This window comes from Moschus berezovskii, chromosome 11 (assembly GCF_049115385.1).
Source record: "Moschus berezovskii isolate FMDL1 chromosome 11, NW_MosBer_1.0, whole genome shotgun sequence".
NCBI lineage: Eukaryota > Metazoa > Chordata > Mammalia > Artiodactyla > Moschidae > Moschus > Moschus berezovskii.
The window spans coordinates 59,155,958-59,296,633 of NC_142470.1; the positions used below are offsets into that span (position 1 = coordinate 59,155,958).

Genomic DNA, 140,676 nt, shown 5'->3' on the forward strand with positions numbered 1-140,676 from the left:
GCAAAGAAACTTAGCAGAGGTGTTTGCTACTATCACCAGTGGTGTACAGATGTTAGAAATAGTTGTTAATTATAAGAGATTGGTAAGACCTGGCAGGTAGGTACAGGAAACTCTTGCTTGCCATAGAGAAGAAAAACTGCAAAGCTAGTTATCTTCCTGAAGAACACTGTATCTACTAAACCAAGGGTCTGTGCCCCAGTTCCTTCTTCCAGATATTCTCAAGCCTCATCAGAAGAGAAATATTGATGACCCTGTAGCTATAGCATCATCATCCAACAATTAATTTTAGTTTAGTGCTTCAAATGTTCTTCAGACCCAGTGTGCTTTCAGCTGTGAGCACGAACGGTGTTACCCATACAGCCATTCTGTTTTTCACTTTCAGTACGGTTTCAACAAGTTACATAAGATACTCAATTGTTCAGTTGTGTCCTACTCCTTGCAACCCCATGGACTGCAGCATGCCGGGCTTCCCTGTCCTTCACTCTCTCCCTGAGTTTGCTCAAACTCATGTCCATTGAGTCAATGATGCCATCCAACCATCTCATCCTCTGTCGTCCCTTCTCCTACTGCCCTCAATTTTTCCTAGTATCAGGGTCTTTTTCCAGTGAGTTGGCTGTCACATTAGGTGAACAAAGCACTGGAGCTTCAGCTTCAACATCACTCCTTCCAATGAATATTCAGGATTGATTTCCTTTAGGATTGACTGATTTGATCTCCTTGCTGTCCAGTGGACTCTCATGAGTCTTCTCCAGCACCACAGTTCAGAAGCATCAATTCTTCAGTGCTCAGCCTTCAATACTTTATTATAAAATAGGCTTAGGTTAGATGATTTTACTCTGGTTTAATGTGTTCTGAGCACATTCAAGGTAGGTAAGGCCAAACTATGATTTGCCACATTTGTATCTAACAGTGTTTGTGTGTGTGTGTGTGTAATCTTCAGAGTTTTCTACATATAAGATCATGTCATCTACGAATAGGGATAATTTTACATCTTCCTTTTCAATCTGGGTGCCTTTAAATTCTTTTTCTTGCCTAATTGCTCTAGCTAGAACTTCTAGTTCCATGTTGAATAAAAATAGCAAAAGGAAGCATCCTTGTCTTTTTTGTGACCTCTTTTTCTTTTTTGGTTGTTTCTACATCTTGATTATTGTAAATAATGCTGCAATGAACTTAGGCATGCATATATTTTTGCATTAGTGTTTCCCTTTTCTTCAGATAAATACCCAGAAATATAAGTGCTGGATCAAATAGCAGTTTTAATTTTTTTATTTTTGTTTTCACTTATTGGTGAGTTTTCTAGTTTCCCTCTGCTAGTGATTTCTAGTTTCATCTTTTGTTGTCAGAAAATATATTTAGTATAATTTCAGTCTTTTAAAATTTCTTGAGACTTGTTTTGTGGCTTTACATATGGTTTTTCCTGGAGAATATTCCATTTGAGAACAACGTGTATTCTGCTGTTTTTGGGTATAGTATTCTGTATATATCAAACTGGTACATAGTGTTTTCAATTCTTCTATTTCCTTATTGATTTTATGCTTGGCTGTTCTTTTCATTATTGAAAGTTCTACTATTGCAGAATTGTCTATTGCTCTCTTCATTTCTGGCAATCTTTGCTTCATATATCTTGGGGCTCTATTATTAGGTGCACATGTAATTGTTATATCCTCTTGATAGACTGACCCTTTTGTCAATATTTAAGGTTCTCCTTTGTATATTGTAATCTTTTTAAACTTAGAATCTATTTTATCTGATAAACATGAAAGTCAAAGTTGCTCAGTCATGTCCAATTCTGCAACTGTGGACTGTATAGTCCATGGAATTCTCCAGGCCAGAATACTGGAGTAGGTAGCCTTTCCTTTCTCCAGAGGATCTTCCCAACCCAGGTCTCCCATATTGCAAGCAGATTCTTTATCAGCTGAGCCACAAGGGAAACCCATCTGATAAACATATAGACATCCTACTTCTTTTTCAATTATTATTCCTATGCAATATCTTTCCCCATCTCTTTACCTTCAATATTTTGTATCTTTGCACAGTACCTAAAATGAATCAGCATATAGATGGATTGTGTTATTTGTTCTTCCAATCTCTGCCGGGTTTTTTAATTATTATTTTTTACTTTACAATATTGTATTGGTTTTGCATACATTGACATGAATCCGCCCCGGGTGTATATGTGTTCCCCATCCTGAACCCCCTCCCACCTCCCTCCCCATACCATCCCTCTGGGTCATCCCAGTGCACCAGCCCCGAGCATCCTGTCTCATGCATCAAACCTGGACTGGTGATTTGTTTCACATATGATAATAAACATGTTTCAATGCCATTCTCCCAAATCATCCCACCCTCGTCCTCTCCCAGAGTCCAAAAGACTGTTCTATACATCTGTCTTAATCCATTTATATTACTAATAAGGAAGGACTTAGCTGTTTACATGTTTGTTTTTGTATATATTTTTTGTTTAGTTTTTCCATTATTGCCTTTTTTCACATTTAGTTGAAATTTTGTACTATACCATTTTGATTTCCATTTTCTTTCCTTTTCTTTTAATCTCAGCAGTTACCTTAGTGATTAACATCTTAAAGTTACAATGACCAAGTCTGAATAATATCAATTTTGTTTCAATAGTATACAAAATCTCTACTCTTATACATCTGTCACTCCCTCTTTATATTGTTTGACACAACTTATTATCTCTATACATTGTGTCCATTAACATGGATTTATAAGTAATTTGTATGCATCTGCTTTTAACCTTTATAAGAAAAAAGAGGAGTTACAAACCCAAAAGTACAGTACTGGCTTTTATTTTACCAGTGTATTTACCTTCACTGGTGTTATTTTTTTTCATATGGCTTTAAGTTACTATCTAGTGTCTTTTCATTACAGCCGGAAAGACTTTCTCTAGCATTTCGTGTAGGGCAGTTCTACTAGTAATGAACCCCTTTAGCTTTGTTTTAAAGCAGGGCATATCTTCTCCTTCATTATTTAAGTTTGCTGGTTATTATATTCTTGACAATTTTTGCTTTCCGCACCTTAAATATGTCACTCTGTTTCTGGCTTCCATGGTATCCAATGAGAAAGTAGCTGTTAATCTTTTTTTTTTTTTTGTCATTCTTACATAACACTGTATTTGTTAGTATTTCATTTGGAATTTCTTTCCATCTATATTCTTTATAAGCTGTTAATCTTATTGAAGATCCCTAGTATGTGAGGAGTTGCTTCTCTTCTGCTGCTTTCAAGATTCTGTCTCTATTGTTCAACAACTGGACCATAATGTGTTTTAGTGTGGATCCCTTTGATTTTTATCTTACTTGGAATTTGTTGAGCTATTTGCATGTGCAGATTAATTCAGATATGGGAGGTTTTAAGTCATCATTTCTTCAAATCTTCTTTTTGCTCCTCTCTTTTCCTTCTGGTTCTCCCATAACGCACACGTTGGTGAGCTTGATGGTCTCCCACAAATCCCTTGGGCTGTGTGCACTTCATTTTTCTTTCTGCTTCTCAGAATGGATTATTTCAGTTTCTTTATATTCAAGTTTACTTATTTTTTCTTTTGCTTCCTCAAATATGCTGAATCCCTTTAGTGTATTTTTTCATGTTATTGTGCTTTTCAGCTTCAGAATTTCTATGTGGTTCCTTTTTATAATTTCTCTATTGATATTCTCATTTTGTTCATATATTATTTTCCTGGTTTTCTTTACTGCTTGAGCATACCTGAGACAGTTGGTTTAAAGTCTTTGTCTAGTAAGTGTGATGTCTGGGCTTTCTCAGGGATGGTTTCTGTACATTTAATTTTTTTTTCCTTTGAATGAGCCATACTTCCCAATTTCTTCGTATGCATTGTGATTTTATTGTTCAAAACTGGACATTTAAATATTCCTGAATAATCTTGAAAATCAGAATCTTTCACTTCCCCAGGATTTTCTGTTTTGAGTTCCTGAAGGCTTAGCTATATTCAGCCAGTATTTTAACAGAGATCTCCTTGAATGCCAGAAACTTAAAAAACAAAAATATCTGCTCCTGTCTTCTATGGATTGGCTGTGTGCTTGGACACTCTACCACTTAGCCAGACCATTTATGATTCTAACTCAGCCTTCACTTTCTGAATGCACCAAGCCTAGACCTAGGGGTCTTTTCAGGTCTTTTCTGAGCATAATTCCTATCCTGGCTTTCTAAATTCCCCAGTATACCCAGTTGTTGTTGAATGCACTAATATAAAAAACAACAACAAAAAACGTATCCCGGGCTTTTCCTCCCAGGTTTTGAGCAGTCTCTTGTACGTTTCAGCTGAAAAATTTTGCCCCAGGTGGCTGCACATTAAAAAAAAAAAAAAAATCCATGTTTTCAAGCAATACTTGATGCTCTTCCACACTGGTTAAATTCCAAGGTAGGCAAACCAGAGATCGGCACCTTGTGTTATTCCGTCAGGATGGCCCTTAGATTGGGCCAAACATGGTAATTTGTGAATAAGGTCCTCTTCTCTTTCCCTGGACCTAGGGACCAGGGTCTCACATTTGAAAATGTGGGCTGCTGTCTTCAAGATGCTGCCAAGCTGTGACAGAGGTTTGGCAAGGACAAATAAAAATGCCAAAAAGCTTTGTTTTTTCTTTTTTCTTAATACAGTATTTTCTTGGTTGTTGTAAACCTTCATTTTTCGAGTTCTGACAGTTTCTGGGACTTTTTCAGTGTTTCTTTGGAAGGATAGGGGTTTGAAACTGTCTACTCCTCCATTTTGCTGACATAATTCTGTACATATATTACATAAATATAATTATTTGTAAATGAGAATTCCCCTAGCTTAAGAAAAGGTATTTCCCTACTGTGGTTTAGACTTGAATTTCTGAAATGGCTCAGTGGCCAAGCAATGTTTATTCTGGCATCTCAAAAGTGCTTGGTTAAATAAATTTGGTAAAAGCATATGAAAGGCTATGAAAAGTTAAAGAAGCCTGCTTTATGTTTATTTCAACCAAGCATTTCCCAAGTTTATTTTCACTTAAGAATCTTTCTTACTGGTAATACAGAATAGCTTTTGAAGGGCATTTGTCACCAGGGTAGGACAAGAAAAATGGTCCAGTTTTTTAAAGCTTTGATTTTTCACAGCTGCTTCCATAAATACAGTTATGGGGCTGGATTTTGGGGAGAGGTGCAGAGGCAGACAAGACTAGTACTCTTTTGGAACAAATAGAAGTCATGACCCCTTCTCTCCAGGAGTTCTAAGACATACCTGTAAATATATCAGACAAGAAAGAGGGCCCAAGGCCATGTGAGCTCTACAACTGGCAAGGGCTCAGGAAGTCGTCTCTGATGGACAATGTGGGGAAATGGACAGGGACAGAGAAAGCCAAGTTATAATCTGCCTCGAGTGAACTGCTGCGTGATCACCACAAGCTGGGCAGTGATTTTTAAAGAGTAAGCTGTGTTTGAGAAGAAAATAAATGAGTTGGTGGTATAGAATGCTAGTCTCAGTACCCTTGAAATTTTTTGGGGGGGCACCAAGTAGAATCATCTGTGGTTGGGGTGGGGCGAGTAGGAGCTGGTGCAGGAACTAAGTCAAGGGCTTGAGATTTAGAGGAAAACTTTTATTGCAGGTGTTGACACCACAGTTTCCCCTTCCAGATTGTGGACCCTTTGAAAGGCCAGAAGAATATCTGACTTACCTTGTTTCCAAGGATACCAAACAGAGTACTGGGGGAAAATGGGATGTGTGGCCTAATAATGAGCCAACAGTGCTCTCTCCTTAGCCTGAAAATAGGAATGGAGTAAAACCCTCAAACAATTAAAACAAACCAACCCTATATTTAGATCATTTTATTTGAATGGCTGAAAGAGTGGTTGTCATTATTCTGTCCATCCATGCAACTGGATAAACTCTGATTATCCACATAAAAACAAAAGTGCTCAGAGATTATGAGCATTCCTTAATTCCAAAATCACTCCGTGAATAAATCAGCCAGATAAATGCAGTCATAAAACTCTATGCTGCCAATGGGCTGGTTTCTCTCGACTTGACTTGTAGATTCAAAGCAATCCTAATAAAAATCCCAGAAAGTTATTTTGTGCATATTGACACATGAATTCTAAAGTTTGTTTAGAGAGGCAAGAGACCCAGAACAGACAATACAACACTGAAGAACAAAGTTGGAGGACTGATGCTACCTGACCTCAAGACTTACTTATAAAGCTACAGTAATCAAGACAGTGTGGTACTGGCAAAAGAATAGGCAAATATATCAATGGAACAGAATAGAGAGCCCTGAAATAGGCCCCCATAAATGCAGTCAATGGATCTTTGATGAAGCAGTGAGAGTAGTACCCCACAGCTAAGACCATCTTTTCAATAAATGGTGCTGGAATAACTGGACATCCACATGCAAACAAATAAATCTATAGACACAGACCTTACATGCTTTACAAGAATTAATCACAGATCACAGTGCATGCATGCTCATTCACTCAGTCATGTCCGACTCTTTGCGACCCCATGTACTATAGCCTGCCAGGCTCCTTTGTCCATGGGATTATCCCAGCAGGCATACTGCAATGGGTTGCCATTTCCTCCTTAGGGAGATCTGCCCAACCCAGGGATCAAACCTGTGTCTCCTGCATTGGCAGGCAGATTCTTCACCACTGAGCCACCTGGGAACCCCAAATGTAAAATACAAAACTATAAGACTACTAATAAAATAACACAGAAAATCTAAGTGACCTTGGGTATGGCAGTGACTTTTTTAAGATCCAACATCAAAGGCACTATCATGAAATAACTGGTAAGATAGACTTCATTAATATTAAAAACTGCTCTGTGAGGAAAGCATGAAAAGAATTAGAAGACAAGCCACAGATTGGGAGAAAACATTTGCAAAGGATATTTCTGATAAAGGACTATTATCCATAGTATACAAAGAACTCTTAAACCTCAGCAACAAGAAAATGAACAACCCAATTAAAAACAGACAAAAGTTCTAAACAAATATCTCACCAAAGAATATATACATATGACAAAAAAGTGTATAAAAAGATGTTCAACATCATATATCTTCAGGGAAATGCAAATTAAAACAAGATAATGTTTCACACTTACTAGGACTGTCAAAATGCAAAACACAACATCAAACGCTGGTGAGGACATGGAGCAGTAGGAACTCTCATCATTGCTGTGGGAATGCAAAACAATACCGCCACTTTGGAACTGTCAGCTTTTCACAGAACCAGACATACTCTTACCATGTGATCCAGCAACCATGCTCCTTGTTATTCACCTAAATGAGTTGAAATGTATGGCTACACAAAGACCTGCACACAGACATGCACGGCTTTATTCACAGCTGCTAAAACGTTGGAGCGACCAAAATGTCCTTCCACAGGTGAATGGATAGTGTAGTGCCTGTGAGCAATGAAATATAATTCAGCACTAAAAAGGACCTATCAAGCCATGAAAAAGACATGGAGGAAACTTACATGCATATACTAAATGTAAGAAGGCAATCTTAAAGGGCTACACACTGTAGGATTCCAGGAATAAACATACTTCTGGGATGCAATGTGTCAATATATGTAAGTGGGAGACTGCATATGTCAGGGGAAGAAGTTTATGGGAACTGTATTTTCTGCTCAGTTTTGCTCTGAACCTGAAACTTCTTTCAAAAGAAGTTTACTTAAAAACTGAACTGTATCCTGAAGGTGAGATCAAGAGAAGGTCGGTGCCCTGGATTGGAGAGTCCCATTTTGCAGGATGAGAGGAAAAGGTCCTCAATGCAGCATGTCCAATACATCTGCATTTCTCCATACAACCTACAGAAACCAACCAGGGGGACAGTGGCCGGGTTTTTTTTCCCTACCTGTGTAGGGCACATAAGACATGGACCAGAGGGATTGGGGTTGAATCCCAGTTCTGCCACTTTATGATTTGGAGTATGTCACTTCAGCAAGCTGAGGTGTTTTCCTAATTTGTGAAGACTGAATGATCACATATGTTCAACAGCTTTGTAAACTGTCAGGTCCACACAAATATAAGTTGCTACTGCTGAATGATTTAAAAATATCACTTAGAAATGTGTGAATTGTTTACACTGCATGACTGCACCATGCCCCTCTCATTGGTCAGCTCCTGGCTTTGAGAAAGCACTGATATGTACACCCATATCCCATACATCCAAGACAACCAGCTTAACACAGGTGAAGGCAATCAGAGGGTGAGAGAGGCCTAACCCCACTGCTGTCCACAATCTGCAGTGGGAAGGAAAAAGCTGCAGACACACACACCTGCCTCAGGCCAATATAACCACCCAGCCCACAAGACAAGGGGTCACAATTCCCAAGCATCCTTTTGCTTATACAAAGCTGACAAACACAGGAAAAGTAGCTGGCACAGCACCTTGTGGAGGCTGAGGAGCAGCGTCCACGGGGCAAAAGTGCCTTCCGCTGAGCTTCCGAGTCCCACATGCCCTGCGGTAACACCTCCTCTTTTCATGGCCGACATAGGACATAATTTGGGACAGGAGACACCTTTCAAGTTCACTGAACCTGACAATCTATGATAAGACCAAGTGTTAAAGCAGAAATTTATTAAAATCCATTTATATAGTGTTTTACAGACCAAAAAAAGATAGTACAGAGTCCTCAACATTCAGGCAACCAACTCTATTCTCTGAAGTGCGTTGTGAGAAGACAAGACTTCTCTGCCCTCATCCCCTAAAAAGATAGCTTCTATTTATACTCCTGAAAATGATGCATTTATTACACCACCTCTCAAGAACAATCTCACTGAATCCCAAAGCCTCTGCAGAGAGAGAAGAGAGAATAGCAGAGAACCTTCTCCAGAATGCAGTGTCTCACCCAGAGGTGTAGGGCAAGAGACACAGAAATGGCAGAGGCTTCAAGGAGTGCGCACCCGGTGACAGGGCCAGGAGGAGAGCCTGTGGCCGGCTAGGGTGCCCTAGCTGCGGAGTGTGGCCAGACGGGACTGCATGGCCTCCAGGGCCTCTTCCTCCTCCTCCTCATCTTCTGATGCAGCCATTGCTCCTGAAGGTTCAGGCTCCGGGAGGGCGTCCGTCACCTTACTAGGTGCTTTGCCTAAGGCCCCTGTAGAGAAACAGTACACAGGTCAACAAAACATCAACTTAAGCAGTGGTCCCTCATTTTCTCTGTCCTTCGTACCTGGTTCAGCTTGACAAGAAACAGAAAAGGGGCAACAAAACAGCTGTTTTGGTGGGGCTACTATGACAGATGTGCGCAAACACCAACTTCTAATATCAAAGTCACAGTAACTAAAGATTTTAAGAATTTTGATTCTGAAGCTCTTGATCTAAATCCCTAAACACTAGTGAATATTTAATTTTCAAGATTCATGAAGATGTTAAATATTCTCTCAGTAAAACTAAATTGTTTCTAAGTCATTACAAAACATTTTCTTGGCGCCTTCTTTCCCCCAGTAGTTGAAAACAAATAAAAATTAAATCTCGTCAGTTTTGTTATTAAACATAAAACTCAGAAAGTCCAGAAGCGAAAATACAGTTTAAAAGCTCATGAACCACCACTCAGAGATAACTATTATTTTTATTTATCCCCCTGCTAGACCTTTCCAATAGATGTGTTTTTTTATACAATAGTGTATTTCAGTAACAGTGCTTTCTTCACGTATTACGAACATCTTTCCACGTCAATAAACACATCTCTCTGTAACAACTATGACATATTCCACTACCATAGAGGTAACACAATGGATTTAACCAATATTCTATTATTAGGCACTCAGCTTGTTTCAAACTTTTCAATATTATCAATAATACTACAGACATCCTTGAGCTAAAAATTAAATTACTAGAATAAGTTCCCAGAAGCCAATCTGTGAGCTCAAGAGCTTTGGTACTGCCAAACTGCTTTCAAGAATGTCTATACAGTTTAAGCTCCTGAGAGCAGAATACAGGACCAAAAAATTCTTTATTTTTGTATTTTATAAAATATGGTTATAGATATTATGCTTGTTTTTCAGTAATAACTTGCATAATCTAAAGTAAGAAATGTGGAGGCTTCCCAGGTGGCTCAGTAAAGAAATCTGGTAAAGAATCTGACTGCCAATTAAGAAGACGCAGGTCCAGGAGGATCCCACATGCTGAAGAGCAACTAAGCCTGTGTGCCACAACTACTGAAGCCTTTGTGCCCTAGAGTCCTGCTCCACAACAAGAGAAGTCACCGCAGTCAGAAGCCCACACACCACTAGAGAGTCCGCGTGCTTGCCACAACTAGAGAAAAGCCTGTGGGCATCAACAAACACCAAGCACAGCGAAATATAAAATAAATGAAAATTTTAAAAATGAAGTAAGAAATGTGGAAGGGAGTTAGAATCTGAAGAAAAAGCTACTAGTTAATCTTGTGAATGAAGGAAGGATGGCCATAAAAGGAGAGGAGAAAGAGGAAGGATCTTGGGTCATACCTGCGGTGATTTCAAACAGAATTCTGTCAATTTCCATTTCTGCTGCTTCTTCCATTTCTTCTTGATCGTCCATGCTTTCAAAAGTGTCCTCTAACATCTCTTCTATGATCCCAGCCTAAATATAGAATAAACTATGTCACTTCCCACATCTGTTAAATCCATTCCCTGCAGATGTCCCTGTGGGCCCAGTGCGCCAACTGAGCTCCGCTGTCTGTGAGTCCAGTCCACCCTTCCCAGGTCTAAGCCACAGGAAACACCACATGCTGTCTGCCCTCTCTGGAGGAAGCAAAAAGCCAAAGGGAAACTGCTCTCCAAATTTAGTACTAAGGCTGGAGGGGGCCTCCATCAGCAGAGTTTGACAGAGTAACTCAGACGATAATGCGGCATCTGGGGAACAACCTGCTGAGACGAGAGGGTGCTGTCGTCTCAGGAAGCATTTGCCTGATGTCGCAAACCTATGAGTGCAGGAGTTGAGACACAGTATCAAAAAAGGCTGCGTCACAGAAGACACTGCGATAACAAATACCACAGCAGGGTGGGGCCCCATGGAACCCAGAAAAGGCCAGTACCGCAGCAGGTCCAAGTGACAGCTGCTGGCCCAAAGCCAGTCTGACGGGTCTGGCAAGGATCAGTCGATTCACCAAAACCTGAGAGAACTGATAAGTCAATGTTTCTGGACCCAACAAGGCAGTGCCCACACTCCCTACAATGAGCCCCATGCCCAGCAGCCTGACGCCAGCTAATCAGCCTACTTCGTTCTCAAGAGCACACCCCCACTAAAGACACAAGAAAACTGCTAGCACCGGCCAACGGGCCCCCTTGCTGAGCAATGTCACGCGAGCATGAGATCACGTGCAGCAGCTCCAGCCCTTGCTCCACTGCACTCGGGCAGGGCATGACCCTCACCGACCGTGCTGACAGCGTCACATTTAAAGAAGCCCTCTGTCCTGCTGTCAGACCACTCAGGTGATTCTTAATGTATGAATCTAGCTAGTTCTGTATTCTGCCCATGCTCAGACCCTTTTCCTCCCAACCAAAATGAACCAACAAACTCACATTCAAGGTTACAAGTGGAGCCCTCTGGCCTGGGAGAATGGATCTGACTGCTGGATCAATACACACTAACTCGGTTAAAAGAGCTCAGGGGAACCTGACTCTAACAGCCTTCTATATCCTGGAGGAGGAGTGGCCATTCATTTATTCATCCATCCAGCTAGCAACCATTCATTCACCAAATGTCTGCTTTGTGCCACAGACAGCCCTGGGTCTGGGGACTCATGGAATAAGTAAGATTGTGTCTTTGCCCTTGATGTGCTGGGACCTCAGCAGACGCTTCCGTTTGCACCTGGAGAGGTATCCTTGTATGAATTCAGGAAATATTATCTACTATATACAGTATGCCTTCCTCCAAAGCTATATTATTTTCAGGGCTCAGAAATTTTGTGGAAGAGATTCCAGATTCTAAAATCAAGACTCCACCCTCAGATCTCAGTGGCTTATGGGAAAGTGAGCAGGCATGAAGTCACTCCAAGAATGACCATGTTACCCAGCTCTAGATAGACAGACATCACAACGTTGGGTCAGACACCCACGTATCACTCTCAGAGGACACATCTCACTAACCTGGTTCCGTCCTGATCACTGCTCAGGGATCTCTCCTTCCAAAGACTTGGGTTATGGGCTTTTGATGCTGCCTTTCTTTTCTATCAACTTTCTTCTCCTGTTCCCCTCTCCTGGGCTCAGGAGCCCTGTTTACAACTCAAGTTCATACATCAAATTCCCTAGGAGGAAGGGAGGCAGCTTCTCTGCACAGCCACATACGAGAATTCTCAGGCCACAAGTTCACATCTGTGAAGCAGCCCTGATGGGGCCCTCCTAGCACCATGTCCTCTGACGCAGCTCAGGCCTTTGTGCTTCAACCCCAGACCTGTTCTCTCCTACCAAGGTCACTCAGGTAAGTCACCCGGCAACTTGAAGACTCAGTTTCCTACTCCTGTGTAATATAGGGAAAAAATACCAACATCTCAAGGTGGCTGGGAGAACTCTCCAGGAGAGCGTGTGTGCTGCACCACAGGCAGCTGGGGGTCAGTAACAGCGCCCTCCTGAGCCCTGTCCCCCATCCAAAGGCCACTGGTGCAGGTCCCTGCCAGGCCCTGGTCCTGGGGCAGCATGTGTTTACTGCTTTCAATTTGGTTCTCAGTTCCTTTATCTGGGCTTCCCTGGTGGCTCAGATGGTAAAGAATCCACCTGCAATGCAGGAGACCTAGGTTTGATCCCTGGGTTGGGAAGATCCCATGGAGAAGGGAATGGCAACCCACTCCAGTATTCTTGCCTGGAGAATCCACATGGACAGAGAAGCCTGGTGGGCTAAGTTCATGGGGTCACAAAGAGTCTAACACAACTGAGAGACTTTCACTTTCTGGTCTAAGACAGGGGTCAGCCAGCAACAGGCCAAACCCAATCCACTGCCGACTTTTACAAATAATGTTTTATGAGAACACAGTCATGCTCGTTTGTTTACACATTATCTGCAGCTACTTTTAAACTACAAAGTAGAGTTGAGTAGTTACAACAGAGACCTATGGCCCAGGAAATAAAAGATACATTTACTATCCAGCCCTTTACAAAAAAACTTTGCCAACCCCTGGTCCTGAACCACCTACCTTGCCTGCTTCACCAACACTCCTCTGGTACAAACGGAGGAACCTGGGTTTTCTTCTGTTTCCTTGTTCACCTCAGAGCCCATAATCCTGAGCCCCCCAAACTCTACAGACAGTTGCTTCCTGGGTCACCCACCTCCCCTGGAGATCTAGATATACCATTGCTTCTTCTAAGGAGAAATGGCAATCTGACCCAGCCTCTGCCACGCTCGGTTCAGATGATTTCAGTGTTAACAGCCTCTGTCCTCCAGAGGAATGGATAAAGACGATGTGGTATATAAACACAATGGGGTATTACTCAGCCATTAAAAAAAAATGAAGTGTCATTTGCAGCAACATGGATGGACCTAGAGTGTCATACTGAGTGAAGTCAGCCAGACAGAGAAGAAGAAATATCATATGCCATCCCTTATACGTGGAATCTAAAAAGAAATGACACAAGTGAACTCACAAAACAGAAAGAGACTAACAGACTGAGAAAAGGAACTCAGGGTTGCCGGGGGGAGGGTCATGCACACACTGCTATATTTAAAATGGATAACAGAAACCTACTGTAAGCACATGGAACTCTGCTCAATGCTCTGTGCAAGCACGGATGGGAGGGGGTTCGGCGTAGAATGGATACATGTATATGAATGGCTGAGTCCCTTCACTTCACCTGAAACTATCACAACACTGTTAATTGGCTATACACCAACACAATTTTTGTTTTGTTTTGTATTTTGTCCTGCTGTTAAAAAAAAAAAAAAAAACCCACAGCTTCTATCCTCAAAATCATTTCTGCTGGGCCACAATGACCTGTCTGCTCCTGTCCACACTGGCCCAGGCTCTGCCGCTGGCTGACTCCTAGTGCCCTGGAAGAGGACACAGGGTCAGCCCCAGGTCACCTTCATCATCTCTTTGGACAGCTCCCGCATGGTGGCCTGGATTTCCGGGATCTTCACAAGACTCTGCATGGCCTTCATCACTTCTGTGCTCTTCTGCAGGGAACCAGCCACTCGCAAAACCGCTGAAAGGCAAAGATAACAGGATCACTCAACACAATGTGGCACAGGATGGAATAAAGACAGACAGGCAAATCACAAGCTACTCTAAGAAAAGTCAGCGGGAGTGGGCGGACTCCCAAAGCTATTTATGTACCTGTAGACTGCATGACTGCGCTGGCTGACCGAGACTGCCTTTGCTAAACTGGGTGCTACTCTGGCTACAATAGGTACAAATTCTTCAGGCACACCAAGACTCATACCTGAAGGCCTGAGTCTGACCCTGAGGGAACGAAGCTGGCTGGGAACAACTGTGACATCAGGACAAGTCACACACAGAAGAATGTCTCTAGGCCTTGCCAGGGTCAGACTGGAAAAGAGGCTTTAGGCAATGCAAGCAACGCTTCCCAAAACCAGTTGACAGATCGTGGCTGCTCTGGGAGGGACCTGCCACTGGTCAACAGGAAAATGAGAGAAAATGTGTGTCAGTGTAAGGTGGTTATAGTTAGAAAAAATTCTCTATAGTCCAAGATTATATACATACTATATACTCTTCTTTTCAATATTTATTTATTTGACTGTGTGCAGTCTTAGTTGAGGCACACAAGATCTTTTGTGCAGCATGCAGGCTTAGTTGCCCTGAGGCGTGTGGGATCTTAGTTCCCCAACCAGGGATCAAACCTACATCCCCTGCATTGGAAGGTGGATTCTTAACCCCTGGACCATCAGAGAAATCCCTATATTCTTTAAAAGAAATCATGGTAGTAACAAATTATGATTTCTCCCCCCTAAAGTTTTTAACAGATCAAAATAGAGTTGTTCAGTTCAGTTCAGTCGCTCAGTCGTGTCTGACTCTTTGTGACCCCATGAATCACAGCACGCCAGGCTTCCCCGTCCATCACTAACTCCTGGAGTTCACTCAAACTCATGTGCATCGAGCCAGTGATCCAGCCATCTCATCCTCTGTCATCCCCTTCTCCTCCTGCCCTCAATCTTTCTCAGCATCAGGGTCTTTTCAAATGAGTCAGCTCTTCACATCTGAGGGCCAAAGTACTGGAGTTTCAGCTTCAACATCAGTCCTTCCAATGAACACCCAGGACTGATCTCCTTTAAGATGGACTGGTTGGATATCCCTGCAGTCCAAGGGACTCTCAAGAGTCTTCTCCAACACCGCAGTTCAAAAGCATCAATTCTTCAGTGATCAGCTTTCTTCACAGTCCAACTCTCACATCCATACATGACTACTGGGAAAACCATAACCTTGACCAGATGGACCTTTGTTGGTCACTCTTCAAATCTGTTTTGAAATTTCATGAGACTTAAATGTTCTGAGAAATGCCTCATGTTCATCTGTTCGCCAAAACAGGGCCCCCCAGCTACACTGGGAACCACCACCCATCTACTTCTGTCTGAATCCAGACTCCAGGAAGCTGTTGCAGCTAAGGAAGACAAGGGGCAAGGAAATGGATGGCCAGAGAAGTACCCATCTGACACACGCAGCAGTTTGTGATTTTTCTACAGGAGTAAGAAGTTCACTAGTTGCAGAGAATACTTCATTTCCCTTGCACTCTTAATTTCCTGTGAAAAGGGAAGGGGCAGTATTAAGCATCTGTATGGCTAAAGTAGGAATGAATTATGCTATTATAATGACCTAAAAAAGACAAATTCTAAAGTGCTGAAGTTACTACTGATTGTTGTAAAAAAGTAAGTGATGGGAGGAAGAGAAGAAAGGTAAAAATAAAGCAAATTCCACATAGTTTTGTTTGAATGATAAAAGTTGGATGTCTACACAGGCCCATGTTTTATCCTAATTTGCATCCTGAGTCCGTATCCCAGAGGAAGTGACTCTGGGATTGAACATTACGTGTGTTCAATAAACTTTTTTGAAATAGCAAAAATAAATGGAAACAGAAAAACATGGTGTGACAAGTGTTAAGTTAAATACTGAAACATTTGCATTTTGAAAAAGGTATGAATTACTGATTGCTAAAAGAAATAAGAAAAAGAAGACTCAATGTAGTGGGGAAAAGATGAAGCAAAGCTGAACTTAGAAAGAAACAAAACTAATTTAATAATATTTAATTTGATAACCAGTGAAGGACTGGTGAAGTGGATTTTTAAAAGGACAAAATAAATGTGTATGTACCCTGGAATCTCAAAACCAAAAAGATATGAGAAAATAAAACACAGGACCAAAATATTTTTTTAAGTTACACAAGGAAAAAAAGGACGTGTCAGAAAAAAATTATAAGTGAACATAGTTATCCCCACAAGAGAATGAGAAAACAAGCCAAAACCTGGAAGAAAAGATTTTCATCAGACATTTATGATGAAAAGGATTGTGGTCTAAAATATACAAAGAACTCTTAAAGCTCTTAAAGTGTCATATTTACCATCGATGATAAATATCATCTATGTCATGCTACTGCTGCTACTGCTAAGTTGCTTCAGTCGTGTCCGACTCTGTGCGACCCCATAGACGGAAGCGCACCAGGCTCCACCGTCCCTGGGATTCTCCAGGTAAGAATATGGAGTGGGTTGCCATTTTGGGAAATGCAAATTAAAACAACAATGAGGTAGCAGTATAATTAGACTGGACAAAACCCAACACTGATATCAAATGCTGTGAGGATGTGGAGCAATAGGAACTCTCAATTATTGCTGGTGGGAATGTAATATGGTACAGCCACTTTAGAAGACAGTTTGTCAGCTCCTTACAAAACTAAATATACTCTTAACATATGATCCGACAATAGCCCTCCTTGGTATTTACTCAAAGGAGTTCAAAACTTATGTCCACACAAAAACTTGCACGTGAATGTTTACAAGAACTTTATTCATAATTGCCAAAACTCAAAATCAACGAAGATGTGGCTTGCAAGTGAACAATAATGGATGAACAGAGTGTGGGACATCAGCACAGTGAATATTAATCAGTAGTAAAAAGAAATGAGTTTTCTTGAAAAAAACATGGAGGAAACCTTTTATGTATATCACTAAGTGAAAGAAGTCAATATAGGACTTCCCTAGTGGTCCAGTGGTTAAAACGTCACCTGCCAATGCAGGGGACACGGGTTCAATCTCTAGTCTGGGAAGATGCCATACGCCATGGAGCAACTAATAAGCCCATGCACTACAGCTACTGAACCCATGTGCCCTGGAGCCTGCACTCCACACCAGAGAAGCCACTGCAATGAGAAGTCTGTGCACTGCAATGAGAGAGTACCCCCCAGGAGCAGCAACTAGACGCCCATGTGCAGCAATGGAGACCTAGCACAGCCAAACATTAAATCAATAATAAATAAATATTTTTTTTAAAAAAGAAAATCTAAAAGGCTACACACAGTATGATTCCAAGTATATATGACATTCTCAAAAAAGGGAAAATTATGGAGACAGTAAAGAGATCAGTGACTGCCAGGAGTTAAGGGTGGGAGGGATGAACAGGCAGAGCACAGAAAATTTTCAGCTGTATACATTTCACAGTAAAAGAAGCATCTCCAAAAATAAAAAGGTTAATATGCTACAGAAAACAGAAAGTTAGCATTATGAAAGCTAGCCGACATTTAAACTGAGAAAAGTCACAGTCACACAGAGGGGCCGTGAAACACACGGGCGCTTCATGCTTAGCGCTTTGTGCTTTCGATGATGGCTATTCTGCCTGGTGTGAGGTGAAACCTCACTGTAGTTTTGATGTGTATTTCTCTAATAATGAGCAATGCTGAGCATCTTTTCATGTGTTTATCAGCCATCTGTATGTCTTCTTTGGAGAAATGTCTGTTTAGAAATTCTGCCCACTTTTTGATTGGATTGTTTGTTTTTCTGGTATTGAGCTGCATGAGCTGCTTGTATATTTTGGAGACTAATACTTTTCATTTACTATTACTTTCTCCTATTCTGAGGGCTGTCTTTTCAACTTGTTTATAGTTTCCTCTGCTGTGCAAAAGTTTTTAAGTTTAATTAGGTCCTACCTGTTTATTTTTATTTCTATTACTCTAGGAGGTGTGGTCATAGAGGATCTTGCTGTGATTTATGTCAAGAAGTGTACTGCCTATGTTTTCCTCTAAGAGCTTTACAGTTTCTGGCCTTACATTTAAGTCTTTAATCCATTTTGAGTTTATTTTTGTGTTTGGTGTTAGGAGGTGTTCTAGTTTCATTCCTTTATATGCAACTGTCCAGTTTTCCCAGCACCGATGTACTAAAGAGGCTGTCTTTTCTCCACTGTATATTCTTGCCTCCTTTGTCAAAGACAAGGTGCCCATAAAGATTCTAGTAATTTAATATAAAATAAGTATAGTATTTAATATAAAATAAGTCATTGGGATGTAATGTATAAAACAGGAATTACAGTCAGTAATAATGCAATAATTTTGTAGGGTAACAGTTACTAGATTTACTAAAGTGATCAAGTTATAAAGTATATAAATGTCAAATCACTATTCTGTACATCTGAAACTAGTATAATATTGTATGTCGATTACACTTTAATAAAAAAGAAAAAAAGCCAACCCCAAGAGGTTACTTACATATGGGCTGATTCCATTTATATAACATTTTTGAAATAATAAAATTATAAAATTAATGCGGCAGCCAGGATGGGAGGGGAGTTTGGGGGAAAATGAATACATGTATATGTATGGCTAAGCCCCTTAGCTGTTCACCTGAAACTATCACATTTTTTGTTAACCTGCAATACCCCAATACAAAATAAAAAGTTAAAAAAAAACAGATTAATGATTGCCAGATATAAAGAGGGGGTGGGGGTGGGAGGGAAGTGGGTGTGGTTACAGATGTGCAGCATGAGATATCCCTGTAGAGACGGAACTGGAAGAATTCTAAAGCTTGACTGTATCAATGCCGACCTCCTGGTTGTAATACTTACTTTAACTCTGCAAAATGTTACCACTGGGGGAAAATGCATAAAGGATATACACAGGATCTCTCTATATTATTTCTTACAACTCCATGTATGTGAATCTACAATTCTCTCAAAAAGCTTAATTTAAAAAAACCCTCAGAAAAGAGTATATAAAAACAAAGCAACATTATGTTACCATGCCTGCTAGAGATACAAATGAAACACACACACACACACAAAAATACAAGTTTGCTATAAATTATAACAATAACCAAATATGGAAACAAAGCAGCTAAATATAGATTTAGCTTCATAATCACAGATGCAAAGACCAATGGAAATATTCTGAGTATGATCTCAATAATTAAAGCAACAAAATCACAAAGCTGTTTCCACTTATCACAGGTTCTTGTGGCAATTATAGCTAAATTTAAATAAATCAGAAAAAATTAAATATTAAAAATGGCATCAATAGTGAAATACAATTCCCTGAGAGCAAGGACCCAGGGGAGCAACACACTCACAAAAGCCATCTTAAACACGGCAATTATAAGCAGAATGAACAGTTATAAGAAAATATGGAGTCTTACAATGATGTTTCACAAAGTTAAGTTAAAGTCACAAAGTGTCCAACTCTTTCTGACCCCATGGACCATGGAATTCTCCAGGACAGAATACTAGAGTGGGTAGCCTTTTCCTTCTCCAGGGGATCTTCGCAACCCAGGGATCGAACCCAGGTCTCCCACACTGCAGGATTCTTTACCAGCTGAGTCACCAGGGAGGCCCACTACAGGGATAGATAAGGCTTAAGATTCCAGAGGGCTGATTACCTCCAGCCACTCTCACCTAATGCCAACCATGGGCATTCACACTATACTTACAGCTGAGTAAAATAAGTATTCATATGAATAATGACTAAAATCAAATATAAAACAAATGGAGACAATCAATTCATGAGGGAGATGTTTTCTACCCTTTAAATTTTTTCTGTTTATATTGTATTTTGTTTGTGCAAAAGAAAAATATTTCATATGAAAATGATGAAGCTCTACAGAATTTTAATTTATAAAGTTTCATCCCCATTAAACTCTTAACTCCCGATTCCCCTCTCCCTCCACCTCTTGGCAACCACTATTCCACTTTCTCTATGATTCTGACTATTCTCCATACCTCACAGAAGTGGAATCACATAGCATCTGGCCTTTGGTGACAAGCATACTGCACTTAGCATAATGCCTTCAAGGTACCTAAAGTTGTAATGTGTCAGAACTTCCTCCTTCTTCTTTATATTTTAAATATTTGGCTGCACCCTGTGGCATGTGAGATAGTTTCCTGAACAGGAATTGAACCATCGCCCCCTGCATTGAAAGGCAGAGTATTAATTACTGGACCACCAGTGAAAGTGAAAGTCGCTCTGTTGTGTCTGACTTTTTGTGACCCCATGGGATATATATATATATATATATATAGTCCATGGAATTCTCCAGGCAAGAATACTGGAGTGGATAGCCTTTCTATTCTCCAGGGGGGTCTTCCCAACCCAGAGATCGAACCCAGGGAAGTCCCCAAAACCTCCTTCCTTTTTAAGACTGAGTAGTAGTCCACTGAACTATATATACTATGTTTTGTTTATCCATTCATCCTTCAGTGGACAACTGAATTGTCTTTACCTTTTGCCTGTTATGAATAATGCTGCTATAAACATGGATGTAAAAATATGTTTGGAGTCCCTGCTTTCAATTCTTACTTATCCAGAAGTGGAATTTCTGGACCATATGATAATTCTGTTTCCTACCCCACCTTCTTAGCTTCTCTTAACTTTCTCTCCCAACCAAAACATACTCATCATCTGTCTTGTTCTGCAAGAAGCTGCTGTCAGAAAGTAACACTTAGAAAACATCTAATCATGACAATGTATTAATAGGTGACAGGGCTTAATATACCACACCTCCCAGGGACATCTGCATTTGAAAAGAGAAACATCTTAAGGAGAAGAAATGACTTCATCAAATGGTGGCTTTTCAAACAGTAACAGGCTCAGGATGGGATGGGGACATAGGAACTCATGTCACAGTATTTCCAGTTTTCCCTTTTCTCAATCCCAAAATGTAGATGTCCCCCTCCCTCTGTACTGGGTGCTATTATCAGTTACCTTCTCTGTTGTATTTAATTTGCCAACAGACAACATCCAACTACAAAGCCCTCAACAACGCTCCCTGGGGATTCCTCCGGCCAGGCACTGTGCTGAGGTGCTGGGGAAGCAGGGCGACCTGCATGGAGCCAGTCTGGACAGCCCCAAGTAGAGTATTCTGTCTCTCTTAGGCCTGCTTCTCCCTCCTTCTGGGTTTCCAGAGTCTTTAAATGCCCTGTGCTCTTTCTGGGTTCAGGGTTTGGAGCACCTTAGGCTTATTTCTACCTTCACCACATTCACTTACTTGGCATCCAGAGCAGTTCTCCAATGTCCTCTCTCCCTCTCATCCTACCAGAGTAACCCAGCTGGGCCCTGACCATCCCCTCTCAAGTCCCCCTGCCTCCTGCTTGGCTGCACCTGCAGCTGTGCTCACGGTACTCAATGAGGCTCTCTCCTGTCTAGGAGATAAAGTCACCACCCTCAGCCGAGCTCTCCAAACTCTGACTGCAGACTATCTTTCCAGCCTCACCTCCTACTACCCTGTCAAGCACGCATGTCACACTGAATCAAGGGCTGTTTGCTAAGCACAGTCTGAACTACTTCACCTGTGCCTCCAAGCCCCCATTTCTCCACCCGGATGCCTCTCTGGTTCTCCCTCAGAGCTCTGCTTCTGCACCCCCACTGCAGCTGATCTGCAGGGCCTCCACATTTGAATCTGAAAAGCCCTGCTCTCCTTACAGCTGTCCCAACTGTCTTCTTCACCTCCCTGCTCATCCTTTTCAGCCATCCTTCCCCCTTGCTCCCAGGTACCCCAACCTCCCAGAACTACTTCCTTCAGGGTTCAAATACATAGTTCTTTTGGCCCTAGGGCCGTCACACAGGTCACTGACACTCTGGTTGGAATGAGCCCCCCCTTAATTACTCATCCGTCAGACATCATCAGAGACTGAAAGGAGCCATCCTTGAGTGCATTTCCCTTTCATAGTCTCCTAGTGCTCATTACAGTGTGCGTTTATAAATACCCGTTTACTTATTAAGTTTATTATTTTATTAGGTATGCTTCTTTTTATTAAATTTATTTTTGCTTTTTAATCCAAAACTAGAGTGACTGTGTCTGTACAGTTCACTATTTTATGTCTGGTGCCCTGAAATATATATGGCATATAATAGTGGCTAAAAGAAGTGGATTTATTACATGAATCATCATTTTTCTTTTTGTAGCTTAAGCTGCCTGCCTGAGAAGACTGCAGAAGCTTATTATGAAACTCACACTTAATCCAACCTCTCCACTCTTTTCCCTCCCTCTCTCGTAAAAAGAGGAGAGAGATAAGGAAGAAAAGGGTAGTGGGGAGAAGGTGCTCTGAGAAACAATGCAAGGAACATAAAAAAAAAAATTCTAAAAGCTATTAAAGAGGTAGGGAAGGAATGGACTAGGAGTTAGGGTTAGTAAATGCAAACTATTACATACAGAATGGATGGAAAACAAGGTCCTACTACCATATGGCACAGGGAGCGATATTCAATGTCCTGGGTAAACCATAATAAAAAAGAATGTATATTTAAAAAGAGTATCAATAATAAATAACATATATTCATGAAATAAGAATAAAATGATATTTTAAAAATAAAGATCAGAAAACTCTTTTCCAAAAATTAACATTAAGACAGCTAAAATAAAGAATTCAAGAAAAGAAACAAAAAATAGAGAAAATTTAGAAAGTGTGTTCAGAAGGCAGAACACAAAGACAAAATTGATGATGGTAAAAAAAATTATATTTAGAACTCACACGTATAGCGATTACCAAGGGCCAGGCACTGAATTAAGCCTCACAACTACCCTATGAGGAAGGTACTATTATTATTTCCAAAGTGAAAACAGGAAATATTAAAAAAAAAATTATAAAGGTTCAGCCCAGGAAATCTAGCATTTGACTAAAATTTTTTCCTATCAGAAAGAAACAGAAAATACAGTGGAAATGAAATGATCACATTAACATATCCAAGAACTGAAAGACCAAGGAACAGAAAGGATGGAATTCTTTGTCTTTTAGAAACCCATGTGGAAATATCTGTAGAAGAAACTACATGAAGTCTTGGATTCTCAGGGAAAACATAGGGAGAAGTCAGGGATATAGATGAAGTAAGGTTAGCCAAGATGCTTGAATGGGCATATTAGTTTTGACATTCCCATTAAGAATGAGTGGAGATGCCATCTATACACTACAAGTCAGGTCTGAAGATAAAAATCTGGAAATCAATGGCGTTTAAAGGCACGAGGTTAGATGAGCTCACCTACAGGGAGAAAGGAAAGATGGAAAAGAGGAGAGGAGCTAGAAAAGTATTTTAACATAAGTATCAAACAGCAGATATTTTACTCTGCAGGTGTGATAAAGTCACAAAGAGTATATATTTGAAACAACAATATATGTTGTTACAGGTGTACATTTAAAGAATAACAGGCTCTTGATTACGCTGTATGTCATGTTCACTATTAGAAGTACATGCTACAGGAGAAGAGATTTTTTTCATGTAGATTAGTGAATATTTGTGAGCTGTAATTCCTTGCAAAGATATTTTGGATTCAGTATGTAGGAAGAAAAGGTGAACAGACGAGCGTGATCAAGCCCACTAGTTCCCAGAGAGATGTTATAACATTTCTCAAAAATTAAAAAGTCTGACAAGGGCTGATGAAAAGGTTCAGAAAAAAGAACCCTCATCCGCTGCTGGTGGGAATACAAATTAGCCTCTTTGGAGAGCAATTTTGCAGTTCTAGTAAAATTTAAACCCAGCTATTTTTAATGCAGCAATTCCACTTCTGAGGATATAACTGTCCTAAAGAAACACATGTGCAAAAGTGAAAAGACATTCACAGCAGCACTGAGTAATAGTAAAAACTGAAAAAAGCTTAAATGTCCATTAATAGGGAAAAGAAAAATAAAATGTGATACATTCAAAGGATGCAACACCACCTAGGAGTTAAAAATATATATTTATCATCTCAAAACATATTCATCATTAAGTTGGTATGGTAAATATCATACCAACATATTGTTATATGGGTATACTTCAACCTCACAATGGTAAATGGGAAACAATGCAGAATGAGACACACAGTATAATACCATTCATACACATTTTAATAGTCATGATAATGGTTACCTCTGGGGAGGCTGAAAGAGAAGCGAATGGGATTGGAAAGATATATCAGAGAAGCTCCAAGTTTAGTAATACTGCTTTCTAATATAAAATCTGAGGCAAATACAATAAAATGTCAAATTTTATTGGTTCTGGGTGTTAGGTACACGTGAAAGTTGCTCAGTCTATCTGATCTTTGCAGCCCCATGGATATACAGCCCATGGAATTCTCCAGGTCAGAATACTGGAATGGGTAGCTGTTCCCTTCTCCAGGGGATCTTCCCAACCCAGGGATCAAACCCAGGTCTCCCGCATTGCAAGTAGATTCTTTACCAGCTGAGCTACCAGGGAAGCCCAAGAATACTGGATTGGGTAGCCTATCCCTCCTCCAGCAGATCTACCTGACCCAGGAATCACAGCAGGGTCTCCTGCATTGCAAGTGGATTCTTTACCAGCTGAGCTACAAGGGAAGCCCTTGTTAGGTACATAAGCATCCAATATATTATCTTTGCAACTGGGGAGAAGAGTCTACGTATATAGTGCCTTATTCATAGGAAGAGAAAATAAGCTAAACATTTTCTGATGTTGATCCAGTAAAAGAAATGCTGAAAAATTTTAAAATAATCTTATCATGGTCAATTGAACATGTACCTTTTCAGCTGGCTACAGAAAAAACAGAAGTAAATATGAAGATTTCACTGATGGCTGTAAAGGGTAAATGTATCTAGTTTTCAAAATAACAGTAAGATTACACTGTTTCTCTCTGGTACTGAATACTCGGCTGGCCCAAAAGGTGTATATGTAGGTTATTTATCCAATATTTAAACAGTCTAAGTACATCACTTTAAGGCTGAAATAACACAGTTTTTAAAAGTTAAGAAGATACAGCACAAATAGTTTGTCTTATTTTTTTTGATTATTATTATGGATTATTTTCTTCAGTATCTGGACAAAGAAACTGATATATTCACTATTGCTGCTGCTGCTGCTGCTGCTGCTGCTGCTAAGTCACTTCAGTTGTGTCCGACTCTGTGTGACCCCATAGACGGCAGCCCACCTGGCTCTCCTATCCCTGGGATTCTCTAGGCAAGAACACTGGAGTGGGTTGCCGTTTCCTTCTCCAATGTGTGAAAGTGAAAAATGAAAGTGAAGTCGCTCAGTCGTGTCCAACTCCTAGCGACCCCGTGGACTGTAGCCTACCAGGCTCCTCCGTCCATTAGGCATAGTAAAAATAAAAACCCACATCCAAATGTTAAAATTGAACATAAAGAAATACTTTCAGAGCCAAATACAACCAAATAATGAATCAGGCACTCATCTGGCACCAGCCTCTAAACTGAAACATTCAAGTCTTCTAATTCTTGAATGTGATGTACTCATCAGAATAGTAACTGACAGAGTTGAAGACGCTGTTTGTTTTTTTTTCTGGCCACGCCATACAGCTTGTGGGATCTTAGTTCCTGAGACCAAGGCTTGAACTTGGCCCCTGGCAGTGAAAGCATGAGGTCTTAACCATTGGACTACCAGGGAATTCCCTGAAGATATTCTTTAGTGGAAAAATTTCCCTGTAATTTCAGAGTCTGTACTCTGTTGAATTATCTGACAGTCATTTGCTGCCATTCTCAAAGAACTCTAGTTCTGGGTTGGAATTTCTTCATTTAGCCAAAATTAAGTTAGAAAAGAAACCAGCTGGATGTAAAATGTAACCTATGCCTCAAGCTGTCAGTGACCTGGAGACAGATGCCTGTGAAAGATGGCAAACCATATTACATTGGATCCTGAAAGCTAAGTAGATTAGTAGGTTTCTTCTTAAATATTATGAGTTAAAAAAAAAATTAAGTCCATATGTAGGCTGAATTCCTAATACATGGCCGGCAGGTTCCTAAGATGTAAGAAAGCCTCAGGCCGAGAGCCAGAGATGAGGCAGAGAAGGAGGGGAGTAAAAGCCAAAGCCAAGCTTAGACTATTTAAAATCCTACTTGAGGCAGCTCTGGGTCCAGGACAGAGGAAGCTCTTTCTTCGTCCTCCCTCTAAAGCCTGGGCCCACTTCTTACTCCTAGGACTCAACCTTCAGGTCACTTTTCAACACTGTTCACGTGAGGAAATAGTCTAAATTCTAAACGAAGTAGGTTGAGCTGCAGATGTTACCATTACTTCAACAACACTGGCAAAAGAAAATCAATAACAGTAAAATAAAAATGAAAGTAATAAGTATTATTTTGCTTTTGTGTAACTCCCCAACTAAGACAATATAGAGAATAAATGCCAGAGCTGAGACTGTTCTTCCTATTCAAGGAAACTAGTGTTATGATAATGGCAAGAGCCTCAGTTAATGAGGTGGTTGTAAGAACCGCTGTCTTACCCAGCTGGTTCTTCATCCCCATGAGCACAGAGTTCATGTGCGCTTTGGATGCGTAGAGCTTGCTCACGGCCTTCCTTGACCTGATCATCTCCTTGGCCAGAACCACACAGACATCCTTCTGACCCTTCTTGGCAGCATCTTTCACAGATCGTTTCACTTTTTCTTCTTCTCTTTGGATATCTAAATTTAGGACAGAACACAAAATACCAAAAGATTAAGGGTAAACCTGGAGATGGCATTACTGACTCAATGAACATGAGTTTGGGCAAACTCGGGGAGATACTGAAGGACAGGGAAGCCTGGCGTGCAGCATTCCATGAGATCACAAGGAGTTGGACATGACTTAGTGACTGAAGAACAAGAAGATTTACTAGCACTGAAATCTGTTCTCATTGTGATCTAAATGTGTCTATTACGTAGGAAACAGGAGGATATAAACCAAATAAAAATAATAAATCATTTATAATATTATTTCCAATATCACATTAAAGTAATATAAGTTAAACAGAAAAATAAATCCTATTACACCAAAATTTCAAAACTGCTTTTGCAAACCCATTCTAACATCTGCTGGTACTGGAATTAAGGAACCTGCAACTTAAGGAAAGCCTGAACATGCTAAAAGTATTACAACACACGTGATGACTTACTGACATACATCATGAAATGATGATCATGGTAAGTTTAGTTAATATCCATCATCTCATACAGATACAAAACACAGAAAAACATTTCTTCCTTGTGATGAGAACTCAGGATTTTCTCTTAATAGCTTTCATATATAACATACAGCAGTAAATGGCAACCTACTCCAATGTTCTTGCCTGGAGAATCCCAGGGACAGGGGAGCCTGGTGGGGAGCCTGGTGGGCTGCTGTCTATGGGGTTGCACAGAATTGGACACGACTGAAGCGACTTAGCAGCAGCAGCAGTATTAATTATATTTATCCTGTAATACATGACATCCCTAGTGCTTATTTATCTTATACTGGAAGTCGGAACCTTTTGATCACCTTCATCCAATTCTCACTCCCTGCAAACTTGACCTCTGATGACCACAAATCTTATCTCTTCTTCTATGAATTTGCTTGTTTGTGGTTTTTTGAACTATAAGTGACCTATAGCACTATGATAGTTCCTGGTGCACAGCATAGTGATTTGGTATTTCTGTACATTACAAAATGATCTCCACAATAAGTCTAGTTACCATCCATCATCATAAAAGATATATTATTACTATTGATATTTCCCACTCTGTACACTTCACCCCTGTGATTCATTTATTTTGTAACTGTAAGTTTGTACCTCTTGATCTTCCTTATCTATTTCACTCACTCCCCTGCAACCCTCCCCTCTGACCACCCATTTGCTCTCTGCTTCAATAACTCTTTCTGTTTCGCTATGTTTGTTCATTTGTTTTGTTTTTTAGATTCCACATATATGTGAAATCATATGGTATTTTCTTTCTCTGTCTTATTTCACTTAGCAAAATTCCCTTGAGGTCCATCATGCTGTCACAAACAACAAGATTTCATTCCTTTTTATGGCTGAGGAGGCCTTACAAATAGCTGTGAAAAGAAGAGAAGCAAAAAGGAATGATATAGCATCTGAATGCAGAGTTCCAAAGAATAGCAAGGAGAGATAAGAAAGCCTTCCTCAGCGATCAATGCAAAGAAATAGAGGAAAACAACAGAATAGGAAAAACAAGAGATCTTTTCAAGAAAATTAAAGATATCAAGGGAACATTTCATGCAAAGATGGGCTCGATAAAGGACAGAAGTGGTATGGACCTAACAGAAGCAGAAGATATTAAGAAGAGGTGGCAAGAATACACAGAAGAACTGTACAAAAAAGATCTTCACGACCAAGATAATCACGATGGCGTGATCACTCACCTGGAACCAGACATCTTGGAATGTGAAGTCAAGTGGGCCTTTGCATCACTACGAACAAAGCTAGTGGAGGTGATGGAATTCCAATTGAGCTATGTCAAATCCTGAAAGATGATGCTGTGAAAGTGCTGCACTCCATATGCCAGCACATTTGGAAAACCAGCAGTGGCCACAGGACTGGAAAAGGTCAGTCTTCATTCCAATCCCAAAGAAAGCGAATGCCAAAGAATGCTCAAACTACCGCACAATTGCACTCATCTCACACGCTAGTAAAGTCATGCTCAAAATTCTCCAAGCTAGGCTTCAGCAATATGTGAATCGTGAACTTCCAGATGTTCAAGCAGGTTTTAGAAAAGGCAGAGGCACCAGAGATCAAATTGCCAACATCTGCTGGATCATGGAGAAAGCAAGAGAGTTCCAGAAAAACATCTATTTCTGCTTCATTGACTATGCCAAAGCCTTTCACTGTGTGGATCACAATAAACTGTGGAACATTCTGAAAGAGATGGGAATCCCAGACCACCTGACCTGCCTCTTGAGAAACCTGTATGCAGGTCAGGAAGCAACAGTTAGAACTAGACATGGAACAACAGACTGGTTCCAAATAGGAAAAGGAGTACGTCAAGGTTGTATATTGTCACCCTGCTTATTTAACTTATATGCAGAATACATCATGAGGAACGCTGGGCTGGAAGAAGCACAAGCTGGAATCAAGGTTGCTGGGAGAAATATCAATAACCTCAGATATGCAGATGACACCATCCTTATGGCAGAAAGTGAAGAGGAACTCAAAAGCCTTTTGATCAAAGTGAAAGAGGAGAGTGAAAAGGTTGGCTTGAAGCTCAACATTCAGAAAACAAAGATCACGGCATCTGGTCCCATCACTTCATGGGAAATAGATGGGGAAACAGTGGAAACAGTGTCAGACTTTATTTTTTGGGGCTCCAAAATCACTTCGGATGCTGATTGCAGCCATGAAATTAAAAGACGCTTGCTCCTTGGAAGGAAAGTTATGACCAGCCTAGATAGCATATTAAAAAGCAGAGACATTACTTTGCCAACAAAGGTCCGTCTAGTCAAGACTATTGTTTTTCCCGTGGTCATGTATGGATGTGAGAGTTGGACTGTGAAGAAAGCTGATCGCCGAAGAATTGATGCTTTTGAACTGTGGTGCTGGAGAAGACTCTTGAGAGTCCCTTGGACTGCAAGGAAATCCAACCAGTCCATTCTAAAAGAGATCAATCCTGGGTGTTCATTGGAAGGACTTATGCTAAAGCTGAAACTCCAATACTTTGGCCACCTCATGCGACGAGTTGACTCACTGGAAAAGAGTCTGATGCTAGGAGGGATTGGGGGCAGGAGGAGAAGGGGACGACAGAGAATGAGATGGCTGGATGGCATCACCGACTCGATGGACATGAGTTTGAGTGAACTCCGGGAGTTGGTGATGGACAGGGAGGCCTGGCGTGCTGTGGTTCATGGGGTTGCAAAGAGTCGGACACGACTAAGCGACTGAACTGAACTGAACTGAACTGAATATTCTAGCATATATATGTATACACATACAACATCTTTAGCTATTTATCTATCATGGGTACTGAGGTTGCTTTCATATCTTGGCTACCGTGGCTGCAGGAAACATAGGGATGAATATATCATTCCAAATTAGTGTCTTTGTTTCCTTTGGGAAAACACCCAGACAAATAACTGCTGGATTATATGGTAGTTCTAGTTTTTTGAAGAACCTCTGTGCTGTTTTCCATAGTTGCCACACCAATTTACATTTCCAACAATATTGCACAAGGGCTCCCCATTCTCCCCGTCCCAATCCAACCATTTTTACTTGTTGTCTTTTTAATAACAGCCATTTTTCACAGGTGTGAGGTAGTGTCTCACTCTGCCTTTGATTTGCATTTTCCTGATTAGTGATGCTGAGCATCTTTTCATTTGTTTCTTGCCCATCTGTATGTCTTCTTTGGAAAAATGCCTATTCAGGTTCTCGGCCCATTTTTAAAATCAGTTTCATTGCCTATTTGAGGTTTTTTATGCTTCTATGTAAATTTGAGATTATTTGTTCAGTGAAAAATGCCACTGGAATTCTAATAGGTATTAGAATCAATCTATAGATGACTTTGAGTAGTACAGTTATTTTAACAATATTAATTCCTCAAACTCACTGACATGGTATAGTTATGTCATTTTCAGTTTATTTCATCAACATCTTACAGTTTTCTGAATACAAGTTTTTTATCTCCTTTGATTTACTCCTAGGCACTTTATTCTTTTTGATGCAATTGTAAATGGAATTGTTTTCTTAACTTGTCTGATGGTCTGTTGTAAAAAAAAAACATAAGACTTCTCTATATTAATTTTGTATCCTACAACTTTACTGAATTCATTTATTATTTCTAATAGTTATTTGGTGGTATCTTTAGGGTTTTCTATACATAGTATCATGTCATCTTCAAAGAGTAACCGTTCTTCCTTGCCAGTTTGGATCATTTTATATCTTTTTCTTGTCTGACTGTGTGGCTCGGACTTCCAAGGCTATGTTATATAAAGAGCACAAAAGTGGGCCACCCTTGTCTTGTTCCTGATCTTAGAGGAAATGCTTTCTTTCAGCTTTTCACTCTTGAATATGACGTTGGCTGTAGGTTTGTCATAGACAGCCTTTATTATGTTGAGTGATGTACCTTCTCCAGTCCCTTTGTTGAGTTTTATATCATAAATGGATGTTGAATTATGTCAAAAGTTTTTTCTGTATTTATTGAGATGACTGTATGAATTTTATTCTTCAGTTTATTAACGTGGTATATCACAATGTATAATTTGCATAAACTGAACCATCTTTGCATCCTTGGGATAAAATGCCAGTCGATCATGGAGTATAATCCTTTTCAATGTACTGGTGAATTTTGTTGCTAATATTTTGTTGGGAATTTTTGCATCTATGTTCATCAGTGATACTGGCCTGTATTTTTCTATTTTGTGTGTGATATCTTTGTCTGGTTTTGACATCAGGGTGATGCTGGCCTCATAGAATGAGTTTGGAAGTTTTCTTCCCTATTCAAATTTTTGGAATAGTTTGAAAAGGACAGATGTAAACTCTTCTTTAAATATTTGGTAGAATTCACCCATGAAACCATTTGGTCCTCAACTTTTGTTTCTTGAGAGTTGTTTTCTTGCTGATTTAATTTTGTTAAATTAAATCTGGTAATAAGTCTATTTATATTTTCTATTTCTTCTTGATTCAATCTTGGAAGACTCTATTTCTAAGAATTCACCCATTTCTTCTAGTAATCTGTCCATAGTAATCTCCTATAATTGTATTTCTCTAGTGTCAATTTTAAGTTCTACTTTTTCCTTTCTTATTTTACTTTATCCACTAGGCCTTCTCTTTTTCTTGATGAGTCTAGCTATGGATTTTTAAATTTTATCTTCTCAAAGAACTACCTTTTATTTTCACTGATCCTTTCGACTGTTCTTTAAAATTTTCTATTCCATTTATTTTTGCTCTGATCTTCTTTACATTCCTCCTACTAACTTTGGGTTTGCAAGCTGTTTATCCCAGTTCCTTTAGGTATAAGGTTAGGTTGTTTGCAATTTTCTTCTTGTTTCCTGTGGTAGGCTTATATTGCTATAAACTTCCCTCAGAACTGCTTTTGCTGTGTGCCATAGATTTTGGATTGCTGTGTTTCCATTTTCACTTGACTCCACATAATTATTTTTTCTTTTCTTTTGTTGCACTGCATGGCTTGTGGGATCTTACTTCCTCAGCCAGGGATCAAACCTGGGCCCTAGGTGAGAAGAGGAGAGAGTCCAAACCACTGGACTGCCAGGGAATTCCCAGACTCTAAGTATTTTTTGGTTTTCTCTTTGAGTTCTTCAGTAACCCACTGGCTTCCGAGTAGCATACTGTTTAGTCTCTATGAGTTTGCGTTTGCAGTTTTTTCCCCCTTGTAGTTGATTTCTCATAGTATTGCAGTCTCATTGCATTGTAGTTAGAAAAGATGGTTGATACTCTTTTGATCTTGTTTTGTGGCCTACTGTGTGATTTATTCTGGAGAATGTTCCATGTGAACCTGAAAAGAATATGTATTCTGCTTCTTTTGGATGGAATATTCTGTAAATAGCCAATGGGGTTTGAAATAAAGAGGTGTGAATTTCCAATTTTGTTCTTTTTCAATGTGTTTTTTTTTTTTGCTCTCTGGAATCCCTTGAGATCCCATATGAAGTTTAGGATAGATATTTTTTCCATTTCTTCAAAAAACATTACTGGGATTTTGATAAGGATTGCAATGACTCTATAGATGACACTGGGTGCTATGATATCTTAACAATATTAATTATACTAATCCATGAATATAGGATGTCTTCCCATGTATTTATGCCTTTAATTTCTTTCAGCAATATCTTATAGCTTTCATCATAAGCCTTTCACCTCCTAGGTTAAGGTAATTCCTAAGTATTTTATTTTTGGTACTATTACAAATGGCACAGTTTTCTTAATTTCCTTTTTCAGCTACTAGCATATAGAATAACGCAACTGATTTTTCTGTTTTGTATCTGGCTACTTTGCTAAATTCATTTACTAGTTCTAATAGCTGGGCTGTGAAATCTTTAGGGTTTTATACATGTAAGATCACATTACCTACAAACAGAAAATTTAACTTCTTCATCCACCATTTGAAAATCTATCCTGGATAATGTACTTTGTGCACTTAAGAATGTGTATTCCACTGTTGTTGCATTGAGTATTCCATGTATGTCTGTTGGATCTAGTTGACTGCTGTGCTGTTCAAGTCACCTTTGATCCTTTTGTCTGGTTGTTACATATCCACTTTTGGGAATGAGTTATATTAAAGTCTTCAACTACTGTTGTAGAATCTACTCCCCTTCATATATTTTAACCATGTGTTATTAGGTGCATGGATGTATGTAACTGTTACATCTTATTGTATTAAAATATAATGTCATTCTTGGACTCTTGTAATCTTTTTTGATTTAAAGTTTATCTTATATTAGTACAGCAACCTCCATCCTTTAAGTTACTATTTCCATGGCATATCTTTTTCCTTCCTTTTACTTTCAAAACCTATTTGTATCTTTGGATCTAAAGTGAGTCTCTTTTATACAGTATACACGAGGGTAATTTTCCCCCATTCTGCCAAGATCTATTTTTGATTGGAGAATTTAATTCATTTACATTTAAAGTAATTACTATGGGAAGGAAATCTTTAAAAAAGAGGAGATATACGCATACATATAACTGTGCTATACAGCAGAAACTAACACAACATTGTAAAGCAACTATGTGCCAACAAACATTAACTTCAAAAAAGTAATTACTGATGAGCAGGGGCTTAATTCTTCCATTTTGCCTTTTTTGTCTGTAGGTCTTATAGTTTTTTATCCTTCATTTCCTACATCATCTTCTTCTGTGCTTATGTGTCTTTTCTTATGGTGAAACTTTCCAAGTCCCTTTTCATTTGCTTTTGGGTATAATTTACAGCTACCTTCTTTGTGATTATCACAGTGAATACACTTAATATACTAATGTTATAACACGAGTTTGAGTTTGAGTTTGTATGAGCTTAACTTTAATATTGTACAAAACCTTTACTTCTTTACAGTTTTGTCTGCACCCCCATTCAGTTACTCATGTCACAAAAGTACATCTTTCTGCACTATATGCTAAAAAATAAAGCCTAACGTATTTTTAAATGCACAAGTCTCCTAAATCATGTGAAAACAAAAAAATGAAGTTACAAACCAAAGTTACAAAAATATTAGCTTTTATAATTGCCCATGTATTTATCTTTAATGGAGATATTCATTTTTTCATTATAGCTTCAAGTTACTATCTATTGTAACTATCTATAGTAACAGGTTGTTACTATCTATCAACCTGAAGGACATGCTTTAGCATTTCTTGCCAGGCAGGTCTAGTGATAACAAACCCAATCAGCTTTCATTTAAGTAGGACTGTCACTCCTTTGTTTTGCTGGATATAGGATTCTTGATTTACAGGTATCTTCTTCCAGCACTTAAATATATAAACTCACTTCCTTCTGGCACTCAAAATTTCTGATGAGAAATCTGTTGAAAGTCTTATTCAGGATCCCATGTATGTGACAAGCCATTTCTTGCTGCTTTAAACATTCACTCGTCTTTCTATAGTTTGATTATAATTTGCCTTGGCATGGGCCTCTTGAGTTTATTCCACCTTAGAGTGTGTGTGTGGAGCTTCTTGGGTGGTTATATTCACGTTTTTCATGAAATATGTTAAGTTTTTATCTTTATTTTCTCAAATAATCTCTTTGCCCCTTCTCTCTTTCCTTTCCTTCTGGGACATCCACAATGTGTATGCTGCCCCAACTGATGGTTTCCAACAGGTCCCTTAGGCTCTGTTTGCTTCACTTTTTTTTTTCCCTCTGTTCCTCAGACTTGACCATTTCAATTGTACTATTTTCAAGTTCATTAACTCTTCTGCCTGCTCAAATCTGCTTCTGAATAACTCGCAATTTTTTCAATGAATGTTACATTTTTCAGGTGCATAATTTCTTTTTGCTTCTTGTTCATGTTTTCTCTTTACTGATACTTCCATTTTGCTTATATATCATTTTCTTGACTTTGTTCACACCTTACTTTAGTTCTTTGCATGTCTCTAAGATGGTTGTTTTAAAGTCTTGTTTAGTAAATCTGTCATCTGGTCTTTTTCAGGGAACTTTTCTGTTCATTTCCTTTCAATGGTCCATACTGTCCTGTTTTTTTGATATCTTGTGATCTTGTTATTTTGAAAACTGGGCATTTAAGCTTTTTAAGATGATCACCCTGGAAGTTAGATTTTTCCACTTCCTCAGGGTTTGACAGGCTTTTTTGTTTGGTTTTATTGCTGCAGGGTGTCTCTGTACTGAGATCATCCTGAGATGTAAACATGGCCTTTTCAGGTCTTTTCAGAACCTGTGTATTTCCCTGGGCATGCACAGTGACCACCTATATTCCCTGGTACATGTAGTTGCTTCTCTTTGTTATTTTTAATATTTTATTTATTTATTTGGTCATACCAAGTCTTAGTTGTGGCATGTGGGATCTACTTCCCTGACCAGAGATCAAACCCAGGCCCCCTGCAGTGGAAGTGCGGTGTCTAAGGCACTGGACCACCAGGGAAGTCCCTATGGTTGTTTTTGATTGTCTCAGTCCTTGATGTCAGGGATGTAAAATGGTACAGTGCTGTGGAAAATGCTATCGTGGCTCCTCTAAAATTAAATACAGAATTAATTACCTTCCCTCTCCTAAACCCTCCTCACCACCCAGCAACCACAAGTCTGTTCTCTATCTCTGTGAGTCTGTTTCTGTTTCATAGATATGTTCATCTGCATAATAGTTTACATTCCACATATAACTGAGATCATATGTACATAAACTGATGAAAGCAAACCATTTAAAAATATACAGTTCATTAAGTACACTTACACTGTTGTACAGCCATCACCACTATCTCCTGAACTTTCCCTTCAACTCAGGTTGAAACTCTGTTCCCAGTAACAGCGACTCTCATTTTTCCTTCTTCACATTCCCTGGTAATCACCATTCTGCTTTCTGTCTCTATAATAGGCTCAGTGTAATCAGAGTACTTGTCCCGTTGTGTCTGGCTTATTTTACTTCATAATATTTTCATGACTCATTCATGTGATGGCATGTATCAGAATTTCCTTCTTTTTAAAGACTGAATAAATATCCCATTGTATGTATATATTTCATTTTGTTTATGTATTCATCTATCAGTAGAAATTTGGGTTATTTACAACTTCTGCTATTGAGAATTATGCTGTTATGAACATGAGTGTACAATTTATTTAAACCATTTCTTCATAAGTAGCAAGAAGTTTATTTAGGTTTTTTTTTTTAATCGCTTAAAACAATAAAAATTTATTATTTAATTCTGGTGATCAGAAGTCTAAAATCAAAGTGTTGGTCTTCCCTGATGGTACAGTCAATAAGAATCCACCTGCCAGTGCAGGGACATGGGTTTGATCCCTGGTCCAGGAAGATTTCATATGCCACGGAGCAACTAAAGCCTGTTCACAGCAACTACTGAGCTCATGCCCTAGGGCCCAGGAGGCATAACTACAGAGTCAATATGCCACAACTAATGAAGCCTGCATGATCTAGAGCCCACACTCCGCAACTACTGAGCCCACATGCTGCAATTCCTGAAGCCCATGCACCCAGAGCCTGTGCTGCACAACAACAGAAACCACTGCAGAAAAGCCTGCTCACCACAACTAGAGAAAGCCCACGCCCAGCAACAAAGACCCAGAGCAAGCAAAAATAAATATATAATAAAATCAAGGTGTTGGAAGAGCTTCATTTCTTCTGGAAGCTTCAAGAAAGAATCCATTTCCTTGCCTTTTCTAGTTTCTAGAGCTCAAATGCATTCCTTAGCTTATGTCTTCTTCCTTCATCTTCAAAGCAAACCACTCCACCATCTGGTCTGTGGTCACAACTCTTTCTCAACATACTGCCTCCCTTTTATAAGGACTCTTGTGATTACAATGGGCACACCCAGAGAACCCAGGATAATCTCCCCATCTCAAGATCTCTAATCAAATGTGCAAGTTCCTTTTTGCCATGTAAGTTAACATATTCACAGGTTCTGGGTATTAGGACATGGACATCTTTGGGAGGCCATTATTCTATCATAGAATGTGAGCACCTGCTTTGTTTCCAACACAAACCTAGACTCTAGGAAATCAGAGCTGAATGAACATGGTCCCTTCCCCTTGAACAGCTGAATTTCAGGCTCCAGGAAAGATTTACTTATTTTAAAATGTAAAGTTTCTTTGAGTTGATTATATCTTATTTTTCTTAATTAGAAGGCAAATAATTAGAACTATAAATAATATAAACTATGTTTTCTGTATGTAGATTCAGCTTATTTTTATGAACTAATGTAAAATATAGCAACAGGATAAGAGACATAAAATAGTAATTTACCTCTTATTTGCCTGTCAACAACTCTCATTTCCTTTCTTATCTTCAATGACCATTCATTCACCTGGGAAAAATTTTAGAAAAGGAATTATAAGAGAAGCCAATACCTCCAATTCACCAAATTTTGAAAAATTTTCTATTAATTTTACATTTAATCCTGACACAATCTAGAAACAAAATAAGCTTATTTTGAAAGAAACTGCCTTAGGGCTAAATTTTATTTTTTTTAGTCTTTTTATTCATAGTACATAGAAGTCTCAAACTATTCAAAGATTCCTATTCTGAAGGCAGTATGATGCACTTTATACAAGATCTCTGAGAAAGTTCAACACCCTGCAGGTATATACAATTTTTCAAGAGGTGCATAGGAACAGAAAGGTTTTATGGGCAACAGATTTTTTTTATTTCTATACATAAATATTTAAAAAACTGCTGTACCTATGTCATAAAAGTTCACCTTTTCTTTCTCCCCCTTAACAATTACACCATTTCATTTTACAAAAAGAAATATTTCTTCAGCCTACATGTCTTTTACTATGATAGATTTCCCTGGGAGGCAAAAACATCTGAAGCACTAAACACAGAGCCAACTAGAAATACTGGTGTAGGTGTTGAGAAAGCAGTGAATGACTCTAATGATTGCCACATTCTTACGCATTTTTCCCTAGTCCTTCAGTTTCAAAAATGAAGGAAAATCATTTATCAGTTGATAAATCATTAAAACTAAATTTTACATTAAATCGATATGTGCTTTTTTGGCATATGATCCAGAAGTTCAAAGAACTAAGTGATGCTGATATATAAAATCCTTTCCACTACCATCTACTTATTAATATTGACGATGTTTCCCAACATTTGAGTCTAACAAAACATAAAATAGGACTTTCTTCTAGTTGAGGCACCTCACAATGAAGATCTCTTGTCTACACCAGTGTCATGCCATCCAAAGGCCCTTGGCAGTTGGCACAGATCTTCAGATACAAGAAGGTGGCCATAGTAGTGGCACATTGCAAAGAAGGCAACAGTCTCTGTAGGTGAATGGGTTACTCCCAGAGTTGATCCACCCATGCACAGTTACAATACAAGCTCCCAGCAATGGTTCTACTTCTTGGGAAGGAGCAATTAGCTGGCATGGACCTCGGTATCCATGTGAAGGGTGGTGGTCACATAGCCCAGATTTTTGCAATCTACCAGTCCACCTTCAAAGCCCTGGTGATCTTACTATCAGAAATATGTAGATAGGTTTAAAAAAAAAAAAGATCAAAAACATCCTCAACCAAGATGAGGACACTGAACACTGCTAGTAGCTACAAATTCAAATGTCTGGAGACCCTAGTGCCCATGATTACTACCAATCATGAGGATCAGGGTTAACCTTTATAATAAACAATGGTTGTGGGATTTAAGGTGAAAAATAATAATAAAATAAAACAGGAATGGAATTGATGCTGAACCCTTTAGCAGTCATCCATAGATACATGAACTAAATGGCACTGAAAAATTCATACCCTTAGGATGAATTTCCAATAAATTTTATTTATAATGACTTTATAATCACTATTTAACAAAATCTATAAAATATTTATTATACAACAACTCTAACTCCCAGATGAAATATTAACTTAAAACTGCATGGTTATACAATTTAAAAAGTTAATGTTAGGTTTATATATTTTTTTAAGTGAAACTCACATAACACACATTTAGCCATTTTAAAATGTATAATTCAGTGGCATTTAGTGCCTTCATTATGTTTGAAAACCAACTCCCTCTAGTCTCAGAACTTTTTCAGTATGTCGGAAGAACACACTATACCCTATAAACAATCTTCCCTTATGACCACCCTCCTCCCCATTCTCTGGAGACTACTAATTTGCTATTCTGTATCTTTTGATATGCTTATTTGGGATATTTAATATAAAATAAATCATAGAATATGTGGTCTTTCGTGTCTGGCTTCTTTCATTTAGTACAGTGGTTTTGAGGTTCCTCCATGTTGTAGCATGTGTCAATACTTCAGTCCTATTTATGGCTGAGTAATATTGCATGGTATGTACATACAACACCGCTTATTTAGCCATTCATCTACTGATGAACATTTGGGTTGGTTTCATTTTCTGGTTACTGTGAATAGTGATGCTATGAACAAACACAAGTATTTGAGTACCTATTTTCAATTCTTTTGGGTATATACATAGGAGTGGAATTGCTGGGTCATATGATAATTTTGGTCACCTGAGGCAAACAGCCAACTCACTGGAAAAGTCCCTGATGCTGGGAAAGACTGAGGACAGAAGGAGAAGTGGGCATCAGAGGATGAGATGGTTGGATGGCATCACCCATACAATGGACATGAACTTGGACAAACTTCTGGAGATGGTGAGGGACAGGGAGGCCTGGCATGCTGCAGTCCATAGGGTCGCAAAAGAGTCGGACGTGACTGGGCGACTGAACAAAAAATGTTAATTCTATTTTATATTTTTGAGGAACTCCCAAACTCCTTTTCAAAGGGGCTTCACCATTTTACATTCCCACAAGCAATGTACAAAGGTTCCTACTTCTCCATGTCCTTGTCAACACTTGTTATCTTTCAACTGTTTAATTACAGCAAATCTGTTGAAACTATTGAAAGAGTATCTCACTGTGAATTTGATTTGTATTTCCTTAATAACCAATGAAGCTGAATACCTTTTCACGTGCTTGTTGGCCATTTGTATCAATATATCTCCCATGGAGAAATGTCTGTTAATGTCTTAGATCCATTTTTAAGTTCAGTTGCCTTTTTATTGTTAAGTATATATGAATTCTTTATATATTCTGATAGCAGATCCTCATTGGACATATGATTTGCAAATATTTTCTCCCATTCCACAGGTCATCTTTTCACTTTCTTAATAACGTCCTTTGGTGCACAAAGGCACTAATTCTGAGAAATTCCAATTTGTTGCTTGTGCTTCTGGTGTTATAGCAAAAGAATCCACTGCCAGATATGAGGTCATGAAGACTTACTCTTACATTTTTTTCTAAGAGTTTTATAGTTTTAGGTCAAAGACTTTAATTTAGGTCTTTGATCCACTTCGAGTTAATCTCTGTGTACGGAGTGAGGTAAGAGCCCAGCTTCATTTCTTTACATGTGGATACCCACTTGTCACAGACCATTTATTGAAGAGACTATGTTTCACTGAACGATCCTGGCACTCTTATAGAAAATCAACTGGCCACAGGTGTATGGGTTTACTTCTGGAGTCTCAATCCTATTCCACTGATTGATCTATATATCAAACCTTATGCTAACTGCACATTATTTTAATTACAGTAGCTTTATAGTAAATTTTGGAGTTATGAACTATGAGTCCTTCAAATTTGTTTTTCTTTTTCAGTATGGCTTTGGCTATTTGGAATCTGTTGTATTCCATACGAATTTGAAGCTCAACTTCTCCATTTCTGCAAGAAAGACATTTGGAATTTTGATAGGCACTGCACTGAATCTCGGAGAAGGCAATGGCAAGCCACTCCAGTACTCTTGCCTAGAAAATTCCATGGATGGAGGAGACTGGTAGGCTGCAGTCCGTGGGGTCGCTATGGGTCGGACACGACTGAGTGACTTCACTTTCACTTTCACACATTGGAGAAGGAAATGGCAACCCACTCCAGTGTTCTTGCCTGGAGAATCCCAGGGACGGGGGAGCCTGGTGGACTTCCGTCTATGGGGTCACACAGAGTCGGACACGACTGAAGTGACTTAGCAGCAGCAGCAGCAGCACTGAATCTGCAGATCACTTCTGGAAGTACTGCCACTTTAACAACATTAAGTCTTGCAATCCATAAACTTGGGATTTCTTCTTGCAACTTTTTTGCAATTTTCAGTGTATAAATGTTTTGCTTCCTTGGTTAAATTTATCCCCCAGTACTTTATCCTTTTGGATACTACTGTAAATGAAATTTCAAATTTTCCTTTTTTAGATTTTTCATTGTGAGTGTAAAACACACAACTGATTTTTAAAAATTCCTTGAAACCCGCAACTCTGTTGAATTCATTTACAACTAATTTTCTGGTGCATCAGGAATCTTTCAGTTCAGTTCAGTTCAGTCGCTCAGTCGTGTCCAACTCTTTGCGACCCCATGAATCACAGCACACCAGGCCTCCCTGTCCATCACCAACTCCCAGAGTTCACTCAAACTCATGTCCATCGAGTCGGTGATGCCATCCAGCCATCTCATTCTCTGTCGTCCCCTTCTTTAGAGTGCTCTATTTGTGGAATCATGTTATCAACAAATAGGTTTACTTTTTATCAGTGTGGATGCCTTTTATTTCTTTCTCTTGCCCAACTGCACTGGCTAGGACTTCTAACGCAATGTTGATTAGCATCAGCAAAAGCTGGTATCTCTGTCTTGTTCCTGATCTTATGGGAAAAGTTTTCAATCTTTCACAATTTATAATGTATAACTAAGTATCATGTTAGCTGCAGATTTTTATAAATGGCCTTTATCATGTTAGGAAAGTTTCTTTCTATTCCTAGTTTGCTGAGTATTTTTATCATAAAAAGTATGTACATACTTTTGTTCTAGGTACAATAAATTATTTTAAGCATAAAAGTATTACTTTAGGAGAAATCTATGGGAGAAAGTACAATGCAAAAAAAATGTAAAAAAAGAAATTCCTCTTTCAAGGAGAAAGAAAATAAAAATGTCTGAAATAAAAATGTCTAATTATAAATGAACATTGACAGATATCAAATCACTGTGATACATTTTTAAAAGAGTAATTCAACACTTCCATTTAAACACAACATTTACAATATACCAAAACCTCTCTTGAGATGATTTGACAGATGGAACAGAGAGCAAATAAGTAAGGATATAGTTGACCTAATCAGAACTATCAATCAACTTGATCTAGTTAACATTTACAGAATACTCTTAACAACAGAATGCATACACTTCTCAAGCTTTCAGGGAAACACTTCTCAAGACAGACCTCTTTCTGGGCCATAATACACATACTCTAACAATTTAAAAAAACAGAAATCATACAAACTGTTCTGAGACCATGATGGAATGAAGCTAGATATCAGAAAAATCCCCAAATATTTGGAGATTAAACAACACACGTCTAAATAACAGATAGGGCAAAGAAAAAGTCTCAATAGAAATCTAAAATTATTTTGAATTAAATGAAAGTGCAAATAAATACAACTTATGAAAATGTGCAGGATGCAGCAAAAGCATTAGGAAATTAATTTATGGCATTAAATGCACATATCATAAAAGAGGAGATCTAACCATCAATAACCTAAGATTCCACCTTAGGAACCTAAGAAAGAATAGAAATTTAAACATCAAGCAAGCAGAAGAAAAGAAATTTAAAAACTAAGAGAATCAATGAAATTGAAGAGAGGAAAGTAACAAAAAATCAATGAAGCCAAAATCTGGCTCTTTAAACAGATCAATAAAATAAATAAGCCTTTAGCCAAACTAACAAAGAAAAAAAGAGAAGACAAGTTTACCAATAGCAGAAGTACAAAAGGGGTCATCAACTATTGAGTCCATGGAGAATAAAAAGGCAATGAAAGAATATTATGAACAATTCTATGCTCACAAGTTTGGTAAATTAGATGAAAGGGACCGACTACTTGAAAGCCTACTAAAATCCATACGAGAAGTGGATTATCTGAATAGGCCTATCATTATTAAAACAATTGAATCAGTAGTTAATAACTTGCCAACAAAGAAAGTAACAGGCCCAGACAGTTTCACTGCTGAATTCTACCAGACTTATGGAAGAAATGATACCAATTCTCTACAAAATCTTCAAGAAAATGAGGGAATACTTCTTAACTCATTCCACAAGGCTAGCATTATCCTAATATCAAAACGAGATAAAGACATTACAAGAAGGGAAAACTACACACCAGTATATATCATGAACGCAAAAACCCTCAACAAAATGTTAGCAAATTGAATGCAAAATTATATAAAAAGAACTATAAACCATAACCAAGTGTGATTTATTCTAGGTATGTAAGGCTGGTTCAACATTCAAAAATTGGCCACCATAATCCACTACACATCAATAGATAAGAAAAATCGTATGCACTGACAAGAAAAAACCATTTGACAATATCCTATATACACAATAAAAACTCTCCGTGAATGATCTGTTTGTTTCCAAGGCAAACCATTCAATACCACAGCAACCCAAGTCTACGCCCCGACCAGTAATGCTAAAGAAGTTGAAGTTCAATGGTTCTATGAGGACCTACAAGACCTTCTAGAACACCCAAAAAGATGTCCTTTTCATTATAGGGGACTGGAACGCGAAAGTAAGAAGTCAAGAGCTACCTGGAATAATAGGCAAATTTGGTCTTGGAGTACAGAATGAAGCAGGGCAAGGGCTAATAGAGTTTTGACAAGAGAACGCACCACTCATAGCAAACACCTTCTTCCAATAACACAAGAGAAGACTCTACACATGGTCATCACCAGATGATCAACACCGAAATCAGATTGATTATATTCTTTGCAGTCAAAAATGGAGAAGTTCTATACAGTCAGCAAAAACAAGACCAGGAACTGACTGTGGCTCAGATCATGAACTCCTCATTGTCAAATTCAGACTTAAACTGAAGAAAGTAGGGAAAACCACTAGACCATTCAAATATGACCTAAATCAAATCCCTTCCGATTATACAGTGGAAGTGAAAAATAGATTCAAGGGATTAGATCTGATAGAGTGCCTGAAGAATTATGGATGGACATTCCTGACACTGTACAGGAGGCAAGACCATCCCCAAGAAAAAGAAATGCAAAAAGGCAAAACGGTTGTCTGTGAATAGTCACAGATAGCTGTGAAAAGAAGAGAAGCGAAAGGCAAAGGAGAAAAGGAAAGATATACCCATCTGAATGCAGAGTTCCAAAGAATAGCAAGGAGAGGTAAGAAAACCTTCCTCAGTGATCAATGCAAAGAAATAGAATGAAAACAATAGACTGGGAAAGACTAGAGATCTCTTCAAGGAAATTAGAGAGACCAAGGGAACATTTCATGTGAGGATGGACACAAAAAAGGACAGAAATGGTATGGACTTAACAGAAGCAGAAGATATTAAGAAGACGTGACAAGTATACACAGAAGAACTGTACAAAAAAGATCTTCATGACCCAGATAGAGGGTGTGATCACTCAGAGCCAGACATCCTGTAATGCGAAGTCAAGGGGGCCTTAGGAAGAATCACTACAAACAAAACTAGTGGAGGTGATGGAATTCCAGTTGAGCTATTTCAAAGCCTAAAAGATGATGCTGTGAAAGTGCTACAGTCAATACGCCAACAAATTTGGAAAACTCAGCAGGGGCCACAGGACTGGAAAAGGTCAGTTTTCATTCCAATTCCAAAGAAAGACAATGCCAAAGAATGCTCAAACTACTGCACAACTGCACTCACCTCACATGCTAGCAAAGTAATGCTCAAAATTCTCCAAGCGAGGCTTCAATAAGTACGTGAACCGTGAACTTCCAGATGTTCAAGCTGGATTTAGAAAAGGCAGAGAACCAGAGATCAAATTGCCAACATCTGTTGGATCACTGAAAAAGTCAGAGAGAGTTCCAAAAAAACATCCACTTCTGCTTTATTGACTATGCCAAAGCCTTTGACTGTGTGGATCACAACAAACCGTGGAAAATTCTGAAAGAGATGGGAATACCAGACCACTGACCTGCTTCCTGAGAAATCTGTATGCAAGAGTTAGAACCAAATGCAGTTCTAACTCCATGCAGTTAGAACTGGACATGGAACAACAGATTGGTTCCAAATCGGGAAAGGAGTACATCAAGCTTGTATATTGTCACCCTGCTTATTTAACATATATGCAGAGTACATCATGAGAAACTCTGGACTGGATGAAGCACAAGCTGGAATCAAGATTGCCGGGAGAAATACCAATAACCTCAGATATGCAGATGATACCACCCTTATGGCATGAAGTGAAGAAGAACTAAAGAGCCTCCTGATGACAGTGAAAGAGGAGAGTGAAGAGTTGGCTTAAAACTAAGCATTCAGAAAACTAAGATCATGGCACCTGGTCCCATCATTTCATGGCAAATAGATGGGGAAACAAGGAAAACAGTGACAGACTCTATTTTGGGGGGCTCCAAAATCACTGCAGATGGTGACTGCAGCCATGAAATTAAAAGAAGCTTGCTCCTTGAAAGAAAAATTATGACCAACCGAGATAGTACCTTAAAAAGCAGAGACATTACTTTGCCAACAGTGGTCCGTCTAGTCAAAGTTTTGGTTTTTCCAGTAGTCATGTATGGATGTGAGAGTCGGACTATAAAGAAAGCTGAGTGCCGAAGAATTGATGCTTTTGAGCTGTGGTGTTGAAGACGACTCTTGAGAGTCCCTTGGACAGCAAGGAGATTCAACCAGTCCATCCTAAAGGAAATCAGTCCAGAATATTCATTGGAAGGACTGATGCTGAAGCTGAAACTCTAATACTTCGGCCACCTGATGCGAAGAACTGACTCATTGGAAAAGACCCTGATGCTGGAAAATATTGAAGGCTGGAGAAGTGGACGACAGAGGATGAGATGGTTGGATGGCATCACCAACTCGATGGACAGGAGGAGCTTGAGTAAACTCCAGGAGTTGTTGATGGACAGGGAAGTCTGGCGTACTGCAGTCCATGGGGTTGCAAACAGTCGGACACAACTGAGTGACTAAACTGAATTATAAACCTGATATAAAAAGAAAACTCCCCCAATTTATTTAAAAACCTGCAGCTTCCTCCACCCCAAACTATAGGTAACAGTATAACCAAGGGCAAGAAATTAGAAGCCTTCTCTGCTAATATCAGAAACAAGGCAAGGATATAATTTCTGTCTACTCCTGTTCAATGTGTAATGAAGTCCTAGCTAGTACTAAGAAAAGGAAATAAAAGGTATACAAATTTGGGACAAAACAATTAAAGTGATATTTTCTGTTGATTCTTTGGGATGGATATAATATCCAAAAAAATCACCAAGAACTCCAAGAACTAATAAGCAAATACAGAAGGGTCACAGGACATAAGATTAATATACAAAAGTTAACCGCTTTCAAATACACCGGTAATAAGTGATCAGAAATTTTAAAAACATTTAGCAGAGCACCAAAGAAAACAATAAAACATTTGGCTATAAATTTAACAATAGGTATAGGATCTACCAGTAGAAACCTACACAACACTAATGAAAGAAAAAAAACAAATAAATGGAGAGATATTCCATGTTCATGTATTAGAAGACTAAACACTAAGATATCAGTTTGTTCTAACTTCATTTGTAGATTCAATGCAATCTCAATCAAATCACCAAAGTCTATTTGGTAGATATCAACAAACTGATTTAAAAGTTTATATGGAAAGGCAAATGTCTTGGAATAGCCAAGATAAAAGTGAACAGAAACAAAGCTGGAAGATGCCCTATTACCCAATTTCAAGACTTAATATAAAGCTACAATATTCGAGCTTCCCTGATGGCTCAATAGGTAAAGAATCTACCTGCAATACTGGAGACAGGGGATGGAGGTTCAACCCCTGGGTTAGGAAGATCCCCTGGAGAAGAAAATGGCAACCCACTCCAGTATTCGTGCCTGAAAAATCCCATGGACCAGGAACCTGGTGGACTACAGTACATTGGGCTGCAAAGAGTAGGACACGACTGAGCAACTTGGCACAGTATTCGAGACAGAGTAGTTGTCTAAAGAACAGACACACAGATCAATGGAACAGAATAGAGAGCCTAGAATTAGACCCACACAAATATACTCAACTGATCATGTAACAAATAGGTATTTTTTTTTATCACAATGGACAGTAACTAGTTTTGGAATGCCCTAAATTCAAATCTTCCCAATAATGCTGATTAAGCACAATCTCCATTTTATTAACATCCTAAAATGATAAATCCTACTTTGTTTATACTTAAAGTACATCTATAATTAGAAGCATTGAAGTATGAATTGGAACAATTCAATAACTATGTAAAAGATGGCAACTAATGGAACAACAATTTCACACAAGTACCAGAAAATCTTGCTTTCCCCAAATGTTAACAATAGTCAGAAAAGTAGTTAAAGAATATATTTTCTGAATTTGGTCTTCGAGTCTCAGTTTAATTGTTACTTTGGGAGGCCTTCTGTGATCCCTGCTGCTGGGTCGCTTCTGTCGTGTTTGACTCTGTGCGACCCCACAGACGGCAGCCCACCAGGCTCCCCCGTCCCCAGGATTCTCCAGGCAAGAACACTGGAGTGACCCCTAGCGTAAGTTAAACCCGTCTGTGGTATAACTAGACAGAACCCAATCAGTTCAGTTCAGTTCAGTCACTCAGTCGTGTCCGACTCTTTGCGACCCCATGGAACACAGCACGCCAGGCCTCCCTGTCCATCACCAACTCCCGGAGTTTACTCAAACTCATGTCCATTGAGTCTCTTTTGTAATCATTATGTTAATTATATTAAACTAATATAATTATATATAACTAATACAGTGATATTAATGTGCATACACATTACAGACTGTACTCTTCAGAAGGTCAAAGACCTTTTCTTATTCACTAACTTCTTGTGCAATGTCTGACACAAAGGAAATGCTCAATAAATATTTGCTGAATTTAACTGCATAAAACGTGTTGTGAAGAAGGGCCATAAAAATCTCAGTCAACAGAAACATTTACCAAAAAACTACAGAAATTTTATACATGTGTCTTTAAATGTCAGAGAAAAAGGTACATTAAACCAATCAAAATTTTTTCATTAACTTACAAAATGGAAAGGGATTTTGTGAAAGAAAAACTTATGTAAGAGAAATGGGAATAATCAAGATCATTAAGCCACAACTCAGATTAGTAGTTATCAATCTCGCTGCACAGTTTGACTAATTTAAATAGTAATGAAACTATTTCTCCAGAATCTTCTCATTTTATGAACAGCAAAACTAAGGCCAGACATTGAAGATAATAATCTTTACTAACATAAAAAATTCAGTTCTACAACGAAAAGCATCTTAGAATACATACAAGCCACAAAATGTTCATTATGCTATTCAGTTTGCAAAGTAATGTCATACTCTTACCACATTTAAGCACCCCAATTTTTATTTTACCAGGGAGTAAAGCTGAGTGTTGCCCTAGGGAACTAACATTTACTGTTCCAGTATCTACTCCAGTATTTTGGTCAGTTCAGTTCAGTTCAGTCTCTCAGTCGTGTCCGACTCTTTGCGACCCCATGGACTGCAGCACGCCAGGCCTCCCTGTCCATCACCAATCCCCGGAGTCTACCCAAACTCAAGTCCATTGAGTCAGTGATGCCATCCAATCATCTCATCCTCTGTCGTCCCCTTCTCCTCCTGCCTTCAATTTTTCCCAGCATCAGGGTCTTTCACCTAATGTGAACAGCCGAGTCATTGGAAAAGTCTCTGATGCTGGGAAAGATTGAGGGCAGAAGACAGCATTGGAGGATGAGATGGCTGGATGGCATCACTGATGCAATGGACATAAACTCGGGCAAACTTCGGGAGATGGTGAGGGCAGGGAGGCCTGGTGTGTATAGTCCTTGGGGTTGCAAAGAGTGGGACATGACTCCGCAACTGAACAGCAACACTGTTTTAGTACCTATGATTATTGAATACAATCAACATCAACACACACAGTTTGTGCCAGCAACCTTCTGATGCATGACAATGGTTTAAAATATGCCTGCTAGGGCTAAACAGGCTTCCAAGGTGGTAGATTCTGTAAAGAATCTGCCTGCAATGCAGGAGACGTTCGATCCCTGGTGGCACAAACTGTAGAGAATCTGCCTGCAATGCAGGAGACGTTCGATCCCGGGTAGGGAAGACCTCCTGGAGAAGGGAAAAAAAACCCACTCCAGTATTGTTGCCTGAAAAGTTCCATGGACAGAAGAGTCCGGCCGGCTACAGTCCATGGGGTTACAAAGAGTCAGACATGACTAAGCGACTTACACACACACACATACACACACAGCTGAAAAGGTGAGATCACCTATTAAATGAAAGATTTTGGGGTTTTTTTCCCCATTATATATAAGTATGTCCTGGATGCTATAATGCTTCTCAAACTTTAATATGCACGCTTATCACTGGGGATCTTGTCAGAATTCAAATTATGGTTCAACAGGTGGGGCTTGAGATTTCTAACAAAGTGCCAGGTGATGCTATTGGTCCGCACTTTGAAAGTAAGGTAGAAAAACGGTCCCCAATCTTTCTGGCACCAGGGACTGTATTCGTGGGAGACAAATTTTCCACTGGAGGAGGATGGGGATGGTTTCAGAACAACTGAAGCGCAATACAAGTATTGTGCACTTAATTTCTATTATTATTACATCAGCTCCACCTCAAATCAAGCATTAGATTCCAGAGCTTGGGGACCCTTGATGTAGAATATACAAAGAATTTACTCTGGGAGTTCCCTGGTGGTCCAGTGATTAGGATTCCGGATTTCACTGCCACAGACTTGGTTTGATCCCTGGTCAGGGAACTGAGATCCCGCAAGCCCCGTGAGGCGGCCAAAAACATACTCACCGAAACTAGCACTACTAGCTGGGAGAAGGAAATGGCAACCCACTCCACTGTTCTTGCCTAGAGAATCCCATGGACAGAGGAGCCTGGTGGGCCGCTGTCCATGGGGTCGCACAGAGTCGGACACGACTAAAGCGACTTAGCATGCATGCATGAATTGGAGAAGGAAATGGCAACCCACTTAAGTGTTCCTGCCTGGAGAATCCCAGGGACGGAGGAGCCTGGTGGGCTGCCGTCTATGGGGTCGCACAGAGTCGGACACGTCTGAAGCGAAGTCACTCCTCTGTCCGTGCGATTTTCTAGGCAAGAGTACTGGAGTGGCTTGCCATTGCCTTCTCCGCAGCAGCAGCACTACTAGCTAATAAAACTTAACGTCCCTCCGTCTTCTATGACTCTGAAGTGATACTACTGTCATTCCTACTCAACACACAAGAGTAACGCACACAGAAATGAACTTTCCCTAGATCACAAAGCTGATTGTGTGAGGAACTAGGATACGAACTTAGGCTCCGGACTCGGCAGGACACTCCAGCGCTCCACAGTATCGGGAGGTGATGGAAGTTGACAGGGAGATTCAGAATTCTACACCAAATGTAGTTACTAAGGTACCACTCTTCCAAAAGTGGGGTCCCTGCTATCATTGTGCGTCTGGTTGTCAACGATGAACGGCAGAGGAAAGAGACCCTGAGTCTCCCTCTCAATAAGGCGCGGCTGTGGGGAAGGGCTGTGGACAGGTGCCTGAACCTTCCCGACTTCGGGATGGGCTCCTAGGGAAGAGGCTGGGGAACCCGCAGGTCTGCCCGCAGTCCGCAGGCGGTCGGGAGGGGGCGGGGCCTGCGCCAGCCGAGGTTCCGCGCGGGACGTACCAACGCGCGCCGGGGAAGGGGTTCCAGAGGCCGGGCCGGCGCTGCTGCCTCCGCGTCCCCAGCCGAGACCGCGGAACCCCTTCACCCGGCCCTCGGCCCCCGTGTGGAAATGGGACTCCGGGGCTCCCTTTCCCCACAGCCGCTACCTTAAAGACTTCCTCCGGCCCCTCGATCGAGTGGGAGGCTCCGGAAATGGGGGCCGAGCGGCACCTGGCCAGCCGCGGGGGAAGAGTGTCCAGTCGTCCACCAACTCCACCGCACCCCCACGCAAACGCACCCACTCCGGGGCCGCCGCCGCTCCCTTACCAGCTCTTTGGGCGGCTTCTCCTGGGTTTTTCCAAACAGCCCCATGGCGAACTGAACTCGGCTCGCCCCTCGCGGCTTTCCGTTCCCCGCGCCGTGGCAGGTCACGGGCAGCCGCCTGGGCGGGGCCGCTGAGAGGCAAGGAGTCTGGGCGCCAGGAGCAGGGAGCGGCCGCGGGGAACCTCGTGCGCATGCGCCGAACTCGTGCGCAGACTCGGGGCGGAGGTTTTGTCAGAAAGGTTGACGCAATCGCGTACTTTCGGGGAGGGGACTTGTGGACCCAGGTGAGGAGCTAGGTGTGTTTTTCTGAGGCGTGGAGGTGATTCCTCCGAAGGATCCGAACTTACTGACTGCACCCGGTGATTACAGCTGCGCCTGCTCCCCTAAATCTGTATGTTGTTGTCCCGGAAATCTGTTGTTGTTCAGTCGTTCAGTCGTGTCTGACTTTTTGCGACCCCAGGGACTGCAGCACGCCAGGCTTCCGTGTCCTTCACCATCTCCCGGACTTTGCTCAACCTCATGTCTGTTGAGTCGGGTGATGCCATCCAACTATCTCATCCACTGTCATCCGTTTCTCCTGCCCGCAGTCTTTCCCAGCATCAGGGTCTTTTCCAAAGAGTCTGATCTTTACTTCAGGTGGCGAAAGGATTTGGAACTTCACCTTCAGTCCTTCCGGTGAATATTCAGGGTTGATTTCCTTTAGGATTGACTGGTTTGATCTCCTTACTGTCCGGAAATCTGTATCTCCACCCAAACAAGATACTTTCATAACCACTTTCCTAAGATCGTAAGCACCTCACATGCAGCGAGCGAGAAATGACCGCTTCCTCCCGCCAGAGCTGCTCCTCTCCTCTGTTTTCTCCACCGTGGCCTAGTCATTAAAACCGGAGCATCATTCTTTCTCCCCTCTCCTTCCAAGTCCCAACAGTTGTAACTTTTCAGTCTTTTAAGGAACTCCAGCCCTCCCCTTTCATCTCCAGTGTCACAGCTTTTGTTCTGCTGCTGCTGCTAAGTCGCTTCAGTCGTGTCCGACTCTGTGCGACCCCCTGGAGTGTAGCTCACCAGGCTCCGCCGTCCCTGGGATTCTCCAGGCAAGAACACTGGAGTGGGTTGCCATTTCCTTCTCCAGTACATGAAAGTGAAAAGTGAAAGTGAAGTCGCTCAGTCGCGACCCCATGGACTGCAGCCCACCAGGCTCCTCCGTCCATGGGATTTTCCAGGCAAGAGTACTGGAGTGGGGTGCCATTGCCTTCTCCGCAGCTTTTTTGTTCAGGCCATGGCAATTTCCAATGGAGATAATTCCTACTTGCCTTGTGCCTATGTGTGTGCGTGTGTTTGTGTGGTCCTGCAGTCTGCATAGACCATGGGGGTGCTAAGTCACTTCAGTAATGTCTGACCCTTTGCGACCCTATGCCCTATGGACCATAGCCTGCCAGGCTCCTCTGGCCATGGGATTCTCCAGGCAAGAATACTGAAGTTGGTTGCCACGCCCTCCTCCAGGGGATCTTCCTGACTAAGAGATCAAATTCGGGTCTCTTATGTCTCCTGCGTTGGCAGGCAGATTCTTTAACACTAGCACTTCCTGGAAATCCCACATAGACCATAACCTTAATAAAATTCTCAAAGGACTCTGTGACTAGAAAGTAGTTGCATTTTAGCTGGGCAGTCTCTGAATCTACACTGGTGACCTGCTGGTTGTTCTCATTACCTTGTCTCATGATGGTGAAGAATCCACTTATTTACGACCTCAACCCCATAGTTCCATCTCTGGTGGGACTGTAAAATGGTACAACCATTCTGAAAATATTTTGGCAGGTTTTTTAAATGATAAACATATATCTTCCTCATGCCATTCCACTGCTAGTTATTTATCCAAGAGGAGGAAGAGCATATGTGATTACAAAGACTTGTACTGGCATCCTTATTTGTATTTGCTGAGAAATGGAAATAATCCAAAGGTCCATCAACAAGTAAATGGATAAACCAGTTGTGGTAGATAATAAAAACAGAACAAACTTGATACCTTCTTCAACATGGATGAATCTCAAAATAGTTATGCTGAGTGAAAGAAGCCAGGAAATAAAGTACATTCTGTATGATTTCATTATAACATTCTAGAAAATGCAAACTCTAGTGATAGTAGATCAGTGGTTGCTAGGGGACAGGGATTGTTTTTGAAAGAGGCAAGGAGAGATTGCAAAGGGATATAAAGAATATTTGGGGAAGTAATGGACATTATCTTGCTTGTGGCAACGGTATCACAGATATATGCTGTGTCAAAAATTGGACACTTCAACATGGAAGCAGCCTAAATGTCCATTAACAGATGAATGGATAAAGAAGATGTTGTAGATATGGATAATACAATGGAGTATTACTGAGCCATAAAAAAGAATGAAATAATGCCATTTGTAGCAACATGGATGGACCTAGAGATTATTATACTAAGTGAAGTAAGTCAGACAGAGGAGGCCAAATATCATACGATATCACTTACATGCTGAATCTAAAAAATGATCAAATGAACTTGTTTGTAAAATAGACTCACAGACATAGAAAACAAACTCATGGTTCCCAAAATGGAAAGGAGGAGGGGCAAGAGATACTGCTATATATAAAACAAGGACCTACTGTATAGCACACGGGACTATATTCAATATATTGTAATAACCAAAAATGGAAAAGAGTGAAAAAGATATATAACTGAATCACTTTCTGTACACCTGAAACTCACAGTTAATCAACTGTACTTAATAAAAATAGACACTTTAATTTGTACACTTTACATCAACATACTTCAATAATGTTCTAAAAAATAGCAGTACATGTTCATTGTAACAAGTAAAACTTCCACACTCACTTTCTCAGGGAAAATGTTCTCAAATTATTTATATTTATTTAAATAATTGGTGTGAATTCTTCGTGGCTTTTACTTTGGAGAATATATTTTTAACATAGTTTTACTTATTTGGGGTCATATTCTACATATTGTTTTGCAATCTTTTTAAAAAAATTTTGCATAGATTTTCATTGATGTTAATATCTAGAGCTAAGGGATTCCAAAGTAGGAATGTACTATTATTTATTTAACCATTTCCCTATCGTATAACACAATGTGGTTTCCAATTTTCCCCTTTAACAATAGACACAGTTTAAAGCACAAGTTTTAAAGTACTAACTATATACTCTGCATAGGTTGCACAGTTTGAACTACCAGCAGTGTACAAGAACTCTCTTTTCCCTAAATGCTTGCTGACAATGAATATTATGAATATTACTAATCACTTACATGTTTGTCAATTCAAGGGTATATTTTAAATTTTCATTTCTCTGATTACTAGTCTGCTGCTGAGGCGCTTCAGTCGTGTCTGACTCTGTGTGACCCCATAGATGGCAGCCCACCAGGTTCCCCCGTCCCTGGGATGGATTCTCCAGGCAAGAACACTGGAGTGGGTTGCCATTTCCTTCTCCAATGCATGAAAGTGAAAAGTGAAAATGAAGTCGCTCAGTCGCATCCCGACTCTTAGTGAACCCATGGACTGCAGCCTACCAGGCTCCTCCGTCCATGGGATTTTCCAGGCAAGAGTACTGGAGTCTAGATGAGCATCTTTTTGTATATTTCTTGGCTATTTGAATCTTTTTTGTGAATTGCCTCTTTGTATCCTTTGCCCTTCAGTTGAATTGTCTTCCTTCCTTTTTTTTGGTTTTTTTTTTTTTTTTAGTATGATGGAGCTCTCTGAAGATAAGAGATCTGTGGAAATGTTTTGAAGTCTCCTTCACCATACCCTTTTTTTTTTTTTTTTGAGCATGAACTATAAAGCAGCAGTTTTTCATGCGGGGGGACACTGGACTTCCAGTTAGTCAATGATATTTATCAAATACCTACTATATATTAAGCACTCTATAGGCTCTAAGAAAACAACAATGAACGAAAAGAACCTCACACAATCTGATGAGAAGGACAAGTACTAAACAATGGTGATAAATAAAATCAAGTGAATTACCACAAATGTGTAAAATTCTAACTATAGGAAGCACATGGTGAATAGTGACTCTTCTCTGAGCCTATTTTGCTTTATTGTGCCTCACAGATACTGCATTTTTTTTAAAACAAGTTTGTGGCAACCTTGCATCACCAAGTCTCTTGGCACTAATTTTTCAATGGCATTTGCTCATGTTATGTTTCCGTGTCACATTTTGGTAATTCTAGCAACATTTCAAACTTCTTCACTATTACTATATTTGTTATGGTGATCTGTGACCGGTGACCTTTGCAAAAGGTTACTACTTTTTGCAAAAGTTACTATTGCAAAAGTAATACAACTTATTGAAGCCTCAGATGGTGGTTAGCCTTTTTTAGCAATAAAGTATTTTGTATATGTACATTTTTTAGCCATAATGCCATTGGACACTTAATGGACTACAGTGTAGTGTAAACATAACTTTTATATGCACTGGGAAACCAAAAAATTCATGTGACAAGCTTTCTTGTATTATTCGCTTTATCGAGGTGGTCTGGAATCAACTCACAGTAACTCCAAGGTATGCCTATATAAGCTGAGCCCTGAAGGATGAGCAAGCAGAGAGATGAAGAGTTCCAGTGAAAAAGAAACAGCATGTGCCTAGAGCCTTCCCAGTTACTGGATGGGGGTTTGGGATCACAAGCATTTCATTTACTAAATGCACTTGTCTAAAGTTGGTCATCAACTCTCCACTCCCAATGCAAGGGGCCTGGGTTTGATCCCTGCTCAGGAAACTAGATCCTATATGCCGCATCTAGGAGTTCATGTGCTGCAACTAAAGACTCCACGTGCCACAACCAAGACACAACCGAGCCAAACAAATAAAAGTAAATAAAAATAAAGTTGGTCATCAAGGACAGAGAGGTCACAGTGTGCAGGATGTTGATTTGGCATGTGGCATCCTATTTAAATATGCTACTTACAGAGCCTTAAAAATACATCAATGCAGTTGCTCCTCAGCGACTGGAATGGCACTGTGCACCCTCCACACATTTTCCAGGCTCCACTCTTACAGCAACATACTCTCTATTCGTCTCCTGATACTGCCTTGGCCTTGGACAACCCTGTTAGCTCAGACGGTAAATAATCCGCCTGCAATGCAGAAAACCTGGGTTCGATCCCTAGGTCAGGAAGATTTCCTGGAGAAGGGAATGGCTACCCCCTCCAGTATTCTTGCCTGGAGAATTCTATGGACAGACCGTGGAGTCGCAAAGAGTTAGACATGATTGAGTGACTAACATTTTGAACAACGCTGTGGCTGTGGGTGTAACTTATCCTTCCTACACGGGCCTCAGGAAACTTGCACCGGATCCTCCCACCTGCTGAGACTCACATCTGAGGGGGTGGGAAGAACTAAGTGAGCAGGCATTCTGGCTTTTTGCTCCTGCCAAGCACCGCAAGTGTTTAACAGGATTGCACTCCCTACCATATGTTCACACAGACATTTATTCACACACATTTTTAAGGTTTTATATGCACTCTCCTCCTGATACCTGAAAAATGTTATAAACAGATGCACATCCCTTGTTCTGAAAGGTGTCTCAATGCCCAGTGCTTTAAAATTTCTCTAAATTTGAAATGACAAATAGAAAATACTGTTTTCCCTCCTTCCCCCAGTTTGTCCTTGCTTATTTCAGTAGATTTCCTACCTTAGAGAGCTTCCTGGCTTACAACTGTTCCTCATACACCAGGTAGACAGTTTAATGAAATGCTCTGGGCAAGAAAGTCACAATCCAATTCCTAGGAGGAACATTGACCTAATAAAAACAAGATATACCTTGTTTTATACAACAGATGGACTCTGAAAATTTTAGCTATAAACTGACCTTTGGGAAATTGAATTCCCTCCCATACCTTATATAATAATTTTGGAGTGGATTTCTTAATTTCTGACTAACCTCCAGTGTGAGGGACTCCTGACCACAGTTTATGACTTGAGATAAGGCAAAGAGAAACCTTGAATCATCTGCCCATTCCCAACCTTCCTCCACCAACCTTACAATGAGTCTAGTATTAAGAATCCTATTTTAGGGCTTCCCTCAAGTTCAGACAGTAAAGAATCTGCCTGCAATGCAGGAGACCTGGGTTCGATCCCTGGGTTCAGAAGATCCCCTGAAGTAAGAAATGGCAACCCATTCTAGTATCTGCCTGGAGAATCCCATGGACAGAGGAGCCTGGTGGGCTACAGTCCATGAGGTCACATACAGCTGGACATGACTGAGCAACTTTCATTAGATTCTACAAGGCTACTTCATCAAAGTATGACAAATCAGGTAGTTTAAAACAACAGAAATTTATTCTTTCACAGTTCTGGAGCCAGAAATCCAAAAGCAAGGTGTCAATAGGGCCATGCTCCATCTGAGACTCTGGGGAGGATCATTCCTTGCCCTTTTCCAGGTTGTGGTGATCGCCATCAATCACTGGCTTTCCTTGGCTTGCCACTGCATCACTCCAATCTCTGCCTCTGTTGCTATGTAGTGTTTGTATTAGTAAGCTTGGGGTGCCAATACAAAATACCAAAGACTGGGTGGCTCAAACAACAGAAATTTATTTTCTAGTAGTTCTAGGGGCTGAAAGTCCAAGATAAGTGCCAGCCTGGGGAGAGCTCTCTTACTGACTTGACCTTCTCTCTAGGACCTCACATGGTAGAGACATAGGCTTCTCTTATAAGAGTACTAATCTGTCATGAGGCCACCTCAAGGCCTCATCTAAACCCAATAATCTCCCAAAGGACCCATCTCCAAATACACAGTGGGTTAGGGTTCCAATAGATAATGGATTTGAGGAGGACACAATCCAGTCCAATGGGATATTCTCCTCTCTGTAAGCACACCAGTCCTACTGTATGAAGGGTTCACCTTAATCCAGCATGACCTCATCTTAACTATATCTGCAATGACCGTATTTCCAAATAAGGTCACATTCTGAGGTACTGGGGGTTTAGAATGTCAACATATCTTTTGAAGGGGCACAATTCAACCTCCAACAATCCCCATATATATGCATGGGTCCTACACTTTAAAGAAGAAAGAAGGTGATAGAGGGTGGAGGCAAACCGCTTAGCTGAATTCTTTAAACAACAACAAACTTCTATCATCCATCGTGCCCCAAAGTAGGGGTAGTTCCCACTTGGGAGGGGTAAGTACATATCTGATGACTGGCTCTGGCTTGAAGCAAGTACTGTCCCTGGGAAATCACAGTAATCACTGCAGCCACCCTGTATTGCCCTCTAGAGCACCATTTCTACCACCAAAGCTCCTCTCATGGGAGACTACATGCCTTTTCTTATTTCTCCACAGCATAGAAGGGACAAAGCCTGAACTTAAAAAAAAAAAAAATCGAAGGACAGGAAATTGTACTTATACTCTGTAATAAAATGTATGGGAAAAGAATCTTAAAAAGAGTGGATATATGTATACTTTGGCCACCTGATGCAAAGAACTAACTCATTGGAAAAGACCCTGATGCTGGGAAAGATTGAAGACAGGAGGAAAAGGGGACAACAGAGGATGAGATGGTTGGATGGCATCACCGACTTGACGCACATGAGTTTGAGCAAGTTCCAGGAGTTGGTGATGGACAGGGAAGCATGGCATACTGCAGTCCATGGGTTCGCAAAGAGTTGGACATGACTGAGTGACTGAACTGGTATGTATAACTGACTCACTTTTATGTATAGCAGAAAATAGCATTGTAAATCAACTATACTCCAATAAAAAACTAAATAAAAATAAAAACAAAGCAGATCAAAAATATAATTGGACAAGTTCTATTTTAAATCATAAGAAAAGTTAAACTGAATTTTTAAGCAATACTTTACTAAAGTCTCCAAGAAACAGTATCAGAATTGGAAAGTGTGAGCATGCAGCTCACACATTCAATGTTTTGGGGACTGGAAATTCTGAAAAACTCACTGCAAACCACATAGTTTTAATAACATACAGCCACACTATTTTATGTGCATGGTTGGTCTCTCAGAAAAGTAAGGGAAATCAGTAATATCTGCCAATAATAGAAACCAAGAACCCTGTTGTGTACTGCAAAAAGAATATGACACAGACAGTAGAGTGTTCAAATAAGTGTATGTCCTGGTGCATTTGTACGTATGTGTAAACCTACAGAATCACTATATAGATCAACATTTAAAATGTTTCCAAATCTTAGAAGGCTCCATCATCCCTGTTTCTAGTCAACATCCCCAAAAGAGAACCATTAGTCTGATTTATTTCTATCTCTATAGATTTAGTTTCAGCTCTTCTTGAACTTTATATAAATGGAATCAAATAGTATGCTTGATTTTAATGATTGGTTAGAGGAACAGAAGGCAAGGCCTTTGGCGGGATAAAATGGTGAAGCAGAGTTGAGACCCCCCGCCCCTGAAGCTAGGAGCCATGATGACCTCATCCTCAGTGAAAGAAGAGGCTGGGAAAAAGGTCTATCTGCTTGCAAAGGCAGCCAAGAAGGAAATGTTTTAGGCCACAGCTCTGAATGAAAAATAAAAATAGAAGGCTTCCTTAAGAAAGCATCATTATAAATATGCCCTTATATGGATTTAAAGCCATACTATATTCTCACAGCGTTGGAAATCCAAAGCCGAGATATTAATTTAAACTGTTCTTTAGTGGATGGCATCATCAGTACCTGTCAGAACATTCTGAGCTCATTTTGAAGGAATATACCCCAAATTCAGGCACTGCAGTATTCCTACAGATTGTATGCTTCGTCACTCAGTCATGTCCAACTCTTTGTGATCCCATGGACTGTTGCTTACCATGCTCCTCTGTCCCTGTAATTTTCCAGGCAAGAATACTGGAGTGGGTTGCCATCTCCTACTCCAAGGGATCTTCCTGACCCAGGGATCAAACCTGTGTCTCATACATATTAAGATAAACAAAATTTTCCAAATGCAAATATATGAGGCCAAGAGTAAATTTTTTAAAAATCATAATTATAGTCCAAAGCACATCAGATATTAGAATTCTCAAATGTAAAATAAAAATACTATACTTAAAATGTTCAAAGAAATGAAAGAGGGACTTAAAGAAACAAGAGACCATAAAAATGAAAAAGAACCAAAGAATTTCTAGACATAAGAAAATATAACAATAGAAATAAAAACCTTAGTCACTGAATAAACCTCAGTGAATGAATTAAACAGCAGATTACACATGGGCTACCACTCAACCATAAAAAGAATAAAATTTTTTCATTTGTAAAAACATGGATGGACTTGAAAGGTATTATGCTAAGTGAAATAAGCCAGACAGAGAAAGACAAATATTGTATTATCTCACTTATATGGAATCTAAAACACAAACAAATTAGTGAATATAACAAAAAAGAAGCCAGACTCACAGATATAGAGAACAAACTAGTGGTTATTAGGGTGGAGAGGGAGGGGAAAGGGGCATTAAAAGAGCAGGGATTAAGAAATACAAACTGTTAAATATATAATAAGGTACAAAGGTATATTGCACAACACAAGGAATACAGCCAATGTTTTATAGTAATATTAATGTAGTATAAAATTGTGAATCACTGTATTGTACTGGTAACTTGTATGATATTGGTGTATCAACTATACTTCGACTTTTTTAAATAGGCAAAAAAAATCGAATCACCATGTTGTACACCCTGAATTATCATAGTGTTGTAGATCAATTATACTTCAAAAACAAACAAAGAAACTCATAGAAAAAGAAATCATGTTTGTGGTTACCAGAGGCAGGATATGGAGGAAGGAGGAACTGTATGCAGGTACTCAAAAGGTACCAGCTTCCAGTCAAAAATAATACTAGGGATGTAATATACGACATGATAAATATAACTGACACTGCTCCGTGTTATATATGAAAGTTGAGAGTACATGTTAAGAATTCTGATCACAAGAGAAGACATTTTTCTTTATTTCTTTAATTTTGTATTTATGCAATGAAGGATGTTCACTAAATTTATTGTGTTATCATTTAATGATGTATAAATGTCAAATCATTATGCTTACACCTTAAACTTACACAGTATTGTACATCACTTATATCTCAAAGTGGGAAAAAAAAGAATGATTAATATTAAAAACACTGACAGTATCAAGTACGGGAAAACAATATGGAGCAATCAAGAATTTTTCTAATTTTTGGCTGTTCAGCACAGCATGTAGGATCTTAGTCCCCTAACCAGGGATCAAACCCATGCTCCCACAGTGGAAGTGTGGTGTCTTAACCACTGGATCGCCAGGGAAGTCCCGAAATGAGAATTCATATATACTGCTGACTAGCGTGTACATTGGTACAACTAGTTTGGAAAATTCTTTAGCAGTATCAACTAAAGCTAAAGATAAAAATACTTTATGTTAGAGCAACTCCATCCTTTGTTATATACTCAACATACATGTTTATGTCCATCAAATGACTGTATAGCAATATTCAAAGCAGATTTATTCATAATAGCAAAAACTGGGAACAGATATCCATCAGCAAATAAATATGCAAATTGTGGTATATTTATACAATAGCATACTAATCAGCAATACAAAAAATGAACTACAGACACATGCAACATCATGGTTGAATCTTGGTGCAACAACTGTGTTCTGCTGAGATCAAGCTCTCTGTATTACAATCAGGAAATTGTTCTGTGCAGTGAGCTAGGTAATTGTGGAGCTTACCATTAGTTGCCCTTCTCTTAGGGATCTTCAGTCTTGTGCTGCCTATTTATTGTCCACTGCCTGAAAGCAATTGCTCATATAGTTTGGTCTGGTTTTACAGTTACAGCAAGACCAGTCTATTACCAATTCCTCCCTCACGGCTAGAAGTCCTGTGTCATTATTAAGAAATAATATGAATTGCACTTAGGAAAACTCAATGAAGGGATGGAGAGAGGAAAATGATATGTAACTGCAAGAGTCTTTACTCATACTGGAACTGAAGACACAGAATATTTAGGTGGAAGGAAGATTAGTAAATTTTTGATATAATATGATTGAGATGCTGTAATCGATATGACATGACATGACTGAGATGCTGTAATAGTTAAAGGCTAGTCCTCTATAACAGAGAGACCTGAAAATGCAATGATCTAAATATTAAGTGTACTTGTTTGTAGAATGGTCTAGTAATCTCCATAGTCAGAGAGCTCTGCTCTGTGAGGTCATGCAGGGACCCAGTCTGGTGAGGGAGCTCCGTGCACTGGTCACACCTGACTTTCAAGTCATCACCATATCTGGCAAGCTGATGTAGGGGAGAAAGTTAGTTATACTACACATACCCAATATTTTAAGTCAAGATCCAGAAGTGGCATGAATCACTTTTGCTTACATCGCGTTGATAGGAATTACTCACGTTGGTCACACCTAACTACAATGGGAGCTGAGAAATACTGATAGCTGGATATCTGTTCAGCTAGAATTCTAGTATAATGGAGAATGGGAGAATAGATTGGTGACAGGGTGTGAAGAGGTCAACAGTCAACAAGTGTGCCATGGATGCTTGTGGGTTCCCCAAGTGAACTGCTCATATGATAGCTCTGTGTGGAGATCTGGTATTGCATAGTGTTCTGGACTAGAGACATAAACTCAGAAGCCAGCAGTATGTGAGTGGGAGTCAAGGACATGAGTATTGATGCAATCACCCAAATGAATTGAGAACAGGAACCGAACCCTGGGAGAATAACTCTGAAGGAGGTAAGGAGAAAGGAGGTCCCAGGAAGGAAATTACAAGGGATCAGAGAAGTGGAAGGAAAACCAGGAAGAGGAGGACCAGAGAAGGCTAAACAAAAGGAATTTCAAAAAGGGAGTGATCAACAGAGTCACCGTATGCACAGAACTCAGATAATGTAAGTACAGAAATGCATTCACTGGGTTTTATTATTAGTTCAACTTCAATAAATATATGAAGGATAAACAAATGAACACTGAAGGAGGTAAGAAAGGCCTAAAGCTTTAATAATGGAAATAAACGGACAGGTTAAGGCAGTAGAAAGTATGATTTTTAGTAGGCATATAGCTGAAAAATGATTGACTGTAAGTTGATTATTGAATTTGGGTACATAGGATTTTATTATATTAATCTCTTTACTTTTGTGTATAGCTAAAAATTTCCAAGGGAAAAATTGTTTAAAAAAAAATCCATCCTGCCCCCTAAAGAGACAGCTACAGACAGGGAGAAAATATGTAAATTTGACAATGGACTTACATACAGAATATATAAAGAACTCATATAATTCAATAAGACAGTAACTCAATAGAAAAATGGGGAAAAGATTTGAAGAAGGACTTCACAAAAGAGGTAACTCAAATGACCAATAAACATGTGACAAGGTGTCAAGTGTCAGCTGTCATTGGAGAAATGCAAACAAAACCCACAAATTATAAGCATAATTATAAGAAGGAACAAAATTGTAACAGCAAATTTTAACAAGAGTGTGGAACAACTGTAAGTCTCATACACTGCTGGGGAGGGTGTAAATTGGTAGAACCACTTTAGAAAACTGTCAGTGTTTATCAAAACTGAACTGAGGCATACTCAATAAGCCAGAAATTTCACCCTCAACAGAAATGTGACCCAAGTCACATAAAAGGATGTTCATAGCAGCACTGCTTGTACTTGTCAAAGACTGGAAATCAGCTAAATGTCCACCATAATAGAATGGATAAATTGTTGCATGTTCATTAATACTATGCAGTAATGATGACGAATAAACAACTGCTCCATACAATAGAGATGAACCTCATGAACATACAAATGAGAGACCTAACCCTAACCACACAAAGTACCACACACTCTATGGCTCCATTCATAAAACATTCAAAAAGAAGCAAAACTAATCTATGGTTCTGTAATTTATCACAGAGATTAATTTTGGGGCGGATGGAGGAAGTAATGACTAAGAAGGAAGCAGGGGAGGTTTCTGGGTTGTGGCAATTGCTCAGTTTCTTAATCTGGGTGATGACTTACATGAGTGTGTTGAGTTGGTAATAAATTAATAATCTTGACATTTAATATTTATATACTCTTATGGAGATGTATTCGGGCTTCCCAGCTGTCTCAGTGTTAAAAGAATCTGTCTGCCAATGCAAAAGGCACAGGTTTGATCCCTGGGTAGGGAAGATCTCCTGAAAAACGAAATGGCAATGCACTCCGGTATTCTTGCCTAGGAAATCCATGGATAGAGAAGCCTGGGGGCCTTCAGCTCATGGGGTTGCAAAGAGTCGGACACAACTGAGCATGCATGCATGGAGATACACTGCCCTTCAATAAAAACTAACTAAAGGGGAAAAAAGAACATATTTTCCCTGTGAAAGTTGCTCAGTCGTGACTGACTGCGACCCCATGGACTACACTGTCCATGTAATTCTCCAGGCAATACTGGAATGGGTAGCCTTTCCCTTCTGAAAACGGTTAAAGAAGGTACTGTTCATTTGTTCCATCCTTTTCTTGTCCTGTATGGGTGTGATCAGTTGCTCAGTCATGTCCGACTCTTTGCCACCTCATGGACTATAGCTCACTAGACTCCTCTGTCTATGGAATTTTCCAAGCAAACTGGACTGTGCCGCCAGTTCCTACTCCAGGGGTTCTTCTGACCCAGATATTGAACCTGCATCTCTTGCATCTCCTGCGTTTGCAGGCAAATTCCTTACCACTGAGCCAACTGCAAAGCCCTACCTCTCCTGTCTGACTCCTCTATTTTTTTTTAAAGCTGATTAATACATGTTACAAGGCATCAAAAGCCTTTTCCATTTCTCACCTGTGGTCCACCCTATAAGAATATTATTTCAGGAAACACTAGTACTGCACTCAGGCTGTGGCATAATTCTCAGATAAATAAGCAACTTACAATTACCACCACATTCTCCTAGACTAAAAACTCTAAGCTATTTGAACAAACTCAAGGTCTCTGATTACCAGATTCTAAATAAAACACATGTGTTGTTCCAAAATGGGTTAGATACATTCCTCCTTAAAGGAATGCAATGGAATGAATTATTATAGTCTTATTTTAGCCCTTAGAAAATTTGAAATTGTAAAAGATCCTTTCTCTCATTTCTGTATAGCCCAGTCTGGGGCATATTATACCATTAACTGTCTTCTGCTGTGGTGATAATACCTCCCATTCTTTCCACAGCCCTGAAAATACAGCAGGGTCTGTAAGCCTGTCCTCCATCACTCCATACAGCAGAAAGTATGTTTGGCTGAAGCAGGAGAAAGACGCTCTTATGTCTCCTGATTGCTGTTTTGGAGATACTAGGGGATGATAGAATGAGTTTGGTGCTAAACTCTTGAGGATGCTCTTTAATAGTTCACAGGTTTCTCTCTGAATAAAAATTCTGGTTAAATAGATGCCATTTTGATGAATAAATGTAAGTAGCATAACATATTTCAGAGCGAGTTGGTTATATTAGAACTAGTTCTTGTCAAAAGATGAATTCCTGACTCATCTTCCTTTCCAAACATGGTGACATGGGAAGCATCCAGCCACCTGTCCAGATCTGGGTCTCCAGCACCTGCTGTCGCTCTACTGCCAGTTAACTGCATGTTCTTGTGTGGATCCTGGCAGGAGAACTGTTTGAAGATTCTCGCAAATGTAGCAAATCTTTTGTTAAATGATGAGTGTGTCAGTTCATTCATAACAGAGATATCAACAATCTAAATCAAGGCATAAGATTGGACAAAGGGGCCTTCACATTTGTTTCTGCCACTCAGATTCTATTATTTTCAAAAATAAAACTGTAAGAATGCTCTTTATTTTTCCCATTAAAAAACCCCACTAAGTGCTATTAAAGCAAAACATTATATATTAAGATTGGTTACAGTCCACCATGCTCAATACTAACAAATAATTTGAATAATACTGTTTTAAAAGCCCAAGATATTCCTGTGTTTGGCATTTTAAGGGATGCTTCCTATCCAAGCCTCTGGCAACAAAGCTGGGAGTCAGCTTGAGGCATTTTATTCCAGAAACCTATTGTTTTAGCCACTTGGCTCAGGAAATTAGTAAAACTAAATGGAGAGCATTTAAACAATATGACAAAAGTGGCCCTGAAAATATCAGAGTTCTAACTTCCCTTTTGCCTTGTCTGAAACTCTACTACTCTGTCTTTGTAAAAGGACCTCCTCAAACTCCAGATTGTTACCCAAGTGGCAACATGTCACCAGACCCTTTATTAACAAATAGATGATGTTCTCAAAGTCCATTCCCAAATGAAAAAAAGTTTGTAGAATTTTACTAAGAGTAGCAACACTGACTAAACATACTAGACAGGTGGTGAAAAGTTTGGTAAAGGGCAAAATTAGAGAAGATTTACAAAATTCACGGAAATATTCTTTATTGAATATCTACTCTGGGTCTAACATGTTAAGGATATAACAGTAGATTATAGCATTACTTCTGTCTTCAGGGAGCTTATCGCTTTTAAAGAAAGAAAAGACTTACACAAGAAATAATTAGAGAAGACAGAAGAAAACACTCGAGCAGAACACAATTGTGCATCCCACTATTACAGTTAACCAGAGTTCAGTAATTAGAAAGCCTACATACTTGGAATTTTTAATTAAATTCACTAGGTCGCTCTAAGAATTCAAACTTAAAAACAAAAAACAGTTAAAGTTCAGAGTCTATCAATCTTGGATACCTCCTTCAATTCTCTACCTCCAGGAAAACCTGACAAAAGCATTGTTTGCTCTGCTTCACAATTAAAGGATGAGTCAAGCTTCCGTGGACTAGGCTTCCTTAGTGGCTCAGAGGTAAAGAATCCACCTGCTAATGCAGGAGACATAGGAGACCTGGGTTCGATCCCTGGGTTGGGAAGATCCCCTGGAGAAGGAAATGGCAACCCACCCCAGTATTCTTGCCTGGGAAATCCCATGGACAGAGGAGCCTGGTGGGCTACAGTTGACAGGGTTGCAGAATAGGACATGACTGAAGCGACTTAGCACGCACATATGCAACCTTCCCTGAAGACCTGAACCTCTATCGACTATTTACTCCTTGACCTTCTGTAATACTTTGATAGCACGTCCAGCATTCAAAGGTAATACCTCCATTTTATGCCAGGCATGTTGATATATTTAATGAATAGAGCACAGTTCCTACCTTAAAGGAGTTCACCTGAAAAAGACATGTGTGTAGTTTTAATACAATGCAACTAACTAGGATAGGCATATACCAGCTATCTCTGGGATATAAGAAGGCAGGACTTCCCTGGTGGTCCAGTGGTTAAGACTCTGCACTCCCAATGCAGGAGGTGCGAGTTCAATCCCTGGTTGGGCAACAAACATCCCACATGCCAAATGGTGAGGCCTTAAAAAAAAAAAAAAAAAGGGCACATATGAGGAAAGGGCAAGGAGAAATGGGGTTGCTCCATTATTTGCAATGGTAAGTTTGACCACTTGAGTAGAGTGATTGCCACCAGAGCTTTCACTGTAAAGATATCTGTGTCTCTTCATAAGCCTGGAGGGGAAAGAAAAGATGGGTAGGAGATGTAGCGTTTCTGAAGAAAGTGGGATCTAGCCAGATAAAGCCTAGAAGAGGGGTGAGAACACGAGGCAGAGGGGACAGGCGAGCCCCAAGAACAAGTAGAGCATGACCCTGAAGAGGCAGGCAGTACAATCATGATGTGTGTAAGTTAGGCCAGGGCCTGGTAAGCCAGTGGGAAGGAGACTGCTTTATCTTCTAGGCTAATACTACTCAATATATTGCAAAGATTACAGCTTGCTGGAGGTTTAGGTGATAGCATTTTTTAAGCAATGATGTACTTTTTTAAAACAAGGTCTGTACATTGTTTCTTAGATGTGCTATTGCATATTTAATAAACTTCAGTAGTGTAAACATAACTTTTTTTAAAACATAACTTTTATATGCACTGGGAAACCAAGTAATTCTTATGAATGGCTTTACTGCCATACTTGCTTTATTGCAGTGAACTGGTACCAAACTTGCAATATTTCCAAGGTATGCCTGTAGTCTCCAAAAGTGTGGTGTGCCCTGGGATGCTGGATGAGAAAATTTCAATTATCTTTTAAAATATCTATGGTAGTGGTGGTGATTTATTTGCCAAGTTGTGTCTGACTTGTGACCCCATGGACTGTAGCCCTCCAGGTTCCCCCTATCCATGAGGTTTTCCAGGCAAGAATACTGGAATGGGTTGCCATTTCCTTTTCCATAAAACACATTTCATAATGGATAACATTATATGTATGAATTGAAATCAGGACCATAAGAGGAAGACTAGGGGATACGGAGAGAGAAGGAAGAGCTGCTTTGAGAAGAATTGATGTGTTTGAACCGTGGTGCTGGAGAAGACTCTTGAGAGTCCCTTGGACTGCAAGGAGATCCAACCAGTCCATTCTAAAGGAGATCACTCCTGGGTATTCATTGGAAGGACTGATGCTAAAGCTGAAACTCCAATACTTTGCCCACCTCATGCAATGAGTTGACTCACTGGAAAAGACTCTGATGCTGGGAAGGATTGGGGGCGGGAGGAGAAGGGGACGACAGAGAATGAGATGGCTGGATGGCATCACCGACTCGATGGACATGAGTTTGAGTGAACTCTGGGAGCTGGTGATGGACAGGGAGGCCTAGCATGCTGTGATTCATGGGGTCGCAAAGAGTCGGACACGACTGAGCAACTGAACTGAACTGAACTACTAAAGAGCACTCAGAAGGAGCTGTTCAGCAGAGAGCTATACATGAAGCTGAAGGTCTGGGGAGGGGTCTCTGTCTGAACATGGTGATTTGGGACAGCTGCTAAAAACACCAGAGAGAAAAGAACAGTGGACCGATGGCAGAACTCTAGGAAACATTTACAGTAACATTATTTTCTTTTCCAAAAGGATAATAAGAGCACAAGGAGCAGTGCTTATACTCTTATTTAAAAATTTTAAAGGCTTCCAAATATTAATACAAAGTTAGTAACTGCCATTCCTTACTATTCCCATTCCTGTATGAAAATGAGGCTCAGTGCGCCATGAAGGAAAAAAATGTTTCTGCTAGCGACCCAGCAGCAATTCAGAAAGAGAAAATTTAATTTTCTTACCGTTTTGAGGGACAAAATGTAAAGGATATTAAAAAGTCCCCCATGAAATTTGGACGCTTTGAAGAAATGACGTATTACAGGGTTGGGCCAGGGAAAATACAAAGTGAGTCTGGAATATCTTGTGTCAAAAAGCAACAAAGTGTTTCAAGATCGAAAGGGATGTCAACAGGACATAAGAAGGAGCTTAGAGGAGGGGCTCCCACTTACCAACTTTGGAATGCTTTGCGCATCAAAAAGAATAATGAATTTTAACATACTGAATATAAAAAGAATCTTGATCTACAGTGACATTTTGAAGTATGAGATGAAAAAATGGAAAACTCCTCTATACACACACACAAAATGCCACTATTAAATGTAGAATGAAGGACAGAATTAAACAATCTCCATGTCACAACTCCTATTTAGTAACAGATTCAGGCTAACAATCATCAGCAGATGTTAAAACCATTAGGTTAAAGGTTGCTGAAGAACAGGATACTCACACGGTCTCACAGATTCCTTCTTAATTATCAAGTGGAAAATACCTTACATTGCAAAGATAAAGCAGATATTACCTGAGCAAATTCAGCATCACCAACAATGGGATGAACTGACATCATGCACTCCTGATGTTATAAAACGAGAAACAGAAACCACCTAGGCAAAGTTCTTTCATCTAATTACGAAGAGACACTCAAGACAAATCCAGAAATGTGGAACTCTTCCTAAGACAACTAGCCTGTACTCTGCAAAAATGTCAGAAAAGACTAAAAAGTGTGTGGGGGGGGCAGGGAGGAGGCGGGGGTAGGGAAGGGTGACTGCTCTAGAGAAATGAATGAAAGAAAAGAGACTAAACCCAATGCATAAACCCTGTCTGAGTTCCCAGTGAAAACAAAACAGAAACATATAAAAATACAGAATATTTTGGGAGCAACTGGGGAGTATGAATTGTATATTAGATATTATTAAATCAACATTACATTTCCTGGGTATGATGATGCTGTGGTGGACGTGTAAAAAATGTCCTTGTTCTCAGGAGACACATGATGATACATTTAACGGTACAGAAGCATCATGATGACTGAAATTTATTCTCAAAGAAATCAGGAAAAAAAAAAGAGAAAAGAAAAAAAAGATTATAGACATAGAGAGAGGAGATAAAGAAAACGTAACAAGATGTAAACACCTGGTGAATGAGACAAATGAATGTTCACTGTATGTTTCCAATTTCTCTATACTTAAAAAAAAATTTCAAAATAAAAAGTCATGAAAAGTATATCAAGTAATCTATGTGTGGCTAGTATGCTATAGCTTATTTTGTTTACTTGAATATACTCGTAAATGATTTAATACTTTTAAAAACACCCACCACGAAATTTCTTCCCATCAAAGCTAACCAAGGAGGACTAATACCACTTCTGGACAATGTCAGCAACATAATATCTCCCCCACCACCCACTTCTGCCACATGAATCAAGAGTCATATCTGACTCAACTGTGAAATTAGCAAACAAGAAAAACACTTGCACCACTCAGCTACCTTATCAAAAACAATTTAACATTAGAAAAGCTGTAATCTTCTGGTTTTAAAATAATTTATTTCATAGGTCTGTTTTAATTTCATGTCTCAGAGCATACATCATTTAACCAAGAGGTGCTGGACAAAAATTGTAAAAAGGAAGGAAACATTTAGGATAAGAAACTGCCTCAATTCCATTAGAATTTGATCCTACCTTGTAAAGTCTTGCGAGGATAAATTTCTATCATACTTCCTTTGTGCTTACAAAAGAACATTAACTTCTGAATTTCCAATGTTGTAAATAAAAATTTTTACAATTAAGTATGCATTCAAATTGACACACAAGGCAACCAAATAATTGTCATCAACATTAGCATAATGTGTATTTCCTGTCACTGCACTAACATTAAACTAAACATCAAACCACAAAAACATTGTGACTAACATTAAAAAGGCAGGCTGTAAGATACGCAAAGCTTATAAAGGACAAATTGCACATGGTTAAGATGGGAAGTCATTTGACAAGGGCTGGTGTTGTGCATACGGCTGCTTTTTTTTATAAGAAGGCCACCGGCAGACAGGACAACAGTGTCGGCCCCCAGCTAACCACATCACAATGCAATTCTGATGGAACACATGACCACAAGGCAACCCCATTAGCAAACATCCATTTTCAAAATTCTCTAGGCATACAACACATTCAGTACAGTGCAGCATATCAGCAGGCCAAGTTAACCAATCAGGTTCCATATCTTCATTAGCGCTATATGATCCATAGGACCGCCCTTTCCTTTCATAAGGGCTGGTCTGACAATATTTATTGGCACAGGAACAAGCCTCAGCATCACAGTGACTTGCTCTTCCTGGAGAACAGTGAATGATGCTCAGTTTATCTTCAAATACTTCCTTCTCACTGCTCAAAGTGTCTGTGCTCTCACTGTCTGAGTCATTCTCAATATCTTGAGAACCCTCCGACATTTCCTCTTCAGACTGGACTCCAAGACATTTAAATCGCCACATTGGCAAGTTTTTTATATAATCAGTCGGTATCAGGGGGTGAAGCCAAAGATCGGGGAAAGCTAATCGCTCCAAGAACAAGTCAGGGTCTTCATCCCAATCAGATTCTACAGGAAAGTTCTGGAAAGAAGCAATCGGGTGGAAGAGGTAGCTGGTGTACCAGTCCCATAGACTTGATAACCATTCTAAGTTATTGGCATTGACTTCATCATTGTTGATGTTGCGCCGTCTCTTCTTCTCAAAGTAATCGATTAGTAAACCATGTCCAAGGTATGTACTAAGAAACAAGGCTGGGTGTGAGGAATAAAACATCCAGTCTGCCCTTACCCATGAAGCCAATGTGGTAGTATTGGAATATCTCAACAATTTTAAGCTATATTCATAAAAGCTATCTAAGTAAGGGAGCTGTAAAAAGCCCAACACAGGTAGCCAGGAGATAATTAATAGAGAATTATAGGTCCCTAAAGTGCTTATGAGAACCACAAATCGCTTGATGGTAGCTCCTTGTGTGATAAATAAGTCCATCCAAGCCATAAGGTTAACGAGAACCAAGCTCAAAACGAACAAATCATTTACTTCAGGTTGTAAGGAGCGCAAAAATGAATCCATGGCCTGAAGAGATATATACTCGCCTGTGTGGTTTCCGTATCTGTAAATTCCTTCGGGAGTTCTGAGTATGTATGACGGCATGCTATAGACACCGATATCTGTCATATAACTCTTGTTGTCCCACTTTTCCACATTTACAAAAATAAACTCAACTCTTCCAGTAAACTTTATGCTTAGTGCAGAGAAGAAAGCTGGTGGTTGGTCCAGGTTTGCAAATAGGTATATTTTTACCCAATACTGATCACTTTTATTCCATTCTTCTTTCAAGCGTTCAGCATTATAAATGGTTTTGATCCGAGAAGCCGCGTGAGCAGTTATCCACTTAAAAATGTGCTCTACCTCTGTCTTGCGCCCGCTGTACTCTTTAAGCATGACTTTCCCTTTGGAAGTACTCGTTTGTGGAACAGACATAATGAGTGTGGATCGAACCCAGCCTCTTCTTCTGCAGTATCTGTAAGAGAGGGAACTGTAAGTAAACAGCAAGGCTGCTAGATGAGCTAGCTTGCTTATCTTCCCTGTTGCACAGTTTGTCTTTCCCTGATAATTTCTATGGCCCTTGAAAGATGCCCTCTCCCCCAAACAAATAACCTGTAAACAATCAAAAGTAGTACCAATACCTGGCAGCTGTATAAGAGGAAAAGCAAAGTTTTTTATCATCTTTTTGTTTTTATCTCTATGTTTCTCCCTTTCTCTCTTTTTTTTAAACAAAAACCTTAGAGCTTAAAAAGCCTTAGAGTCAAGGGAACTGACACATACTTCCAGCATCTATTATGAACCTACTAATGCATTGTTGGAGAAGACTCTTGAGAGTCCCTTGAAGAAGGAGATCAAACCAGTCAATCCTAAAGGAAATTAACTCTGAATATTCATTGGAAGGACTGATGCTGAAGCTGAAGCCCCAATACTTTGGCCACCTGATGTGAGGAGCCAACTCACTGGAAAAGACCCTAATGCTGGGAAAGATTGAGGGGAGAAGGAGAAGGGTGCAACAGATGATGAGATGGCTGGATGGCATCACCAAATCAATGGACATGAGTTTGAGCAAACTTCAGGAGAGAGTGAAGGACAGCGAAGCCTAGAGTGCTGCAGTCTGTGGAGTCGCAGTCAGATATGACTCAGAGACTAACCAACAACAATGCATTATGTGTTGGTAAGATCCAATAGATAATAGGAAAATGATTCCTGTTCACAAAGAATTTAAAATCCTATTAAGGAGACAAAAGAATAAAACTGTATATATCCTACCACTAAATAATGTAAATGAAGTTCATTGGGAGTTTGAGTTGGTAAAGATTTCATGAAAGGTTTGGGAACTGAACTAGGTCTTGAAGAATGGTTAGATTCGGGTGGGCAAAGGAGAGAGAAGGAAATGGATTACCTTGTATGCTGAGTCCCTGACTTGAATGAAAGTTCCTGAGGGTAGGAGCCATGCTGCACACAGTTTTAACCCAAGCACCCACCACATGCCTGATGCACACAAACACTATCACAGAGAAATCTGCACAAAAGCTCAACAAGTAAAGAGAGCAAGTCCTATGTTTTTTATATTCACTCATCTCTTTAATGGGGACCATGAAGAGGAGTATTTAACATAGAGGAAACAAAGATAGTAAGTTTTTAGATTAAGAAGAGATTCAGGAAAAAAGGATATTATTGGAAAACTGGTGAAACTGGAATAAAATCTGTCATGCAGTTAATGGTATTGTACCAGTGTTAATTTCTTTACACCATTATACCACGGTTATGTAAATACTAACTAAACTTGATGAAAGATATATATGGCAACGCTATACTATCTTTATCACTCTTCTGTAAATATAAAATTACTTAAAAAAAAAAAGAGATTCAGTCCAAGGATGACTCCCATTTTACAACAGAGTAAATATAGAAGAATTTAAAATTAAATCATTTGTTTAGCTTTATCCAATGGAGTCTTGACTCTAATCCTCTTTGTGACAAACCTCTCCTTCTTAAAAAAAAAAAAACAAACTCCAAGATGAATGAAAGGAGATACCAGAAAATGAAAACAGCTGCTGTATTACAGTGGAGAGATAATCAGTAAAACAGTTTCCTTCTTTTTTCAAAAAAGTCTTTCCTAAAAACCTACCATGTGGAGTTTTATGACATATGATATGAATTTACCTCAGTAAAGTTGGAAAAAACAAAATCTACTAGGTGGATACATTTTGTTCACTACAGATTTGTAAATGAATGGTAAAAAGTATTTACTTTTTTATTGTGCTATTCAGAATACTAGTGTGAAAATCATAAATATTATGCTTTACTTAGTAAGCAAAGATTATATTTAATTAAATTACATAAGCATACTACACATTTATATGAAGAGATTAAGACAGAAAGAAGTCTTGATATACATGGCACATGGTTTTATGATGACACTATCAATTTTACCTCAGGATTTCATGATACAGTTTAAGATAAGTGAAGACAACATGTTATGTCACAAAGACAAGATTAGTAATGATTCTGGGAAACTATCTGGGTGACTCAGGATTAGAGACCACAACTCAGCTTGCTGTTTAGTAGATTTACTTCCTTTATAACACAGATACCATTAATATCAATACAGGTTTAATTGAAATGGTTTGAAAATTATATACTCCTACAGAATAAAATACCTTCTACTCTGTGTCTTTGTTCAATGAAAAATAATAATTCACTGATATGAATGCTAGTTTTTCCTCCACCCCCACCCCCACCAAAACCACAAGTGAACTCCATATAGATAGTTGTCTTATTTACATCTTAATTATCTAACTCGCTTTATGTTTTTAATTGTATGGGATACTTGTGATGACACATTTCTACTCTTGGTCATTGTTTTCATCTTTCTATAACCACCTTAGAGAATATTTGGCTTTTCTGATTTGTGTCATAAATTACAGTCTTTCTCACAGAAAATTTTACCCTATAAAACAGGCAAAGTCTTAGTTCATATATTTCTTCATGGAAGAAAACAAATGCACTATGCACTTTCTTTTCAGTTCAGAGATAAGTGACATTGACAGTTTTAAGGTTTGTCACTGCAGAAGAATTTAAGAGTACCTAGGACAATAAGATTTTGTTTGTCATCATGTATCTTTCAGATTAAATCATGTTTTCTAGACTTGAAATCCAACACACAAAGTATATCATATCAATCTTAAAACCCAACTGTTAAACAGAAAATAAGACTAATACTCATATTATTTTTAATAATGTTATATTGCCATATAGCCATATAAAAACTTCTTACTGCTAATTCAAAAAAACTTTTTAAAGGGACAACATCACAAAAATATCCTCCTATTCTTAAACTTTTTGAGATCTCTTAGACAATTTGAAGACTAAAAAGGATAAAAAAAAAACACACATGGCTACCGAGTTTTGGTATTTAGTGTGTCATTCTGGTATGGCACATTATATTTAAAAAAGGAACACTGAAAAAAAAAAAACCTTTGGTATTGTTTATAAACTGCAGTTTCTTCAGACAAGGTCACTGTCTTCCCTGGACTTCCTATCCCACTCACCAGTCTCCTCCTGGTGGGATTATCTGAAGATCAAGATGAAGGATTCAGAGGAAACTTAAAGGTAGCTTATATGTTTCTCTTTACCATTCCTTAACTGGTATAAAATCAAATAGGGCTTTTCAAAAGAAAAGCTGGAAAAAACCTGTACTAAATTTGGACTCAATTATGACACTTCTGTGGAGAAGGAAATGGCAACCCACTCCAGTACTCTTGCCTGGAAAATCCCATGGACAGAGGAGCCTGATAGGTTACAGTCCATGGGGTCGCTAAGAGTCGGACACGACTGAGCGACTTCACTTTCACTTTTCACTTTCATGCATTGGAGAAGGAAGTGGCAACCCACTCAAGTGTTCCTGCCTGGAGAATCCCAGGGATGGAGGAACCAGGTGGGCTGCCATCTATGGGGTCGCACAGTCAGACACAACTGAAGCGACTTAGCAGCAGCAGCAGCATGACACTTCTGACACATTTTCCTTTACAAGATTATATTAAAAATCAATATACTATTTCCTTCAGGTTTTCATGCTTAATAGATTATTTTCACTTTATACTCTGCTTAGCTTCATTTTGAGTTCTCTATTAATGTTATCTAAGAATTTATATTAGACTGAAATGTGTTTAAACTTCATATTTTTGTATATTTGTTTTTACTTGATATTTTCTAATATATTTAAAAGTTATAGTACTTAAATGTATTATTTAGTTTCTTGATTTAAAAAAATAAACTCTGAATACTTTTCAATAAATTAGCAATGTTAAGTACTGACTTTTGGCATTATCTCAAAAAAAAAATATCAATATATTAGAACTATCATTCATTCTGGTATTGCAATCACCAGTGGGGTTGGGGGGAGGTCTTTCACCTATACTCTATTTGGGAATGATGAAATAAGACCAAGTGCAATTGTCTTTGGTAAACAAAAGATAGAAATAAGAATGATTTCCTTTTCATAAGAACATGAACACTTAGGCTATCACGGACATTTAAACCTAAGGCATCACAACACGATCAAGATTCTGTGGTAAAGGTGAGAAGGGGAGCTTTGTGGGTAAATGAGGAAATTACATGTGAGTGAGGAGACACAACAACGTCCCTTCTTATCCTCAACTTTTAAGGGGTCCTCCTCCCACAGGTCTCAGCCTATGTTGCTGCTGCTGCTGCTAAGTCACTTTAGTCGTGTCCGACTCTGTGTGACCCCATAGACGGAAGCCTACCAGGCTCCCCCATCCCTGGGATTCTCCAGGCAAGAACACTGGAGTGGGTTGCCATTTCCTTCTCCAATGTGTACAAGTGAGCAAAACAAGGACAGTAAGGAAAATCAAAGCAAACATGAGCTTGCAGGAGAAGGGTGGGAGAATCTGAGGTGAAGCAGTAGTGGAGGCAGGTTTTCTTCAGCCAATGGGTCTCCCACTGTGACCACATAAAAGGGACATAAGTAAGTCAGCCGTGTCTATCTACATTAAAAACTACCTAACATGGGGGTTTCTATGTACATATGCTATGCCCTGTCCTCAGCACTAAACAGAACATGCTGTACATGCTAATCCTTCATTAAATATTTATTGAATGGATAAATAAATAAATTAATTCAAGTTATAACTTGGAGGCACTAGAAATTCAAATAAAATACATTCTGAAGAACAATGGGATAGTAAAACAAAATAATGTAACAGACTAAATACTGGAGATGATGACAAAAAGAAAAACAAAAACGCCTGCAAAGATTCTTGTCTGAGAAAATGAAAAAAAGAAATAGTAAAGGACAGAAAAAGGCAGAAAGGACATAGGATTTACTAAAGAAAAAGATGAATATGAATTTGAACCCTAGGTTTAGGGAACATATTCCATCTGGGTTACTTGTAGGGCAGATAGAAACGAGTGTCAAAATACAAACTAGAAGTTCAAATTAAGGAAGACTTAGATCAGCACAAAGGTGTCACCTAAAGCCATGAATGCACTGAAGTCTCTTTGGGAAATAAAATTGAAACAAAAAAGACCAAAGACATACTCTAAAGAGTCACCCTGTTAGAAACAGCACAGAAGAACCAGATAAAAAGAGATCTGAAAGAAAGTAAATAACTGCCAGTTAACAAAAACTATTAATCAAGCACACGTGTAACTAACACTGTGCTAAGCATGCTAATTAATTTTCAGTTTAAACAGGCTTCTAATACCACTGTCTTTATTAACATTGAAAACTTCTGGTCAGAACTCAAATTCTAAGAATTGCCATCAACTTACCTGGGGTCACTGGAGCAGTTAAACGTGCCTGTACGTATTCCAAATCTTGACACCTTTTTCACCATTTTCTCCCAGTGGATTTTATCCACCAAAGGACTTCTGTCATTTGCAATGACCTATTCCCAAGAAGGAAAAGAGAAATTTTAATCACCTAAAATGGTGTCAAACCAACCATTTACATCTATTTACTTTTTCTGAAAAACATATTCTATCCCTGCTGCTGCTGCTGCTAAGTCACTTCAGTCGTATCCGACTCTGTGTGACCCCATAGATGGAAGCCCACCAGGCTCCCCCACCCCTGGGATTCTCCAGGCAAGAACACTGGAGTGGGTTGCCACTTCCTTCTCCAATGTGTGAAAGTGAAAAGTGAAAGTGAAGTCGCTCAGTCGTGTCCGACCCTTAGCGACCCCACGGACTGCAGCCTACCAGGCTCCTCCATCCATGGGATTTTCCAGGCAAGAGTACTGGAGTGGCTTGCCATTGTCTTCTCCGATTCTATCCCTAGGTATTGTTAAGTGGATGATCATATTATCACTGTAATTCTTGTAAGAAAAAGCAACTGTTCTACAGAAAAAGATCTAAAACATTGTGGGAATTCTCATACTCTGTGGCAGTTATACATAAGGGGATCAAAACCAAATTAAAAAGCAAGCCATATTCTCTTCCATGCAGCCTATTCTCTAGAATTAATCTGCAAGGAAAATGGACCTTGGAGTCATTTCTCTGCTCTAAAAGGAAAAATTTAAATAACCCAAATAGAGCTTACCTAAAATGACCACGTGTGGGTTCAATGAGTTCAAATTTCACTTTTTTCTAAAGTATAATTATGGAGTCAAGAGTTAAACACGTTTTCTATTAAACTATGCTTGACTGAATGCAGATACCACCACCCTCATGGCAGAAAGTGAAGAAGAACTAAAGAGCCTCTTGATGAAAGTGAAAGAGGAGAGTGAAAAAGTTGACTTAAAGCTCAACATTCAGAAAACTAAGATCATGGCATCCGGTCCCATCACTTCATGGCAAATAGATGGGGAAACAGTGGAAACAGTGGCTGACTTTATTTTTCTGGGCTCTAAAATCACTGCAGATGATGATTGCAGCCATGAAATTAAAAGACCCTTACTCCTTGAAAGGAAAGTTATGACCAACCTAGACAGCATATTAAAAATCAGAGACATTACTTTGTCAACAAAGGTCCGTCTAGTCAAGGCTATGGTTTTTCCAGTGGTCATGTATGGATATGAGAGTTGGACTATAAAGAAGGCTGAGCACCAAAGAATTGATGCTTTTGAGCTGTGGTATTGGAGAAGACTCTTGAGAGTCCCTTGGACTGCAAGGAGATCCAACCAGTCCATCCTAAAGGAGATCAGTCCTGGGTGTTCACTGGAAGGACTGATGTTGAAGATGAAACTCCAATACTTTGGCCACCTGATGGGAAGAGCTGACTCATTGGAAAAGACCCTGATGCTGGGAAAGATTGAGGGCAGGAGAAGGGGACAACAGAGGATGAGATGGTTGGATGGCATCACCAACTCAATGTACATGGGTTTGGGTGGACTCCAGGAGTTGTTGATGGACAGGGAGGCCTGGCATGCTGCGGTTCATGGGGTCGCAAAGAATTGGACACGACTGAGCAACTGAACTGAACTAACTGAATCAATACTACTACTTCCATGGCATTTTTCTTAACAATCACAAAGATTCTAACATATAAAAAAATTACCATTAATAAATTCTACATTCTTGAACTTCTAACTTCAAATTTGCAAACAGCTTTCAAAGACAATTAGGATAAGAAGAAGAAAAAGATTTTTTAAAAAAAGAAAACCATAGGTTAACCTTCAAAATATGCAATGACTTCTTTCTTAGCCTTTCTAATTGTTAATACCTTTTCCCTTTATTCTCTATCTTCCTACTTTAAGGGAATTTCAACAGAGATATCAGAAAAACAAACAAAAATTATATACTAAAACAAAAATTAAAACCAGAAATAACTAAATGAGAATGCAAAGGAAAGCCAAAAATGTCCTATGACTTTATGAATTCATATGTGTGATGTATTTTAAGCCCAGGGTATATAGGCCAAGTTACTTTTCATGAATGTTACAGTACTGATACTATTTAATCCAACATTATAGGACAACACTCTGGGGGCCACTAAACTATCTAGAAGGAAGGGCCATTTCCATGTTCACAAAGCCTCCAGCAAGTGAAATCCCAGGGGAGTGAGTGTGTGCAATGAGTGCCTGGGTGAGGCAAGAGACGGAGCAAATACCTCATGTGTGGGCTCTCCACTGGGAAATCTAACAAATTTCAAGGGCACCAGGAGGAGAGAACCTACATGATGGTGAAGAGTAACTTAAAGTTCACTTTAGGACTTCCCTGTGGCTAAGTGGTTAAAAATATGCCTGCCAATGCAAGGGACAGGGGTTTGATCCCTGGTCTGGGAAAATTCCACGTGCTGAGGAACAACTAAACCCAGAAGCCCTAGAGCCCATGCTTCACAACAAGAGAAGCTTGCACACCACAAAACTCGCCTAGCCCCTGCTCCCTGCAACTAGAGAAAGCCAACTCACAGAAAGAAAGACCCAGTGCAGCCAAAAATAAATAATAAAAAAGTTCATGTTATGTGCCAACAGATTATTATCTAATAATCCTTGCCATATATCACCGATACTATCATTCTCATACCTACAAAGACACACATAGGTATGTAACAGTTTGTAATGTAACTTTGGTGCTTAATAAATACATATACAAATACACAACTTAAGGTATGGAACTAATGGCTCTGATAGTACTCTTGAGTGAAAATAAAAGGCCTCATGGAGGGAGACACGTATTATCAAAATGCTCAGACGGTTGAGGTAGCCAGGAGGGCAATTTGAGGACATGGTCTTAGGAGGTAAAACTGCTTTCTAAGGAGGTTCACACAGGTACATTACCCAATAAGTTCCTAACCTCCACAGTTTTCTATTGTCTAAGAGTACTTGATAAATTTTATCTGAAGAATAACGGAGATCTAAGAAGACAGGTTTTTCTCTTCTCTTCTCTTCTCTTCTTTTCCTACCACTGAAGAGTCAATATGGTAGCTCTTTTATCCATTAAGTAATCAAAGAAATCTTGACTTCTTTTTCAGATTACTCAGGTTTAAAAAAAATCTCTATAAAATCATATTGCCATAGTCCCTGTTGTTTTTAGTAACTCCCCTTTCACTCTCATTCCTGAGAAAGGCTGCAAATAATCCAAACACTTCAGGTCTGTATTTACAATGACACTGTATCAAGGGGTTAATCAACTTAGGTCATGATAACTGATATAAGCATCCCTGGTTATAGCACAGGCAACAAAAGTGTGTGAAGAGAAAGGGGAACATCCCTGAAGCAGGTACATGGCAGTGTTTAACCTCAGGGCCTTATTTATGCAAGCTATTCTAACATCTGCTTTTAAGAGTTTAATAATTCCTGACAGAACCACATAAAAATGAAAAATCCCTTAGGCATTGCAAAAAAAAATTTTATTTGACTCTATAGGTATAGTCAAAGTTATGGTTTTTCCCGTAGTCATGTATGGATGTGACAGTTGGACCATAAAGAAAGCTGAGCGGCACAGAATTGATGCTTTCCAACTGTGGTGCCAGAGAAGACTCTTGAGAGTCCCTTGGACTGCAAGGAGATCAAACCAGTCAATCCTAAACAGAATCAGTCCTAAATATTCACTGGAGGGACTGATGCTGAAGCTCCAATACTCTGGTCACCTGATGCAAAGAGCTGACCCATTAGAAAAGACCCTGATCTGCGAAAGATTGAGGGCAGGAAGAGAAGACGGCAACAGATGATGAAATAGTTGGATGGCATCACCGACTCAATGGACATGAGTTTGGGTTGACTCCGGGAGTTGGTGATGGACAGGGTAGCCTGGCATGCTACAGTTCATGGGGTCACAAAGAGTCAGACATGACTGAGCGACTGAACTCATTATTTTACTTCAGATTATATAGGTTATCTAAAGGCTCCAAGCTGACTTCTGTTAGAATGAAAATCCCTTCCCCAGCAACATGTCACCTGGGATGTTTTCTGACCAACATTAGCATAACTAGTACCTGGTTATGCTATTGCACATCAATGTTCTTGAGTCCAGTTACACATAAAGACTTCTAATTTAGTGTATTTAAAAATACACTTTTTTCCAGGAGAAAAACTACTAAATTTTCCCTAGTACTAATTTTCCTGGATTCCACTTCATTGTCTAATAGTTCTTTAGGATCTCTCAAGATAGCAGCACTTTACAGACCACCTAACTTATTAGCTGGGAAAGATAATCTATGCTAACATTTTTTATTGGCCCACACATTTTAGTAAACCAAACAGTAAGCTGTTTTATGGCACAGACTGTAGGTTACTCATCTTTTTTGACCTCCTCACAAGGTTCAGCTGGCACACATTATATTTCAATAAATATTTGTTAGATGGTTGGATGAATGGATGAAACCAGCGGTTGGCTGGTAAATGTTTAACTATGAGCTCTCTAGAAGAAAACAGAAGTCCTGATTTCTATCATTTACAGATTTCCTCCCACACAGCTGATTTCAAGTTACTAAAGTGATATTTCTAAATGTGGAGTTGGGAAGAGATGCTAACAATTGCCCTTCATGACACTGGGTTCAGCACACACTGGAAGGAACTGAGTTGGATAGTGTGAAACGCTAAATTCCCATATTTTCTCATGTCGAACTTGTACAGTCCATTTAAGCTTCCCAAGAGAAACAGGGTCTCGGGTTATTGCTGGGTCCCTTCCACATGTATGACATTTGTATAAGAAAAAAACCTACACATTTTTGCCTATTTTTCAGAGGTGGGTTTTATTACTAATCAGAATAATTTGTTATATACCTTTTAATACTGTCAATCCTTATACAACATGGAGGCTAAATTAAATAACTATATAAAAGGAGTGTAGAACTATGGTATTTTCTGCATCTCTCAATATTGCATTATAGCAAGGAGTTTTCTACTTTAAAAAAATCATAGACAATCTAAATATATATATGAAAACTGTATAAGATCATTAAGTGAAGATGGTTAACTGATAAAATCAAAACTCAATAGCATTTAATTCTTTAGTAGTCTCACAAGCTTTCATTATGAGTAAACACAAGCAAAAACTTTTCACTAATACAAAATAAAGGAAGACTTACCAAGTATTTCACCTTTACATTGTGCAACGAGAACAATAAAAAAGTTAGAATTTCCTTGAACAAAACTACTATCTAGGAGTAAAAAAATAAAGTTTTAAAATAGCTAGTAACTCTTTTCAGCCAATCAGGAACTATATTAACATAATAACTTCAATAAATATTGACCTACAGCTTTACTTTAAAGCATATGCTTTTCATTGCTACCTCAACTACAGTGATGTTAAATTCCTTATGATGTGACAGAGTCAGTAGAGAACAGATAGCACAGTCCGTCTTTCAACTTCTTTGAACAAAAGTCAAAATACAGAAATAGAAATGTTAAGAACAGGATAAATCCATAAAACCCATAATGTATGCTAACTTCTTCATTTCAGAAGCCTATGTACTATTCTATCTGCCTCTCTGAGCAAGAATTTTTTGAAAGAAAAGAAACTTCTATTTGTGATGCTAAAAAGATTGGTTGGCAGTAGAATCAAAGAATCCATACAACTGGAAATAAATAACTAATAAAAGATACAAGGTTAGGTTAGGAACATAGCAGGAAAACTTAGAAAGTTAGAAAGAGCTGACTGAAAAAAGATGACTTGTTCTTTCATAGATTACATAGTGTTTTATTGGTAAATATGTCCTATATGTACTGCTGCCTTATAAACTAAAATTAGTTCTTTCCACCTCATATTACAGAGAATATGGGAGAACCATGGAAAAGTTTCACATGAAAAGAAATATAGGGACTTCCCTGATGGTCCAGTGGCTAAGACTCTGTGCTCCCAATACAGGGGGCCAAGGTTTGATCCCACATGCAGCAACTAAGAGTTTATGTGCCACAACTAGAGATCCTGCATGCTATAAAATAAATAAATATTTTTTAAAAAGAAGCATGCTAATATTCTAATGTAAGGCTAATTCATGAGCACTAATACATCTTAAAACAATTAACATAAAGATATGAAGACCATCAACATGTATGATTCGGAAAATAAACTCCTCATGAGTTACTGAGAAGACAGAAATCGTAGTGTGTACTTAGTCGCTCAACTATGTTTGACTCTGCGACTCCATGTACTATAGCCCACCAGGCTCCTCTGTCCACGGGATTTTCCAGGCAAGAATACTGGAGTGGGCTGCTATTTCCTTCCTCATAATGGATACAGAATGAGTTAATTAAATTACAGAAACTAACTTTTCCTTTTGTAGTATCATTCCACATGCAGTGTCACCGAAAAAGGTAATCAATCAATCTAGATTACCAATCCATTCCGGAAAAAGAATGAACTAAGTAATGGAATAGCTAAGTCATACACCCATTTATGTTGGGCTTCCCTGGTGGCTCAGCAATAAAGAATCTGCCTGTGATACAGGAGATGCGGGTTTGATGCCTAGTTCAGGAAGATCCCCTGGAGAAGGAAATGGCAACCCACTCCAGTATTCTATCCACTATTATATCACAGTGGAGACAGTGAAGGACAGGGATTCATGGGGTCACAAAGAGTTGGACATGACTTAGCAACAGTATTCTGTTTTCTGAACAACAACAACCAGTATTCTTGCCTGGGAAATCCCACAGACAAAGGAGCCCTGAGGACTACATACTGTCCATGGGGTCACAGAATTAGACATAATGTGGCAACTAAACAACAACAATATCCATTTATTAAAGTCACTTTCCCCCCTAAATCAGTATACCGAGACATCCCTTCAATAACATAATATATGAAGTATAAAGTGCTATTATCAATTATATGCTACCTAATTACATTTTCCTTCAATAAACACAAAAGGAGAGTATAATTTATCTGAGTAAGAAAATGATATTAGAAACCTGGGAGGAAAGATAAAAAGAATTTTGATATGCTTAAATATTTCTTACACAAGCTACCTAAAATAAATGCAATATGAAGAACATTGAATTGGTTGGGTTCTACACACCCTCACAGATTAAAACAGCAACAGTAGCGATGACAGAGCAAACTGAAATGGGTCAATTTCTTTCAAAACAAACAGAAAAGATTGATAATTCAAATAGTTAAAAACTGAAACCCTGAATACTGTCCTTCACAAAAGATCAAAGAAATATAACCTGAACTGAAAGAAGGACAGCAATTGAGAGAATATTTCTCTTCTGAGAAGGTATTTTCAATTAAAAACAACAACACAGTTTTTTTTAAGAGCCAAAGTGTCTGTGCCGATTAGCTGAGCTGGTGAGTCCAGTGCTGAGCACACTGTAACTGAGGTTTCTATCTCAGTCTTCTCAGTTGTCCTGCCAGAGACTGTTCTTTCAACCCAAGCAGCCATTTGACAGATGCAAGCCACTGGCCCAGGGGAACACAAGCCAGACAGTGGTGTTCAGTGCAAATCTTGAAGGTCACTGGAAAAACTGTGTCCTACTGCACCATTAACTATTAACACTTATGAAGTTTAAAAAAATCATTCTCAGGGAAAAATAACTCAGTGATAAGAATTTATAACATTAACATTCACTACTATTCATTACTTGTTCTTCACTTCATTCAAATGTCACATTAGAGAATTCTTTGACACTCTCTTGTCTCCTTACCCTGCTTATTTGTTTTAGCACTTACCATTAACTGATGTTATATTAAATATTTATTTAGTTAGTGCCTCCCTCTCCCAACTGGAATGTGAGTTGCCTCAGAGAGCAAGGAGTCAGGCTGGTGTATGTTCTCGTGTATCTCTGGTCTTGTGCACAATTAACTGATGAATAAACTGGATGAATTCTGTAATGTATTAAGGGAGTTTAATCCATGCTTATCTTTAATACAATATTAAAAAAAAAGATCATTTAGAAGCTAAGACTATATTTGAATTAGTGAAGCAGAATGTGTTTGTTGTCTATAGGCAACACTCTAATACACCAAAAGAATTTCCAGACTTTTGCTATGGGTTTTCCAGTTTTGGAAGGTGTTCAGCCTCTTTATCACTCATCTCTATGGGACTGTTCAATGACAAACATGGACAAACATAACACAAAGGGCAGTGGGACTGGCTGTTCAGTTCAATCTCAGTAATAGAATTGAAATTACCAAAACCAAACCCACAAGTCTTCCTCAATCAGACTATCAGAACTAAATATCTGGGAAAAGAAACAGAATAACTATTTATAAATTAAGGCTTTAAAGATGCTACAGTTTATTTTTTCAATATCAATAATATAACACAGAAATAGACTAGAATTTGATGGATAATGTATAAATCATACCCATATGTTCCTCACAGTTTTTCTGCTTGCTGAATTTTAAAAATGTCAAATTATTAATAGATTAACTGGAGGATAAATGGTCAAATACTATAGGAAGATTGCAAGTAAAGGAAAGGTCATGTGATAGCCAATGTAATCACCTAAAGAATTTCCAAACGTCAACAGTTAAGCTAAGGGACTACTATTCTATCTTCTTCAGGTGTAAATGTATTTATTTGAGGCCATGTGCAACAGAAAATCTGTCCACAATCATATTGCAAATCAGTGACAGAACCAGATTCGCAGCTAAGGTCTCTCAACTCCCAGCTTTTTCTACTTTATTTTGCAGTCATTGGTCTCAAAAAAGAAATATGAAGCAGCAGCTATTTTGTTTCCTATGCCCTGAACCAAACTTTGCCAACCCCAATGTGAAATGGCAAGAACACTGGACAAGAAATCAGGGGACCTGGGATTTGACCCTGGTTCAATAATTATAATTTTAGCTGAATTAATGTTGCTAATTTATTTAAGATGTTACTTTAAGTGAAGTTACTTTAAAAAAATTTAAATAACTTTAGACTTTCTCTCAGCAATGTTTATGAAATTACATGTTCAATATAATACTGATTTTTCTACTTTACAGAAAAATACTCAAATGATAATGTGTGTCCACTCATTTACCATGAGTGATACATAAACCACACTTTCAGAAGCATTAAAGATGATTTTTTTTTTAAGGCCCTTCATAGCTCTAAAATTCTAATTGCTAACTAAATCTCAGTTTTGACAGGCAGGGTCTAAAATTATAATCGCATCAATTTCATGAGCAAAGTAGTAAGCCCCCTACCATTTCCCACAACACTGCTTCTTCTATAGGCACACAGTTGGCTATTTCCCTAACAGAAGGACTCCTTTACTTTTACTTTAGGGTTTTTTCTTTAAAAACAAAAATGATTTGGATCACTGAATAAAACTGGTAGAAAAAGCACAAATCACTAAATAAAAGGAATACATGTGTTTCTTAATGAAACTCTGACAACAAAAATGGATTTGCTTCTCCTGATTCTAAACAGTCCAACTTTCTTTCCCTACCACTTCCCGTCCCCCACTCTTTAATTAATGTTCATTTTCCTTGGTCTGCAAAACCTCTTTAAGTGGATACTGAAGCCTCCCCATGAGAACTGATTATGTCTAAGAAAGATGACACAAGTACACACAAGGGTCACCAGCTGGTGACTACTATTTTGGTAACAATTATTTCACTTCTATCACTGTTTCTAATACCTGAACCAGCCAGATGCCATCTTTTGTGTCTTCTACAAGCTCATAGAAGTGCATTTCACCACTGAAATTGGTACTAGAAACAGATTCAGATGCTTCTTCTTCTTTGAGTGCAGAATAAAGCTCACCTTCCATCAGGTCACCTGAAGAAAAGAAAAAACATTAATAAGATTTCAAAAATCTCATGTTTCAATAATTAATTCTATTTTACATGATGTCATTGTACTTTCGTTGCATTCTACAGAAGTGTAGAACATGAATACATCTGTTTAATATTCACACATTCATTAATTATGAAAGAACCTTCTATGTGTCAGGCAAAAATGAACAAAACAGACTTGGGGTTATCACATAATTCATTAGAAAATTACTGAATTTATATCAGCCTCCAAAGCCATCACAGTATTATTTAGCTTGTGTCCAGGTATTTTATTTAAATACTGGATTTAAATATACTACTTAAATTTTTAAATAGTATGATTTATATACTTCTGACTTACAAGAATTAGAAATGGGCTTACAAAATTGACCGTCATCCCCTGCATAAAATAACAACAAGGCTTATGTGACTTGAAGGTCAGATACAAAAGATTATCTATAAGAACAAATTTCATATTCATGCACATTTACAGTGCAAATTTAGAGTTTGTATTATCAAATAATAAGTAAATAAAAACACTACCATCAAATTAACTTTTGTCAACTGTTCACAAGGCAAAAACAAGCGCCATATCATGATGATAGCAGCAAAAACATTCACAGCAAATACTTAAACTATAAAGTTAAACTGCTTTATAAATTGTGGGATGTGCTATAAAACATGGGATCAGAGCCATATTTTTGTGGGCTGTGTGTATTCTTTAAATATTATGTGCACTCTGTATGCTCAAAGTTACAAGCATTTTTAGGGCCAAAGGAAGGCAATGCGAAATAAAATCAAAATCAAAAGAAAAAACATGTGTTATCAAATCACTTTATAATGAAAAATATTTGGCTTGGGCAGTTAAGGCACTTTTTATTTCTAAACCTAGAGAGTTTGTTAGAGATCTTTTACCTTACTCTATTCCCTCTACACTACACCCCAGCCATGGGAGAAATAAAAGTAATCAAAAACCAGTCAGTAAACAAGAGGCACAATTTTATGCAAATAACACACAATTTTATGTTTTCTTTAAAGAAAAAATGTATCACTTTTACAGAGAATGTTTACTCTTCTGTCCCAGTAATGATTCTAACCGTAACCAACAAACATGTGGGTGCCAAAGTCCTCTGAAGTTAGTATTCTTGTACCACACTGCATGGCTGTAAGATACTAAATAAGGAAAAGAACTGTCTTATAAAAGACACACAGGTGACAGATATACCTGAAACAACAAAAAAGTTAACTATCAGTTTCAACTGCTTCCTACTGCAACCCAAAAATGCCTTTCTCAAATTACAGTAGCCCCCCCCCCCCGACCCTTTCCAGGAAGTGTGTCTAAACAAAGATATATTTTGTCCAGGGGTGAAAAAAAATTAAGCGTATTTCTCACTCAAATCCTACCCCAAAACTAACAGTTATTGCAATTGCATGCATTAACATGTTAAATGTCTCTTGGCTCAGTTCTATTTCTCAACCCATTTAAGTTGATACAGCAGTGCTTGTGGTACAGAAGGGAAAAACTAGTTTTCATCCAAAATACAGTTAAAAAAAAATCATTACAGAAATAGAAAAAGACTCTTTCAAAACAAACAAGGTAAGCATTCCACAAAAAAAATCACCTTATTTTCACCAAATTTAAAGTATGAAAGCTAATACTGCGCTATGTACACTTTCTCAAAATTTAAACTCTTTTCAAATTTAAATCTTTAAAAAAATGTTTTTCCATTTAATTTGGCATCCGATGTTCACTAAACTTACTGTGATAACCATTTCATGACGTATGTAAATCATCATGCTACACACCTTAAACTTGTACAGTGCTGCACGTCAATTATATCTCAATAAAATTGGAAGAAAAAATAAAATTGAAATCCTAGGCCTAAATGCTTGATATTAAATATTTCAGGAATGTTTTTCCCTCCAGGTAATTTGCTATTACTACGGTGACAAATGCTTCGATCCATAGACAACGTTTTGGGGGTTCTTCTTGTCTGATAGCCTTATGAATTTCAACTGACAAATCATGCTTTCCAGTTTGTGACTGGTTGACATTTCCGAATTTTGAGAAAACCACTCCGTAAACAACGCTAAGAAGCTGCACTTGAAACTGTTATTTTAAAATAATCTTAGGAAGACGCGCCAACACCCCTACAAATAATTCAAGGCCCCTTCTGAAAACTGGGGTTTACTCCTTTTTTTGTTGTTGTTAGAAAAACTGGACAGAGAAAATCTAGGCGGCTCTGGAAGTAATCTACTTAACCCTTCGAGGTATCGACTCATCCTGGGAGACCACCCCTCTCGCCCACGAGTAGAGGGAACCCTCGGGGAGCAGATACTTGCCTGACTTTTCCACCAGTTCCCGGACATCCTTCTTCTCAGGCAACCCCGAATACCCCAGCCCCCGACACTCCAGGATGGTCTTCAGCTTCTTGAAGCTCAGCGCCACCGGATCCACCAGCTGGGTGGCAAAGATGCCAGTTTCATACCACACAATGGCCTCAAAAAACCTGGCCAGGACGAAAAGGACCAGAAAATAGAGGAGCAAGAAAAAAAGCTTCAGCCACATCTTCCCCTGCGTCTCCTCTCTTTCCAGAAAGCTCAGAATACGGAGAGGAGGAGGGTAGACTCGGGGGGTGCGTGGGCGAGGGCACCAGCTCGCCGTGGGGTCCTGGCTGCCGTCACCGCGGGGCCATCCCCGGCGGGAGACAGGTGGACCGGGCTGGGTGGGGGGTGGTATGCGTGGGGGTGAGGAACAGATGACCAGGGGCAGAGACGCAGGGACTCGCGCGGGGCCTTCCTGTCAAGAGGCGAGAAAAAAAAGTGGGGGAGGGGGGACTAAAAAAACTCCATCAATTAAACCCCGACAGGAGGGCGGCGCGGGAAGAGCCCGCGGGGACAAACAAGAGGAGGGCCGTTTCCCCGGGCGGGGAGGCACTGATCGAGGTGGCGGGGTCGGCCTTCCAGCACCGTGATCTTAGGGAAGGGGGAGACCAAAAAAAAAAAAAAATCATTCAGGTCCACAAAGGAAGAGGGGGTCAGGCTGCAGGCCGGGGCCGGACGACGGCGGGCCCAGGAGGCGGTTGGGGCCGGCTGGGCAAAAGGCCGGGCTCCAGCGGCCGCGGTCAGGAGGGCGCGGCGCTCGGCCGGGCCAGGCCCGGGGCCCAGCGCGGGGAGGAGCGGCCGCTGCAGCGCCGCGCCCGGCGCCCAGGCTCCAGGCCCCGCCGGCCGCCCAGGCTCCGCGAGAAGCGCGGCGGACACGGCGACGGCGGCGGCTCCAGGTTCGCTCACGCCGGAGGGCTGCGCCTTTCAGGCGGGCGGGCACCGCGAGGCGGCCCGGCCCGGGAGGGGGCGTCGCAGTCTCTGCAGAAGGAAATGGGGGCGCGCGAGACGACGGTCCGGGAGGGTAAAAAAGCAGAAATAGACCCCAGACGGCTCCCCGGGACGGCTATCGGGCGGCCTCCCGGTCACGAAGCTCCCGCCCGGCTCGGATGGGCGGCGCGGGTCCCGGCCGCCGTCCCCGACGCCCCCGCCACCTCACGAGGCCGCGACCGTCGCCTACGGAGTGGAGGATCAGCTGCGGCCGCGGCCGGAGCCGAGACATAACAACTGACGTCGGCGGCGGGGCGGGGCGAGGGCGGGGCCAAGAGGGGAGCGCCCGCGGGCGGCGTGGAGAAGGGGCGGGTGCGGGGAAGGAACTGGGCGCCCCAGCCTAGGGGCTCCAGCAAGCGGAGCCCATCCGCAGACGCGGGGCGTCCTCCACAGCGCTCCCGAAGTTGCCTCTCCAGTGCCTTTTTCTCTCTCCTTTCTTTTGCCTTGCACGTGTTTTAGTGATTGATCTTGTCTGAGGGTTGGACTTAGCACTGTGTAGCTTTGTGTATTTTTCGGTGAAAATGGGGCAGTTAATTCAAACTAGTCAATCCTAAAGGAAATCAACCCTGAATATTCATTGGAAGTCCTGATGCTGAAGCTCCAAATACTTTGGCTATTTGATGCGAAGAACCTATTCATTAGAAAAGACCCTGGTGCTGGGAAATTTGAGGGCAGGAGAAGGGGACGACCCAGAAGGAGATGGTTGGATGTCATCACTGATTCAATGGACTTGACTTTGAGCAAGCTCCCTGAGATAGTGAAGGACAGGGAAGCCTGGTGTGCTGCAGTCCAGGGGGTCTCAAAGAGTCAGACATGCAAATAGCGACAGAACAATTATCCTCTTAAAACAGGTAAAAATCAAAAGGTACGTTTTTGCCAAGTCCTGGTTAACTGGGGAAATCGTGGCACAGTTGGTTTGAGGTGATAGAAGGTGAAACCCGGAAAACAATGATTTGCCATCTTTAGGTGAGGATGTAGCAGCTTGTACGTTTATGGGTTGGAAGAAGTTTGGTCAAAAGGAGAACCAGAGTTAGGCGCACCAGTCCCTGTCCATTTCAAGGCCCTCCTCACTCCTTGCCTTTTCAGTCTCAGGAGTGATAAAAAAAGCCAGGTATTGAATGAAACACTGAGTTCCCAGGACAAGGGGTTGTTGCCTGTGGATATGTACCAGTGCAAAGTTTCCTTGCTGTTTTCTTCCCTTACCCTCCCTGAGTAAGGCACCGCTAGCGAGAGGAACTTGTATGAAATGACTAATGTGGTTGAGCACACAGTAGGAGGTTCTGTATTTAACCCCAATAGAACCTACTCTTCATGTCAATCTCTGTGCCAGTCTTGAGGGAGAAGGGGGTTGCATACATAAAATCAGGAAGGCTGACTTCTACCAGTCCCCTTATGAGGAAGAAAAAGACCGAGAAATTACAAGAGAAATGTTAGCTATTGTGCAAAGCTATTGAATGTCTTGAACTAGGGGGGAAAGTTGTAGGAAGAATGGGGGTTTGGCTCAGTCTTGGAGCCAATTAGGAATGGAAGGCAAAGAATAGTCCGTGAGAATGTAGCCTCAGAGTGGTACCCTTTTAAAATAAAGGAAACAAGGGCATCTCAATGTCCAGCTGCTGGAAGAGGATTTAGTAGGGACTGACACAGGGCAGGGAGAAAGAATCAGAGGAGTGTGGACATGTATAGTCAGCTCTTGGCCTCTGCTTCTGTGTCTTAACTAGCCTCAGTGTGGCTTTGCTTCTGGGGCTGGCAGATCAACGTGGGAGACTATATTAGACGTTCTAAAATGCTTGGTTCTGAAATTTCAGAATCCTTGGGCATGTCACAGTGATGTGTTACTGGATAATATTGCTGTCCAAATTCTGACATATAAAATGAGATTCTTCACCTCAAATTGTACTCACTGGTGAGGAAAGACTGACCGAAAACTCAAATACAATTATGAAAGAGGGGCATGTGTGTGCTAAGTAGCTTCAGTCCTGACTCTTTGCAACCCTATGGACTGTAACCCACCAGGTTCCTCTGTCCATGGGCTTCTCCAGGCAAAAATACTGGAGTAGGTTGCCATTTCCTCCGCCATGGAATCTTCTCGACCAGGGATCAAACCCACATCTCTTCTGTCTCCTGTATTGGCAGGCAGGTTCTTAGAGGGGCAGGTGGGGAAAATTGAGGTGAGGACTGGAAAGGAGTTATTAAAGAACACTTTTGACATTTTGTGTTTAACTGCGTCCCATCCCAACAGCTGTGGCCTTGTGCTCTCAAGGTTTACTTCAGTTCAGTTCAGTAGCTCAGTCATGTCTGACTCTTTGCAACCCCATGGACTGCAGCACGCCAGTCTTCCCTGTCCCTCACCAACTCCCAGAGCTTACTCAAACTCACGTCCATCCAGTCAGTGATGCCATCCAACCATCTCATCCTCTGTCGTCCCCTTCTCCTCCCACCTTCAATTTTTCCCAGCATCAGGGTCTTTTCCAAAGAGTCAGTTCTTCAAATCAGGTGGCCAAAGTATTGGAGTATTCAGCATCAGTCCTTCCAATGAGCATTCAGGACTGATTTCCTTTAGGATGGACTGGTTGGATCTCCTTGCAGTTCAAGGGACTCTCAATAGTCTTCTCTAACACCATAGTTCAAAAGCATCAATTCTTCGGTGCTCAAATTTCTTTATAGTCCAACTTTCACATCCATACATGACCACTGGAAAACCATAGCTTTGACTAGATGGACCTTTGTTGGCAATGTAATGTCTCTGCTTTTTAATATGCTGTCTAGGTTGGTTATAACTTCCCTTCCAAGGAGCAAGTGTCTTTTAATTTCATGGCTGCAATTACCATCTGCAATGATTTTGGAGCCCCCAAAAATAAAGTCTGTCACTGTTTCCACTGTTTCACCATCTATTTGCCATGAAGTGATGGGACAGGATGCCATGATCTTAGTTTTCTGAATGTTGAGTTTTAAGCCAACTTTTTCACTCTCCTCTTTCACTTTCATCAAGAGGCTCTTCAGTTCTTCTTCACTTTCAAAAAATATATTTCTTTATGTGGTTGCACAGGGTCTTAGTTGCAGCATGTGGGGTCTTCACAGCGGCAAGTGGAATCTTTAGTTGCAACATGCAAACACTTTGTTGTGGCATGTGGGATCCCAGGAGGACGATTTCAGTGTCCACTCTGCTCAACTGGGCAGATTAAGTAGAATTTCTGGTCAAAGACCAAGATGACAAAAGAATGTTTGGATTATTTATTGTTTTTCGTAGTCTGGTTTTTCTAACAGCTAGCCTGCTAGTCTGGGTTCTTGATTTTATATCTCAGATTCTTATTCGTGGGATAGCTGAAATGCCTTGTCATTTGGTATTGTGAAAAAAGCATGGGAACCAGAATTAGAGGGCTTGGTCCAGGATAGACTAATATCTACTACTGTGTCACCTTGTTAAGAAGTCAACAAGATGGCTCTAAACCTCCTTTTTGTCACCTATATAATGGGATAGTTTGCTTACCCCATGGAGCCATTTACTGTAAGGATTAAATAAGGTAGTGAATGTAAAATTGCTTTGAAACAGACATACTGCTTGTATTTAATTTAAAATAAAGAATTAATTTTAGGGAAAAGGAAAGTCAGTGTCTCTGGTTGACCTGGATGAAATGAGATTATTTAATTTAGGGTCCAAAGAGCCTCTTTGAATTTTATTTTTATCAAAGTGTTAATTTCTCTTTGTGTCCAACTCCTTGCAAACTCATGGACTGTAGCCCACCAGGTTCCTCTGTCCATAGAATTCTTCAGGTTAGAGTACTGGAGTGGGTTGCCATTTCCTTCTCCAAGGGATCTTTCCCACCCAGGGATTGAACCTGGGTCTCCTGAATTGCAGGCATATTCTTTACCATCTGAGCTACCAAGGAAGCTCTTTTTAAAAAAAAAAGTCAAAGTATTATCCAAATCAAAGAACATTTCAAGACTTCAAAGTTGGGACAATTTTGAGAGTGAAAGGGGCAATGGTAACAAAATTATGCCAAACTATCAAGGACAAACTGGGACTACCCCAGGCAAATCCAGATACTCTGCTTATCCCTTCTCACTCTGATTCCCATTCCTCAGAAGTAACAGCCTTCAATTCTATTAAGCATTTTTCTCATGTTTACCTTTCTATTTCCAAATAATAGACTTCTGTTGCTTTTCTTGATTTTTCCATATTTATACATTATCTATTGATTTCTTACCATGGAAGATGAAGAATGATCTCTTTTATATCCTCCATTCACACACCATTTCCTGCCCCTCATTCCCAATGTGATTATATTATATGTTCATTTTTATATTAATGCATCCATATAAATCTTGTTCATGACTGAACCACATCATTTATATTTCCCTTCTGGTGCAATTGTTCATTTTCCCTGGAGTTAATAATTAACTCAAATTTTGGTTTGTTCTATTTTCTAAGGCCCTGTCCACTTATTCATTCCCAAACTCTCTGTCTGAGCTATCAAACCCCTCAGATGTCTAATTTATCAATTCCATATTTTATTTGAAATAAGCCTTCTGTCTGTGGTCTTCCTGATCTTGGTAGACTGGTTTCCCCCCAGACCAATTACATAGCTGTCATCCCAGGACTACCCTTCACTTCTCTTCCATGTTAGACTCTGTTTTTTTTTTTTTTTTGATCCCATGATTGTACTTTGTTTTTTCACTTCCTTGTTTGCATGGAACACAACAGCTACAGTGATTTAGTAAGAAAGTGAACTTTGGAGACCTTACACACCTAAAAATTCCTTTATTCTATTCTTATTCTTTTTTTCCAAAACAAAAACTTGGAAGACAAAAATCTCCTTAATACCCTTAACCAATCCACCAATTGCTAACATTTTTGCTGTAGTTGCTTTATCATGTCTTTTCTCTATCTTGAGTAAAAGCATATTGTTTTCTTAGGGCTTTCCAGGTGGCTCGGTGGTAAAGAATCCACCTGCCAGTGCTGGAGATGCAGAAGTGGGTTCGATCCCTGGGTTGGGCAGATTCCCTACAGGAGGAAATGACAACCCACTCCAGTATACTTGCCTGGGAAACTCTGTGGACAGAGGAGCCTGGAGGGCTACAGTCCCGAGGGTCGCAAAGAGTCAGACACAACTGAGCATGCACACATACTATTTTTTTTTCTTAAACCATTTATTAGCTTCAGTTACTCTTCCTATTTGAATGTATTGCCAAGTATAGACTTCTAAATTGGAAACAATTTCCCCTCAGAATTTTAGAGGCATTGATCCATTATCTTCTGGCTTCTGTTGCAATTTGACTGTTTTTCCTGTAATTTCTTTGATTACGTAATTACTGTTTTTCTCTGTAAGAAAATCAGACTTTCCTGGGTGCCTTCTCCAGAAACATGTCCTGCCCATCCAGTCCTTTGGCTGTAGAAATGACCTTGCTGATCACAGCGTTGGTATCGTGCTGTACTTTCCAGTGCACTAGGCCATTACCTGGGTTTATCTGGTGGCTCAGTAGTAAAGAATCCACCTGCCAACGAAGGAGACACTGGTTCAATCGTAAGTCAGGAAGATTCTCTGGAGAAGGAAATGGCAACCCACTTCAGTATTCTTGCCTGGGAAATTCCATGGACAGAGGAACCTGGCAGGCTAAAAGTGGAGCCTGGGGTCACAAACAGCCAGACATGACTTAGTGACAGAACACACACACACAGTCAATTATCAGCAGGAATAGCCAGTGCGGCATTGGGAGACCTATTTGGCACATAACCTGGAATCTTCAAAAGGAGGAACCTCTTTTTTGGGAGAAACATAGCTGCAAAATGTGGCTTTCAACAGAGCTGAGAGGTAGGCACCCTGTAAGGCAGGTCTCTTTGTATGTTGCCGTCCGTTTAATACACAGCCCTTCTCCCCTGGCCAGTCAGCCGGCCAGGAATCACTGGTTCTCTCATCTTCCAACACCAGGAAAAGCAAGCAGGAGGACCCTGTACAAACACTTTAAAGACAAAGGTAAATAAGGGAAGTAAGCAAACAATAAGTGACCTTTCCTCCTGAAGTAAACTATTCCCTCCCCTGATCACCTGAAGCTACAATGACACATAGTCTGACCATGAGACAGCTGGTATTGCTATAGAGTTTTCCCACCCAGGACAAAATGAAAATGCAAGCCCCTTGTTCAAAAAAGCAGGAAAAAAGTGTCATTGGAGTGCTATTATATAAAGATTTTCCTTGCTTTCCATTCTCTGGATCTGTTAAGATGTTTTTAAATTTGTGATTGAATGTATGTAACTCTCTCTTGGGCAGAGGACGTGAGTGTATGCTAACTTGCTTCAGTTGTGTCTGACTCTTTGTTGGACCCCAAAGACCGTAGCCCGGCAGGCTCCTCTGTCCATGGGATTTCCCAGGCAAGAATACTGGAGTGGGTTGTCATGCCCTCCTCTAGGAGATCTTCCCGACTCAGGGATTGAACCCCGCACCTCCTGCACTGTTGGCACATTCATTACCACTGAACCACCTGGGAAGCAGAATATGGAAATGCCCCAGTGGGGAAGGGCAGTTGTAGAGAGGATGAGTTTGGGCAGGGGCCCTGGATACCAGGTGATGGCAGGCCAGCTGCCGGGAAATGGGGAGTTGACAGCAGGCAAACCTCGTGTGAGCAAAAGGCTCCAAGCCCTTGGCACATGCTCCAGTGTTCATCAGATCTCACTTATAAAACACAAATCCAAAGAAAAAATTATTTAGAATTTCAAGACGGCAACAATTAAACTCCAAGCACCCACAGAGTCCCTCTGAACCTGGGGTCTCGAGACTCTGCTTTGTCACATACCCATGAAGCCAGTGAGGGGGATGGACTTATTGAAATCAGTGAAGGTCCAGAAAATCCTTTATTTTTTATCACATTTGCGGTACGTTATAAGCTGCTGTAGATGGTTTTATTTTTTTACATTACCCTTCCTGGATGCCATCTGCAAGGCTTAACTCCTACCCTTTTCAGCCATTCTCAGGCATATTATGCTGCTGCTAAGTTACTTCAGTCGTGTCCGACTCTGTGTGACCCCATAGATGGAAGCTCACCAGGCTCCCCCATCCCTGGGATTCTCCAGGCAAGAACACTGGAGTGGGTTGCCATTTCCTTCTCCAGTGTGTGAAAGTGAAAAGTGAAAGTGAAGTCGCTCAGTCATGTCCGACCCTTAGCGACCCCACGGACTGCAGCCTACCAAGGCTCCTCCATCCATGGGATTTTCCAGGCAAGTGTACTGGCGTGGCTTGCCATTGCCTTCTCCGTGACATATTATAGCCCCTCTCAAAGCCCTATCTGTAAAACAGAAATAAAACAATCATCTTATAAAATTGTTGTGAGGACTTAATGAAGCTGATAAGGCACTAAGCTTAGTTACTGGCTCATGTTTTATACAAATGGGCATTAACATACATATGTGTCTTTGCCCACATACATGATACACATACAGCATTGCATGACACACAGGGATGGTACCAGAGTACATGAAAAGTGTGAAAAGGCGTTAGTCACTCAGTTGTGTCCGACTGTTTGCAACCCCAAGGACTGTAGCTCGCCAGGCTCCACTGTCCATGGAATTCTCCAGGTAAGAATACTGGAGAAGGTATCCAGTCCCTTCTCCAGGGGATCTTCCCGATCTAAGGATTGAACCCGGTCTCCTGCATTGCAAACAGATTCTTGACCATCTGAGCCACCAGGGATACATAGAAGGTACTTAATAAATCTGGTTTTTTGGACAAAGAACATAGATACTAGGAAATTTAAAAAATGTCAGTGTGGTGAATGAATGTTTTAGGTACAATGCAAGGTAAATATGACTTGATTATTTAAAGAAGAAGGTATAAAAGTGCTTTTAAAAAATTCAAACCTGCTTTGATAGGATAATTTAAAAACTAATCATAGCCGAATTAAGGACATAAAGAAAATGAATGCAGTCCTGAAAACCTTGGTAAATTTGATTTTAGAATGAAAACAGGAAATATTTTAAAAGTTGGTGCTGGTGAGCATGAAAAGAAAGATAAGAGAGAACCTTAGAATAGCAGTATTGTTTTCAGTTAAAGGTGAGTATATTGTTATAAAAGTATGCATTTTTATTATAGAAAACATAGGAAGTAAGTATTATCAAAAAGAAAATCTGAAATAGGCACAATCCCATTATTATCACACAATGAACAAATTTGTATAATTGATAATCCTACTGTAAGCTCATGTTTGATTTCCTTGATTAGCATTTTCATTTTTAAAAGTATTTGCCAATTTTACGTCTGCAATGACATCTCATTGCTGTTTGGGTTTAAATTATGTATTTGAATAATAAATTACTTCTTTCTGCACCTTGTAAGTTTATTGTTCATGTATATTTTTACTTTTTGAATTGCCTGTGTCCTTAGACCATTTTTAATTAAGATGTTTTTGTTTTAAACAATTAGAAATATTTAAAAATGCATTTTAAAAATACAGAAAATAATACAGCAGACTCAGCATGTCTCTGTGTTTTTCAGAAAGACGTCCTGCTGGGCTTGAGGTTGGGGCTGTATTAATACAATCTGCCATGTTGCTAAAAAAATTTTAAAAAGGTAAAATGTTTCCTTTTTTACGTACTGATATGCAAATGTTTTTTGGCTTTCCTGCATGGCATGTGGGATCTTAGTTCCCCAACCAGGGATGGAACTTGTACCCCCTGCACTGGAAATTCAGAGTCTCCACCACTGGTGCCTGTGTGCTAAGTTGCTTCAGTCATGTCCCACTCTGCGACCCCGTGGACTGTAGCCCACCAGGCTCCTCCATCCTTGGGATTCTCCAGGCAAGAATACTGTAGTGGTTTGCCATGCCCCACTCCAGGGGATCTTTCCAACTCAAGGATCGAACTGGTGTCTCTTATGTCTTCAGCACTGGCAGGAAGATTTTTTATCACTAGCACCATCTGGGAAACCCTCAACCAGGTTAATCACTGGACCACCAGGAAGTCTCGAAAATGTTTTTTGTAACATTAAGGTCCTAAACTTTTCCTATGATATAGAGTTTTTGCTTTAATATTTTGACCAATTCTTTTGACCAGTTCATCAAAGTAACTGAAAAGAGCAGGATAAAAGGAAATTAAATTAAACAAAATTTTTAGTTGGATATGAGAAACAATTTCCTGAGGATAAAGAAAATAAATACAGGAGAAGGAAATTATCATTATGGAATCTTTGACCCTCCATCTCTCTTCTATGATTTACATTAAATTTAACTAGCTAGGAAACAGAAGCTAGACCAAATGGTTGTTCAGTTTTCCTAGATTCTCAGTTCAGTTCAGTCCCTCAGTCGTGTCCGATTCTTTGCTATCCCATGAGGCACAGCACGCCAGGCCTCCCTGTCCATCACCAACTCCCAGAGTTCACTCAGACTCACGTCCATTGAGTCGGTGATGCCATCCAACCATCTTATTCTCTGCTGTCCCCTTCTCCTCCCACCCCCAATCCCTCAAAGCATCAGAGTTTTTACCAGTGAGTCAATTCTTCTCATGAGGTGGCCAAAGTATTAGAGTTTCAGCTTTAGCATCAGTCCTTCCAAAGAACACCCAGGACTGATCTCCTTTAGAATGGGCTGGTTGGATCTCCTTGCAGTCCAAGGGACTCTCAAGAGTCTTCTGCAACACCACAGTTCAAAAGCATCAATTCTTCGGCGCTCAGCTTTCTTCACAGTCCAACTCTCACATCCATACATGACCACAGGAAAAACCATAGCCTTGATTAGTCGGACCTTTGATGGCAAAATAATGTCTCTGCTTTTTAATGTGCTATCTAGGTTGGTCATAACTTTCCTTCCAAGGAGTAAGCGTCTTTTAATTTCATGACTGGAATCAGCATCTGCAGTGATCTTGGAGCCCCCCAAAAAAAGTCTGACACTGTTTCCACTGTTTCCCATCTATTTCCCATGAAGTGATGGGACCAGATGCCATGATCTTAGTTTTCTGAATGTTGAGCTTTAAGCCAACTTTTTCACTTTCCTCTTTCACTTTCATCAAGAGGCTTTTTATGTCCTCTTCACTTTCTGCCATAAGGGTGGTGTCATCTGCATATCTGCTAAGTCACTTCAGTCGTGTCCGACTCTGTGTGATCCCATATACGGAAGCCCACCAGGCTCCCCCGTCCCTGGGATTCTCCAGGCAAGAACACTGGAGTGGGTTGCCATTTCCTTCTCATCTGCATATCTGAGGTTATTGATATTTCTCCCAGCAATCTTGATTTCAGCTTGTGCTTCCTCCAGCCCAGCATTCCTCATGATGTATTCTGCATATAAGTTAAATAAATAGGGTGACAATATACAGCCTTGACGTACTCCTTTTCCTATTTGGAAGCAGTCTGTTGTTCCATGTCCAGTTCTAACTGTTGCTTCCTGACCTGCATATAGGTTTCTCAAGAGGCAGGTCAGGTGGCCTGGTATTCCCCTCTCTTTCAGAATTGTCCACAGTTTATTGTGATCCACACAGTCAAAGGCTTTGGCATAGACAATAAAGCAGAAATGGATGTTTTTCTGGAACTCTCTTGCTTTTTCCATGATCCAGCAGATGTTGGCAATTTGATCTCTGGTTCCTTTGCCTTTTCTAAAACCAACTTGAACATCTGGAAGTTCACAGTTCACGTATTGCTGAAGCCTGGCTTGGAGAATTTTGAGCATCAGTTTACTAGTGTGTGAGATGAGTACAATTGTGTGGTAGTTTGAGCATTCTTTGGCATTGCCTTTCTTTGGGATTGGAATGAAGACTGACCTTTTCCAGTCCTGTGGCCACTGCTGAGTTTTCCAAATGCGCTGGCATATGGAGTGCAGCACTTTCATAGCATCATCTTTCAGGATTTGAAAGAGCTCAACTGGAATTCCATCACCTCCACTAGTGAGTGTTCATAGTGATGCTTTCTAAGGCCCACTTGACTTCACATTCCAGGATGTCTGGTTCTAGGTGAGTGATCACACCATTGTGATTATCTGGGTCATGAAGATCTTTTTTGTACAGTTCTGCTGTGTATTCTTGCCACCTCTTCTTAATATCTTCTGCTTCTGTTAGGTCCGTACCATTTTTGTCCTTTATCGAGCCCATCTTTGCATAAAATGTTCCTTTGGTATCTCTAATTTTCTTGAAGAGATCTCTAGTCTTTCCTGTTCTGTTGTTTTCTTCTATTTCCTTGCATTGATCACTGAGGAAGGCTTTCTTATCTCTCCTTGTTATTCTTTGGAACTCTGCATTCAGATGCTTATATCTTTCCTTTTCTCCTTTGCTTTTTGCTTCTTTTCTTTTCACAGCTATTTGTAAGGCCTCCCCAGACAGCCATTTTGCTTTTTTGCATTTCTTTTCCATGGGGATAGTCTTGGTCCCTGTCTCCTGTACAATGTCACGGACCTCCGTCCATAGTTCATCAGGCACTCTATTAGATGTAGTCCCTTAAATCTATTTCTCACTTCCACTGTATAATCAGAAAGGATTTGATTTAGGTCATATCTGAATGGTCTAGTGGTTTTCCCTACTTTCTTCAATTTAAGTCTGTATTTGGCAATAAGGAGTTCATGATCTGAGCCACAGTCAGCTCCTGGTCTTGTTTTTGTTAACTGTGTAGAGCTTCTCTATCTTTGGCTACAAAGAATATAATCAATCTGATTTCAGTGTTGACCATCACTAGATGGTCCTAGATTCTAGTAGGAACTAATTTCAAAATTAGTAGGAAAAGTTCTGGGTCACATGGCTAATTTGACTTAATAACTGTGTTCTTCACCACTGTAAGCAGAATAACTATCTTTGCAGGATTTCTGAATAAGAGCTGCTAACTCTACTGATCCCTGAGTCCAAAATTCAGTACTTGGATGCAATCAGAAACGACAGAATGATCTCTTGTTTGTTTCCAAGGCAAACCATTCAACATCATGGTAATCCAAGTCTGTGCCCGACCAGTAATGCTGAAGAAGCTGAAGTTGAATGGTTCTATGAAGACCTACAAGACCTTTTAGAACTAACACACAAAAAAGATGTCCTTTTCATTATAGAGGACTGGAATGCAAAAGTAGGAAGTCAAGAAACACCGGGAGTAACAGGCAAAATTGTCCTTGGAGTACAGAATGAAGCAGGACAAAAGCTAATAGAGTTTTGCCAAGAGAATGCACTGGTCATAGTAAACACCCTCTTCCAACAACACAAAAGAAGACTCTACACATGGACATCACCAGATGGTCAATACCGAAATCAGACTGATTATATTTTTTGCAGCCAAAGATGGAGAAGCTCTATATAGTCAGCAAAAACAAGGCCAGGAGCTGACTGTGACTTAGACCATGAACTCCTTATTGCCAAATTCAGACTTAAATTGAAGAAAGTAGGAAAAACCACAAGACCATTCAGATATGACCTAAATCAAATCCCTTACGATTATACAGTGGAAGTGAGAAAAAGATTTAAGGGACTAAATCTAATAGACAGAGTCCCTCAAGAACTATGGACAGAGGTTTGTGAAATTGTACAGGAGACAGGGATCAAGACCATCCTCAAGGAAAAGAAATGAAAAAAAAAAACAAAATGGCTGTCCAAGGAAGCCTTACAAATAGCTGTGAAAAGAAGAGAAGTGAAAGCAAAGGAGAAAAGGAAAGATATACCCATTTGAATGCAGAGTTCCAAAGAATAGCAAGGAGAAATAAGAAAGCCTTCCTCAGTGTTCAGTGCAAAGAAATAGAGGAAAACAACAGAGTAGGAGAGACTATAGATCTCTTCAAGAAAATTAGAGATGCCAAGGGAACATTTCATGCAAGTTCAGTTCAGTTCAGTTCGGTCGCTCAGTCGTGTCCGACTCTCTGCGACCCCATGAATCACAGCATGCCAGGCCTCCCTGTCCATCACCAACTCCTGGAGTTCACTCAAACTCATGTCCACAGAGTCGGTGATGCCATTCAGCCATCTCATTCTCCGTCGTCCCCTTCTCCTCCCACCCACAACCTTTCCCAGCATCAGAGTCTTTTCCAGTGAGTCAACTCGTCGCATGAGGTGGCCAAAGTATTGCAGTTTCAGCTTTAGCATCAGTCCCTCCAATGAACACCCAGGATTGAACTCCTTTAGAATGGACTGGTTGGATCTCCTTGCAGTATAAGGGACTCTCAAAGAGTCTTCTCCAACACCACAGTTCAAAAGCATCAATTCTTCGGTGATCAGCTTTCTTCACAGTCCAACTCTCACATCCATACATGACCACGGGAAAAACCATTGCCTTGACTAGACGGACCTTGGTTGGCAAAGTAATGTCTCTGCTTTTTAATATACTATCAAGGTTGGTCATAACTTTCCTTCCAAGGAGCAAGCGTCTTTTAATTTCATGGCTGCAATCAGCATCTGCAGTGATTTTGGAGCCCCAAAAAATAAAGTCTGACACTGTTTCCACTGTTTTTCCATCTATTTCCCATGAAGTGATGGGACCAGATGCCATGATCTTTGTTTTCTGAATGTTGAACTTCAAGCCAACCTTTTCACTCTCCTCTTTCACTTTCATCAAGAGGCTTTTGAGTTCCTCTTCACTTTCTGCCATAAGGGTAGTGTTATCTGCATATCTGAGGTTATTGATATTTCTCCGGGCAATCTTGATTCCAGCTTGTGCTTCTTCCAGCCCAGCATTCCTCATGATGTACTCTGCATTCATGCAAAGATGGGCTCAATAAAGGACAGAAATGGTATGGACTTAACAGAAGCAGAAGATATTAAGAAGAGGTGGCAAGAATACACAGAAGAACTGTACAAAAAAGAATTTCATGACCCAGATAACCATGATGGTGTGATCACTCACCTAGAGCCAGACATCCTGGAATGTGAAGTCAAGTGGGCGTTAGGAGGCATCACTATGAACAAAGCTAGTGGAGGTGATGGAATTCCAGTTGAGCTCTTTCAAATCCTGAAAGATGATGCTGTGAAAGTGCTGCACTCCATATGCCAGCGCATTTGGAAAACTCAGCAGTGGCCACAGGACTGGAAAAGGTCAGTCTTCATTCCAATCCCAAAGAAAGGCAATGTCAAAAGAATGCTCAAACTACCACACAATTGCACTCATCTCACACACTGGTAAACTAATGCTCAAAATTTTCCAAGCCAGGCTTCAACAATATGTTCAAGCTGGTTTTAGAAAGGGCAGAGGAACCAGAGATCAAATTGCCAACATCCACTGGATCATCAAAAAAGCTATTTCTGCTTTATTGACTATGCCAAAGCCTTTGACTGTGTGGATCACCATAAATTGTGGAAAATTCTGAAAGAGATGGGAATACCAGACCACCTGACCTGCCGCTTGAGAAATTTGTATGAAGGTGAGGAAGCAACAGTTACAACTGGACATGGAACAACATGTATGCATGCATGCTAAGTCGCTTCAGTCATGTCCGACTCTTTGCGACCCCAAGGACAGCAGCCCACCAGGATCCTCTGTCCATGGAATTCTCTAGGCAAGAGTACTGGAGTGGGTTGCCATTTTCTTTTACACACGGAACAACAAACTGGTTCCAAATAGGAAAAGGAGTACGTCAAGGCTGTATATTGTCACCCTGCTTATTTAACTTATATGCAGAGTACATCATGAGGAACGCTGGGCTGGATGAAGCATAAGCTGGAATCAAGATTGCCAGGAGAAATATCAATAACCACAGATATGCAGATGACACCATCCTTATGGCAGAAAGTGAAGAAGAACTAAAGAGCCTCTTGATGAAAGTGAAATAGGAGAGTGAAAAAGTTGGCTTAATGCTCAACATTCAGAAAACTAAGATCATAGCATCCGGTCCCATCACTTCATGGGAAATAGATGGGAAAACAGTGGAAACAGTGACAGAATTTGTTTTTGGGGGCTCTAAAATCACTGCAGATGATGACTGCAGTCATGAAATTGAAAGACGCTTACTCCCTGGAAGGAAAGTTATGACCAACCTAGACAGCATATTAAAAACCAGAGACATTACTTTTCCAACAAAGGTCCATCTAGTCAAGGCTATGGTTTTTCCAGTAGTCATGTATGGATGTGAGAACTGGACTATAAAGAAAGCTGACTGCCGAAGAATTGATGCTTTTGAAGTGTGATGTTGCAGAAGACTCTTGAGAGTCCCTTGGAGTGCAAGGAGATCCAACCAGTCCATCATAGAGGAGATCAGTTCTGGGTGTTTGTTGGAAGGACTGATGTTGAAGCTGGACCTCCAATACTTTGGCCACCTGATACTAAGAGCTGACTCATTGGAAAAGACCCTGATGCTGGGAAAGATTGAGGGCAGCAGGAGAAGGGGACAACAGAGGATGAGATGGTTGGATGGCATCACCGACTCGTCGCAGAGAGTTGGACATGACTGAGCGACTGAACTGAACAGAACTGAGTTATGAATCTAAGTTCTTTTTTTTTTTAATATGTATATACAATTGATCCAGCACAATTTATTGAAAAGACTATTCTTTCTTCACCAAGCTGTACCTTTGTCAACAACCAGTTGTCCAGATATATGTATGAGCTTATTTCTGAACTTCCTATTTTATTCCACTGATTTATTTTTCTATCTTTATGTTAATACCACACTGTCTTCATTAGTGTAGCTTTATAATAATCCTTGAAATCAGGCAGTGTTATACCTTGAAATTTGTATGCTTTTTTTCAGAATGGTTGGGCTATTCTAGATTCTTTGCATTTCCTTAAAAATATTAGAATCAGCTTGTCTATCTCTACAAAAAATCCTGTTGGGAGTTTGATTTTAATTGCATTGAGTTTATAGATTAATTTGATGATACTTGGACATCTTTATGACATTGAGTCTTCAGGTCCATGAACATCTTGTCTTTCCATTTACTTCAGTTCAGTTCAGTTCAGTCGCTCAGTCGTGTCCGACTCTCCGCGACCCCATGAATCACAGCATGCCAGGCCTCCCTGTCCATCACCAACTCCCGGAGTTCACTCAAACTCATGTCCACAGAGTCGGTGATGCCATCCAGCCATCTCATTCTCGGTCGTCCCCTTCTCCTCCCGCCCCCAACCCTTCCCAGCATCAGAGTCTTTTCCAGTGAGTCTCCTTTAATTTCTTTCAGCAGTACTTTGTAGTTTTAGTGTACATGTCTTTCACTTCTTTTGTTAAGTTTATCACTAATTTTTCTGTTATTGTTCATGGTAATGTTTTTATATTCAAATTTCTAATTATTTATTGCTACTACAGAAAAATATAATTGATTTTTGTGCAATGATCTTATAGCCTATAACCTTACTGGCCTCAATTATTAGTTCTAATAGCTTTAAGAAAATATTCCATCATATTTTCTTCATAGATCATTATGTCATCTGCAAATAAAAGCAGTCTGAATTTTCCTTTTCAATCTGGATGTCTTTTATCTATTTATTTATTTTTTCTTGCCTGAATGCGCTGGCTAGAACCACTGCAAGTTTTGAATTAAAGTGATAAGAGCAGACATTCTTATCTGTTTCCTGATCTTATGGGGAAAGTATTTAGGTTTTAACCATTAAGTATAATGGTAGCTATAGTATTCTTTAGATGACCTTTATGAGGTTGAGGAAGCTCCTTTCTAATTTTAGCTTACTAAGAGTATTTCTTAGAAATAGATGTTGAGGGACTTTCCTGGTGGTCTAGTGGTTAAGAGTCTACTTTACAATGCAGGCGAGGAGGGTTCAATACCTGGCCTGGGAACTGAGATCCCACCTGCTGCAGAGCAAATAAGCCAGCAAGCTGCAACAACTGAGCCTGCGTGCCACGACTAGGAGTCCGTGCACCTCAAAGAAAGATCACACGTGCCACGACTAAGACCTGAATCAGCCAAATAAATAAATAAAAATAAGAAATAGATTTAAAAAATGGATGCTGAGTTTTGTCTTTATAAGCATATGATTTTTATTTTTAATTTATATGTTGAAGTATATTGATTGACTTTTAAATGTTAAACAGACCTTCTAAGTCACGGTTCCAAGATAAACTTCATTCAACCATATGATATTTTATACTTTTAGTAATTATTGAATTCAATTTGCTAACACTTTGTATAGTGTTTTGTTCTATAGTCTTCTTTTCTTGTAATGCCTTTCTGTCTAATCCTGGCTTCCTAGAATGAGCTGAGAGCTATTCTCTTCTTTGATATTTTTGGAAGAGTTTGTGTAGAATTGGTAATATTTCTTCTTTAAATGTGTGCTAGAATTCACCCATGAAGTCATCTTAGCACAGCGTTTCTTTGGAGGCGAGTTTTGAATTATACTACTTTCCTAAATAGATATAAGGTTATTAAGATTATTTATTGCTTCTTGAGTAAGCTTTGGCAATTTTTGTTTTTAAAGGAAATTGTCTATTTCACATAGTTGTCATATTTATTAGCATAAATTTGTTCTTAATAATTCTTAACTGTCCGTTTAATATGTATAGAATCTGAAGAGATAGCACCTCTCTCATTCTTAATATTTGTCATTTATGTATTCTGTTTTCCCCAATAAGTCTGGTAAGAATTTTATCAATTTATTGATTGTATCAAAGAGGCAGTTTTTTATTTCATTGATTTCTCTACTGTTTTTCTGTTTTCTATTTTATCGATTTATACTTTGATCTTATTTATTTTCTTCTGCTTCTTCTGGGCTTAATTTGCTTTTATTTTTCTAGTGACTTAAGATTATTGATTTGAAGTATTTCTTTTATTCTAATCTAGGTGTCTGGTTCTATAAATTTCTCCCTCAAAATTGCCTTTTGAGTATCCTACAAATTCTAATTTGTTTTATTTTTATTAGTTCAAAATAATTTTTAACTACCCTTTTAATTTCTTCTTTCACTCATGTCTTCTTTAGAAGTGTGTATTTTAGTTTCCAAATATTTGGAGATTTTGTAAAGAGTATTCTGTTATTAATATCTAACTTAATTCTATTATGGTCAAAGAACATACTAAGTATAGCTTGTGAATTGTGGTAGGACAATTACAGCTTAGTATCAGCCAAAGAGAAATTATTATCTCTCGGGAAATCCTCAGAGTCAACCAAAGATGCTGTAATCATTTAGTTCCCAGTTTATTTCAAGTTTACAAATATTTGTTGAATACTGATTATATATGCTTAATCCACAAAATTGTTGACATTGTTGTTCAGTCGCTCAGTCATGTCTGACTCTGGGACCCTATGGACTGCAGTATGCAGGCTTCCCTGTCCTTCACTATCTCCCAGAGTTTGCTCAAACTCACGTCCATAGAGTCGGTGATGCCATCCAACCATCTCATCCTCTTGCCCCCTTCTCCTCCTGCCTTTAATCTTTCCCAGCATCAGGATCTTTTCCAATGGGTCAGCACTTCATATCCAGTGGCCAAAGGAAAGTGGAGTGTCTAATCTCAAGGAACTTGCAATCTAGATATGAATTACTGATACCAGGAAATACATAGTAAAATCACAAAGTGGATAAACGAAACAAGAGGGGTTCAAGGAAGGGAAGAATTGAGAAAGGCTTCACATTAGAGGTGGGACTTGAGACCGGAAAAAGTGTTCAAGTTTGACAGGTGGAGATGGTGGGATGGTCCTTCAGGTAGAGGAAATAGGATAAGCTCAACAACAGGAAAACACAATACGTGCTTGGAAAACTTTCCTTTGACTGAAGTTTAGGGGAGTGGTGGGAGATAAGGGGAATATTCTATAGGATTCTGAGATCTTTATGCTTATTGAAGAGGCATTTGGGTGCCATCAAGATTTTTGGAACGCCAAAGTTACTTTTCTTCACCCACGACATTTGCTCCATAAAGTCTTAGTGGGACTCCATCCACCACAGAGCTCTGGAAAATGTCACGTGGTTGGATTACATCACTGACCCTTCAGTGGATCCCTGTTGCACTTAGAGTAGAAACTTCCTGGGTTTTCCTGGTGGCTCAGTGGTAAAAAATCTGCCTGCTAATGCAGGAGACACAGGTTTGATCCCTGGTCTGGAAAGATCCCACGTGACGTGCAGCAACTAAGCCTGTGCACCAAAACTATTGAGCCTGTGCTCTGGAGCCCAGGAGCCACAACTGAGCCTATGTGCCACAGCTACTGAGGCTAGTGTGCCCTAGAGCCCATGCACTGCAACAAGAGAAGCCACTGCAATGAGAAGCCTGCACACTGTGATGAAGAGTAGCCCCCACTCACCGGACTAGAGAGAAGCCTCTGCAGCAACAAAGACCCAGCACAGCCAAAAATAAATAAGGAAAGAAAATTATTTTTAAAAAATAAAAGTTTTTCAGACCTTGCAGGGTCTGCCTTCGGACTCCCTCATCTCCTACCATGTTTTTTCAACTTTATTCAGTACATTCTACCTCCATCAGCTTCCTCTCACTTCTTGAACCATAACTAGGGTTTCTCCCACTCAGGATCTTTCTATTTTCTTTCTTCTGTTCCTGAACACTTTCCCAGCTCTTTGCATGGTAAGGCAGGCAGCCTCTAAGGTGATTCCAATTGTCCCTGTCTCTTGGTGTTCACAACTTTGTATTATCCCCTCCCCTAGAATATGGTTCAGATTTAGTGACTTGCTTTTAGCAAGCAGAATGGAATACAGGTGATGGGTTACAAAAGTGAGGTGGTTCTCACGTGGGGTACACTCTCTCTGGTTCTCTGGCTCATTCTGAGGAAGTCAGCTGCCTACTGTGTGGCAAGCGCCAAGTCACTTCAATTGTGTCTGACTCTGTGACCTATAGACTGTAGCCCACCAGGCTCCTCTGTCCATGGGATTCTCCATGGGCAAGAATAATGGAGTGGATTGCCATGCCCTCCTCCAGGGGATCTTCCCAACCTAGGGATTAAACCTGGACATTTTATATCTCTTGAATTAGCAGGTGGGTTCTTTACCATGAGCGCCACCTAGGAAACCCCATGGAAAGACCCTCATAGTGAGGAACTGATGTCTCAGGGCAGCAGGCAGCAAAGAGATCTTCCAACAGCCATGTGGGTGACGTTGTAAGCTGATCCTCCCCCAGTAAACCTTGAATTGACTGCAGACCCAGATAATACCTGGATTTTAACCTTTGGGAGACCCTGAGTCAGACACCCAACCAAACCATGCCTGGATCACTGACCCACAGAAAACCATGAGGTAAGAAATGTTTATTATTTTAAGTTGCTGAGCTTTGAGGCAATTTGTTATGCAGCCACAGGTAACTAATACATATGGCTGGCTCAGTCTCATTCATCACAGCTTAGCTCACATATCACCGCCTCAGAGAAGCCTTTTATAACTAGCCTGGCTAAAATAACTTTCTTCCTGCTCTTCTCTTCCCAAAGTCACTTTCTAATATAATGACCTATTTTCTTTCTCCCATAGAGCTTATTTATAATTTTTACTTATTATTATTGGCTGCATCGCATGACTTGAGGAATATTAGTCATAGAGCTTATCATCATCTTTTATTAATTCATTTATTTGTGTGTTTTCTGACATCTCACAGCGAGAATGCAAACCCCTTAAGGGAAGGACTTTTGCCTGACTTGTTCACTGCTCCATCTCCAACACCTAGAATGATGCCTGAATCAGACCCTTGTTGAACAAATGTAAGAGAGTAAAGATTCTGCATTATTTGTTCCAGAAACTTCCTGGTGTTTAGCAGAGCCAAGTCCTATGAACCAAGCATAATCGAGCATAATCTGTGCATTTATAAGAATTTTGACAGCCAACAAAGCCTAGGGATGTTTTCAGTTTTTAGACCAAGATCTGCTTTTATTTTATGATCAGAAAAATAACTTACCAGAGCCACAAAACTAGTAAGTCATGGAGCTGGGATTCAAACCAAGATCTAACTGAGTTCAAAGCCAATGCTCCTGCCAAAAATTAAAGCTATTTAAAAATTAAAACCATTTAAAACAAACCACAGCCTTGTCTAGTTCAATGAAACTATGAGCAATGCCGTTTAGGGCCACCCAAGACGGATGGGTCATGGCAGAGAGTTCTGACAAAACGTGGTCCACTGGAAAAGGGCATGGCAAACCACTTCAGTATTCTTGCCTTTAGAATCCCATGAACAGTATGAAAAGGCAAAAAGATAGGACACTGAAAGATTAATTCCCCAGGTTAGTAGGTGCCCAATATGCTACTGGAGAAGAGTGGAGAAATAACTCCAGAAAGACTGAAGAGACAGAGCCAAAGCAAAAACAATGTCCAGCTGTGGATGTGACTGGTGATGGAAGTAAAGTCCAATGCTGTGAAGAGCAATATCACATAGGAACCTGGAATGTTAGGTTCATGAATCAAGGCAAATTGGAAGTGGTCAAACAGGAGATGGCAAGAGTGAATATTGGCATTTTAGGAATCAGAACTAAAATGGACTTGAATGGGTGAATTTAACTCAGATGGCCATTATATCTACTACTGTGGGCAAGAATCCCATAGAATAAATGGAGTAGCCATCATAGTCAACAAAAGAGTCTGAATTTCAGTACTTGGATGAAATCTCAAAAAGGACAGAACAATCTCTGTTCGTTTTCACAGCAAACCATTCAACATCATGGTAATCCGAGTCTGTGCCCGACCAGTAATGCTGAAGAAGCTGAAGTTGAATGGTTCTATGAAGACCTACAAGACCTTTTAGAACTAACACACAAAAAAGATGTCCTTTTCATTATAGAGGACTGGAATGCAAAAGTAGGAAGTCAAGAAACACTGGGAGTAACAGGCAAAATTGGCCTTGGAGTACAGAATGAAGCACGGCAAGGGCTAATAGAGTTTTGCCAAGAGAACGCACTGGTCATAGCAAACACCCTCTTCCAAGAACACAAGAGAAGGCTCTACACATGGACATCACCAGGTGGTCAATACCGAAATCAGATTGATTTTATTTTTTGCAGCCAAAGATGGAGAAGCTCTATACAGTCAGCAAAAACAAGACCAGGAGCTGACTGTGACTTAGACCATGAACTCCTTATTGCCAAATTCAGACTTAGGTTGAAGAAAGTAGGGAAAACCACAAGGCCATTCAGATCTGACCTAAATCAAATCCCTTTCGATTATACAGTGGAAGTGACAAATAGTTTCAAGGGATTAAATCTGATAGAGTGCCCAAAGAACTATGGACAGAGGTTCATGACATTGTATAGGAGGCAGTGATCAAGATCATCTTCAAGAAAAAGAAATGCAAAAAGGCAAAATGATTGTCTGAGGAGGCCTTACAGATAGCTGTGAAAAGAAGAGAAGTGAAAGGCAAAGGAGAAAAGGAAAGATATACCCATTTGAATGCAGAGTTCCAAAGAATAGTAAGGAGAGATAAGAAAGCCTTCCTCAGTGATCGGTGTGAAGAAATAGAGGAAAACAATAGAATGGGAAAGACTAGAGATCACTTCAAGAAATTAGAGATACCAAGGGAACATTTCATGCAAAGATGAGTACAATAATGGACAGAAATGGTATGGACCTAAAAGAAGCAGTAGATGTTAAGAAGAGGCAGCAAGAATACATAGAAGAACTGTACAAAAAAATCTTCATGACCCAGATAACCATGATGATGTGATCACTCACCTAGATCCAGACAACCTGGAATTCGAAGTCAGGTGGGCCTTAGGAGGCATCATTATGAACAAAGCTAGTAGAGGTGATGGAATTCCAGTTGAGCTATTTCAAATCCTAATAGATGATGCTGTAAAAATGCTGCACTCAATATGTCAGCAAATCTGGAAAACTCAACAGTGGCCACAAGACTGGAAAAGGTCAGTTTTCATTCCAATCCCAAAGAAAGGCAATGCCAAAGAATGTTCAAACTACCACACAGTTGCCTTCATCTCACACACTAGCAAAGTAATGCTCAAAATTTCCAAGCCAGGCTTCAACAGTATGTGAACCGTGAACTTCCAGATGTTCAAGCTGGATTTAGAACAGGCAAAGGAACCAGAGATTAAATTGCCAAAATCCATTGGATTGTCAAAAAAGCAAGAGAGTTTCAGAAAAACATCTACTTTTGCTTTATTGACTACACCAAAGCCTTTGACTGTGTGGATCACAACAAACTGGATAGTTCTTAAAGAGATGGGAATACCAGACCACCTGACCTGCCTCCTGAGAAATCTGTATTCAGGTCAAGAAACAACTATTTGAATTGGACATGGAACAACAGACAGATTCCAAGTCGGGAAAGGAGTACATCAAGGCTGTATATTGTCACCCTGCTTATTTAACTTATATGTAGAGTACATCATGCAAAATGCTGGGCTGGATGAAGCACAAGCTGGAATCAAGATTGCTGGGAGAAATATCAATAACCTCAGATATGCAAATGACATGACCATTATGGCAGAAAGTGAAGAAGAACTAAAGAGCCTCTTGATGAATGTGAAAGAGGGGAGTGAAAAAGTTGGCTTAAAACTCAACATTCAGAAAACTAAGATCATGGCATCCAGTCCTATCACTTCATGGCAAATAGATGGGGAAACAGTGGAAACAATGTCAGACTTTATTTTGGGGGGCTCCAAAATCACTGCAGATGGTGACTGTAGCCATGAAATTAAAAGATTCTTGCTCCTTGGAAGAAAAGTTATGATCAACCTAGACAGCACATTAAAAAGCAGAGACATTACTTTGCCAACAAAAGTCCATCTAGTCAAAGCTATGGTTTTTCCAGTAGTCATGTATGGATGTAAGAGTTGGAGTACAAAGAAAGCTGAGAGCTGAAGAATTGTTGCCTTTGAGCTGTGGTGTTGGAAAAGACTCTTGAGAGTCCCTTGGACTTCAAGGAGATCCAACCAGTCCATCCTAAAGGAAATCAGTCCTGAATATTCGCTGGAAGGACTGATACTGAAGCTGAAGCCCCAATACTTTGGCCACCTGATGTGAAGAGCTGACTCATTGGAAAAGATTGAAAGCAGAAGGGGACGACAGAGGATGAGATGGTTGGATGGCATCACCGACTCAGTGGGCATAAGTCTGAGTTGATAATGCACAGGGAGACCTGGTGAGCTGCAGTCCATGGGGTCACAAAGAGTGGACATCACTGTGTGACTGAACTGACTGATAGTTGCTGAAAACAAGATAGATGACAAGAGACAATAGTCAAGGGGAAGCAAGTAGAATATTTTACAGGAAAACACGGGACAGTCCAGGAACAGTTGAAGTGAAACACAACACGGGGCCCTGGGCTTATTTAGAAAACTGCTGAATATGAAAAGGACAAAATGAGGAGCAGTGTAACCATGAAAGGTATATGGGGAAAACTCATTCGTCACAGTAAAATGATTACCTCGGTGCTTGCTGTCCACTCTCCTACCCCATGTGGGTGTCTGGTCCTTTCCTAGGGGATTTTGAGTCCTGCAGGAGATTTGCGTCAGCCTAACAAATTTTGCTGCTCTGACAACTCAAGGTGTGATGCCTTGCAGGGACTAGAAGTTGTAGTGTACTTTATATATATATATATATATATATATATATATATATATATAGCCTCCCAGGTGGTGCTAGTGGTTAAGAAGAACCTGCCTGCCTATGCAGGAGACATAAGAGACTTGGGTTTGATCCCAGGGTTAGGAAGATCCCCTGGAGGAGGGCACGGTAACCCACTCTAGCATTCTTGCCTGGAGAATACCATGGATAGAGGAGCCTGGTGGGCTATAGTCCAAGGGGTCTCAGAGAGTCGAACACGACTGAAGTGACTTAGCATACATGCACGTGGCTAACACGTAAAGAATCCCTGGTGGCTCAGATGGTAAAGAATCCTCCTGCAATTCAGAAGCCTGAGTTCAATCCTTGGGTCAGGAAGATCCCCTGGAGAAAAGTTGTAGTACATTATAAGATGATTAAAGCCACACTGGGCTTCCCTAGTGGCTCAGTTGGCAAAGAATCTGCCTGCAATGCGTGAGACCTGGGTTTGATCCCTTGATTGGGAAGATCCCTTGGAGAAGGGAACAGCTACCCACTCCAATATGCTGGTCTGGAGAATCCCATGGACTGTATAGTCCAAGGGATTGCAAAGAGTCAAACATGACTGAGCAACTTTCACTTAACTTTACTTCAAAGCCATACCACTGCCTCCCTCCTCTCCTACCCGCTCCTGCCCTCAATCTCCTCAGCAACAGCAAGAGTGAAACATATCAAGGATGCCATGTTCCTGGCAAGAGCGCTCAGAAGGGCTTTGCATTCATATTGCAGCTCTGCCATGTTCCATTAGTGGTGGGACTTTGAGCAAAATAGTCCTTGTGTATTTCAAAAACTCTCGACCTCACCTCTTATTTTGGTCATTGATGAGATGACCAGTTCCATGACAGTCTATATGGTGTAGCCCGATAGCATCTAAGCCATATGACTCTTGATTTCTGTCCTGAGGCTTTTCTGACATGCCTTGCAGTATGACTACAGGACTCATCTCAGCTCTCAGCTTTTGTACTTGGAAGTACAAAACTTCATGTACTATGGGGCGAACACTGACCAGTGGAATGGGGGTTGGAGGTAGCTGATGTACAAATTTGCCTTCTGTCTTCTCAGATGGAAAATTCTCACACAATCGTGTGGGATCAAACAACCGGTCTTTCATAATGCTCGTCCATATTACACATTCTTGTGTTGGCTTCATTTTCTTCCCTTTTCACTCCCTTCCTCCCTCACTCCTGCCCCTGGGGTCATTTTCTCAATTAAGCTACTCAGCAAAAGCTTTTGTTCTAGGCTTTCCTTTAGGGAAGGCATAGATTGTTTAATCTGTTTCTCAGGTCATCATCTGTAAAACAGGCAATTTGTTGTTGTTCAGTCGATCAGTCCTGTCTGACTCTTTGCAACCCCATGGACTGTAGCACACCAGGCTTCCCTGTCCTTCACTGTTTCCGGGAGTTTACTCAAACTCATGTCCGTTGAGTCGATGATGCCATCCAACCATCTCATTCTCTGTTGCCCCCTTCTCCTGCCTTTAATCTTTCCCAGCAAATAGGGAATATTTGTGTCAATTTCACAAGGCTTGTATAAATGTAAATTAATAATCCATGAGAAGCAGGTAAAGGACTGCTTTATACACAAGTGTACTGTAAGTTCCAGCTATCACTATTGTTGAATAAAAAGGGAGTGTCTGTGTATATATGGAGAACCTAACTTGTCCCTAGCTCTGAGAAGAACTGATCACATCTTTACTTTCTTCCATAAACTTTCAACTAGATGCTTATGTTAGTCTACTAAAAGGAAACAAAAGAGAGAAGGATCTAGAGATGCTCTGCGTAGAAAACTGGCACTGATGAAGTCAAAGACAAACATGCTGGGGAATTTTCCCTCAAAAGTTAATAACCTGAGGATTATCAAAATCCAACAGAATTTATTTAAAGTCACATATGCGTGTGACTCTGAGATGTCTTCTGTGGGAGGGAAATTCTCAAGTGGGATGTATGGTTAGTATTTGTGTGTGTGTGTGTGTGTGTGTGTACGTGTGTGTGCGCGTCCACATGCTGAATCACTCAGCCGTGCAACCCCTTGGACTGTAGCCCACCAGGCTCCTCTATCCATGGCATTTCCCAGGCAAGAATATTGAAGTGGGTTGCCATTTCCTACTCCAAGGGATATTCCCAACGCAGGGATCGAACCTCCAGCTCCTGCATTGGCAGGTGGGTTCTTTACCACTTGAGCCACCAGTATTTACAGTTGTTTTAAGGTATAGGTTTGCAAGTCAGCCCTGTGTGAGTGAATGTGTCCACTCCCTACTATGCCTGCTCTTTGATTAACTGCCACAGGTGGTCAGCAGTGTTCTGAACTATAGGACCATGGAGAACTGTCCCCAAAGACTTCCCCATAAGGGAACAAAATTCTGAATATGAGTCAGCCTTAGCTTTTCTTTCTTTTTGTTTTTTAAATTTGAAGATCACTGTTTCATTTATTTATTTGGTTCTTGGGGTCTTACTTGCAGCACATCGGATCTTTGTTGCGTCAAATGGGATCTTTTGTTGTGGAAGACAGACTCTCTAGGTGTGGCTCACAGGCTTAGTTACTCAATGGCATGTGGGATCTTGTTCCCCAACTAGGGATTGAACCCAAGTCACCTGCATTGCAAGGTGGATTCTTAACCACTGGACCATTAGGAAAGTACTTGCACTGACTTTTCACTCCCTTTCATAGGCCACACCAGATGAAATCTCCATACTCCACGGACTCTCTACCCCGGAATGTCTTCCATAGCCGACTTCCTCTTTCCATTTGCCTTTACTTCCCCTTACACTTCAGAATTTCTTCAAACCATTTCCTTGGAACACCTTTCCTCTGTTCTCTATCCATCTAGTTCAGAACCATTCTTAAATCTGTGGCTGTTTCTCTCTCCAGGAGGCTACCTTATATCCCTGTCTTGCTACTTCTCCTGTCTCTGGTATGTCAACTAAAGATATCACTCACTAGGAGAAAATCTCTTTGGAAGCTGCTCTCTGGCCTGAAATACACTATTTTGCCTCTCCTGAGGCTGGCTCAAGCCCAGTGTCATCCATTAAGCCACACGCAGCTGCCTCAATCCATGCTGACAATCCCCTTCTCTCAGCCCCCACCCTAGGCTAAGTCCATACCTCTGGACCACTCATACATGCTTAAACATTTAGTAATACATTTTTATGTATATGAACTATTCTTTGTCTCGGTTTGCTTGGTAGAGAGAACTTCAAAGTTGTGACAGGGGGAGGAGGAGCCCAGGCAGAAGCCAGTGATCTCCTTGCATTGAGGAGATAGAGCTCAAAGCATTGAAGACCAAAGAGTGTAAATTTGTAGGACAGAGTATCAGGGAGGAGAGAACTTCACAGAGACACTACTCTGAAACTTTTTAGAGTGTGCCCTTTGAGTATTGATTAGCACATGTATGCAAGGAAAGTATGCAAATTCAGGTAAAGAATAACCCATAAAGATTAGCAGTAAGAGTGACTGGCATTCATACAGGCTAAGAAGAATGCCTTTTCCCACCAACCATACTAAAAAGTTTCATGACCTACAGGTCAGTGGGCAGAGTACAAAGAAGCATATTGCCTCAGAGGGGAATAGCTAACTTCAAACAGTGCTGCTATGGTCTCACCTGACAAATCAGGAAAGCAAGACCCAAAGGTATTAGATTGCTTCCATGTAACTTAATCGCATCCAAGAACAAATCTCAGGAGTATTTGTAGGCGGACTTCCCCTGGTGGTTTAGGGATTAAGAATCCACCTGCCAATGCAGGAGACACAGGTTTGATCCCTGGTCCAAGAAGATTCCATATATCATGGAGCAACTAACCCATGGGCCACAACTACTGAGCCTAAAGCCTATGCTCTGCAATAAAAGAAGCTACTGCAATGAAAAGTCTATGCATGGCAACAAAGTGCAGCCACAAACAAATAAAAATTAAAAAAGAATATTCTTCGGTATCAAAAATATCCACCTGGGGAAAGGAGTTGGGGAGGAGAGTTACATAAGCAGAGCACAGAGGATTTGCAGGGCAATGAAAATACTCTGTATGATATTCTAGTGATTGATATAATGCTGTTTTACTTTTGTTCAAATCCATAGAAAGTACAATGTCAAGAGTAAACTCTGAGGTAAACTATGAACTTTGGGTTACTATGATGTATCAATGGAGGTTCATTCTTGGTAAATTTGCCACTTTGGTGAGTGGTGTTGAATATAGGAGAAGCTATGCATGTGTGGGGTCAGGGGAGTATGTGAAAAGTCTCTGTATCTCTCAATTTTGTTGTAAATCTAAAACTCCCCTTAAAATTTTTTCTTTAAAATAAAACCATCTCCCAACAAGGTGATACTTACAATGCCTGGCACTCAACCAAAGATTACCAGACATGCAAAGAACCAGGAAAACATATTCCATAAGGAGGAGAAAAAACCAATCAATCAAAAATGATCCAGAACTGACAGAGCTGTTAGAATAAAGCAGTCAACTAAATTAAAACAGCTATTCTAACCGTATTCCATATGTTCAAAAAGTTGAGTAGAGACATGAAGATGGAAAATCTTCCAAATTGACTTTATAGAGATGAAAGCTACAATGTCTAGGATAAAAAACACACTGAATATGATTAGTTTCAGATTAGACATTACTTTAAAAAGGATTATTGAAAATCCTGTGCTAGAAACCATCCAGTGAAATACACAGGAAAAAGTGAATTTAAAAAAGCAAAAAGAAAGTGCACCAATAACCTATGGGACAACTTCAAGCCTAATACACGTGCAGTTAGAGGCCCCAGATGAGGTAGAAGAAAAACTAAATAAGGGAGTTCAAAAATATTATAAGAAATAATGGCCAAAAGTTTTTCAAATTTTATAACCATAAACCCATAGATCCAAGATTCTTAATGAACCTCCAAAACAAAAGCTATGAATAAAACTATATCAAAACACATTATAATCAAATGGTTCAAAGGCAATAATAAAGAGAAAAATCTTAGAAGCAGCCAGAGGAAAAAGCTACCTTACAGAGGGGCACATATAAAGAAAACATTCATTGTCTTGTTGAAAATACTGTGAGAAGACAGTGGAAAAATATCATTAAAGAAATGTGAAAAACAACAACTATCGTGTCAGCGCAGAATTTTTAAAATTAATTTTTATTGGTGTAGAGTTGCTTTGTAATGTTGTGTTAGTTTCTGCTGTACAGTAAAGTGAGTCAGTTATACGTATACATATATGCACTCTTTTTTGGATTTCCTTCACATTTAGGTCACCACAGACCATTGAGGAGAGTTCTGTATGCCATACAATGGGTTCTCATTAGTTAAATAGTAGTGTATATACGTTCATCCCACCTCACTTTTCCCCCATTGGAGTCCACATGTTTGTTCTCTATGTCCACATCTCTATTTCTGCTTTGCAAATACGTCCCCATTTATATCAGTTTTCTAGATTCCACATATAAGCAATACTATATGACATTTGTTTTTCTCTTTCTGATTTACTTCAAATCTTATGACAGTCGCTAGGTTCATCCACATCTTTGCAAACGGCACAATTATGTTCCTTTTCATGGATGAGTAACAGTCCATTGAACCTAGAATTTTTTACTCAGTAAAAATATATTTCAAAAAATAAGGACATAGAGACAGAAAGTAGGTTAATGGCTGTCAGGGTCTGAGGAGGAAGGGAAAACGAGGAGTGACTACTAATGGGTATGGACTTGTGGGAGTTGATGAAATTTTATGGAGTTAGATAATGGGAACAGTTGCACAATTTTGTGAATATTCTAAAAGCCACTGAATTATACACTTTAAATAGTGAATTTTATGGTATTGAAATTACATCTCAATTTTTTCAAAAAACTAAAAAAAATGAAAAATCATACACTTTTTTTTAGACATACAAGAGACGAAAGAATTTATCATGAGCCAAAATTCATTTTGAAAAATGTTATAGAAAATCTTGTGAGCAGAAGGAAAATGATACCAGATGGAGATACAGATCTACACAAAGGAAGAAAGAGCACTGTAAATGGTAACTATGTGATAAGTATGTGACTTTTTCTTACCTAAATCTCTTTAAAAGATGACTGCTTTTTAAACTGAAAATGATGATGAAATGATAAAAAAAAATCACTATGGAGTTTATAACCTTTGAAAGTAAAATAAATATAAAACAACAATAGCATAAAGAGAGGGAGGTGACATCACAACCTATAAAAACTCACAGTGTGAGCCAGCACCTTCACACATTGCTGTTGAGAACGTAAGATGGAATGTCCACTTGGGAAAAACCATTTGGCTTTTTTTTTAAGTTAAACATATACCAGCCCTACTACCAGCCATTCCACTCTTAGCTAGTTTTCCAAAAGAAAAGAAAGTATATCTGTGTGTTTAGTCACTCAGTTGTGTCTGACTCTTTGCGACCCCATGGACTGTAGCTGGCCAGTTTCTTCTGTCCATGGAGATTCTCCAGGCAAGGATACTTGAGTGGGTTGCCATGCCCTCCTCCAGGGGATTTTCCCAACCCAGGGATTGAACCCAGGTCTCCCGCATCATAGGCGGATTCTTTACCGTCTGAGCTACCAGGAAAGTCAAAAGAAAGTATATATCCATGCAAAGACCTGTACATAAATGTGTATAGCAGCTTTATTTGTGATAGTCATGTGTTCCCTCATCTAAGACTCACAACCTTACAGTATCCTATGAGGTAGGTTCTCTCATTAACCCCATTTTCCAAAGTGTAGTTAGGAATGGGGGAGGGAAATGTTGGGCTGACCACTTAAAATTGTCTACCACATGGAATTATAATAGCACTTGATTCAAATTATATACACACACACATATATAATTGTATTTCATATATATTATATATTAGCTCATTTTATATTTAAATTTATATTATAATTATACTAGTTAATATATCTTATTTTATATATTATAATAATAGCACCTCCCTCAAAGTGGGTTGTTGCTGCTGCTAAGTCACTTCAGTAGTGTCCAGCTTTTTGCGAACCCATGGACTATAGCCCGCCAGGCTCCTCTGTCCATGGGATTCTCCAGGCAAGAATACTGGAACGAGTTGCCATGCCCTCCCTTCAGGAGATCTTCCTATTCCAGGATCAAACCCATAGCTCTTATGTCTTTGGCATTGGCAGGTAGGTTCTTTACCACTAGCACCACCTGGAACGCCCCAAAGTGGGTTGGGAAGTTAAAATTTAACGATACATATAAGGTACATATGTGGTGAATAGCATGTTGTATGTACTCAATAATGTGATTGATGACGATGATTTTACAGTAGGGCAATGATAGTCCCAAAATCACGTAGACAGAGGGTATAATTGAGAGAATTTTGTATGCACAGGATGTTTCGTCATGTGTCTTTGTTATTCAGTCACTCAGTCGTGTCTGACTCTTTGCAACCCCATGGACTGCAGCACACCAGGCTTCCCTGTCCTTCATCATCTCCCAGAATTTGCTCAAACTCATGTCCATTGAGTCGGTGATGCTATCCAACCATCTCATCCTCTGTCATCCCCTTCTCCTCCTGCCTTCAGTCTTTCCCAGCATCAGGGTCTTTTCTAATGAGCAGACTCTTTGCATCAGATGCCCCAAGTATTGGAGTTTCAGTTTCAGCATCAGTCCTTCTAATGAATATTCAGGGTTGATTTCCTTTAGGATTGACAGACTTGATCTCCTTGCAATCCAAATGATTCTCAAGAGTCTTCTCCAACACCGCAGTTCAAAATCATCAATTCTTCGGTGCTCAGCCTTCTTTACGGTCTTTATTTAACTTAAAGAAGTTAACTACAGGGAACTCTTTTTTTTCTATGAAAATAGCCCTAAATTTTAATAAAATATTACTGAATTCTGGAAACAGTGAGTGAGGTTTGCAGACGTCATTCCTTTAGCAAACAGACAAATTGGTTGAAACTAGGACCAAATTATCTGCCTCAGAGCCTCCAGTCATGAAACCTGTAATACCTGATAGTACTATAGTTGTCTGAGCAGAGATATCAGGGTAAAAAATTAGAAAACCTGATTTTTAAATTCAAATATCCTTTCCCAGAAGGGCAAATTCACCCAGTGGAATACTGACTTTAGCTGGCCTGGGAGAAGCAGGTGACAGCTTATTAGACTGGGCAAGGACATAAACTCTTCACATAATTCTTTTTTTAATTTTAATTTTTGGCTACACTGTGCAGCATGTGGGATCTTCCCCTGTGCTCAGTTACTAAGTCGTGTTGGACTCTTTGCGGTCCCATGGACTGTAGTCCACTAGGCTCTTCTGTCCTGGGATTTTCCAGGAAAGAATACTGCAGTGGGTTGCCATTTCCTCCTCCAGGGGATCATCTCCACCCAGGGATCAAACCCCTGTCTCCCGAGGCTCCTGCATTGGCAGGCGGATTCTTCACCACTGAACCACTAGGGAGCCCTTCCTGAGTTCCCCCACCAGGTATCAAACTCTCAGCCACCTGCAGTGAAAGTGGAGTCTTAACCAGTAGACTGCCAAGGAAGTCCCAGTTCTTCACATAATTCTTACAACAATCAAAACACTGTTTATTGTTGACATCTGATTGCATGAGTAATTCATGATGTTCAGAGAAAAATAAGAAAACATGACCAAGCAAGAAGAGACTATCATAATCGTAGTTTCATAATTCCCTCTATTAATGCCTTAGCGGAAATCCTTCAGAACCTTTTCTATGTACTTTCAAAGAAACAAAAAATGGGCTAATAGCACAATGTACACTTTTTAATAAATTGCTTTCTTCACTTGCCAATATATTCTGAATTTTTTTCATTTCAAATTGACGCATTTCTGCACCATCACTAAACTTTGGTATGCATATAAGATAATCTATTTGATCAGTTCCATAATTCTCAACATTTCCAATAATTTGATATTCCAAACAAGGTTTTGCTAAGCATCTTTGATTTTACCCCCTGGTTCTACAAATTATCATCACTGATAGTTTCCTTAGGATAACTTCTACAGAAGAGGAATTTCTTTGTCAAAGGAGATGAATATTTAAAAGATGCTTTCATATGTTTTCTACTTGGCCCTTCAGAGTAGTTGTACTAATTTATTTTTTTAATTAATTTTTATTGGAGCATAGGTGATTTACAATGTTATCTTAGTTTCAGGTGTACAGCAAAGTGGATCAGTCATACATATACATATATCCACTCTTTTTAGATTCTTTTCCCATATGGGTCATTACGGAGTACTGAGCAGAGTTCCCTGTGCTATACAAGTAGTTCTTATTAGTTATCTGTCTTATATAGATGTGTGTATGTAAATCCCAATCTCCCAATTTATCCCCCCTTCCCCAGTTGTACCAATTTACTACTTCCACTGTCAGTGCATATGCTGTTGCTTTCAACAATCTCCATAAGACAAGAGTGTGATAAACTCACGTATTACCGTCCCGTTTTATCTGAGAGCAGCCAAATATAAGGCAAATGAAATAGCTTTCCATATCTAGATTGGGATTAGGGTTGGCAGCTCAGAGTAATTAGGCAAAAGGATTTCCCCAAAGTTGTGGAGCTTGAAACATTAGCCAATGGATAAAAATAGAAGTAGAAGAAAAAGAAAAAGCCCACTCAAGGCAACGTAAAGCAATTAATCGTGTGTTTTTGCTGTTGATCTTGTAAAATCGTTCCTGTGTCATGCTAAGTTGCTACAGTCATGTCCAATACTTTGCAATCCTACGGACTATAGCCCGCCAGGCTCCTCTGTCTGTTAGATTTTCCAGGCAAGAATACTGGAGTGGGTTGCCATTTCATTCTCCAGGGGATCTTCTTGACCCTGCAATTGAACTCATCTCCTGCGTCTTCTGCATTGGCAGGTGGATTCTTTACCACTGAGCCACCTGGGAAGCCTGAAGGTAAGGGAATCTGTTTCGATTCAATGTGGAGTAGAAATGAATGTTCTTGTCTGTCTGTTCAGAATTCCTTCACCTCCCCAGCTTTTTTTTGTTAATAATCTGGTCCTTTTTATGGCACTGGGCAATACTACTATTCTATCTCTCTGGCCACGGTGACTGGTCCAGAGATGGGCTTATGACCCCAGTCAGAGCAATCAGAATCCTTAGGCAAACATTTTCTAACTGGACTGGTCTTCTTTTCTTCTCTTTTGGTCACTGAATTTTTTAGCTGTAGGCCCAACACTGTTGGAGGGCACGTTCCCTGCTGGGTACAGAGAGTCTATCTGCAAGAGGAGGTCTTTAGCACAAGTTTTCCTAATGTGAATTAGTAATGAGTTGATTGATTAATTAGAGAACATGAGGTGCCAACTAACTGGCACTGTTATAACCTCATCCAGAACTGGCAAGCAGAGCAGCAAAAAGAGTTGGAAGCAATACCAGCGGTGATGTCTCAGTGACTTCATGCTTTGTTTATCCCAGCATCAGGTTGTAAAGTTGTTAACAGTGTGTGCAGGTCTTCCTAGTGATAAAGATGGTAGAGGTAGTAATGAGTCAGCGCTCTTGAGTAAGAGACACGTGTAACATAGAAATAAAGGACAACTATGAACCTGGAACCTAGAAGGACTTAGATTCACACAAGGTTAATATTGTTGACCTAGTTCCAAATAGGGAAAGGAGTACATCAAGGCTGTATATTGTCACTCTGCTTATTTAACTTATATGCAGAGTATATCATGAGAAACGCTGGGCTGGATTAAGCACAAGCTGGAATCAAGATTGCTGGGAGAAATATCAATAACCTCAGACATGCAGATGACACCACCCTTATGGCAGAAAGTCAAGAACTAAAGAGCCTCTTGATGAAAGTGAAAGAGGAGAGTGAAAAAGTTGGCTTAAAACTCAATATTCAGAAAACTAAGATCATGGCATCCAGTCCCATCACTTCATGGCAAATAGATGGGGAAACAGTGGAAACAGTGTCAGACTTTATTTTTGGGGGGCTCCATAATCACTGCAGATGGTGATTGCAGCCATGAAATTAAAAGACACTTGCTCCTTGGAAGGAAAGTTATGACCAACCTAGATAGCATATTAAAAAGCAGAGACATTACTTTGCCAACAAAGGTCCATCTAGTCAAAGCTATAGTTTTTCCAGTAGTCATGTATGGATGTGAGAGTTGGACTGTAAAGAAAGCTGAGCATCGAAGAATTGATGCCTTTGAACTATGGTGCTGGAGAAGACTCTTGAGAGTCCCTTGGACTGCAAGGAGATACAACCAGTCCATCCTAAATGAAATCAGTCCTGAATATTCATTGGAAGGACTGATGCTGAAGCTGAAACTCCAATACTTTGGCCACCTCATGCGACGAGTTGACTCACTGGAAAAGACTCTGATGCTGGGAGGGATTGGGGGCAGGAACAGAAGGGGACGACAGAGAATGAGATGGCTGGATGGCATCACTGACTCGATGGGCATGAGTTTGAGTGAACTCTGGGAGTTGGTGATGGACAGGGAGGCCTGGTGTGCTGTGATTCATGGGGTCTCAACGAGTCGGACACGACTGAGCGACTGAACTGGACTGACTGACTGACTCCAGTATTCTTGCTGGAAAAGTCCCATGGACAGAGGATCCTGGTGGGTGACAATCCAAGGGGTTGCAAAGAGTCGGACATAATTTGAGTGCCTGAGCACACACCTATGCATGCATACTCCTAAGAACCTAATATCAGGGGTTGGCTATTGGGAGTCAGGAATGTGATTTGGGTGGATGGGGGACAGGGTTGGAGGGAAGACTTGTCAGTGGAACTAGATTTTAGTTCTATTTGAATGACAGAATTTAGTGAACAGTAGGTTTAGGGTGGTGTTAGCTCAAGCAAAATCTTGAATGTTTTGTTCAGGATTTGTACTTCAGTTTCTGGGTGATGGAAACCTACTACAGAATTTTAAACATAAAACTGACCTAGGCTTCCCTGGTGGCTCCGTGGTAAGAAATCTGCCTGCTAATGCAGTAGACATGGGTTCAATCCCTGGTCCTGGAACCCTGTCATAGGGCATCTAAGCCCACGAGTCACACTACTGAGACTGTGCTCTAGAACCCAGGAGCCACAATTACAGAGCCCACACTCCGAAACTACTGAAGCCCACACACTCTAGAGCCCGTCCTCTGCAAGAAGAGAAGCTACCACGATGAGAAGCTCAGGCACTACAACTAGAGAGTAGCTCGCACAACAGCAAAAACCCACACAGCCAAAATAAATATTTTTTTTAAAAAAAAGACTGACCTAATACAGTCTTCATGGAAGGGGTAAGTATTTGCTCTGTAACACCTGAAATGCAAGCAATGTTACACTCTTTTATGTTCCAAAATCAAATCAAATTTGCTTCATTTGTCAAGAGTTTGCAAAAAAAATAACAGTTTTGTTGCAGACAAAAGTTTGTTGGGAGGAGTTCTCCCCACCCTCCCAATTCCATTAGGATCATGTTAGAGGTCTCGGAGCTTACAGATAACCTAAAAAGAAATCAGCTTCCCTAGTAGCTCAGTTGGTAAAGAATCTGCCTGCAGATTTTTCAGGCAAGAATACTGGAGACCCAGGTTCAATCCCTGGATTGGGAAGATCCCCTGGAAAAGGGAATGGCAAACCACGCCAGTAAATCCCATGGACAGAGGAGCCTGGTGGGCTGCAATCCATGGGGTCACAAGAGTTGGACATGATTTAGCGACTTCACCACCACCACCAAAGAGAATTCACTCAACCTGTGGCCCAGACTTTGCTGTTTCTTCCTATCCTGGAGCTGGACGAGTTACACAATTTGCAGGGCTCAGTGCCAAATGAAAATGCAGAGTTCTTTGTTCAAAAATTGTTGAGAATTTCAAGATGGTGACAACAGAGCACTGGATCCCACTCTGGGGCCCTTCTGTGTGTGAGTGCACAGATCTGACTCAGACCCATGAAACTGGCTCTGTCTGAAGGCAGACAGCCTCACATGGACTACACTACTTCGCAAAACTAACCTCCAGGAGTCTCTACTAGAGTAAGATGTGAGGCCAACCGGATTACAGTCGTGCCCAAGGGGTCTATCTCTTAGAACGCTTCCCAAACCATAGTGTGCATGCAAATCACAAGGTATTGCTAGGAGGCAGATTCTAACTCTGGAGTAGGTCTGGGGTAGCACTTGAAATTCTGCATTTTTGCAGACTCCCACGTGCTGCTGTTTCTGCAGGTCTGTAGACCACATTTTGATCCACAAAACGTTACCCCATAACCCTGTGCTATGTGCTTGGTTGCTCAGTCACGTCTGACTTGGCCCTATGATGGTAGCCCGCCAGGCTCCTCTGTCGATGGGATTTTTCAGGCAACAATACTGGAGTGGGCTGCCATTTCCTTCTTCAGGAGATCTTCCTGACCCAGAGGTTGAACCCTTGTCTCCTGTGTCTGTTGCACTGCAGGTGGACTCTTTACCCACTGAGCCATAGGGGAGACTCATAACCTTAGATGCATGCAACCTCAGACTCTCCTCCTGTCTCTCCAAGAATTCATACCTGGTGTCCAATCTTATCTCACAAAGCCTCGGCTGCTAAGAGCAGGGAAGGAGGTAAATATCCCCATTCAGTCTATAACCTAGAAGACAAGTAGTACTTGAATTTCCTCATCAGGGTACCTGAACTGGTATATTTTATAAAGATAAAGGAGATGTCAGCATGAGGCATGGGAGAAAAAAACATGAAGAAATGAGAGGCAGTTATAATTGCACAAGAGTTTGATAGGGCCCTGAGGATTAGAATGGAAGCAGACAGGAGAGGCTTTTCAAAGGTCAACCTAGCTGGCTGAGGAAGCCAGCTCAGAGGAGAGAGAGAGGGAGGAAATGGAGGTAAGTCCAGAGTTTTGAGCCTGGATATACCTACAATGATAAGGATGCCATTAACCCAGGAGGGCAGACAGGGCAGCAGCTCTGAGAAGACACATGTTCAGTTCAGTTAACACTAAGTTTTAGGGGCTGTACATCCTTATATCTGGACTTTCCAAGTGGCTCAGCCATAAAGAATCCACCTACCAATGCAGAAGACATGGGTTCGATCCCTGGGTCAGGAAGATCTCCTGGAGGAGGAAAAGGCAAACCACTCCAGTATTCTTGCCTGGGAAATCCCATGGACAGAGGAGCCTGGAGGTCTACAGTCCAGAGTCACAAAAGAGTCGGACATGACTTAGTGACTAAATAACAATATCCTTATACTAGAAGAAATCCTAGGCATCTAAGTAAGTAGAAATCAGAGCAAAAGGGTGAAAGAAATACATTAATGGGTATTAAATGAGTATGGATGTAAAACGCAAAGTTTTTCAAAATAAGAATGTGAGGACACATGTTCACTGAGTGGAAGAAATCCAAAATAATGAGTGGAGGACCTGTTTTGGTGGTGTAGGGCAGTGCTACGAAGAAGTTCTAGGTGAAACAGAAACTTTTGCTCTGGAACAGGTACGCAGCATTTTCTTCTGTCACAAACTGTGATATTATCTTTATAAAAATAGACTAGTCCACATACCCTGATGAGGAAATCTTTCAAAAAATCTTTGAAACTTCCTGGAACGCCTATTCAGTCCCTGCCATATCTGCTGTCGTTAAATATATTAATAGAATCTAGAATGCTGGAGTTACTTGTCTGATGTCTTTTATGAGCACTGCTTGTACACAAAATGGTCTTCTATGTTCTCATTTAATGTGGTCAAACGAATATATTTTCGTATGCAAATTTCTAATTTTTTTAATTTTAATGGCTAACCACTTTACAGGAAAAAGAATCATATGTATAAAACAGCTTGCTACAGCTTTTTGGAGGTTTCTTCTATCCTTATCAGTATACATACACATGATTAATATGTTTCTTGTGGGACTGGCTGTGAATCATTGGTTTATAAGTTGTTTAATGACCACAAACTCCATCCTCCCTGTTTATAACACTCTTTGCAGTGAGACCTAGATGTTCTTCCGTTGAGATACGGAATCTATTTCCTCTTGTCTTGAATCTCTTCCAGCTTTGTGACTAACTTTGACTAACAAGAGAATGCAGTTTCTTCTTTCTTTTTTAATGAAACGAGGCAAGGTTATTATTACTATTTAAAATTTTGGCTTGGAGGTTCTTCATTGTGGCCTGAGGGCTTAGTTGCCCCAGGGCACATGGGATCTTAGTTTCCAGACCAAGGATCAAACACACACAGCTCCTGCATTGGAAGGAAGTTTTTTTCTTTTTGGAAGGCAAATTCTTAGCCACTGGACCACCAGGGAAGTCCTAAGAGATTTGTGGTTTCTGCTCTTGCCATGTTGCCACCATCCTATAAAGAAGCTTGACCTAGCCTCTTTGTGGCCTACCCTTTATCCAATGCCAAGATCCAGCCATGTGAATGAAACTGAGACTGTCCAGCCCCAGTTGAGCTGCCAGATGACTGTAGTCACGAGTGTGACCCCAGGCCAGGCCAGCTAAAATCCCATGCAGCTTAACCCAGCCCAAGTGTGTGAGCAAATAAAAATGGTTGCTTTAAGCCACTAAATTTTAGGGAATTCCCAGATGGTCTGGTGGTTAGGACTCTCTGTGGTCAGTGTTGAGGTCGTGGGTTCAATTCTTGGCTGGGGAACTAAAATTCTACAAGTCACAGGGTGTGCCCAAAAACCCACTAAATTTTAGGTAATTTATATGGAATGTAGATAACTGATATAATTTGGTACATTTGCATTCTAATTTTGGAATTATCATTATTTGAGGTATAACTTTGTATGTATTTGAACAAGTTGTAAAATATTTTATATGCTTATACATGATTCTATGGTATTCCTTTCAGTTCAGTTCAGTTCAGTTCCCACTGTTTATTTAACCTTTTCCCAGTAATTAGACATTTGGTGTGTATACAGCTTTCTATTTTTATGGATAATACTGTTCCAAGAATCTTTTTACAACTGGTCTCTAATTTTTTTTGCTTGTTATTTTCTTAGGATTTTTTTTTAACCTAAAGTGGAATTAGTGGGTAAAATGATGTAAAATATTAATTCACACTACATATTGACTGACTGTTTTCTAAAAGATGGTTATCAATTTACTGTGCAGCCAGCAATATATTCATCTCCCCATACCCAGTTAGCAAACTTTCTAAAAATTTAGCAATTTTGATTGCTTAAAAAGTTTTTTTGGCCTCACCTCTCATTTTGTGGCATCTTAGTTCCCCAACCAGGGACTGAACCCTGGGCCAAGGCAGTGAAAGCACGGAGTCCTGATTACTGAACCACCAGGGGATTCCCAGCAATTTTAAAATTAAGATATAACATATATGCAGCTAAGTATGCAAATCTTAACTCTGTATCTTGATTAATATTTACAGATATATGTATAGAGACACAGTTCATGTAATCACCCCCAGATGAAGATCAGGAACATTTCTAGCTCCCTACGTATTTCTCTTGTGCTCCTTTCCAGTCAAACCACCCCCAGAAGTAATCACTACTTTGATTTTCATCACCATCAGTTCAGTTCAGTTCAGTCCCTCAGTAGTGTCCGACTCTTTGTGACCCCATGAATCACAGCACGCCAGTCCTCCCTGTCCATCACCAACTCCTGGAGTTCACTCAAACTCATGTCCATCGAGTTGGTGATGCCATCCAGCCATCTCATTCTCTGTCATCCCCTTCTCCTCCCGCCCCCAATCCCTCCCAGCATCAGAGTCTTTTCCAGTGAGTCAACTCGTCGCATGAGGTGGCCAAAGAAATGGAGTTTCAGCTTTAGCATCAGTCCTTCCAATGAACACCCACGATTGATCTCCTTTAGGATGGACTGGTTGTATCTCTTTGCAGTCCAAGGGACTCTCAAGAGTCTTCTCCAACACCACAGTTCAAAAGCATCAATTCTTCAGTGATCAGCTTTCTTTACAGTCCAACTCTCACATCCATACATGACCACTGGAAAAACCATAGCCTTGACTAGACAGACCTTTGTTAGCAAAGTAATGTCTCAGTTTTTTAAATATGCTATGTACCATAGATTTATCTAATCTTGAACTTCATATAAATAGAATCATGCAGATTGTACTCTCTCATGTCTGCCTTCTTTTGCTCATTATTATATCTGTGAAATTCATTCTTGTTCTTGTTGTGTATGGCAGTGGTTCATTCTTGTCCCTTGGTAATATTATCCTTTGAGTATGCTGCAATTTCCTTATCTATTCTTCATTTGATGGACAGTTCAGTAACTTCAGTTTGGTGCTATTAAACAAAGTGTTTTAAACTTTTTCACTTAGTTTAATACTTCAGTAGTCCTGCGTTGATACGTTAGAAGTGTTTCAGTACTAATTTCTTCATTTACTGTTGGAGTACAACTGGTGAGGGACTGGAGAATGAGTCTGAGTGAGTGAGCAGGGCCAGGTTATGAAGCACCTTGTGAGAGGTGCTGAGGAACATGAACTGTGTGGTATGGACAGAGGGAAGTCACTGAGGGATTCGAAACAAGAGGGAAACTTATCAACCTTGAATGTTAGAAAAATGTCCTTGCCAGTAGGGAGGAGAATGGATGGTGTGAGGAAAAGTCTGAAGGCAGATTTCTAGGCAGAAGACATGGCAATAGCATAGGTAAGAAACGAGCTGGGCCTGAACGAACACAGCAGCAACAGAACTTATTAAGTGTTGATCTTTGGGGAGTGAGGAAGTGAGACAAGCTAACTACTGGATAACTAAAATGGCGGGAGACGCATTGATTAAGGCAAGGAAGGCAGATGGGGAGGAGGATATAGCATCACAGGAAAGATAATGAGTTAATTTTGGATTTGTTGAATTTGAGATACCTGTGAAATATCCAGGCGGAGAGGATTATTTGTCAACTGCTTATGCAGGTCTAGATAGGCTTCCCTGGTAGCTCAGTTGGTAAAGAATCCACCTGCAGCGCAGGAGATCCCGGCTGGATTCCTGGGTTGGGAAGATCCCCTGGAGAAGGGAATGGGCTACCCGCTCCAGTGTTCTGGCCTGGATTGCTAAGAGTCAGACACGGCTGAGCGACTTTCACTTTCACTTTTCATGTGGGTCTAGAGGTCTGGAAGTGGTCCTGCTAGAGGCAGAGTTTTGGGAGATCACCAGCGCAAAGGAGGAAGAAGAACCTGGAAGATAGACAAGGTTAATTAGAATAGTAGTTGAGGTGGATGGACAGGCAGTGAGAAGGGAAGCCAAAGAAGCAGCCCAAGATGAGAGGTCTGAGATAAATGGGAAAGTTGTAGTTCTCAGAAGTCCAGGGGTTGAAAATTTCAAAAAAGAGGGTATCTCAGAGAGGTAGGTGAGATAAAGACTGCATAGTAACTTCTGGATTTGGAAGTCAGATTGTTGGTGAGTTTGCAGTTTCAAAGGAGTGATAGGAGCGGGTGCCAGATTGCAGCAAGCTGAGAAAACCAAGGGCAGTAATTAGACTTTCCTTTTGGAAAATTTAGTTACAGGTAAAAAGAAAGATGACATTATCGAGGCCAATGTCACTTTTGTTTTTGTTTTTTGGTTTTTTTAATTGATAGAGATCTGAGTACCAAGCGCAGACGGGATGAAGCCATCCCCTCCTGGACTCCTCCCTAGGGACCGTGCCTTGGATCCAGCACCTCTGTTGTCTTCCAAGCCCTCGTTTCTGCCTTCTCTAGTTTTAATTGAGCATTTTATATGATTCTTTGTTGTCTTCTCTCTTGGTCTATCAACTATACTTGTTTAAAAATATATTTAAGCGTTTTCCTTAGGGTTTGCAATCTACATTTACAGCTAATTCACTCTAATGCTTCATGGGTAGTACAAGTATTTCATAGCAGAGTATTAGCAATGCCTCCCTCCTATTTCTTATAACATTGCTATTATTTATTTCACTAATTCATAAACTACAATCACTGAAAGCATGGCCTGTATTAGTTAGTGAATCGTGTAGTGAAAATTTAACATTTTGGAGTAATTTTCTCACAAAGTTATTTGTTATGCTCTACCCAAGTGACTCGGTGGTAAAGAATCTGCCTGCCAATGCAGGAGACACAGGAGACCTGAGTTCAATCCCTGGGTCAGGAAGATGCCCTGGGGAAGGAAATGGCAACCCACTCTAGTATTCTTGCCTGTAAAATCCCATGGACTGAGTATTACAGTCCGCAGGGTCACAAAGGGTCAGACATGACTGTAGCGACTTAGTACAGCACCATTTCATATTTTACTAGTGTTGGTGCTTTTAAACATATGTGGTTTCTAACATGATGACTTTTAAAGACAAGATGTGAGATAGAAGGGAAAAATTCAGATTGAGTTTATGATGAAAATTTCAGTCTTTTGAAGCATCTCGTTGTACCTGAGGACAATGAACTCAGGTTGTTCTATTCCTTTGTGCACTGTATTAAACAGCTTACAAAGTAAGCAATGTGCCCCTGCAAATTGCAAAGACATATAACTCAACATCCCAGTCATTTTGACAAGTAAGGTGGCTGATTATTTTATGTGGCTATTAGAATCTTGAAACAGAGTAAAACTGTTGTTTAAAAAAAGTCACAAACAAATGGCATCTAACTAAACTGAAAAGCTTTTGAACAGCAAAGCAAACCAAAGACACAATGAAAAACAACCTACAAACTGGGGGAAAATATTTGAAAATGATGCTACCAACAAGGGATTAATTTAGATATATATATATATACAAAGCAGCACATACAGCTTAATGTCAAAACAGAACAAACAAAATAACCCAGGGCAGAAGACCTAAATAGACATTTCTCCAAGGGTGACATACAGATAGCCAACAGTCATGTGAAAAGATAATTAATATTGCTAATTATTAGGGAAATGCAAATCAAAACAATTCTCACACTGGTCAGAACTGTTGTTGTTCAGTCACTAAGTTGTGTCCGACTCTTTTCGACCCCATGGACTGCAGCACACCTGGCTTCCTAGTCCTTGACTATCTCCCGGAGTTTGCTCAAACTCATCAGCATTAAGTTGGTGATGCCATCCAACTATCTTGTCCTCTGTCACCCCCTTCTCTTGCCCTCAATCTTTCCCAGAGTCAAGATCTTCTTCAATGACTCGGCTCTTCACATCAGAATGGCCTCATCAAAATGTTTATAGGACTTCCGTGGTGGCACAGTGGATAAGAATCTGCCTGTCAATGCAGGAGACCCAGGTTTGATCCCTGATCTGGGAGGACTGCACATGCAGGAGCAACTAAGTCACTACTATTGAGCCCTTGCTCTGCAACCTGTGCTCCGCAACAAGAGAAGCCACCACAATGTGAAGCCCGCACACCACAAGGAAGAGTATGCCCTGTTTGCTGCAACTAGAGAAAGCCCAGCACAGTCAAAAATAAATAATGTGTATATTTATATATATTTTAAAAAGAGAGATTTGCTTTAAAAAAAAAAAAAGTCTACAAAGAATTTCCCTGGTGGTCCAGGAGGATTCCACATGCTTCAGGACAACTAAGCCAGGATGCCACAACTACTGAGCCCATGCTCTAGAGCCCACGTGCTGCAACTGCTGAAGCCCACAGGCCCTACAGCCCATATTCCACAACACAGCGAGAAGTTTGTGAACCACAACTGGAGAGTAGCCCCTGCTCACCCCAACAAAGACCCAGTGCAAACAAAAGGTAGTCTACAAATAATAAATGCTGGCGAAGGTCTGGAGAAAAAGGAACACTCCCACACTGTTGGTAGGATGTAAATTGGTGCAGCAGCTAGACAGTATCGAGGGCCCTTGAAAAACTGAAAATAGAGTTACCATATGATCTTGCAATTCCACTTCCATACACATATCCAGGAAAAACTATAATTTGAAAAGATACATGCACCCTAGTGTTCATTGCACCACTATTTACAATAGCCAAGCATGGAAACAACGTAAATATCCATTGACAGATGAATTAATAAAGAAGATATGATACATATATACAATGGAATACTACTCAGCCATAAAAAAGAATCAAATAATGTCATTTGCAGCAGCATGGATGGACCTAGAATTTATCATATTAAGTGAAGTAGGTCAGACACAGAAAGACAAATATCATATGATATTATTCATATGTGGAATCTAAAAAAATGATACAAATGAACTTATTTATAAAACAGAAATAGATTCACAGACATAGAGAACAAGTTTATGGATACCAAAGGGGGTACTGAATTTAGGATTAACATATACACGCTACTATGTATAAAATAGATAAACAGCAACAACCAACTGTACAGCACAGGGACCTATACTCAATATATTGTAGTAACCTATAACGGAAAAGATTTATATACACACACACACACGCACATATACATATATGTATATCTGAATTACTTTGCTGTACACTTGAAAACTAACACAACATTATAAATTAACTATCCTTCAATAAAGATAAGAAAGAAAAAGTCACAATTGGTAAAAATGCTCAGGAAATACATTATTTCATAGCCTTTATTTATTGTCCAGAAAAGGAAAATCACCCAACAGTATAATCAGTCAACATATTAGTGACACATAACATTATGCCAACAAAGTTTTGTGTGATAAACTGAACAACAATTGCTTGTCTAGCCAGGTTGATAAGTCAGTAGATTTTACCAATAAATGTCTTAGCACGTTTGTAAGATTTATAAATAAAGATGAAAATTGAGAGCTTTTTTTTTTCTGCTGCTGCTGCAAAGAGCTACCTAAACAAGTCAAGGCCAACATACTTGTAATGTTTTGTCTTTGTACTTGAAGAGCTGTGTGAACATTTGTAACGACCGGGCCCATCAACGGTTGTCTCCAGGAAAGGCTTTGCTTCTAATGAGCAAAGAAAATTCTGACTTTGTTCACAACATACTGTTTTTCTCCATAGAGAGGTGCTGATGTCAAAGCCTGTTAAAGAAGAAATTTTAAAAGTCTAGACGATGTGACAAAACCCACCAACTTTATTAAAAAGAGAACAATTCACTCGAGAATATTTTTTTAACTGTGTGAACATCTGGATAAAGGGCACATAAATCTGCTACCAACAGGAATTTAGTGGCTTAGCAGAGAAAGAATTCTCAGCAGGAGTTTAGGTTAAAAAATGAATCCTAAAATCCCAGAGACAACATTTTGACTTCGAGAGATAGGTTCTTGGATTGAAAAGAAATGAAAATTTGACGAATTATGTTCCAAAGGGAAATATTGACATGTTTCCACTGTTGATTAGGTTTGAAGGTGAGGAAGGGTCTCTGCAAACCTCACATCTTATTGAAAACCACTTGGCAAAACCACAGAATCTCACTGAATCAAAGTCCCTGTGTTGGGGCTTCCCTGATGGCTCAGCCAGTAAAGAATCCACCTGCAATGGAGGAGACACAGAAGAAGCCGGTTCAGTCCCTGGGTTGGGAAGATCCCCTGGAGAAGGAAATGGCAACTCACTCCAGTATTCTTGCCTAAAAAGTCCCATAAACAAAGGAACCTTATGGGCTACAGTCCATGGGGTCGAAGAGACTCAGACATGAATGAACATGAGTACGCAGCACGGACAGTCCTTGGATGCACAAGGTATGACTTGAGCAACTCACACTCCTTGAATCTTTTGCTCAGCCTGAGAACTATACCTTTAAGGGAAGAAAAGGAGGACTTCCCTGGTCTCCCTTCTCTTCTCTTAAACCACTTAATTCCTTAACCAGTGTTAAGAATCCGCCCTCCATGGCAGGGATTCCCACCCCTGGTAGAGGAACTAAGATCCCATATGCAACTAAGCCTGCGCTTGGCAACTACCAAGCCCGCTCATGGAAAGATCCCAAATGTTGCAACTAAGACCTGATGAAGTCAAATAAAAAATATAAATAAGTAATAAAGTCCACTTTAATAGAAAAGGACTTTTTGAACTACAGTCTGTATATTTAGATGAAGTTTACAAGTTCTGGATTCCTTTGAAAAAATAGGACCCCACTATTCATGGGAAGGGGGCTTTCCTGATCGCTCAGTTGATAAAGAATCCGGAGATTCTTTATCTCCTTTATGATAAAGGAGACCCGGGTTCGATTCCTGGGTCGGGAAGATCCCCTGGAGAAGGGAAAGTCTACCCACTCCATGGCCTGGAGAATTCCATGGACTGTATAGTCCATAGGGTCGCAAAGAGTCAGACACGACTGAGTGACTTTCACTTTCACTTTTCATTCATGGGAAAACAATGATCATTTTGCTGAAGTGTTTAAATTCTCTTAAATGTGTAGATAAGCTTTGAGTATTTAACCAGTGTCAAAAATTGTCTCATTTTAGTTGAAAATGAAATCTCTGTGTTGGACCAGCAAAAAAATAAGAGACACATTTCAATTAAAAGGCAAATTTTATTCCTTAGTTTTAGTTTCATAAAGAATAGTTTTAATGCTTTTATATAGTCTGATAAAACAGATCATGCAATTAGTATATATGTTGTAATTTTGCCGTTGCTAGGCCTGTATGAGAGCTTGATTATGTCAGTCAGTAAGGAAATCCTTTCATATAGTGCTGAATCAAGCTGTCTTAGGTCATAATTTTTTTTTTTTGGCTGTGCTACATGGCTTGTGGGATCTTAGTACCCCGACCAAGGATTGAAACCAGGCCCTTGGTAGTAAAATCACAGAGTCCTAACCGTTGGACCACCAGGGAATTCCCTCTTAGGTCATATTTTTATTCATATTACTTGGTTTATAATTTTTGTAACTTTTCAGCATTGTCAATAAATTTCATGTTGTAAATAATATTAATTAAAATTAATATATGATCTTTACATAAATTAAATCTACTCCCCCTTAAAAAAATTAAATTTCATTTTGTATTAAGCTAGTTATTCAACAAAAATATATTATATTTGCCTCATGAGTTTTAAATATTTATGATAAGGCAATAAGTAGATAAATTTCAGGAAAAGTAAGCTAATTTTAGCTATTTGATTCTTTTTCAAAGACATGGTTAAAAGAAACTTTAAGTGAGGAAAACAAACACTCTTGCACATATCATATGTGACATACTAACCTCATTAGAATATCATTTAGTAGGAATTTCTGATAAGAATTTCAGAATAGTTGGTTAAGAAAAAAAATCAAGTAGGTATTATGAGTTAACATCTTTGGTCAGTAGGAAGAACCACACAAAATAGTAGGCTAAAATAAATAAATCAGTTAGTTAAAATAAACAGATCCTCAAAAAGAAAATTTTATTTATTTATTCTCTACTCAAAAAAATCATTGGAAATTATTACTGGATTGTTGGATCTACAATTTACTGATCATGCTGAAACTGTGTAACTCATACTGGGACTTGAACCTAGTTGGCCAGGACTTGAACCTGGCCAAAATCCAATTTGGGACTCAAAGGCTGTCAAAATCCATGATCTACACACTTGGTTTAAGCACTTAATGAAGCTCAGATTCCTGATGTTTTATTGTGGAAAGAATTGAGTGAGAGACAAAGTGATAGGTAAGAAGTGGATTTATTTAGAGATACAAACAGACTGTGGATAATTTCAGGAGAGAGTGGCCTTGAAATATGGTGTGGTTAGCTTTTATGGGCTGGGTAATTTCATAGGCTAATGATTGGGCTTCCCTGGTGCCCAGGCAAAGAATCCACCTGCAATTTGGGAGACCTGGGTTCGATCCCTAGGTTGGGAAGATCCCCTGGAGCAGGGCATGGCAACCCACTCCAGTATTCTTGCCTGGAGAGTCCCCATGGACAGCCCCTGGCAGGCTACAGCCCATGGGGTTGCAGAGGTGGACACGACTGAGCGACTAAGCACACACACAGTGACTGGGAGGGTTATTCAAACTCTTTTGGGGAAGGGATGGAGATTTCCAGAGGTTGGGCCACCACTCACTTTTTGGTCTTTGATGGTCAGCCTTGGAACTGTCATGGCACCTGTGGATGGGTCATTTAGCTGATGTGTTACAATGAGCAAATACTGAGGCTCAGGGTTTAATGGAAGTTGACTCATCCGCCATCTTGGACCCATTTGATTCTAATCAGTTTATGTTATGTCCCTGGGCTATGCCATTCTTTTAAAGTTTGTGCCCTGCCCAAACTTTCCTGTTTCAATGCTAATGTACTATGTGTGCATGCTCAGTGACTCTGTCATGTCCAACTCTTTGTGACTCTACGGACTATAG

At 40.0% G+C, this 140,676-nt stretch overlaps 1 protein-coding gene across 5 annotated transcripts; it reads right to left on the reverse strand.

Annotated features, from left to right (window-relative positions):
- Positions 1-8,552: 8,552 nt before the first annotated feature.
- LOC129539296 (charged multivesicular body protein 3) lies at positions 8,553-91,545 on the reverse strand. 5 transcript variants are annotated; one of them, XM_088841361.1, is made up of 7 exons: positions 90,304-91,522; positions 87,825-87,964; positions 37,456-37,516; positions 26,565-26,744; positions 13,983-14,104; positions 10,436-10,550; positions 8,553-9,084 (listed from the first exon to the last, which is right to left on the reverse strand). In XM_088841361.1, exons 1-7 carry the CDS (start codon positions 90,527-90,529, stop codon positions 8,939-8,941), a joined length of 990 nt encoding a protein of 329 aa, XP_088697487.1. In that variant the 5' UTR covers positions 90,530-91,522; the 3' UTR covers positions 8,553-8,938. The 5 variants fall into 5 exon arrangements, with proteins under 5 accessions (XP_088697487.1, XP_055255708.1, XP_088697488.1 ...); XM_055399733.2 differs by lacking the exons at positions 87,825-87,964; positions 90,304-91,522 and adding an exon at positions 51,195-51,371; XM_088841362.1 differs by lacking the exons at positions 37,456-37,516; positions 87,825-87,964; positions 90,304-91,522 and adding an exon at positions 51,195-51,385.
- Between the last annotated feature and the right edge of the window lie 49,131 nt (positions 91,546-140,676).

What these genes read in the sequence shown, in the direction of transcription:
- LOC129539296 (XM_088841359.1), bottom strand. Translation starts at nt 90,529, where the DNA reads ATGTGGCTGAAGCTTTTTTTCTTGCTCCTCTATTTTCTGGTCCTTTTC. An exon ending in GGAACTGGTGGAAAAGTCAG is followed by an intron (nt 87,965 to 90,303) that starts GCAAGTATCTGC and finishes TCTTTTCTTCAG; the next exon opens with GTGACCTGATGGAAGGTGAG. An exon ending in ATGGCATCTGGCTGGTTCAG is followed by an intron (nt 78,261 to 87,824) that starts GTATTAGAAACA and finishes TCTTGGGAATAG; the next exon opens with GTCATTGCAAATGACAGAAG.